General features: G+C 41.9%; 2 protein-coding genes across 3 annotated transcripts; both read right to left on the reverse strand.

Annotated features, from left to right (window-relative positions):
- Positions 1-8,345: 8,345 nt before the first annotated feature.
- On the reverse strand, positions 8,346-29,437 carry Gas2l3 (growth arrest specific 2 like 3). Its single transcript, XM_036169996.1, has 9 exons — positions 29,421-29,437; positions 28,696-28,743; positions 25,753-25,921; positions 24,331-24,446; positions 21,592-21,733; positions 18,036-18,099; positions 17,093-17,231; positions 12,457-12,564; positions 8,346-10,269 (listed from the first exon to the last, which is right to left on the reverse strand). The coding sequence occupies exons 2-9, from the start codon at positions 28,711-28,713 to the stop codon at positions 8,962-8,964; spliced, it is 2,064 nt and encodes a 687-aa protein (XP_036025889.1). The 5' UTR covers positions 28,714-28,743; positions 29,421-29,437; the 3' UTR covers positions 8,346-8,961.
- Positions 29,438-50,559: 21,122 nt separating this feature from the next.
- On the reverse strand, positions 50,560-99,256 carry Nr1h4 (nuclear receptor subfamily 1 group H member 4). 2 transcript variants are annotated; one of them, XM_036170058.1, is made up of 9 exons: positions 99,112-99,256; positions 91,638-92,006; positions 76,188-76,328; positions 73,703-73,836; positions 71,762-71,860; positions 71,322-71,421; positions 67,207-67,353; positions 53,478-53,591; positions 50,560-51,299 (listed from the first exon to the last, which is right to left on the reverse strand). In XM_036170058.1, exons 1-9 carry the CDS (start codon positions 99,218-99,220, stop codon positions 51,061-51,063), a joined length of 1,452 nt encoding a protein of 483 aa, XP_036025951.1. In that variant the 5' UTR covers positions 99,221-99,256; the 3' UTR covers positions 50,560-51,060. The 2 variants fall into 2 exon arrangements, with proteins under 2 accessions (XP_036025951.1, XP_036025950.1); XM_036170057.1 differs by having other exon boundaries at positions 76,176-76,328.
- Between the last annotated feature and the right edge of the window lie 31,339 nt (positions 99,257-130,595).

Raw genomic sequence — 130,595 nt, forward strand, 5'->3', positions numbered from 1 at the left:
ACTCTTTAAAAAGCTGGCGCCATTTTGCACAGGTCTCTTCTCTTCCTCTTCTTCTTGTCCTCTTAACCACGTGTGTTTCACACAGGCCTGTCACGCCTTCTATTGTCTTTCAATAAAAACTTTTCTGTGGTCTTGTCATGTTTGGGACGTTTTCTCACAGGGTAAGAGTGCCAAAATAACTAACAAATATCACTTCAGCATCTCTTACTGCCTCATTCTTTTTTTCTCCAGAAAATGAGGCTAGGTTTGCTTTTCCAATTTTACCTTGGCATTTTTCTCTGGAAAATTCTTGTACTGTTGTGGGTCAACAAAATGAAGCTTATTTTACATATGGAGAGTTTGTTTCCAACGGTCATGTATGTTTCCTTCCCTTACTTCCAGAAACATTTAGGCGCCATGTTAAATGCAGGAGACAGGGTAACAAATGAGATAGAAGCCCCGGTCCAGGTTTGGTGAGAGTTTAGACAATGGGAAATTCCATGGCTACATTCACCACAGCAAAAACTAAAGTAAGAAAAAGGACACCGTAAGTATCCACTCAAGCCCGAGGGATCTGGAAGCCTTTGAGTGATATTCAGACTGACACATGGAGGGTAGTGCTCACCCAACAGGTCAGCTGAGGTGAGGGAAACAGTGAAGTCAAGGAACAGCTCTTGGCCTTACCTCCTGCTGGGATACTCTCCCGACACCCCAAAGCACCCTCCTTTCTTAACCTTCCCTCAGAGCCTCAGAGATCCCGGATTTCAAAGGCGTCATTCCCAGCAGGGATGATTTAAAAAAAAAAAAAAAGGAAGAAAGAAAGAAAGAAAGGGAGACAACCTGCAAGAACTCCTGGGGCTTCCTGAACTTTAGAAATTGCTTCTGCTGATGCTTAAGGTGAATGGAAATCATTACAAATTGCAGTTTAGATTTTATTTCAAAGTTTGGAATTAAAGGAAAATGCTAAACATCCACCTCACTCCTCTTCCAATAAACACCAACAATTCATCGACGTGTTTTGCATCCATGAGGTACATTACTGGAGGCTTCTGGTAACACCCAGCGCTATCACATGTTCAAGGCTGTACCTTATCACTTTTGTTTAAAACAAAAAACAAAAACGTGAAACCTGATGACTCAAAAGAAGCATTGGTTATTAAAAAATATTCTTTTTAAATAAAGGAGATCGTAGGGGACACCTGTATCTTCTCTCACCAACATCCACTTCCACTGTGCTATCTGGCAATTTGATCGAGCTAAGAGTTCTGTAGAGCACCAATCTCGTCTCTCTTTTATTCATGCACTTACCTGTGATCATTACCGAGCACTTTTATGCTGTTGTCCTGGGGACTTCATGCAATAGTTTATTGTTCTAACAACAGTGTTTTAAACACAGCAAGGCACTTTACAATTAAACTAAAATTTAAGAACAAACTGATATCTAAATTTTAACATGAACAATACTGGCAAAGGGGTTCTTAAAAAGCAATTATATTGAGATATTTTTCCAAGAAAGTGAAAAATTAAAAGCAGATCTTTAAAAAGATGGTACATAAATCCTATTTTCTGGCTCATGTTAACATAAAGAGCAAATCAACACTGTATAGGAGATTATCAATAGTTAAAATAAAACAAAACATGACATGGCTCAGTAGGTAAAGGCACTCTTCAGCAAGGCTGGTGACTTGACTTCATCCTCTATAACCCATATGGTAGAAAGAGAGAACTAACTCTTGCAAACTGTCCTCTGGCCTTCACACACATGTGTGCCCACACACAGAAAATAAATATAATTTAAAAATTGCCCTTTAGACTCTTAAAAGTGGGGACAGGGGCTGTCTCTGACTTTGGTGCCTGCTCTTAGAACAGTTTCCTCCTACTGGGTTGCCTCTTCTAGCCTTAATAGGTGAAGATGTGCCTAGCCTCACAGCAACTTGATGTGCCATGGCTGGATGATATCCGTGGGAGGCCTGTCCTGTCCTGAAAAGAAATCAAGGAGGCCTGGGTGGGGCAGGGGGACTGAGCGGAGAGGAGGGGGGGAAACTGCTGTCGGGATGTAAAAACAAACTTCAAACAAATAAACAAATTTTAAAATTGCCCTTTAAATAAACGTTGACCAATCAATTGCAGTAGGTATTTTATAGACACTAAGTAACTCTCTTAGTTCTCTCACATACTAAAAGTGAGTTCTGGGTTGAGGAGATGGTGGAGGGAGTAAGATGGTTGCTGTGCAAGCCTGGCCATTGGAGTTTGATCCCTGTATGAGAAGAACTGACTCCACAAAGCTGTCCTCTGACCTTCACACATGCACTGTGGCTTACGCCCCCAACCATGTGCATGACATGGTAGATACAAATAAATAACATGTTTTATAAAAAAATCAAGTTTATTCATTTAGTGAACAGTAGGATACATTTGCTATGAAGAGGGAAATGGGAAAAACAGTGAAGGAGACTTAACATAAGGAGGAAGAGGAATTGTAGGCACCTGCTTCCAAATTACGACACAGAGGCTTATATTAACTGTAAATACTCAGCCAGTAGCTCAGGCTTGTTAATATCTAGTTCTTACAACTTAACCCATTTCTTTTAATCCATGTCCTGCCCCAGGGCTCATGGCCTTTACCTCTATCGCATTTTGTGTGTTTGACTTGTTCTCCGTCTTGCTGGTGACTTCGACTCCACCCTTCTTCACCTGATTGTACCACTTTTAAAAACTCTATCCACTTTACATACCAACCACAGATCCCCCTCTCATCCTTCCTCCCACTCCACACCCACCTCTCCATCCCCTCCTTCCAAAGGGTAGTTCTCCCATGGAGGGACAGCAAAGCCGGAACTTTCAGTTGAGGCAGGCCCAAGCCCCTCCCCCACTGCATCAAGGCTGAGCAAGGTGTCCCACCACAGTGAATGGGCTCCAGAAAATTAGCTCATGCACCAGGGATAGATCCTGATCACACTGCCAAGGGCCCCTCAAACAGACCCAGCTACACAGCTGTCTCCCTTATGCAGAGGGCCTAGTCCGGTCCCATGCAGGCTCCACAGCTGTTGATCTAAATAAAGTTCATGAGTTCCTGTGAGCTTGGTTCAGTTGTCTTTGTAGGTTTCCCCATCATGATCTTGATCCCCCTGGCTCATAGAATCCCTCTTCCTTCTCTTCGACTGAACTCCCAAAATGAGTATAAGAGACCCAAGAACAATATAGGCCATTGCCATAATCCTTGGTACTTTCCCACTTAGGACAGAGGATTTGGAGGGGCTCGTCTGAAACTTGGAGAACTGATTGTAGCTGTTCCCTAAACCAGTGCGACCCCTAACCACATTCTATTGCTAGTTCTTCATCCAGGGATTAGTACAGTTGCCACTCCTCATCAAAGCAGCTCCTATTTGCTCTGATCACAATCACTACAAAAATCCACAAATGGTCAAAATGCAGAGACCAATGGAGCATGGAATGCCTGTCCCAATGATAAATTTGCAACACAAGCCCTGTTTTGAAGGCTCAGGGAACATCACAGAGGAGGAGGCAGAAGATCATAAAAAGCCAGAGAACCAGCACAAGATAGTCTCTCTTAGGAGGAAGAAATAATGACATCAAGAGAGTGGGGGGTGGTGGTAATGGTTCTGGACAAGATAGTCTCTCTTAGGAGGAGGAAATAATGATATAAAGAGATTATGTGTATGTGTGGCAGGGCAAGGTAATGGTTCTAGAAGAAATTGTGGGGAAGACCAGGGGTGAAAAGGATCAGGATACATGTATACAATTCTTCATGAATAAAAACACTTTTATTATTTTTTTTTTAAATACTAAATGCCTACTGTGTGCCAAACTTTGTTCTAGATCTCGAGAACACAGAGCTAAACAACACAGCTATAATTCTTGCCTTCCCAATGGTTCTAACAGTCTAGGGAACATAATAGCTAGCTCATTGAATCCTTGGAAAGCCAGGTATTACCTAATTGTTTTGTGACACACACCCAAAGATCTTGAACATAATGCCCTTCTTCTTATTCTTGTCCCCCCATAGCAGCCCGACCTGAACACTGCTATCATTAGAGGCAAACAGCCACACACAAGTTCAATGCATTCCATTGGTGCATACCTTTGTAATCTGTGAAATAATTTAAAGTGACATAAGGAAATTGATCATTTCCAATACAGCGCACTGTATGAACTCATAAAAGATGGGCCAGGAGGTTAATTATGAACAGGTATGTATTGATGGAACCTGTAACCAGTACTTGAACTGTTCCTGTCTAAATGTAGATAGAAATACATTGTCTTTGTATTACTTCAAGATTGTGTTCTCTTACATAAACAGTATAGATACTGCAAAACTACTTAATAAAATTGGTATTTTCAGACTTACTCCAAAAGGTTTTAAGTGTTCCCTATGTTTTCTAAAAATTATAAAATGAATTTGTTGACTTTTTTATATTTTTAATTAATTTATTTATTTGGTATTTTGAGACAGGAATTCTCTGTGTAATTTTGGAGCCTGTCCTGGATCAAGACCAGGCTAGCCTTGAACTTGCAGAGATCCGCCTGGCTCTACCTCCAGAGAGCTGGGATTAAAGGTATGCACCACCACTGACCGGCTTTTTTTTCCGTCCACATTTATAAAAAACTAGGAAAACATAAAACTTCATTTGTGATTTTTGGATTTCATTCTTGGAAACACCACAGAAATACATACTAGATTAATTGCTTTTTATACTTGCTCTGGTCATTAAAAAAAGACACAAGACAAGGATTTCAAATACATTCACATCACATCAAAGTAGGAAACTGAACAGGACTATGGGACTAGCAATCACTGACCTTCTGAAGATACAGTGCTTGGGTGACCTAGAGAATTTGACTTTAATAATTGATTTCTATGACTTCACAGATTATTAACCAGGAGTCTGAACATACAATGCTTGTGTGACCTATAGATTTAGACTTTAATAACTGATGATTTCTATGACCTCACAGATTATTAACTATGAGTCTGGTCTTTCTGAAACAAACATCTAGGAGCAATACAATAAAAACATTTAAAATAACCTAAGATTTCAAACTCTTCTCAATGTATGAGTTTTATGTACGCAACTTCCAACATGGATCAAACAAATGCACTCAGAATACACCAAAAAAAAAAAAAAAAAAAAGCAGAGACTATGGTTTATGTTTACATTTTAATACTTGAGAAAAAATAAGTTAAATTGGAATTGGATACAAATACTGCTGGCACACAAACACACAAAAAAACATAATACATACAAATCCAATCTCACAGAGTTGGTATGAAACTTGGATGTAAGAGTATATTGTAACCTTTATTAGCTCTTTTTAAGGAAGTAACAGATTTTTAAATTAGACATGAAATGATTGCAGAAAAAGTTGTTTTCGTCAAACTATTCCTCTATCCATTAAGAACTACAAACTCAGGCAGAGTGTAGTAGCTCAAAATCAGCACTCAGGAGTCTGAGGCAGGAGGATTGCTATGAGCCCAAAGCCAGCCTGGGCTACACAGAGAGTGCCAGGCAAGCCACAGCTATATAAAGAGATCTTGTTTAAGAAAAAAATAATAATAATGTGGACAACAATTACTCCAAGCATTCTGAAGGCACACTCTTCAAATATTTTACTTGAGGGCCAATCTAAAAATAATTGTTTCACTTTTCTGTTTTATATAATTATACATTCATAAATTATAGCAAAAAAAATAAAAACATTCCATTTTTAAGAAACTACACATATCTTCCAGGTACTTCAGCATTTTACGCTTACATTTGCTTTATTAAATATTAAACATAAAATACCTTATGTAATATTACACTATTACTAAGAAGAAATGAATACAACTACAATATAATTTTTTAAATTATAGCAGTGACTCATCAGCTCTTTAGAAAATTTCAAAATATACTTGAAAGAACAAGTTTTTTTAATTTGTGAGGGAGGGAAAGGATTTTTTTTATATTTATTTCTTGCATATATGAGTGTTTTATCTGCAAGTATGTATGTGTACCATATGCATGCCTGGTGCCTGTGGAGGCCATAAGAGGGGCATCAGATACCCAGAAATGGGAGTTTTGGAGTTCTGGATGGCTGTGAGCCACCGTGTGGGTACTAGAAATCAAACTTGGGTCCTCTGCAAGAATAACAAGTGTTCTTAATTGCTAAGCCGTCTCTCTAGCCCCATGGGATTTAATTTCTTATTCACATAAAATGTATGTTTGGGAAAGTCAAGCTACACAGAAAGAGAAATTCATCCTATATGACTATAGCTGGAGAAATTCTCTTCTGCGGAAGAATAGACCAATACACTTAATTTTCCAAATAAATAATTCTAAAATTAATTCTAGAATTTATGCTGGGTACCTGAGCAATTACCTTTACTCTTTTTTTTTGTTTGTTTGTTTTTGTTTTTTCGGAGCTGAAGACAGAACCCAGGGCCTTGCACTTGCTAGGCAAGCACTCTACCACTGAGCTAAATCCCCAACCCCATCTTTACTCTTGATTACCCAACACAAAGATAATGTAAATTTGTAAAATCTACCGTGTCACAGAGAGGTCTTTATAACACCATTTACATTTTTCTTTTAATTCCTAGAAGTTACTGATATACAAATGATGTATGGTCCCCTACATGAGGGAATAAGCTCTATAAAGGTACAGTCCTTCCTCTTTGGAAGGTGAGTTAGATATGCCTGACTACTAGAAATGTTCTTGGCACCTCCTACACACTAGAGATGTTTTCAAAGATGTGAATGCGGCCATTGTCAACACTCAGAACAGGGAGAGTAAACCAAGACCTTGGTGGCTTTCTGTTGCAAGCTATCCTGAGTAGATCTTTGATTTTAAGCGTGATCCTTGGGTAAAGATCGCTGACTTTTACACAGGGTTCTCTCACCGTGCGTCTGTAGAATGGCAGCAGCTAGCTATTCACTCCATGACTGCATTTCTGTGCAAACTGTTGTGTTTTCCTTTGGGAACTGTATGTATTTAAAGGAGCTGGAGAAGAAGGTCGGTGGTCATGTTTATCTAGCATGTGAGATGCCCCAGAATGGATCCTCAGTCTCACAAAGAAAATGAAGGAAAAGAAAGATGGGAAGGAGGTAGAAAAGGGAGGGCATTGGAGTTATAATAGTCAAAATGCCATTTTTTTTTTTTCTTGAGACATGTCTCTAGTACATAGCTGATGATGACCTTGAATTTCTGATCCTCCTGCATCATTTCGAAAGTTCTGGAATTACAAGCATGTACCATTGTATCTGGTTTTTTTTTTGTCTAAAATTTATGACAATTGATAATACTTAAAGTTACTTAAAGCCCTTAAAACTTCCCAAAGTACATTAATAAACTTTAAATAGTGACAGACACATACGCAAATTATTTACAAGTATCCCTGTGGGTGGAAGGAGTTTATTACATCATCTGGATGTTCCTGAAGAGAATCTGCCTACAGAACAGATGGCATCACACACTCACACACACACACACACACACACACACACACACACACACACACACACAGTCTGTCTGCTGGCCACTGGAAAACTGAGTACAATATGGCTTTATTGATGAAGATTAACATAATTTGGAGAATCTAATTAAAACTTACAGTGTGCTATCAAAAGAAACACGTCACCTGATAGAATGTGTACTCAGTATCACTCTAAGGCCCTTTTAATACCATCTTATTTTATGTGTGTGTGTATACATGTGCACAAGCATGTGTATAGAGAGACCAGAAGTTGGCATTGAGTGTTTTCATTTGTTATTTACTACTCTATTTAATGAATGAGCATCTCTCAAAAAAGCTGGAGCTCATCAGTTTGCCTAGTCTAACTAGCCAGCTCATCCCAGGAGATCCCGTCTCTTCCTGCTGTGTGCTGGGACTACACATGTAGACCATCATGGCCATCCATTTCTCTTGTAGGTTGGGGATCCAAACTCCAGTCCTCACGTCTGCACAAGAAGGGCTTTATCCATGGAGCCACCTCCCCAATTCCCATCATCTTAGTTTTAAAATCATTAAAACTTAATTCTGATATCAAAACACACTGTTTTAATGTAAAAGTACTTGTCTGCACACATAGGAAATATGCTAAAAGCTATTAAATCTCTTTACCTGTCATACTGAAGATTTCATCTAAAAATATAAGATACAAAATGTATAGGTTGTTATATTAAAAAAATCTTACTTTTTACTAAATCTCAGGTTATGTTCCAATAAGTTAATTTACTTGGTTGGTTATTTTTGTTTTTTGTTTTTGTTTTTGTTTTTGTTTTTTACCAAAAATACCAATTATAAAATGCTACTAATATTAATAAAGGCCCAATTTTAATTAAAAAAAAAAAACAGTTCCTTCTGATATGGAAAGGTTATAGAGAATCAAATAATAAGAATTCCATTTAATCCAGAATGTCAAACCAAGCAGCAGCAGCCATTGGTACTTAGGATTGATGGACCAGGATTCCTGATCAGAAAGTTAATTCAGGTGCTTTTTAGAGCACGTGTCAAACCGTTGCTGGGTTTTCCTATGTACCCCCGGCAGTGTCCTGCCTCAGCCTTCAGAGCTGGGATTATAGGGCACACACCAAAGCCAAACAAACCATTGCTTTATGACTGAACACAGTAACTAGTGTTAAGAGCATCAGAGATGCTATTAGCAGACAATCTCCATAGTTAATACCTATTCAAAGACACACCAACTATATAGCTACAATTCTAGTAGTGTTGTTGAACTTTTGCATTTTCCTCAAACAGCAGACCTAAACAGACGGCACAGATCAAAACTCATGCATGTGCCTATTAATAAACAAAACTCATGTGAGTCTTCTCCTTGACCCAGCCCTGTCTCCTGACTTCATCCTCCATCTTGAACTCATGTCTGTAGCTATCCCGACAAACATACATAGGAAGACCTTTTGAGGTCCTGGTGGAGGTGATCCCCATTCTGCTCGGTCACCTGGATTTGTTAAGTGTATTTATTTTCTAAGCTTCTTACTTCCAGTCATAACAAAATAATGGTCATTGTCCTCCTTTTTCTTGGCAGTAGGTTTTGTAGCTCCACTGGCTGTTCCCTTCCCAGATGAGGGTGGTTTCCTGGTGGAAGCTGGTGGCATGCCACTTTTGGGAGGCCCTTTAGCTGAATACTGGCCCTTCAGGGCAGTCTGTGCCAGCTTTGAGACAGTTTCCACCTTGGCAGCAGACTGGGGGACACTCACAATGGACAGTGGGGTTCGGCCAGGAGACTTTGGAGAGCCAGGTCCTGTCTTCTGGCAGGTACCCTTACTCTGTGGTTGCTTTCTGGCAACGGAAAATCCATTCTCACCTTTTGATTCCTGAGCAGCTTTTGTGGAGGACGCTGCACACACAGAAGCTGGATGGTTGACATTCAAGGTGGACTGAAGTCTTGGTGCTGAGATGACCCTTGGTTTCAGAGCTCTACCAGGGGGCTGAGTCTGCGTCCCTAGACCCATGGCTCTGGTTTTAGAACTGGGTTTGGTCACTTTTGCAGGGGATTGGAAAGGAGAAGGGTTAGGCCTTCCGTGCGTGTTTCCTTTAGGGAGCTTTGGACACTTGGGTGATAAATTTATAGGTGACTCACCCCTGGAAGAAAGATGACTGTGTTTCAAATACTTTGGTTCAGTTTTTCCAGAAGACTTACTTGGCAAAAGTCTAGCCTTAGATAGCTCTCTTGACTTCTGGGCTGGAGTAGCCATGGTCTTAGCAGTCTTGGGGACAGTGACACATTTTCCCGCTGACTCAGATGCACACTGGGCAGTGCTTGACGAAGCTGGTGTGGTGCTGTTACCCACTGGATTTAAAGAAGCCTGGGAAGATGACACACTGTTGGGAGGAGCATGCAGCTTTTGTGCTCTGCCCTTTGAGGATGCCATCTTGGCATGGGGAAATGATGCTGGCGAATCCGGAAGCTTAGAACGGGCGGACAGGGAAGCTGAACTACCCTTCACTGATGATGCTGGAGGCAACACTCCCGGTGGACGTACCTGTTTCTCCTTGCTCTTTGGAATGCTCGCTGGTGTGCCAGGTTTTAAATTTTGTTTCTGAAACATGTTAACTGCTGACAAAGGGTTCATTTCTGGAGGCTGGGGTGTTCTGGCAGGTGCATCTGGCACACTTTCATTAGAAACTCCTTTTTGAAAAGCTAAAATTTTTTGTTCTAGTGTAGCAAACTGCAGTATTCGACAGGGGTCATACTTCAGCAAAAATCCTTGCAGAGTATCCCAGCCTCCACCAACACGGACCATAACATGTTTTCCATGAAGCATCTGCCCCAAAACAAAAATAAAAAATAGAACAGTGAAACCGTGAGTCTGTTAACAGTCATGATTTGTGTTTTCTGTTACCTGTGAAACTCTGAGTATTCACCAATAGCTTTGTTTCAAATCAGCCTCTTTTTTGTATTAAAATAATAAATTTAGTATTAGATTATACAGCTAATAATAAAAGTGCTCCACTTTGTAGTAAAGATATTTACAAATAATTTTCATCCTACAATCCACAGAGTTAATATAGAAAACTGCAACAGTGATTTTGTTCAATGGATTGAGTACTGAAGAAAGGAAAGGAACAGGAAAAGGAGGCAGAAAAAAGCCTCTTGAGAGACAAAAAGCAATGAGAAAAATCAACTAAAACTAAAATTGTAAATTTAAAAGTTTATATTCTATCAATTTCATCTTTAAAACACTTATATAAATTACTATTGGTTTGTCTTTGCAGATATGAATGGCTCTGAGAGATTAAGACATTTGTGGCTAGCTTCGATCACAGTAGGCTTTTGTGGGGATAAAAGAAACCTTGGCTCTGACAATGCAACCCAGGCTGGATTTTAGGTCCCTGTCCCCTCAGCCGGCAGATCTTCCCATCTCTATGAGCTGAGCTTTCAACTTTAGCTCTCTGTCCCATTCCGAGTATATCATGCTCGCAGCATAGATAAGCGTTCCTTACTCTGGGCCCTAACCAGAGAATCCCCTCTTTCCAGTAAATGGTGGTGAATACAGATTCCTGGCTGCACAAAGTGCTGAGCATATATGATGGATGAGTGCTCAGTCCTCTGGGGCTCAGGAAACATTTTGGAAGAGGGGGTAGAAAGAACGTAAGAGCCAGATGACAGGGAAAAGGGCTGAGAAAGTGCATCTTCCGGGCAAGACACAGGCATCAGTAATGAACTCCCAGCTGCTGAGTCAGTACAAGACTGGCCCCAACCACAGGGCATGGGTGGAGGAGGGGCTTCGGGAACTCCACCTCTCGCTGCCGACTATTTGCTAAGAAAGAAAACAGGAAGACTGTCAGTAGTCACTTATTCCCTAATCTCTTTTCCAGTTAGTTTGGGTAATAAATGAACAGTTAAATCGACCTGGTTTCTGTTTCCATTTGCTGTTCATCAGATTCACGGAGAGGGGAAATTGCCTGCAGGTGTAGCCACTTGATGACCCTACCAGGCTCCAGTGAATAGTTTCCAATCCAACAGCTACATAGATGGTCCCCATTAAACCAATTAAGTCACAAAACAAAACCTAAGTCGTAAATACCAGCAGGGAATGGTAGCCATGAGGAGACTGAGTTGACAGGGGGTGGGGTGGGGGTGTGTGAGAAGAAGGAAGGAGAGGATGGAGGGAAGGCAAGGAGAATAATCAGAATACAGCACGTACATGTATGAAATCGCTCAAGAACGAAATTAGCAAATAAAGATTTTCAAGAAAGCTAATTAGGATACAGAAAATGAATTTGGGTGTTTCTGTGAGTTGGATACAGGGTGGAAATATGATGGTTCTCTGTAAAACAGATGAAAATGTGGATGGTGAAATTGTATGTTTAAGTACTTTTATAGTATATTCCTCAATTGAGAGAAAACAGTTCTTATATCCAAAGTAGAAAAATGCTAAACAGGTAAAATTTTAATTTCCTTATCAACAAAAGTGACAAAAAGTCAGCTGCAGATGGGAAAAGGAGGACCATAAACATGGATTACCAGCACACTGGTACATGACCTAAGAAAAGGGTCTTATGCTCACACCTGGAAGTGTTTATCATTATGAACGGCAGTGTTTCTGTTAACTTCTTACTATTAATATTAATCTTACTGGATATTGTATTTTGTTTATTGCTTCTCGGGGAGTTGATGGAAAATTATTCCATTTAATAAAATCTGAAAAATGCAGTAAATTCCCCAATGAGGATATTTTATTGAGTTATATTCAATGTTTTAAATAGTCTCAGCTGTCTTCTAATTAGCTGCATGAATGTTAAAAGCATCTGCTCAAACTCACTTAAAATTCATGAAATCAAGTATAGCATATTTTTCCTGTCCAGTGAAATTCTTCCATTAATGGCAGCCTCTATTCTAATTTTTTTTTTTTTTACAAGTAAAAGGGGGATCAAAAGAAGCTTGTTAAAGAATAAGCCCAATTCCAAGGCAAGCTTGTATGAATACAGGCTGCAAATAGCAAACTTACCCTTATGAAGAGTATTTTCTCTCCGAGCCGGTACCGTCCTTCAGATAAATATTCAATAGAAAATCGATGGGAACAACTACAAGGAGGGTCCTCAGCAATGTGTCTAACCTAAAATTAAAAATAAATATCAATATTCAGTGCTTATTAGAAAAAAATAGCCCCAAAGCAATGTTATTGGATAGGAAAATAAACAGCCAGTTCAACTATTGAATATCTCTTCTTTCCTTGCTAACAGATTTTGAAATCAGACAGTTAAATTCGCAACAGCCAGCAATGCTGAGGGCCAGGTCTTCCTGTCTCTTAGACCTGAAATCAGGGTTGAAGTTATAAATACTGAAGGTCTGAAAATGGGTTAAGACAGTAGAGTCAACTGAAAACACTTGTGCTGATTGTTAGGAACATGAGCTCATCATTAAGTTTGAGTTGTTTTAAGCTCTGAATAATTACATTTGTGTCAGATAAAAGATCATGCAGTCAAATACAGGCTGAGTAAGAATTTTTTGCTTTTTCCTTAAGACAATGCTAAACTGATAAACAAATGTACATATGTTCCAAGTTACTGCTAAAATAAACAGAGACAAGTCTATATGCTCATGATGGGGTAAAATTCTTAATATTTCAATTCAGGAAGCATTTTTCTAGGCTCCATTTCAAACACCTCATGAGGAAGGAAAGGAACATATCTTTACTTCTACCCTCAAAATGTTGTTTTACTGATTAAGAATTTCAAACATGTATACAATGTATTTGACCACATCTATCACCTCCAACTGCCCCATTCCAATCCTCTCAGACACTTCCTGTCCCCTCCCAACCCCATGCCTTCTTCTCTTCGATAATCCACTGAGTACAATTAGTGCTGCCATATACAAGTGGGTACAGCGCTACCCACTGGATCATGGACAACCTACAAAGGCCACATACCTGAAGAAATCTGACCCCCACCCCCTCTATGGATAAAATGCCAACTGCTTCTTAGTAAGGGCTGGGACCTTGAGATCCTAGCCCATCCACACTGGGATGTTGACTGACTTGATCTTGTGGTGCAGATTGTATGAGTTCAAGAGTGTATCAGAACTATTTCACAGTACTCCTCCATGACTTCTGGATCTTATAGTCTTTGGACCTTCCCTTCCCTAATGGTCCCTGAACCTTGAGAGAAGCCTCAAGAAAATGGTAAAATTACAGTGGCTAGAAAAAGAAATTTAGTAGTTCTGTATTCTAAACAAGGAAAATAAAATAAATTGATTAAATGATGATATATTTTGAAATATGTTTTAAGTGAAAAACATTACATATCAGCCATTAAGATAAATATTGGGCTTTCCCCTCAAATTACATTAAAAAAAAAAAAAAAAGGTCATGCCTGGAAATAGCATGCTGGTGCCCACCTTTAATCCCAACACTCAAGAGAAAAAGGGGCTGGGGATCTCTATTAAGGCCAGGTCTTGTCTACATACTGAGTTCCAGGCCAGCCAGGGTGGCACAGTGTGACCCCATCTCAAAACAAAACAACAAAAAAGGTCGTAACTATTTTTTGCAATTACTTTATCATACAAAGCATATCAAAATATATTCATTTAATTGAATTTAGGCCTAATGTTTTAAACAGTCTCTTCAGATATGCCCAATTTATCTGCTCACTAAGAGGAATTTATGATTGCCTTAATTATCTACCAAAAGTAAGTTAACAATTATGGATTCATAGGGCTTGATAAGAACATTAATAGAATCAATTTCCATGTTGTTTATGTAACAGGAAAATGTGCTTCTAAACAACTGGGATTGATCTCTCTAAGTCACTCAATAAGTTTTCTCTTGATCGTGGACTGGTACATATGAATCTATGTTCATATATACCACAGACACTGAAATCAGGTAAAGCTGACAGTAGAATACGTTTATATATTAGTTAACCAAAGTAACTGGATGGGAGGTGTTTCTGTTAGCCATTACTTTCTGTAAAAATTTCTGAAGTTTATAAAATTCTATTTGCATATTTAACAGGCTCCAACATAATCAATCAAATAGTAATTGTCCTATATGCTAAATATTAATCTAGGATATCTGTACATCATATCTTGGTGATGAATAGGTGAACACTGAATGTATTAATATGCATTAATTTAACATGTTTTAAAAAGTATGCTTGTTTTTAGCTTTCCCAGTAAGATTTCAGATCTTGCATGTGAGCCACTCATTTTCCCTGATTAGAGTATCCAAATAAGTGCTTACATTTAGCACTGTGAAGTTGTTAATGCCAGAGCCATACCAGCAGTCTACACAAGGTAAGGAGCTACCGACAAAAATGTTTCTATATCTATTTACTGCATAATAAACACTGAAGGAACTAGCTAAAGAAAATAATCTACATCAAAATTGCCTTATTTTCATTCTCCTCACTCCCACATTTTTGTCTATGTATACATATTTTTCATAAAATCAGCATTTTCTCCCTGCTACATCATTAATTGTTATAGCAATCACATAAAACAATCATTCTGTGGCAATACCGAATTTTAAATTATCAAGTTTGCCCTACTGGAGGGTTTGTATGTTACTTAAATTTTCCACTATTATAAAATAATAGTACAATAAACATTTTTGTTCATATTTTACTGAACTCAATTATAATAAAAATGGAGTATGTTTGTAACTCTTAATTTTGATTTTTCAAAATTATACATGAGTTTTCATTAACAATAATAATTCTTAAGTATAGTTTCACCACAATTTATACAGCTTTCAATTTTCCAACTTTTAAAACTTTTGCTACTAGAACAAAATGGTATTTTGTGACTATCTTCTCACCTTATTCCCTTAATTATTAAATGTCAACATTACACTTTCTTCTCGATTGAACATAGTCCTTGCACATTTATCCACTGAAAGTGTTTTTCTTATCAAATGTACTGTCTTCATAAAATAAGTTGTTTTTCATTTAACAAATATATTTCTTTCAGTTTCCATTGTTAATTATCATTCTGTAAGGTTTCATAAAAATTTAAATAATTTTTATCTACTATATTATTCCTGCTTCCCATTCTGATAGTTACAATCATCAAATGTATCAATAAGATAAAAGTTAATATGTTTGGCCTAATAAAAGCTTTTTCAGACTGACATATTCTTAATCTGTCTTGCAAGGTAACCTGAACATTGATTCTATTATTTTATTTTGTGTGTATGCATGTATGTGTCAGTCAGTATGGCATATATAAGTGCATGTTTTGTGTGTATGTCTGTATATATGTGAGTGTACACACATGTGTGAACTCATGTATGTGGAGACAAGAAGTCTATATCAAGTGTGTCTTCTTCTTCATTCACCTTATTTTTTGAGACAGAGTTTCTCACTGAACCAGAACTCACCAACTGGCTAGACTGGTGGACCAGAGAGCTCCAGAGAACTGTGTGTCTCTGCCTGTGTCCCTGCACTAGAGTTATAAACATAGACCAACACAGCTAGCTTTGGCATGGGTGCTGCAGATCTGAGCTCAGTTTCTCATGTTTGCGCTGAGACACTTGACCAACTGCTCCCTAGGCCCCAAGCTGAGTGATTTATCAAAGAAACTACATTTAACAAGAAAAGAAGCAATACTAAATGTTTATTCTTATTATTAAGTAATTTTGTACACTAAACTTTTCTTTTAAAATGCCACAAATCTTTTAGTTATTCTAAATTACAGTAAGTATAAAATGTTTATTCTGTCCACCTCCATCACTTATACTAGTCACTGAAGGAGATCTAGAGCAGTGGTTCTCAACCTGTGGGTCATGACCCCTTTGGTTTGTATGACCCTTTCATGGAGATTGCCTAAGACCACAGAAAACACAGATATTATATTACAGTTCATAACAGTAGCAAAATTACAGTTATGAAGTAGCAATGAATTAATGTTATGGTTGGGGGTCACCACAACATGAGGAACTGTATTAAAGGGTCACAGCATTAGGAAGGTTGAGACTCACTGAGCTAGAGCCTAAAGAAATACAATTCTAGAAATTTCTACAGAAGGAACAGGTACCATTGAGAAGACCATCAGGACACGCCCGACATATTAAAATGTCTGCATATTGTCTGTTAGGGACAATGTTCAGAAAAACCCCTCCGGTTTTCCCTCACGACCTTTCTCCACCTGTTTCCTCCCAGTCCCTGTGTACCATCTCCTCAACCTCGCCAACCACCTTGGACTTCTCTCTCCCCCGCAATCAAGTCCTGTCATTCTCCTTCCTAAACATGGCTTATATTTGCTCCTTTTGCTCCACTGCTCACTGGTGTGTTCAAATTGAAACTCTCGTCCCTTCATGCTTGGGTTAGTACCATAAAACAAACACAATACACGACCACCAAAGCAATCCTTTATTATTTACAAGTCAGATTATAATGCTATCATACTGAAAAAACAATAAAGACAAAACACCGACTTCTCACAGCCTCTAACTGCCGCTCGTCAAGGACACAGCCACTCTCCACATACTCCCAGAACGCATCAGAGAGTGCAGATTAGTAACTGGCATACATTCCGAATAAAAACCATTCTCTTCTACATGCAGTACTTCTGGCAGCAATTTAGAATACATAAAACTGCAAACCTTGAGGTGGAACAGTCCACAAAGCACAGGAGTTACTTACAGCCTCATGTAGTTCTTCATGCTGACAGCAAGATTTGGGGATGTTAATGGATTCTTCAGGCCCCGAGGTGTTAAGCAGCGTCTCTTCTAACTCAATTTCTTTCTCGAGTTTCACTAATACTGGTGGCTCAACTCCATATCTGAAAACAAGCCAGGAAATCCCATCATGCAATGTGTACCAACTACATCTCTGCAGATCAAGCAGTCAAAACAGGCGACATTTTATTCTGGAGCAAAGTCTGCATGAGTCTTCCCTATAGACTGTTTCACAGGGACAGCTGGAAGTTCTTTTTTGTTTTGGGGAGTGTTTTGTTTTGTTTTGTTTTGTTTTGTTTTTGAGACAGGGTTTCTCTGGGTAGCCCTGCCTGTCCTGGATATCTCACTCTGTCGACCAGGCTGGCTGCCTCTGTTTGCTGAATGCTGGGATCACAGGCATGCGCCACCATTGCTCAGCTGGAAGAGGTCTTTTTTAATGTTTCAGATTGCCCCAAACCCAGACTATAATCTCTATATCATAGCATATATCTGGATTATGTAGTATTTTCAATATTTTTTTGGAGTCCTGAAAGGCAGCTTAAAAACAAGCTCGTGGGTGGACAGGGCTGACGCAGGCATGGGGACACAAAGCCTCAGACTTCTCACCAAATGGTACTGGATTTGTTTGGAACTGCTTGAAATTACACATTTTTACCATATTCTTAATCTGAAGATTTTAAGTTGCATTTTCACAATTTCGTATGAAATGAAGAAGCAAGGTAAATGAAGAAAGCAAATGTTGATGCGTGTGCATGCAGATATAAATAGACACGGAGAGACAGGACAGAAAATCGGGTTACTTCATTTTCATCAAGAGGCATATTCTTTGGGGACAGAAACTACAATCAAAGTAAGTAGCTTGAAGGTATTTTTGATGGTGACATGCTGAAATACTGAGAAATACGTACCTTGACACAATCCGACCAATCTCAAGAAGACAAAGGTACACCTGTCTGGGGTCTTTATGTAAAACTGGGGAAGAAATAAGACCATATGTTTTTAGAATCAGATTTAAACTGGGAAATACATTGTGGCCTAGGAGAGAGCAAAAGGAAAGAATACCGAAGACAAGAGGCTTTCTTGTCTAGACAAGACTCAGGACAGACATTTTTATTGTCACCACAGCAATTTCCTCTGTGTTAAAAATAAACTAGCGCGCACAAAGAGAATGGGCAGTGGCCAAGGACATTTACTTGTTTAGCATTTCATACTGAAACCTATGGGTTTAGTAGCACTAAATTGTGTTAAGGGCTGGGAGACGGCTCCATCCTAAAGTTCTTTCTGCACAGCCATTAAGACATGAGCTCAGATATCTAGAACCCAGGCAAAAGCCATGTATGGTGGCACATGTAACCACAGTGCTGGGATAGACAGACAGAATATTCCTGAAGCTCAATGACCATCCGATCTACATGAATCAATGAGCTCTAGGTTTAGCAAGAAACCCTGCCCCAACAACAAGGTGGAGAACACCAAAGACCCTTGATGATGACCTCTGCCCTCTCCCCAGCACAGTATATGACAGATCGCTCCACAGGAGCTGCTGTAAGATGAGACATGTCACTTCAATTTTACTCTAAACTGTGTATTCCTCAAAATTTACAAGGACAGGAAGCAGCAATTCCTTACTTACTCTATGATGCATCATTACCTTCAAAACAAAGCCAGAGGACGGTATCACAAGAAAACTAAAACCCAGTACCTAAGTCCTCACAGGCTGTGACTTAACAATCTCTGACACACAGTCAACACAACCCAGCAAAATACAGAAAGTACTATGTGCAAGGAGATGGTAAGATTTATGTCAGGAACACAAACAGTTCAATATATGAAAATCAACCAAGGTAATTAATAGAAACTGGGGTCCTAGCACCACAAAAAAGGGGGACAACACACAGAGCAAAGAATCAGAAAGAATCTAACACCATGTGAATATGTAAAACAAAGACAAATAAGCCAGAAGGGAATGTTCTCCATCTCATAAGGCATCTAGGAAAAACGTATGGCTAATAACATTCTAATACCATTTCCACGTAAGGTAAGTGGCGGAAAATCTTCCTCCCAAGGACAGGTTAAAGATAACTCACCAGTTTAGGCAATAATATTTAGATATGACAAAGTACAAAAAAGTAAAGAAGAGACAAACTTTTTTTTTTTCAAGACAGGGTTTCTCTGTGTAGTTTTGGTGTCTGTCCTGGATCTTGCTCTGTAGCCCAGGCTGGCCTCGAACTCACAGAGATCTGCCTGGCTCTGCCTCCCCAGTGTTGGGATTAAAGGTGTGTGCCACCATCGCCCGGCTAAACTTAAAATGTTTTAAATTGAGGCTGGAGAGATGAGATGGCTTAGCAGTTACGAGCACTGATCTTTCAGAGGACCCTGGTTTATTTCCACATGATGGCTCAAAACTGTAATTCCAGGCCTATGCTGAACTTGTGACCCCATGATGACCCTTTTGCCTTGCTTAACTCCTGAACCTGTGATATATGATTGCCTTACAAAAATGTGTCTAAGCAGACACCTTGACAACTCTCTTCCATATGATGTGTTCTTGCTTATCTACCCCACAGGCAGCCTTGAGCCCCTAGTCCCCACTTTCCTGTCCAGGGGTTACTATCACACTTATCTACCCCACAGGCAGCCTTGAGCCCTAGTCCCCACTCTTCCACCCAGGTGCTAACAGCCAATTATCTCAACAGCTGTTCACTATAAACCCTAACCCTTCTCCATAAAAGGGACCTGAAGAGCCAGTGGGGGGCTGCTCTCTGAAACCCCAACTTAGGGGGAGCAGCCATCTGGTCAGTCTAAATAAAGCTGGCTTAATCAGACAGTTGTGGAAATGGTTTTCCCTGGAGTTTACAAGAAGTCCCAAGGAAGTCTGGAATCGTAACCTAATATGCAATGTGTTCTGAGCCCACACACTGATTCCTCCAATAGAGAGGGCACTTGTTCTCCAAGGCGTGAATAGCATCTATTACATACACAGAACAATCTGTTTCCTTCAAAACAGGCCTTGATTACAGGTGTGTACCAACATGCCTGGTATAAAGCATTTCCTTTTAAAGCAACCAAAGGCCTCTATTTCAGTTTAAATCTACAGAAATAAAGGAATTTAACATGAAAACATTTCACACCTATTTTTATAAATATCCTAAGTACCTTAAAATAGCATATTTAATTTTTAAAATTACATTGAGTTCCAAGCAAATGTAAACATATACCTCTCACTTCAATGCCTACAAATGAGTTACTGGTATTGACAGTATTCTTCTTAGTCCTACAGTGCCCTTCAGCACAGCTGGAAGACGTCTTTTACATTTAAAAAATAAATGGCAATCTCAGAGCTTTTCAGAAAGAATAAGCTACAGAGGAAAGAATTCAAAGCATTTCCTCCTCCCTTTGATCTCTGGTAGATGGATGTGGCATTGAATCAGCTTCATGGTCAGTAACCATCAGCACACCTGGCCTTCAGGGCACAGCACCACATCCTATTCTATCCTAGGCAGGGGGTAGCCAGAAGCACCAACAGGTTGCAGATAACCCAAGAGCAGACCACACTTCACACTGTTGGTGAAGAATTTTAAAACTAAAAAATTCAACTAAAAGTCAGCTGGCTTTCAATCATCACCATAAATCAGGGCCCTGTAGACAGTGTCAGTGATAAAACTTCTGTCCAGGAATACAGTTTCCTCTTTGTGATGTAGGCATGTGTATTTTTATACATGCATATGTACACATATACACACCTATAAATGCTTCGAAATGTGTGTGTGTAAAATATCAGGCAGATGCTCTGTTAGTACCATATAGATGCGTCTGCTGACTTAAGAAAGTCAGAAAAACACATCAGCAATTTTCAGTGGAGCACAATTTGTGTTTGGTGGGGTGAAGGGTCGTGTTTCAAGGCAGGGTTTCACTGTGTAGCCCTGGCTGTCCTGGACCTCACTCTATAGCCCAGGCTGGCCTTGAACCTTTGCCTCCTGAGTGCTGGGATTAAAGGCATGCGTCACCACCACCCAGCTTGGAGCATGATTTCTTTAGTGAAATGTCAAAAAAAATTATTATTTTTAGATAATAAAGATAGAAGCTATTTTTTATAATTAAATCCAAATACTATAAGCTCATTTCACCTATTATTTCTATAATGATCTAGTTAAAGAGGAACTGTTAGAATTTAGACCTGGTAGAGTCAATCTTCAGGAAAATATTAGCAGAGCATTAATACAGAATCTTCTGGCAGCCAACTCAGAAAACTCTAGATATATAAAGCCTATGAACATAAGTGAAAAGTCTACTATACTTGATTGATATCTGATTCTCCAACTCTTTCATATACAACTAAAGAACTAATTTTGTAAGTAATAGTGATATGGCATTTTGAGTCACTATTTAGAAAGGAAATTTAGAGACGAGAGACACAAACCCATCCTAATAAACACTACCAGCTCTGACAGTAACAATACTTACCCAAACCTTCAGATTCAAAGAGGTAAGTTTCATCAACCCCGATATGCCGACACCAGTGAAGGAAGTTGGCCGTGTTGTCTCTGGCAAAGAATGAACCGGACGCAGCATCTTTCTTACAAGGCACTTTTCTCATTGGAAAATTCTAGAAAAGACATAAGGACAATTTACTGAAGGGGAAAAAAGGATCAATGACATTTTCATTAGTGTTAATTTTCTGTGGTAAAGTGACTGTTCACTGTATTAAGTACAGCTACAGATGACAGTTTGGAGGAAGACAATCGTCTTCGAAAATGACTTTCTGCTTTTACTTTAAGTATCTTCCAGAAAAAGATGCTTAGGAAAACGGTCTACTCAAAATCAGCAGTAGATTCAAGCTTCTCTAATCTTTTTAAAATAGCACAAGACTCTCATAATTTAAATGACGGCCTGGTAATTACAAAGCATTGACAGTGTCTCTCCACACAGTTCTATTCAAATACAGAACTACGCTATGCTATAGATCAATAAGTACTCAGTTTTGCTTCCTTCTTCCCACACAGAATCATAACGGCTACCTGAGTTTCTTAAAGAGTCTAAAATATAAGAGTAGTTGCCCATTCTAAATTCGGGTTCTTTGATGACACCCTAAGTGGTTACTTTTGTTATCTTAACTGTCTAGCCCCAGACTATTCTGATATTCCTGCTGAGGCTGGAGCAGGAAAGAGGGAATTCTTTTGCTCTTACATTTTCCTTGGCAATTCTTAAGAGTGATGTTTTTAATGCAATAGGTATAGTAGGTCTTTCTCCATCACTGCCAGCTTCTCTCTCCCTGGAGACAACCGCTATTACCAAATCTACGCGGCGTCTCCTTCCGGGTGCTATTACTTTGCAGAACTGAAATAGCCTGCATGCATGATTAAATACTGAATATATTATCATCATCAAAAATATACAAATAAATATAGCAAAATACAAAGATGATTAGTATTAAATGAATTCCTCTCACTGACATTTTGATAAAATATCTCTCTGCAAAGCCATGCATATGTACCTAGAAAGTACCACACAGATAGGATTCTACAATTTGATGTGCATGTGCATGCACTTTGAACATATGTACACTGGGTAAGTTGTGAGCATATTTAAGACTTAAGAAGAACACATTTAAATAATTATTTCTAATAAATATATAATATTCAACTGATTAGGTGACATAATTTTTACTTCCCTATTGATAAGCAGATTATATTATTTCTATCTGTTATTTTCTTAGAATGAATTCCTAGAAGTAGAGAATTTTATATATCAAAGGATGTACTTTGTTTTCAATATGACATATATGGAATCATATGTGTGCATGTACGTATCCACATACAGAGAGATATCTCACTTGTCCTCCAAGAATAACGGTACCACTTTATATCTAACTAATAGTATGTCTAGGCTCCAAACTCTCACAAACACTTAACATTTGATAAAAAGAAAGGAAACCTAATCTACTTCAAATCATCACTTTAAACTCCTCTTTTTAAAATGCTATGTATTCCACCAATATTTAAAAGTTTACCACTTAGGTAGCAGATGAAGACTACAAAGAAGAAGAAGAGGAAGAGGAGGAGGACCGTAGCAGCAGCAACAACAGAGGAGTTGACACACATGCCAGTGTCTTGGGTAGGGTCACTATTGCTGTGACAGAACACTATGATCACAGGGTTGATTTGGATTACACTTCTACATGATACTGTTCATCATCGAAGGAAGTCAGCACAGCACGGCAGGAACCTGGAGGCAGGAGCTGATGCAGAGGCCATGGATGGGTGCTGCTCACTGGCTTGCTCAGCCTGCTTTCTTATACACAGGACCACCAGGCCAAGGACGGTGCCCCCCTCGATCACTAATTAAGAAAATGCCCTACAGCAGGCATTTTTACCTTGAAGTTCCCTCCTTACAGATGACTCTAGCCTGTGTCAAGTTGATATAAAACTAGGCAGCACAACCAGAGACTGTCATAAACTCTTTTCTCCTGTAACCGTATAGCAGTCCTGTGGAAGGTAAGGTCAATGTGTGTAGGATCTAGCCGCTGGAGATCACCTATAATAAGTATATCAGGCACTATCCTAGACACCATCTATAGATTTTACATCAGTGAACATTCACAAATAAATCCCGCAAGGCAAATATTTGTGCTGTTGTTATTTCTGGTATGTATATGTTTGTGTTTGCACGTGTGTGTGTGCACGCCCATGGAGGTTTGTTTCTTAAGACAGGTCTCTCAATGAACCTGAAACTCATTGACTAGTTGGACTGGGGCAGTGAGCCTTTGGGGCCTGCCTGTCTTTGTCTGCCAGCACTGGGATTACAGACACAAGCTGCCCCAGCCACTTTTTACATGGGTTCTGGGGATCTGAACTCAGGTCCTCAAGTTATACAACAAGTACTTTGCCAACCGAGCTACCTCAAGGTGAATGTTACTGACTTTATTTTACAAATACGGTTTTTCAAATGCACAAAAAGTTAAATCAATTTTCAAAGTCTTATAGCTAGTTATATGATGTACCCACATAGAGGTAATAAGAAGTAGGCATGCCCACCCTTTTCTGAATAGAAATAGAAGAATGGATGGGGCAAGGAGGCAGAGGGGGTGGAGGGGCTGGGAGGACAGGAGGGAGGGGAAACTGGTCAGGATGCAAAACAAACAAACAAACAAATAAATAAAGTAGACATGAGAAATGAACTTCATTGTGGTCAATATTTACTTACCTCTGGTTCTTCGGAGTGGCATGCTTTTACCATATTTTGAAGAACGTTGATTAATTGGCACAACAACACTCCATTATCAAGTTCTTCCAACAATCTTTCTGCCTTAATGTCAATACCTAAAAACATATTTTAAAGCTAAGACCCATCTAGAAGCAGCAAATTCAAAAGCAGTGGCTACAACTTAAACATAACCAGATAATACCTAGAAAACTAAACAAATACCAGATGAAACTAAGTTTCCACCCTTAAAAAGGTATATTAAAACAATGTGAGTTAAATCAAACACAAAAGAAAAAATCTGTGATGCGTAAAGATCAGAAAAAATACATGTAAATTTATTTTAGATAAATTCACTGCACATTAATATCACTTGTACAAGGGAAAAAATTCTTTATAAATAAGGTGGATTACATTGCAATTTAAAGATTAAATACAGTATCAGAATAAGCAGTCTGGGAATATCAACTTCTGCCTCTAAAATAACTTCTCAAAAGCATTCTTACACTGCCAACTTTAAAATCTTTCCAATCACCAAGCTGAGACAAAACTAGAGTGACTGCTGAGTGTGTGGTTATCTTCCAAGGGCCTCAGGCCATCTTCAGGTTTTTCCTCTCTTGAAAATCTCAGGATGCTACATGAACATCTACAGTTAAGTGATCTGAGGGACTCTGGAGAAGGCTCACTAGTAAAGTATGAGGTCCTGAGCTTGGGTTCCCAGAACCCACATAAAAGTGAGGTGCGTGGTATGCCTGTGGCAGAGTCAGGCAGATCCCTGGAGCTTGTGGCCAGTTAAGCTAGCATGCACATGGTTACACACACACACACACACACACACACACACACACACACACACACACACCACATAGCCCCTAACACCTGCAACCACACACATGCATACACATGTATACACACATATACACCCACACATACATAGGCAAAAAGTCAGCCCCGCCCTGCCCCAGAAAGAAAGCTCAGAACACTCATCATAATCTTGAATAGAATAAAAAAAATATAACACCAGGAATTCTCCAACTGACATTTCCTTTTTGGTTTCCTTTGCTTCTACCCCTCAATGTTTCAGAAACAGTATTCATTTTTATATAACTAAAGTATATCTTCCATTTATAGCTTTACAGATCATATAAGATTGGAAAAGTCAGTAAAAAAAATCAATATTAGACATACACAATTTTTGAAACATTAAAATTAACCATAAAGTATTGATTATTCAAAAAGGCTGACCACTTCAATCAAATTTCAAGTTTCCTACGGGTCAAGATTGAGAGTGAGAGTATCTTTTTAGCTCTGCAGACTGTGAAAACAAGGACCTGGCTGTCATTCACTAGCACATCCCCAGCATCTGGAACAATCAATCACTTCTTTAATGAAGATTAAAAGAAAACAATGCTTTGTAAGCCTTACCCAGTAAGCCAGATAACCAAATAGAGAGGTCTTCTTGCATGGGTAGTAGAGTAGCTTCATGCCTCACAGCTATCCACTCGTCATACTGACAGACATCAGCCAGTCCTGGTCCATGTCTGGGGGTCAGGGGACACCTGGGACTTAGAGGTAGGTCCTCCCCAAACCACACCTAGACAAAACACCAAACAGCTGAAAGACACCAATCTTTGCTGAAAGTCACCATAACCCACAGTGTCCATGTTTACATAAGTAGGCATAAGCCATACAGACAAAGCAAAACTGCACCATCTCATAGAAATACATAAATCAGAAGCAAATTGGATTATTCTGAATGTTTTTAATATTTAATACAGTGGTCAATGTCAATGAACATTAATGAATGAGTTCTGCTGTAGAGTCAAGAGGAAAACAATTCAACAAATAGTACTTTTTTCCTCTACTTGTTAAGCCGGAACCCCCACATCATAGTTTAAAAATGGGTTAATGACACCTGCTTCACAAGATACATGTCTGCAGCATCTAGCACTGGCCCTGACAGAGAGCAGATTCAACAAACATCTGTTGAATGGATATGCAGATGAACACATAAATGGCATCTGCAAACTTCAAATCATAATTGTCATGTTTTAGATATTTATTTGATTATTTTTAATTGTGCACGTGTGTGTGTGTGTGTGTGTGTGTGTGTGTGTGTGTGTGTGTGTGGTAGATGTGTGTGTCTGTGGGTTTGTGCATATTAGTATCAGTGCCCATGGAGGCCAGGAGAAGGCGTCAGACCTTTGGAGTTGCAGTTACAGGTAGCTGTGAGCCACCTGACATGGGTTCCAGGACCAAACTCAAATCCTCTGTAGGAGTATATGTGCTCTTAGCCACTGAGCCATCACTCCATCCCCTACAATGCTATTTTTAAACTTTTTTCTAAATATTTTGATTAAAGCAATAGAATGGCAAACTACAGTACAAGCAAATTTGTCTTATCTGTATTTATTTATGACCTATAATTAAAACTTTTTTGTTTTGTTTCGTTTTTTCGAGACAGGGTTTTTCTGTATAGTTTTGGTGCTCATCCTGGAACTCGCTCTGTAGACCAGGCTGGCCTCGAACTCACAGAGATTCACCTGGCTCTGTCTTCCAAGTGCTGGGATTAATGGCATGCACCACCACCACCAAGCCCTTAAAACATTTTAAAATGGTTGCTGTACAAGTACCCATCTAACAGTCTCAATTTTGCCTTCTGGCCTGAAGCCTAAAATAACTGCTTATAGTTTAAAGTAAAAAATAAGAATAAAATTACATAAGTATACTAACAAGTCAACACTTGAAAATAGTTGAAATATGCAAATTATGAGAAAAACAATCATGAAGTCACTTTTTTAAAGGAGTACAGATGGTTCTTGTCCTCAAGAGGGGTGCCAGAGCCTGAGTGAGGTGAGTAGAAGTTATTCAAGGGAGGCGACTTGGAATGTAAACAGCAAGCGCCCGAGGGATGCCCAAGGGTGACCCTATGCAAGGTGTCTGGTTCCGAACTGGACATGAAGGGCTGGACTGAGGTAAAGCAGGACAGCCCAGAGACAGCTTCTGAGCCAAGTGAGCTGAGTCTCTACCGGGAGAGGGTGGCAGCCACAGTGAAAGTGAGTCCACACAGAGACTTAGTGAGCGGGAGGCCAGAGGAAGGGACAAGTATGGAGTGGGAAGGAAATGAACCTTAGGATCTGACCACAGAAAGCCAAACATCACTCCAAGGATGACGGATCAAAAAGTCACAGGAGACAAAATCAGGAAGTCTGGCTTCTGCTGTTCAGCTACTACTGAGTGGGAGGTCTGCCCTGGAGTGCCATTTATACACCCCTGTTTCTACACTGAGGAAAGTGAGCATCCCTCTCCCAGCAGATAACTGCTGCAAACAGCTTCTGGCTATGGTGGGTCTTCATGAGCACCTCCCTTCTCTTTCCTGGGATTTTTGTCTGGCTTGAACTTGTGTAAATAAACCATAAAGGGAAAAAAGACAAACCCATTTCCAGTCTCCTCTCGTAAGGTACACGTATGTTAGAGAAAGAATTACCAAAGAAACAAACTCCTAAAGGGCCACTAAGCAGATGTGACCTAGCAGGTTCTCCCCATGTGCTGTCTATCTCACTGATTGCCAACTACCCTGCAGAATGTGATTTATTACCCTCCCCTTACCTTCCAGGTGATGAAGCAGAGGCAAGATAATTCACCAGACTCTCCCTTCTGAGAGTGGCGGGTGTGGGATCGGAACTAAGCTGTGACTGACTCTAAGTTCTGACTGTCCAGTGTAGTTATTCCCAACTGACTGCATCTTTCTACATAAAGGTTCACTGTGACTTTTGCCTTTAAATTAACATTTCACTGTTCTATTAAGAACCAAAGAAAGAAAAAAAAAAAAAAGAAAAAAAATACAGCAAACATCAACTTTGAAAATCACTTAAATGTTAAGACTATCTTGGTTTCTGTGACTCCTTACAGCTGGCTTCACCCAGCAACAAACAAAACAAACAAACAAAACAACAACAAAACAAAACAAAAGCCCTACTCATTTCAATTTTAACACGTAGTCAGCTACAGGATCATTTCTAAAGCATATGTACAATTACCTAAGACTTGCATCTTGTATTTGCTTTGCCCTGCCTGTTCCTTCAACCACAAACACGTCCCATGTTCTAATGAGGGGGAGACTCTAAAACATTCTACTATTTTTCCCCAGGTTGACCCACCAACCCCCAAATACTTTTGATTCTTTCAAATATCTAGCACAAGTCAAACTCAGAATTAAAATCTGGGAGCTAGGAAGTCAAAATGCAGAATGCCTATTGTTAAAATGTAGTGTTGAAAAAAAAAAACAAAAACTCATGCCATGAAAAGAACTGAATCAATAATATCAATTCGTAATTTATATTTATCTTTTACTAGAAGAAAACTTACCTGAATTGCAGGCTGCATGGTCACCTCCACTGAGATGAAACTAATATTCTGGAGAGAGACGAAGGCATTAGCGTGCAGATGATTACAGAGCTCCTACTCCCTCAAATCCCAAATTACAAGAATCAGGACTGTGCTTTACTTCCTCTTTGTTTGTTTGTTTGTTTTTGTTTTGTTTTGTTTTTTCAAGACAAGGTTTCTCTGTGTAGTTCTGGAGCCTGCCCTGGATCTCACTCTGTAGACCAGGCTGGCCTCAAACTCACAGAGATCCGCCTGCCTCTGCCTCCTGAGTGCTGGGATTAAAGGCATGCGCCACCACCACCCAGCGCTCCCTCTGACTCAACACTGGAGACACTATGAGGAATCCAGGGACTCTTGCTTCTGCCTCCATAAGGGCACTTGTTACTCTAAGGAGAAAAACCTGAAACACTTTGCTACATTGTCCCAGCACTAATGTCAAGCAACTGTTACAGTGTCTATGCGCAGTGAGGCAGAACTCACGACTAACGTGCTTCACAGAACAGTCTCCCACAAGTTGCAAAAGTGATGTAAATGTAACTCCTCAAAACCGATACTGAAACTCAAGCATCTTTTATCTCTTTGCAGTGATCATATCTTTGTGAGTCAGATGGACTTTATAAATCACATGCCTAGCCGTAAGCTTTTCCCGCTAGATAACAAGATAGTAAAGGTAACTATCAATTTCAACTGTGAATTAAAAATAATACCTTCCTGTGAGAATTTGTCAAAAACAAAAGGAACAGCAGTGTTGGCTCCAAAGCTCTGTTCTTGAAATCTACAAAGGAAAGATCAGCTTTAATAAATTAAATGAGGTCAATACACTCTTTAATGTGTTTTCGGGGAGAAAGTAAGCAGAAGGCTTGAAGACCAAAGAATACCAACTACATAAAAGCACGGGTTTGGTGCTTGTCTACAGCAGCATAACGTGCTCTATTTTTATCAGAAACTACCACTAGAAGACTCTCAGAGAAAATTATAAACTGTTTGTAAGACGCAACTGTTACCTGTTTCCAAAGTTATGCCCTCCCCTGAGCTCTCCCGCACACAGCTCCGGCACAGTGCCACTCTACACACTGATGCTCTAAGCACCAAGCGGAACCTGAGCTAAAGCTAGCCTGAGAGCTTAACGTTGCAGTGCATTTCTCTGCAGAAGGCAAAAGACCACAGACTGCCCTTTCTGATGTCAGTTTTCCTTCCCTCCACCCCAGAAAAGGCCAAAGCACAAGTGAGCGTTGCTAATAGGCCTGTTATGCTTCCCACCAGAGAATTCAGGGGGAATACATTTTCCTTTAGCATAAATAACCCTTTGTCCCCAACAAAGATCCACAGTGTGAAGCTTCCGAGACCATTTCTTAAAAATGCAGCCAAGAAGCTGCTCCCATTAAAATGAAGTTCCACATAATCCGACAAGAGCTCTAACAGTTGGAGCTGCCGACCACCCACAAAAGAAAGCTGCAATTATAAGACGTGTGCACACCCAGAACAGAGGCACGTTCACAAAAGAGCCGTCACAGGAATGTTCAGCAGCTGCACTTTTTACAGAAAATTCAACAAGATCCGTTTTATGAAGGAAATGAAGAATTTGTGCACAACAATCACTTGAACTTTAGCAAAAGTCCTATGTTTTCAAATTCTTTCTGAACAACAGACAGCACTCCTGAAATGGCAGAAACATGACCAACCACATTACCTCTAAAAATGCGTCTTTGGAGCTAGGGATGGCTCAGCTGCAAAACGCTTGCCCAGCATATGCAAAGCCTTGGGCTCAACCCATGGTACAGCAGTAAAGGAATTAGCTAATTTGTAATAAATAGTACTCGGGTAAGTTGTAGCAGATTCTCAGCTATGAAAAGCTATTATGTACACTACTTATTTAGGGGAAAACTTTCATAAACTGTCCAGACTAAATCAGTTAATCAGGCACTTAATGAGTACTCACTACATTCCGGATATAGATATATATTTATATACATACAGATAATACATTTACACACACACACACACAAAAAAAAAAAAAAAAAAAAAAAAAAAAAAATCTAGCTCTTCATATTCCTCTTGTAAGCCAAGAGCAGCTGCTTGGTCAGCCCGACTCTGGTCCGTACCACAACCTCAATCTTCCTTCCCTCATTTTATTCTGTCATCTTCCTTATTTCTAGGTTCCCCTGAGTCTCAGCCTCAATCTGAAGCAACACCACTTTGTTCCTGAGGGTACACTTTGTTCCTGGGGGTGCACTTTGATCCTGCAGGTACACTTTGATCTTGGGGGTACACTTCATTCTTGGGGGTACACTTCATTCTTGGGGGGTGCACTTCATTTCTGGGGTTACCCTTCGTTCCTGAGGGTACACTTTGTTCCTGGGGGTGCACTTTGTTCCTGGGGGTGCACTTTGATCTTGGGGGTACACTCTGTTCCTGGGGCACACTTCACTTAGCTTTTCTCTTCCTTCCATCCTGTCTTACTGGGGAAGCTGACTTTGATTTTCTACCAGCCTTAACAGGACTTTTTGATTGTCAGGCTTTTACCCCCTTCAGACTGAGTAAAAACAAAACAAGAACTTTCACATGACCAAGTTCAAACTGCACCCTGATCCTGATGGGAGTCTTTCACCAGCAAACACGAAGCTTTGAAACTCCAGGGATAATGTTAGAAACAGGATATGTCTTCCACATGCAACTTGACCAGGACTGAGCCCGACCCACTCACTCCAGAAAGCAATAGTGAGATCCTAGCAATTATTCTGTAACTCTGACCCCAGATCACAGGAGAGAAAAGCATTCTATGGAGCACTCCTTCCCAGGGCTGCAGGCTCTGAACCACAACACACTTCGTTCCCCTCCCATGTTATAGGATTGATAGGAAGGGCTTAAGTCCCACGACACAGAAATCCGGCATCAACTAGGGAAAGCTGCAAAATGGCAAACAAGGTAAGATTCTTGGGTGGGGGTGCTACTGACCCACATATCCATCCCGCACTCAGACACCCCACAGCTGCCATACATGTGAGCCGCACGGATATGACCAGGCGCCAAGCTGGAACAGCGGTAAGGGAGTGGCATTTTTCTACTAGTCTGCCTGCCTGCAATGTGTGTCAAAAATGCCTTGCCATTTTAATGTCTTTTTCTAAAAAATATTTGAAGAATATAGTCTTCCTGATATATGTAAAAATTTAAAATGTTCAGCTTTAAAATTCTTAAATATTTCCTAGATGCTTAGCAGAGAAAAATAGAAATGCCATACCTATATCAAATATTTCTCATATATTTTAAAGTACATACTATATACTCACCATCAAAATGGCACTATGATAGTCCAAGGTTTTGGATTCATCTGGATTCAAGTCCTGCTCCAACATAAATCGGCTATATGACCGTGATATAGCTAACTTCTTGGAACCTAAAAGTTTATCAGAAAACAGGGTATCACAATCAGCCTCAGATGGCTGTTACAAAAATAAAATGAGGAAACATAAAAAAGCTGGAGAATAAAGTTTAAAGGTGTCTCAAAAAAAATAATAATAAAATGAGATGACACATAGAAAGTACCTGGCTTAGGAACACTTAACAAATGGCTTATATTAAATCTATGATGAGACAGAATTACAGTCCATTTAACAAAATTAAAAAGATAAGACCAACAGAACTCAAACACCTTTAAATATAACTTAGAAGGCTGCTTTTGCTAACAAATGCATGGTCATAAATGAAAATAAGAGCCACACCAAAACTTGAAGTCAGAATACACAACCTAGGATTCTCTTTGCTGGAATAAGTCTTCATAAAGTTGTGGTCTTTGAATGTGCAATGCACATGTGTGCACAAGAGGCCACACATGCAGAGACCACCGCAGGTCATCAAATGTCCACGCCCTTCACTCTGCTTTGCTACCTTGAGACAGGGTCTCTCACTGAACTGGACGCTCTCCATTGTAGGCAAGTTGGCTGGTCAGGGAGCTCTTAGGATCTGCCCGTCTCTACTTCACCATGCTGGCGTTATGGACATGCACAAGCAAGCCCTGCTTTTTATAGGTTCTAGTCCTTATCCTTCCAAAGAAAGTATTTTTACTCTGAGCCATGTCCTCCGCCCATAAATTGGTATTTTAAACACAGATTCTTTGCTCCATTTAGCCTTATTTCTTGGTCACTGTTCAGGACATATCCCGTTTTGTGTGACATACACACATTCATGTCTTCAATAAACATATGTCCACATACTTTATTGAACTATTTACCATAAATAAGATAAACGTGATGACCATGTTACTGCCTTTACAGAGCTAATAACAAACACCACTGGAGAAGACTGAAATGGAAAGTAGACAAATAAATGTATGATGCTAAACCATGCAATGTTTTGAAGCAAAGAACAGAATCTCTCAAGGGAAAAATATCAGGGTCCTACGTTAGACTTAAATTGAATGAATTAATTTTCCTGTAAGAAAAGCATAAATCTGAAGAAGGGTAATAGTCTAGCCAAGAAAAGAAAAAGGATTCTGTGCATAGGGAGCAGCTATAACAAAGGCCCCGTATGAAGAAAGTATGACGCATTCCAAAAACTTACAGAAACACAGTGGCTGAAGGATGGAGAACGTGCGGCTTAGAATAATGTTGGAGAGTGGCCCCACCACACAGGCAGTGTTGGGAAAATTAGATTTCACTCTAAATGCAGTGGGAAACCAATAAAGGGTGCTAATGCAGGAGTGGTGGCATGATCTCACTCAGAGTTTTACAAAACTCCCTGGGGACAAAGGGATACAGGAGAAAAACAGAACTGAGTTGAGCAGAGAAAAGCGGAAAATGAAATGCATGTGGCTAGAGATGTAAGACAAAGAGCTGAGGGAAAGGAACCCGGGAGAGGGGGGATAGTGGGGCAGCATAGGGAGCCTCCCCAGGAGAGGGAACGCAATCTGAAGGGGGGAGAGCTAGGGAGCCCCAAAAGTAGTCAATGCCAGATAACGCTGACTGAACAGGTATCCACAGGAGTCTCCCCTGCAGATACAGACTATTTCCATACACCTCTGTCTTAGTCATCTTCTATAGCTGTGAAGAAACACAACTACCAAGGCAACTCTTAGAAAAGAAAGCATGTAACTGGGGGCTTGCTTAGAGTTCCAGAGGTCAGTCCATTATCATCACGCCGCAGAGCACGGCTGCGCACAGGCAGACCTGGTGCTAGAGAAGTAGCTGAGAGCTGCGTCCTGATCCACAGGCCAAGAGAGAGACTCTGGACTTGGCAAGGACTTTTGAGAGTTTGAAGTACCTGCAAGTGATGTGAGCTGATAAGTCAGAGGGCTCACTAAGAAAAGCAAATGACTAAGTCTGGAGGGCAAGCAGAGTTCCAAGATTGCAGGACAAAATAGTCACACAACGAGGCAAGGACTCTGACCGCTATGATGCACAAGACTGCTCCTCTGGATGCATACCTGTTTACTATACCGTAATCTGAACCAGACAGACAAATGGTACCCAGAGATGATCCTTATTGCCCAGAGCCTGCAAAAAGCATCTGCTGTGACAAGGCAAAAAGAACCTGGAAAACAGATAAAAGACCCTGAGAAGAGATGATCCAGATGTAATGAATGTAATCCCAAGAGTCCTTAAAAGAGGGTTGAGGAAAGGCCAGTCTTAGGAGGCAAAGAGAAGTCGTGATGGGAAAACGTCAGAGATCTGAGATGTTAGACCAAGACTGAGAGGAGGGAAGGAGTCGAAGAATGCAGGGCCTTCTTGGACACTGGGAAAGGCAAAGAGGTCTCATTCTGAGGGACAGAGTAATACAGCCTTGCCCACACCTTCTTTCATAAGCACCATTAAAACTCTGTCTTTTTATCTTCAAACTATAAGACAATAAATCTGTGTTGCTTTGAATCCTTCTGACACTTGGGGAGCTGAGGCAGTAAGTCTAAGATTTCAAGGCCTGGGTTATATAACAAGATCCTGACTCAAAATTTAAAAAAGAAAATTAACATAATGCAATATGCTAGATTGGTACCTCAATGTATATTATTAAGGGATAAAAGGTAATACTTAATAATAATGGCATAAATCTGTGGTATCTTCTCCTACAAAAAAATGCAGCTTCAATAGTGGATGAAGACTTTTCAGAAAAATACAATTTGTCAACTGAGACATAGTTCAGTAATAGAATCCTTGGCTAGTATATACAAGGCCCTTGAATCTCCAGAACTATAAGAAAGCAGGAGCAAGATTTTCAGTTCACTTACTAAAACATCACATATCACTTACAAAATACAGAGATTTTTGTTAGAGAAATTGTCCCCTTGTTAGAGAAACTGAAAACTTCTCTTGCAGTGTTTGGCGGACATTGAATCTGAAAAACTTAATTTCATCTTAGAATTTTCACTTTAGTTTTGGGATACAAAAAACTGTTTTGTAAGATTTTTTTTTTAATTGTGTGCATGTTTAATTGGGTACATGTGAGTTCAGGTACCCAAGGAGGACAGAGGAGGGTCCTGATCTCTTGGAGCTGGAGTTAGTCACAGGTGGTTTTGAGCTACCTTGCTAGGAACTGAACTTGGGTCCTCTGCAAAAGCAGTACACAATCTTAACCGCTGAGCCATCTCCCTAGCCCCCACCCCTTGACAAAAACATTTAAAACAAATTTAAAATCAGTTCAATTTCATCACTCCAATTAAAAGACAGCATGGGAAATATAGTACACTAACATAAGAAAATGTACGAAATATATATATATAATTATCCATTAACTGAAAACTTAGTCAATAGCTTATGGATATGAGTGTGGGTAAAAAGTAAAAACTTTTCTCTAGACATAGTGGTACACACCATTAACCTCAGCACTCAGAAGGCGAAGGCAAGAAGGTTGCCACAAATTTGAAGACAGCCTGGGTTACAAAGCAACAGCTGCTTTTTTCTACTGCTGTGAGAAGACACCATGACCAAGGCAGATTAGAGAAGTAAGAATTTATTGGGGCTCAAAGTTTCAGAGTGTGAGTCCACCACTATCCATGGCAGCAGGCAGGCAAGCATGGCACTGGAGCAGTAGCTGAGAATTTAAATCCTTATCTGAAAGTTGGAGCAGTAGCTCCACTCCACAGGTATGAGGCAGAAAGAGCTAATTGGGAATGAAGGCTAGCCCCCCAGGGACACACTTCCAACAAAGGCCACACCTCCGAATCCTTCCCAAGCAGTTCTACCAACTAGGAACCAAGTATTCAAACATATAAGCCTGGGGGTGGAGGAGGGGGCTTTCTCATTCAAACCACTACACAGCACAGGTCAAAAGAAAGAAAGGGAAGAAGAGAAGGAAAGAGTGAGAAGGGAGAGAGGGAGGAAGGAAAGAAAGGAAGGAGGGAGGGAGGGAGGGAGGGAGGGAGGGAAGGAAGGAAAGTGAGGAAGGAAAGCGAGGAAGGAAGGAAGGAAGGAAGGAAGGAAGGAAGGAAGGAAGGAAGAAAGGAAGGATGAAAAAGAAAGAAGAAAGAATTCTTAACAGAGTCAAACATTTTCGGCCAAGACTATAAGTAAGTCATTGGCTGCCTATGCATGCATAAAGCCCAGAGCTGCAGCCCCCAAGCACACACACACACACACACACACATACACACACACACACACTCCATCATAGCTAACATAATATGTTCTTACAACAAATTTATGTTGCATGAAGCACTCCAGCCATAACTAGCATATGACTGACTGATGGGGAAATACATGGAACTCCCAAGATCCTATTAGCAACAAAGATAGAATTACATTTCATGTGTGTGCTACATTGTATTACAGCCAAGTTCTGTGAAGATTCATAATTCATATATGAAATACTTAGTAACTTTTTGTTAATCAAAACATCTGGTGTGTCACAGTGTAATTCAATGGGTTCTTAGAAAAAACACCTAAGAAATGTAATTTCAACCATTGTCTTGCAAAAATTATTTCTGAGGCAGTTCTCTATGATTATAAAATCCCAATTAAATATAAAAAAGTTCTATGTGAGATAAATTAGATTTGTTTCCCATTCTCTCAATATACACATCATTAGGTTTGTAAAGGTGTACCTAATCCAAACGTGAAAAAATGGGTAAGAAGAGGGTAAATATATTCACACACTACTGAAAAATAATAAAATAAAATAATATTGTACACACTAATTTTAATTCTACACTTTTCTCAACCATAAGTTTATAAACATTATTGAGGTAGGTGACTTTGCCCTTTATCTCCAAACTGAAATTAAGATATTAAGAAGGGAGGTGGGAACTGTTTAATAAAAACCAAATGGGAAAATACAAATTAGGAAGCATTCCTTTTGAATTCATTTCTAAACACCTTTGGACTCCTTTTTCTTAACTGATGATGTGCATGCTTTGACAATCTCCCATCACAGACTTTGAATTCTGATCATAGGTTATTTGTAATTTTAAATCACGAAATATTCTAAATAAGTCTATTTGCATAGCCAAGCACCAATCTAAGCCTTACAAACAAGGCAGTCTAGGGAAGCCGCTTAATAAAATGCAAATGTAAAATAATACAGAACAGAATCAAAATGCTGGTTGGCGTGAGGCAGCCTACACAACACTCTGGGTGGACTCCAATAATTCCTCTCCCTTCTCCGATCATATGTATTAAATATGTATTAATTTCCATATGCATTAAATAGAGACAACACCAGCTGGATGGCAGGAGTAGTGAGCTTAACAATATATAGGCAAAGCATCAAAGCCCTATAGCAGGCAATTCTGTAATGTGCTTGATAAACAGCAACACCAGGGTGTACTACGATTATTGAATACCTGTACTGACCCGGCCAGTCAGTAGTAGGTATTACTGTCTCGGACACTGCCCTCGCCTTTCCTTCCCTTTGCCTTTTCAAGATCATTTATAACTTTTAGCCCAATTTAAACAGCATGGAAATAATACTCACCAAGTGTCTAGCATTATGCTACAGTACTTCTATGGATTATTTCATTTAATCCCCACAGCCCTTGTGTCAATAAAGGAGAAGCTATTATTAATCTTTTTTAAAAAGTTAGGCTTAGAAAGATTCAATAATTTATCTAACTAAAGTTGCACATCTAGCAAAAACTGCTATCAAATTCCACATGCTTACCAACTCTGAAACACTTTAAAACACATACACACACACACACAAACCAAAACAAACAGAAAAACCCACTTTCAACTCAACAATGTCAAAGCAAGCAGACAGCTAATATTAAGTGTCAGTTGGCCATAGTGAGCTTTTTTAAACTGATGAGTCAGATATGACAACACGTTAGGAGCCACACCAGAATAATCTTACTACTTTCTTCCTAAAGGGAATCAAAAGTGTGGGAAAATCCCAAGTTTAATCATTCTGTGGTCACACTAAAGAGAAGTGAGCCCACAGCAGTTCACAGCTGCTTATCTTCTAAGGGTAGTCATTAACGCTCTCACATGGGCTGTGCAAAACCCAAACTCTGACCTAGACTGAGCCTGCAGAAAAACACTTTTTTTTTTCATTTTAAAGAAAGAGTACAGAGCACTCTAATGTGTACGACTTGGTCCCTCGGTTTAAAAGGGCTAGGATGGAGCCGGGGGTGGCTGCATAAGGACGCCATGGTTCCTCCATCGTCCCCAGGGCATTCTGCAAGCCTCCCCCAGTTCAGTTCTCCAAACCCAGGAGTGTGGGTGGGAGAGCATTGCGTAAGGGCGCCACTCATGTTCCCTAATTCCGTTAAGTCTGGGAGATCTGAGCCCTGCAGAGGACAAATAGGGAAGAGCCTGCAAGTGCCTACCACGGGACAGGACAGCAGTGTGATCGTGAGTCGTAGTCTGTCCAGGGCCAGTGATTTCACATCACTTCTTTCCCAGGGCGTCGATGAGGAATCCAGTGACCCTGTCCGGCTGGGAGCTCAGGAGGAGGGTGCCCTGGCCATCCTGCACTAGCTGGTCGCTCAGAGCTGGCCGGGTGGCGGCTCCACCTCGCGCCCCTCCCGCTGACCAGCCAGCTCACACTCGTAGCCCCTGGTACCCACCGGACAGGTGTCTAGAAGCGAGCTTAACGTCACCGTGACAGCCCCAGGAACCAATCGCAGCCCGCAGCTCCCTCAGCCAGCCAATCGCAGAGCTCCTGGGGAATCCCACAGCTCTGCAGCCCACCCGAACTTCACCCGGGACTCTGGAACTCCGCGCGGGCGGAGGGGCGGGAGTCCGGGCTGAGCTGCAGCCGAGAGGCCGCGGGACCGCCGGGGCAGGCGGCGGACAGTTGGGGAGGAAAAGAGAAATCCCATAGGGAAGTCACTCACCAGCCCGGGAGCGAAGTCACTTCTCCCTGCCGGGCGACTCGGGCTCAATCTGAGCGTGCAAGCACTCCGGGACCAACCGCCGCCGCCGCCGCCGCCGCAGTTCGCCGCCGAGCGCTGCCGCCTGTTTCGAAGGAGCCAATCAGAGCTGGGGGCGTGGCCTGGAGCCCCGCCCCCGGGGCTTCCTGCGGCGCGCTGGACGCAGGAGGACCTCCCCCCTCCCACCCCCAGGGCTGCAGGTCGCCGGAGGCTGTACCAGAGCATCCGTCCGTCTGTCCGGTCAGTGGCAGCGACAACCCCTTCTGTTTGTCCCGCCAAGCAGGAGTGTGTGTGAAGCCCGCCTCTCAAAGCGACTTCTGAGCGCTCTGGAATGTTGCTCTTCTCAGGAGTTTAATTAAACCGCTTCCGATCCTAAAGTCCGCTCACGTCCGGATGGGTTCTGGAGGCTTCCAGAAATACAAACTAACCCAGCAGGGACCGACCCTAAACAGAAGTCTTTCAGACAGAGCATCCCCCACCCCACCCCACCCCCGTACTCCGGGCTGTGAAAGCTAGAGATGGAGAGGAACCCTGCAGTCACCACTGGATGTTTGGCCCTTCCTTCAGGAAACATGGGGGAAGGGGATTTGAATGTCAAAGCAACAATGTAACCATGTGATTGCTGTTACACAGTAGTGATAGCTGGGAATTAACTTCAAAAGTGGCTTTTTTTTTTTTTAATGTGGCTGAAAGTCTGGCAGTCTGTGTTCTAGCCCAGGCTCTTAGTCTCCAGCGGCTTGTGTTCCTTTTGTTAAGTCGTGACACCTCGGTGGTTCGTCTTTCTCCATCTCTAAAAGTGTGGGCATGAACGGAAGCGTGGTCTCTCACAAAAACAATACGGCACACTGTTGCTTTCTATGAGACATGAAAACAGTCTGAGTCTTCAAAGTGTTGAGGAGCGTGGAAATGGAAGTCTGTGAAGGAGGGTGATGGTCAGAGGGTGGAAGTGGCTAGTTCCTTCAAGAGGAACTGTGAGAAGCTGCCAGAGGAGGTCATTGCAAGAAAGGAGTGCTCTTCCTAGGCAGAGGAAACAACAAATACAGGTCGTGTGGAGGCAGGCGAAATGTTTGGGGAGTATTCATTTTGAATAACCAAAGTTTGGAGCTGGAGACAGAGCAGTAGCAGCAGTCTGAAGGTGTGCACAGAAGGTAGGCAGGCCTACCAATACTGAAGAACGTAGATGCTTTCCGGGAGGCAGATGAGATGATTATAAGAAGGGAATTTATTTGTGTGTAGTGGGTGGTGCGGGGGGGGGGGGGGGTTGTTTTCAAGGATTTTGAAGAAGGGGCTAGGCTAGTTTGTCATTAAAAATAAAAGTAAAAACAGTGACAACTCTCTAAACTAGCTCAGATGGGGGTGTGAAGGAAGTGTCTGGACATTTGTAAGTGGGCCTGGGACGTGGGAATACAGGTAAAACAAGCTGTGGTAGAGGGCCAGTGTGTCTTCCTTGGGTGTATTCAGTTTGAAGTGTGAAACAGACATGGAAGGAGAGATGATCGGATAATAGTAGAATTGTCCAGAGCGACTTCAATCCGTCTACATGGAAGATAGGAACTAGAGAACAGTTCAACAGCATTACTGCATACTTGCTCTGCGTCAGGCTAAGCACCAGGGATCCTGCTCTCCCAGAATTCTGAGTGGAGAAGGCAGTCATTAAAAATTGACAAACACATGATAAATGGACTTGATGATATCAGACTGCAGTTGTTCCTGTTTTTTGTTTTTTGTTTTTGTTTTTGTTTTTTTTTTTTTCTTAATTGCAGTTCATCTCAGAACTCTTTGCTGACTACATAGAAATTTACAAAGTCTGTTAAAATCACTTGTGTTTCCCAATATTTATATTTTAAAACTATGGAGCAATTTTCCTCATTTAGCCAGGTTTTAAGTTGATGCTTTAAATTAGATAGCAAAAGAAGATATGTACACTTCTCTACAAAGTCTTAAGAATAACTGTGGCTCCGTCCCCAGTACCAAAAAAACGTTTTGATTCATTAATAATAAATTATGCTATATAAATCTTGCTTGATGAGTCACTGCTTAGTAATGTTTTTTTCTTATGTGTATGCCTTGTGCCTAAATATTTGAATATGATTTATTTAGAACTGAAACTATGCTCAGTGAGAAATGTGAACAAACATCCCCCTTTTGCACACAGCTCTTAATATTTTTAAGTCACTTACTGAAAACTTGTGGCCTTTTTAAGGACTGCCTTGCGTTTATTCCCTTGTCTATGGGGTTACAAGGATGTAGGGCAGTATGGTCGCAAGTGGGCCAGAGGCAGGAAATCCGTGCCAATCACTCCTCTCAGCCTGTATTCCTCATTGGTTACCTGTGGATTTGGGTGAGGGATCCCCTCTCAATCCTTTGATTTAATTTGCTTCTCTCTCACTTCAAGTTTTCACTCACAGCTTCACATTCATATTAGTTCCTGATTAATATTCCATCCCCTAAGCTGACCAGCCTGCCTACCTTGATTTTAACACTACAATTAGTAATTGAGGGTTCCAGCAAATAAGCTACAATCTACTTTCCATGTGTAGGCTTTCTAATTGGTGGTTAGGTTAATAGCCATGTTTTAGAGGTTGTCTCTTTAATTGAAATTGGCATAGTTGTAGCATTAAGAAAACAAAAACCAGTTCTCTTCCATCAGAACCAGTCTCTCCATTCTGACTTCCCAGTTTCAAAAGTATGTCCCACTCAGGAAGCATCATGTTTGAAAGCTTAAGTTTTTAAAGCACATTACATTAGGAGTTATTTGTCTGACAGAAAAAAAAAACTTTCTCAAATACAGAAGATCCTCCAAAAACTCCATTGTCCTTGAAATAAGGTATGATCTCTTTACAGCCCTACAAGGATGGCTTTGTTGCTGAAAATGCACTGTGGTTGATGTCCATTTTGCTTTGAGTTAGTTTCTCAGACCTCTTGTTATTTACATCATGGTTTTGGATATATATAAAGTTTTTATGTGCATTGGTGTTTTGCCAGTTCCCCTGGAACTGGAATTGCAGACAGTTGTGAGCTGCCATGTGGATGCTGGGAATTGAACCTGGGCCGTCAGGAAGAGGAGTCAGTGCTCTTAACCACTGAGCCATCTCTCCAGCCCCTTGGAACGGTTCTTAGTGGTTTGACATTATTTAGTGTCAGCTATGGAGTGTGTATTGTGTGTTGTGTGAGTGAAATCTCTGGGTAATAGAGATCTTGACTTATTCACAATTAAATTACATCTTCAGCAGATGGTCAACTGAGATCCAGCTACACAAAAAACAATACTGATTTCTGTGCTACTGTAAGCATGCTACTGATTTTACTAATAAATATTTTATGTAAGTAATTCAGCAATACGACTTTCGGAATATTATTTTAACTGGACAAAGATGTGTTGCATTTATTTATGCTGCAGAATATTACTTTAACTGTGTAAAGGCATGTTACATTTGTTAATGCTGCATTTGTTTAACAATGTAAAGATGTGTGTTTAAATATGTAAAGATGTGTTGCATGTTTCTCCTTGTCTGCCCAAGGCATCTGATTGTGCTGTGGGATGTTCTGTATGTCAAATGTGTTGCTCTGATTGGTTAAAATAAAGTACTGATTGGCCAGTAGCCAGGCAAGAAGGATAGGGTAGGTGGGACAAAGAGGAGGAGAATTGTGGGAAGTAGAAAGCTGGGTAGAGAGACACTGCCAGCCGCCACCATGACAAGAAAGATATAAGGTACTGGTAAGCCACGAGCCACGTGGCAACTTATAGACTAACAAAAATGGGTTAATTTAAGATAGAAGAAGTAGATAACAAGAAGCCTGCCATGGCCATACAGTTTGTAAACAATATAAGTTTCTGTGTGTTTACTTGGTTGGGTCTGAGCGTCTATGGGCCTGGAGGGTGAGAGAGATTTGTCCTGACTGTGGACCAGGCAGAAAAAATCTAACTACATTATTGATCTAATAAAGAGCTGATTGGCCAGTAGCTAGGTAGAGAAAGGATAGGTTGGGCTGGCAGGCAGAGAGAATAAATAAGAAGAGAAATCTAAACTCCAGAGGAAAAGAAGAGAGGAGAGAACAAGGGAGGTACATGGGGCCAGAAGCCAGGCAGCTGCCAGCCAGCCAGGATAAGCAGTGAAAGTAAGATACATAGAAAGAAAGAAAAGTAAAAAACCCCTAGGCAAAAAGCAGATAAAGGGAAACAGGTTAATTTAACTTAAAAGAGCTAGCCAAAAAAAAACAAGCCTAAGCTAGGCCAAGCATTCAAAACCAATAATAAGTCTCTATGTCATGATTTGGGAGCTTGTTGGTGGCCCCAAAGAAAAAGCCTGAGCCAGGTGGTGGTGGTGCACACCTTTAATCCCAGCACTTGGGAGGCAGAGCCAGGTGGATCTCTGTGAGTTCAAGGCCAGCCTGGTTTACAGAGTCAGATCCAGGACAGGAACCAAAACTACACAGAGAAACCCTGTTTCAAAAAACAGAAACAAAACAAACAAACAAAAAATGAAACCAAACAAGAAAAAGCCTGGTAATATGACTCTTTATGATAACAGTTGCCGTGGGATGGTCTGTATGCTGTGACTGTGTTGCTCTGATTGGTTAATAAATAAAGTACTGATTGGCCAGGAGCCAGGTGGGAAGTATAGGCAGGACAAAGAGAGAGGATAATTCTGGGAAGTGGAAGGCTGAGTCAGGAGACAGTGTCAGCTGCCGCCATGAGACGATGTTAAGATACCTGTAAGCCCCGAGCCACGTGGCAATTTATAGATTAATAGAAATGGGTTAATTTAAGATATAAGATCTGGATAGCAAGAAGCCTGCCATGGCCATGCAGTTTATAAGTAATATAAGCATCTGTGTGTTTACTTGGGGACACTAGTGGGATTTGTCCAAACTGCTGGAAGGCTGGGACACAGGAAAACTTCAACTACAAACAGTTACAATTAATGTCTATGTAGTGGGTTAATAAGTATTGTGCACTCCAATTCATGTCCACCTGGCCCTCAGAATATGAGTTTATTTGGAAGTAGGCTTTTGCCTTATAACAGGCAGACAGACAGACAGACAGATACACACACACACACACACACACACACACACACACACACACACACGGGTAGGGAAAGAACAGAGGTTAGACTCATGCATTCATAAACCAAGGAATGCTAAGAACCACTATGAGAATCTGGGAGATTCAGGAGATTTTCTTGGAGCTTTTGGAGGGAGCTTGGCTCTGCTGGAGCCTTGACTTTAGATTTCTGGCCTTCCTTCTGAACTGTGAAAGAGTGAATGTCTGTTGTCTAAGGCTGCCAAACGGATGGAGACAATACCACCGATATCTGAACAGAGCTAGAAAACTAACCACACAGCTAGAACAGCAGCATGAAGACACACTTCCCAGACCCCTACTTCATCTCTAAGATGTCCCAGATGTTGACTGGGCTGTGGAGACCGTATTTTCTCTGATTGGTTTATCATCCAAGTACCATCAAGTTTCCATCACATTTAGTTACATGTAATGGAAAAAAAAAAATCTTCAAACTCATTTCACAAAAGCTCAAAAAGGAATTAATTGATCTTACAATAAGATTCTCTAGATTCGTGCAGTGTGATCTAAGATTTCCAAAGAGCATCACCAGTGTGGTGGTTTGAATAAAAATGCCCCATAGGCTCATATAGTTGAATGCTTAATCCCCTAGTTGGTGAACTGCTGGGAAGGATTAGGAGGTATGGCTGATAGGAATTCCCACCATGCCCCCACAATCACAAATGCCCAGTGGGACACTTAGTCATTTCCATCTAGTCATTTCTGGGTCATATGTCCTGTGTGACCCATAACTCTGTGGCTGTGTGGTTTTGTAAGGCATGTGGTGCAACCACGTGACCTATGTGCATGTGTGGAGTAGCCATGTGGGCCTATGGTCACAGGTGCAGCTTGGCCTTTAAAAGCCAGGCCCCCAGGTTCCCCCACCCCCTTCACACACGTGTCCCTTCAGCAGGCCTGATCACATCTACCCTTTTCTCCTCATCTTAATAAAACTCTTGTTAGTAGATTCTGTCATGTTTCGTGACTTTTCCTCACAGGGTAAGAGTGCCGCTGAAAGCCAACATCTGGTGCCATGACTCGGATTTGAACTGAGGTTGCTGCCTCTTTAGACTGAGTGTGTCCTTGATGGAGAAAGTGTGTTGCTGGGGGTGGGCTTTGGAGCCAGATATCTATCTATCTATCTCTCTCTCTCTCTCTCTCTCTCTCTCTCTCTCTCTCTCTCTGCCATAGGATCGAGCTGCATGCCTCCATGTTCCCCAGCATGATGAGAAGAGACTCACTCTCTGACAGACTCACTCTCTGAAACTGTAAGCAAGCCCCCCCCCCCCGATCCCCAGTTAAATGAGTTGCTGTGGTCATGATGTCTTTTCACAGCAATAGAACACTGGCTAAGACAACCAGAATCTGGTGCCTGTTGACTCTCTTTTGAGTGTTGGCATTACTCTCAGATTCCCTTTGTTTACAAGATGTTTTCCACAAACTCTATATTCCCGTAGGCTCAGCTCAAAAGAGTGACTAACTCTGTAAAGTGGTCCAGTTAGAAAACACAAACCACTTTAGGTGCTTCAAAGAGAGGCAGGTTGGCCTGGATTTGGTTTTATAGGAAATGGAATTGCTGAGGAGATTTTAAAAAAGAGCCAATGGTGTGACCCAGAGATGTGAGCCAGCAGGGAACCACTACAGTTCTGTGTTGTAGAATATTATTTTAAGGTGTGTTACTTTTGTTTATGTTGCATTTGTTTAACTCTGTGAAGCTGTGTGACTGTGCCTGTCTAAAACACCTGATGGTCTAACAAAGAGCTGAATGGTCAATAGCGAGGCAGGAAAAAGGTAAGTGGGGCTGGCAGGCAGAGCAAATATATAGAGGGAGAAACCTGGAGTGAGTTAGCAGCCAGAGAAGGAGGAGGACTCCAGGGGCCAGCCACCCAGCTACACAGCAAACCTCGGGGTAAGAGTAAGATTTACAGAAGTAAGAAAAGGGAAAAGCACAGAGGCAAAAGGTAGATGGGGATAATTTAAGTTAAGGAAAGCTGGTTAGAAACAAGACAAGCTAAGGCCAGACATTTATAATTAAGAATAAGCCTCTATGTGTGATTTATTTGGGAGCTGGATAGCAGCCCCCCCCCCCCAAAAAAAGAGCCAAAAAACCCCAACAACAGTTCTAGACTTGGAAGTCCAAAGAAAGAGCTCAAATTCCAGAGCCATCAGCACCAGGGCAGGGTTTGTCCTGTAGAGCTGGGAGCCATGTGGAAGATGCCATCTTCACCAGGGAATGAGGGAGGAACATCCTATCACCTTTCCAGTGCCTTCCTTGATGGAACCTGGCCAAAGGCGGCTGCCACAGAGTGTATAAGATGCAACCTGTTGGGAATTAGCTGCCCTTCCCAGTACAAGCAGAGTCGAATGGGAAGGGTAGGTCTGAACACAAACAAATACATTAGTTGGTTCTCTCTCTCTCTCTCTCTCTCTCTCTCTCTCTCTCTCCCTCCCTCCCTCCCTCTCCCTTTCTTTCTGTGAAACATCAACTTCATTGGCTTCTGAAAAAAGGAAAAAAGAAGAACATCAGTGTCTTATTTAGAAATCTTCACCTTAGCTCCTGGATGTTGGGTTTGTTGCTTCAGGCTGTGGGTGCAGTCAAGGTAAACTCTTTCTGCCTCCCATTCTGGGTCTCAACTATCCAGGCCAAGCTTCTCAAGGCAGATGGTGGATTTGAGAGCAGCAAGCAGAAACATGCAGACATCCAAAGGCCTCATTTCTGGACTGGCATATTGTCACTTCAACACACATTCCATAGCCCAAAGCTAGCTACACAGACACTCCCAGCTTCAGTGGGTGGAGGCCAATGTTCTTCCTAGTCTTGTATAAGGTGTTACTCGGGACAGAGTCCTGTTTACAGGTTTGTAGACTCAGCTAAAAGAATCCAAAGCAGACCAAGAGGGAAACTCAAGGTTAATTTTGTTGGAGTTTGCAATTTAAAAACCACAGGGCAGGGAGCTTTTAGAGAGAGATGGCTAAGAGGAAAAGTCATGCTTTCTGAGTTAGAGGCCAAGAAAGCAGACAGGTGTAGCAATGACAATCTGCCAGCATCTGTAGGGGTGGGAGTGTGATACAGAGAGAGAGAGAGTGAGAGAGCTCAGCAGATGGATGGATGGGTAAGGAGGGTTAGGATTTAGGCCATGCTCACACCAGGGAGATCGAAAGGATGAAGCTCAAAGTCATGCATGCTCTTGGGTTAGAACTCAGAAACTGGGTTGGCTTAGCAGTGAAGATCTATAGCCGCTGTCTTGAAGGAAGGGCTTCTGGGGTGCCCCATCTCATTAAGGGGACAGCCACTCTCTCAGCATGTCCTTGGATGCACCATGTTTCTTGATGTTTCTGGAACTGACTGCTTTCTGGAGGACGTTTTTCTGTCCAGATGACTCATGACTCACTGGGACCATTTTTTAAGATAAAGATTCATTTTTATTGTTTTTAGTTAGAGAGAGAGAGAGAGAGAGAGAGAGAATGTATACACGAGTGTAGGTGTCCACAGAGGCAAGAGTGCCCTGGATCACCTGAAGCTGGGGTTTGAGGTGGTTATAAGCTGCCTGGTATGGGTGCTAGGAAACAAACGGGTCCCCGAAGCATAGTCCACACTCTTACCACTAAGCCGTCACTCCAGCCCCCTTGGATTAACTGTTTTACCAGACAAGTCCTCTCTATGTAGCCCTGACTGGTCTGAAACTCCATACATAGACCACACTGGCCTTGAACCTACAGGAATCCACCTGCCTCAGACTCTGCCAGAGTGTTGGGTCTATTGGCACAGCATGCACCACTCCATCTGGTCTCTTTTGCATAGATGTATTAAAGAAACGTTAGATGAAACAAAAACCTCAAGAATGGGAGAGGCTCTAATGGAGGAAAACCTAGAATTTTTGTTTTCATGAAGTCTCACCAAAAACAAAAACAAAAACAAAAAAATTCTTCCTGCAAGGGGAAAAAAAAATCCACTGGTGAACTCCTACTCAGAACGCTCTGACACTGAGTGTGTGGGTATTGTCCACTTCTCGAACCAGACGGCTGTACTACAGTTCAATTCTGATGCTCTCTTGGCAGTGCAAGGAGCAAACCCAGGTCACTGAATAGCAAGTTAAGGCGAACCCTCTACCACTGAGCTACATCCTTGCCCATGTCTGTGCTAATTATCTTGACTTAACACAAATGCCAGGTTAAGGGCTCAGCACCACAAGCCTCTCCCATCTCTTCAAATGACAGTCATAAGGCTCAATTTACATCTGGACTCTGACCAACCAGCTATAATTGCCAGTTCCTGCACCACCCGTTCAGGTTTAGTAATTCCTTAGAATAGCTCACAGACCCCAGGAAAGCAGCTCTGCCACCGGGTCAGTGACTCCGGTGGCCTTAAACTGCTGTGGCAAAGTTCCTGACAGAAGCCACTTGAGGAAGGAGAGGGATTTGGGGCTCCCAGTTAGATGGCACAGCCCATGGTGCTGAAGAAGGCTGGTGGATGTAGAGGCTCCATCGGCGGCGGCAGCAGCAGCAGCTTGAAGTATCATTTCATGCCCTGGACCAGAGCTAGACCAGAGCTGGACAATAGCCTGCCTCCATCAGTGAAATCCCATCTTTCAAAGGTCCCATAACCCCCCAGAATCACACCACCACTTGGGGAGGCCCAAATGTTCAAACCACATCTCACACTCAGACAGCATTCACTCCAAACAGCCAAATCGAAGACATGTACACGACAAGGTGAGAGGTCATGGGAAACAAGGAGCTTCCAACTTCCCTTTCCCAGCATGCCACCTTCCAAACCACCCCAGTGTGTTCACCAACCCAGAATTTTCCAAATCCCATTTTTGGGAGGAGGGGGAAGGTATGGAGACTCTACTGCATAGACATGATTTGTTTCATCTTTGGCCTTTGGTGATAGAATCTGATCCCCATTCCCCACTCCCCGGAGGTTGGGGGTGGAGGCTGAGAATTGTAGCCCTTTAACCACATGGTTGGCCCATCCCGAAGCTATCTAGGGGCCCACCAAGGGCCATCTTCTCATCAGAAGCTTAGATGTGGCTAACGGAAGCCTGCTATGAACGTCAGAAGATGTTCCTCTTACCCCACCACTGAATGATGCAGGGTTGGTTCAACACACAACATCAATAAAAATAAATCACATAAAGAGACTTAAATACAAATGACATGATCAAGAATAAACCTTTGACAACATCCAATAGGCTTTCATGGTAAAAGTCCAAGAGAGCTAGGACCTCAACATAATAAGAGGCCTATATGATAAACCCATAGCCAACATCCTAAATAGAGAAAAACTCAAACCAGTCCCATGAAAACCAGGGAGGAGTCAGGGCTGTCCACTATCCCTGAGTTCTGAGAGCTTCTGAAGCTGTGCCTGGAGTTGGAAACCAAGTCCAAAACTACGACTCTTAACGGTATCCCAAATCCTCTCCCATGTGGTAAGCATTGTGTTTGCTGCTGCAAGATTTTGACCACTTCTGTACCCCCAGACCAACAGGATGGGGTTGTCTGCAGTACCCACGAGTTCCTACATCCCACCACTTCCCCCACGTGTTGCCTGTGATGCAGAGACACCAAACCACATTCTGTCCCCAGACTGAATCTTCCTTCTCAGGCACTGAGACATTTACGTCAGTCTGAATCCTCCCTTGTCCTCTCCACTGATGAACTGATGGACTCTGAAATCTGCAGTCTACAGTGGTGGGCTCTGCCTCCTGCTCTCACGTGCCCACCCTCCTCTGTCTCTGCTCTTTCTTTCACTAGTGCCTTCTGGCCCATAAATAGGGAGCTATTCTTTAAAACCCAGGGGAAATGTTACCTGCGCCACGGGACTGTCTCACGGTTCTGTGTTTGCCCTCCCTGTGTTCCACAGCCCTCCTTTGTAGCCCCCTCCCCAAAGTTACAGGATCTTAACCATCTGTGTATACTCCGTGGAAATTAGCAAAAGAACCTTGCATTTAAAGAGGACGCTCCTTGTTGTCTATTTGAATTCTGGGGTTGCTTTGTATTTCTCTATAGAAACCTTCTGCTTACTAGGCAAGCTCCATTGGGCTTACTCCAGGAGAAAGGGAGATTTCAGCCCATTGCTTACAGAAGGTGTTCTATTGTCTTAAGCAAAGGAGAATGGGGAGAAGACTGCCTCACTTGAATGATGAAGGAAGGAAATGAACCAATTCCTTCTTTGGGGAAGTATAAAACAGCTGTGCACCCAGCTGTAGGGGAGAAAACAATGAGGAAAAAAAAAATGAAGACAGTTTATTTTCCAGAGAGACTGTCCCCTCACTATTGTTATTTACATGCTCTATCTGGAAATGCTGCATGGAGTCCTGACTGTATGGGGGGACACTGACTGCATAGGAGGGGAGCCCTGACTGCATGTGCCCCCACACTGCATGAGAGCAGAGTGCTCCAGGGAATATTTTATACAGAAAACCATTAACTTCCTGAGTGATCAGAAGGCTATCCTAAAGGAATAAATATCAACCATGGCTTCCCCAGGAATGGAAACATCCCTTTTCTAGTCTGAGAATTTACCTTCTAGAAATGACCAACCCCGTGACTCAATAAGATGGCCATCATCATTTAAAGAAATACTCGTCAATATTTTTTTCCTCCTAAAGAGAAGTCTGTTGCCATTATGTTCAGTTTATTGTTTCAGTGGAAACAGCTCTTTAATAAAATAAAAGTAATATTGTCAAATGGTGAATAGAAAGAGGTTGTCCTTAGTTCAGCATACAGACCTGAAGTAACAATGGATTTAATTAGGCAAACAGGGCATGTCAGTGGGGCTTCCTGAAGCCTTGTAAAATGTGATATAGAGAAAGCAATTCTCTAGAGCCTGTATTTACAGTTGTGGGAGTTATACAATCGCTACATAAATATTTATTGAAATTCTTGAGTGAAACCAGGTACGAATGAAGTAAGGGATGCCAAACGTCAGATTTATGTCTGGGGGCGGGGGGGACGAGGAGCGAGTCCCTCGTCCTGCACATCACTGCACGTCCCAGATCTCACAGAGGAGCGGGGTGAACTTGTGGTCATTCACTCTCCAGGACATCAGCATCTCAGCATGGTGGTGATTGAATGTCCGAAGTTCCGTCAAGCGACCCAGGAGACAGGCAAAGTGCTGGGGGTTCTCGGGCTGGTGTATCTTGCACAGTTTCTGTAGCACGTCAAGCAGGGGTTCCTGAAGCTTCTCCACCGCCTCTCTGTCCTTGATGTATTGTCGGTCTATTTGGGGGGTTGAAATAAAACAGCAAGGTAAAAAAGCGAAAAATCATGGATTCAGCATAATTATGGCAATGGCTAAGCTTTTGAAAATGTATGTCTATAAATATATGCTTAAATGTACAGAGTTTTCAGTGTGATAAAGTTACATGCATGTACACACACATGCATAAAAACATACATATATGTGCCAGGCGGTGGTGGCGCACGCCTTTAATCCCAGCACTCGGGAGACAGAGCCAGGAGGATATCTATGAGTTCAAGGTCAGCCTGGGCTAGAGAGCGAGATCCAGGACAGGCACCAAACTACACAGAGGGACCGTGTCTTGAAAAACCAAAAACCAAACATGTATATACAATGGATTTACATGTAAACATCAGAAGTTCCCCTAAACTCCCTTCCCAATGAAAGCCCTTGAAGGAAACCCACATAATAGATGAAAACATTCTGTCTTGGGGGCACATCCCCAGACTACCTGGGCCATAGGGGATCTTTGTGTATACCTCTAGGAGGTTCTGCCAAACAGGTTTTTTCAATCACAATTATTAATTTTCAAAGAGTAGCAACTAGCATCTGCCTAATTATCACATATGAAAATCATTAAAGGCTAGCCCAATATGTTTTACAAACTATGAGCACAGTATTATTTGCACCCAAATTACTAAAGTCAATTTTGAAAATACATTTCAGGCTGGAGAGGTGGCTCAGCAGTTAAGAGTACTGTCTGTTCTTCCAGAGGTCCTGAGTTCAATTCCCAGCAACCACATGGTGGCTCACAACCATCTGTAATGAGGTCTGGTGCCCTCTTCTGGCCTGCAGGCATACATGCAGGCAGAACACCATGTATATATAATAAATAAATCTCAAAAAAAAAAAAAAAGAAAGAAAGAAAGAAAGAAAAGTAAATTTCATACATGGAGATATTCATTTCTACAGTTTTTAAGATAAGAAAATTGGAAACATACAGCTATACAGACACAATTAGTATGTCTTTGTAGAGTCATAAAATGGAATATAATGCATAGCTGTTAATAAAAGTCTTTTAAAGAATTTTTTAAAGGATGAGATCTTTGCTATGTTATAACATATACAATTTCTTCAATATCCCTGCTCAAGAATCAGCCTCTGCAAAGAATCTTCCCTAACAACTAATGAACATCCCATCCGTTCTCTTCTCACCTCTTCCCATATATTCTCATTGTTATCATGTTTTTGAGATGAATTCTCACTCACTGTATAGCCCAGGCTGAGCTCAAGTTTGTACGCCTCCTCCATCAGCTCTCGGGCACAGACATTACAGACATGGGTCACTTTGTTTATTATTATTACATATTCTGTAGAATTTTCCACTTGCTGAAAAACATGTGTTATCTTCCTTACTCTTTGAGAACAAGACTCAGAGAAGTGGTATCCAATTTACTCCTAAAGTCTAGAGCCATATTCACTATGTAGGAAATGTTCAGTAGGCAGCTACTAAAACCATGAGAAGAATATTATTAAAAAATATTGAAAAATATATTAAAATATTAATAATGTTCTATTTGAATAGTAGAATTATGGACCATTTTACTTCATATGTCTCTGTGTATTCTTTAATACACATTGTTATGACTATACTGTTGTATAATATTATTTTAAGATGTGTTACATTTGCTTATGCTCTAGAACATTCGTTTAATGATGCAGAGATGTGTTGCAATCTTTTATGTTGCATTTGTTTAACTCTGTGAAGCTGTGTTACTTTGCCTGTCTAAAACACCTGTTTGGTCTAATAAAGAGCTGGACAGCCAATAGCAAGGCAGGAGAAAGGCTAGGTGAGGCTGGCGGGCAGAGAGGATAAATAGAAGGAGAAATCTGGGAAGAAGAAGATCAAGGAGCAAGGGAAGGAGGAGAGAAGGACGTCAGGGGCCAGCCACCCAGCAATACAACCAGCAATGGAGTAGGAAAGAAAGAAAGGTATATAGAAAGGTAAAAGCCCAGAGGCAAAAGGTAGACAGGATAATTTAAGAGAAGCTGGTTAGAAACAAGCCAAGCTAAGGCCGGGCAGTCATAAAAAAGAATAGGCCTCCATGAGTGACAGGCCCCCCAAAGTGTCAAAGAGCTATGAGTGAGAAAAAAACACCAACTACACTATAGAAGAAGAAAGCAGCATAAAAATCCAAACGTAACAGTAAAATTACCTGGAGAGAGGATGACAATCGCCGTCAGCAGAGCGTACTCTTGCTGAGTCATTTTCAATTCCCCAACACTTTTATAAAAACTAAACATCGGAGTTATATATTCATCAGAGATGCCTGTGTAGGAGTTAAAAAGCACAGTTACAGCAAGAGGCTTTCAATTTTAGTTATCATTATTATTGTGGTGAGTGTGTGTGTGTGTGTGTGTGTGTGTCTGTGTGTGTGTCTGTGTGTGTGTGCATGTTGTGATGAGGGTACAACTTTGTGGAGCTGGTCCTCTCCTTCACATGAATTCTAGCAATCAATCAAATTCATGTCTCCAGGCTTATGTAACAAGCACCTTTACCCTCAGAGACATCCCACCAGCCCAACAAGAGTTGTGACTGAAGACTGCAAAGCCAGAACCAGGCACACTCACATTTGCCCCCAGCTACACACATTCGTTTAATTATAGCATATTAGACATCTCAGCCAAAGACAGAGTATGTAAGGAAAATCTTCAAAGGACAGCCTCACATCTGACGCATTTGTCTTTGAATTCAGTACTGCCTTTGGCCACCAGTGTGTAACAATAAAGGAAAATGCTCTTGGGTTAGAAAAATTCCTATAACTGCACCATTTTTCTCGGTGGGGCCTGTTACTTTAAACAATATCAATAGATACGCTCAAGACAGAGCAACTTAAACGATGAACAAAAAATAGTTGTGCTTCTGGTCCGAAGTACAACCAGTTACACTGAATAAATTGTCCGGAGTTGAATGTGTTTGGACCTACCTGAGGTACCCACTGCCTACCATGCATTAATCAGTATAGGACCACTTTGTAAAAACTCAGGACATCAAATATGACAGATGCCAGGTGGGGACCAAACCTCCCAACTTTCTCCAAACCCACCCCCCTTCCTGATGTCTCCATCCACAGTGATGGCTAACACTTGCCACCCAGTTGCCCAGACCAGCAGCTGAGATTCTGTGTGTAGTCCTGTGACCCTACCCTCTCCCCCTTACTCCGTGGTGCCTGGCCTCTAAGCTCTTGGCACTGAATTAGTTTCAGCCACCATCTCTCATTATCTGGAGCACAGCAATTGCCTCCTTTCTCGTCTTTTACTCCTCTTCAATCCATTCCCTATGCAGATGCCAGAATAACCTTTCTGAACTTCAAATCACATACTTTCTCCTCACTTTTTACACACCTGCAAAATCTGTCTCTGGCTTCTGCTGTATGTGTGCTTTTCTATTAAATGGAGACCTGTGACTCTTGGAGTTTGTGTTTGCGGAATCCTCAGTGTGCACTGAGCTCTGTGGTAGGTACTTCTTGGCCATTCCTTTTAAATTGAGTGTGTCAAATATCAAAGACACCAGGTAAGAACCAAATTCTCCGCTCGGCAAGTGGTGGCACATGCCTTTAATTTCAGCTCTCTGGAGGCAGAAGTGGATGGATCTCTGTGAGTTCAAGGCCAGCCTAGTCTATGGAGCAAGTTCCAGGACAGTCAAGGCTGTTACACAGAGAAACTCTTCCTTGAAAAAGAAAGAAAAGGAAGGAAGGAAGGAAGGAAGGAAGGAAGGAAGGAAGGAAGGAAGGAAGGAGGAAAGGAAGGAAGAAAGAAGGAAAGAAAGAAAGAAAGAAAGAAAGAAAGAAAGAAAGAAAGAAAACTAAAACCCAACCACCTTCCTCTAAATCCATTCCTTTCCTGCTATTTCTTCCTTAAGCTTTCTAAAATCCCACAAGCTCAGGGTATCTCACCCTTCCTGATGCTGCAACCCTTTAATACAGTTCCTCATGTTGTGGTGACCCCCAACCATGAAATAATTTCATAGCTACTTCATAACTCTAATTTTTCTACTGTTATGAATCATAATGTAAATATCTGATATGCAGGAGATCTGATATGTGACTCCTTGTGGGGGTCATGACCCACGTGTTGAGAACCCCTGCACTACCTGCTTACGGAAAAGTCAGTAACTGGCCCAAAGAGACACAGAGAGGCGGTGCAGGACTCAACCCAAAGTTAGCAGGCCTACTCAGTTTCCCCTGCTTTTCTATCAGTTCCCCTCCAGCCAGGTTCAGCCACTTCAGTTTCCCTCAGCAATTTCGTTTTCCCAGTATCGTTGTCTCTTCTTGGAATACCTTACTTCTCTTTGTTAACTTAATTAACTCCGTAATTCTGGTTTATAATTTAAGACTTCCTGTGCCATTTTTGTTCTACTTACTAAAGAAACAAATATTAGTTTGGAGCTTGTTATATGCATGGTGTTATTCCAAAGGAGTATGGCCTAAGGAATCAAGGAGACAGGAGCGAGTTGGCTATGACGTGCCGAGGAATGGAGATGAGGATGAGCATGCCAGGACTGGTCCATGGAAGTCTACTGCTCTCTTCCTTTCTACACTGGATCTAAAGCCACAGAGTTCTGGCTAAACCAAATGAGAATACAGTTGGATTCCCGACACTCAAGAGTACCACTGTCAACTGGCAGTACACTTGATAGAAAGTCAGTTTGTCAGCAAGCCAAATCCTCACCTTTAGAAGAGTTTGACGTCTCTTCTGAGCTGAGCCCTTGGCCTTTCCCAGCAATTCAACACAGTGCTCCCCTCTCCTCCATACGCTTTTGATCGTGTTCTTGACCCCAGGGGACTCTCTCCACAGCAGAGTCTTTGTTTAGCAAGTGGATGATTACATCACATGGAAGAACGCCCTTTTTCCAGCGGCTACAGGACTGAGTTGAACACCCATGACCAAACCAGATAACAACTTAAAAGGACTGGGGCATGAGCCTGGGAATGCGGCTCACTGCTTCCATCCCAAGGTTAGAGGTTGTGAGGCGGCTTGTGACTTTGAAATCAGATTCCCTGATATGGTCTTGAGCACATAAAACTTTTGAAGCCACAGTTTCTCATGCGGGAAATGTGTTGTACAATGATAGTATTATATAAGATGATGTAGAGTATTGACTGCAAGGCTGCCTCATAGTAAGCGCTCAGCGGTGGGGCAGCCCTGCAATCCCCCTTCACTGGAGGCTGAGGGAGAAAGAGAGTGCATGAACTGCCTGAGCTACAGAGCAAGACTGAGGCTGGGCAGCCATGAGAGCTGAAAGCCACCTACAGAGATCCCACAGGTGGGCAAAGTGCAGAGAGTGACTGTGGTGAGCCCAGCGCAGGCCGGGACATCTGCAACCCTACCCCTACACCTAAGGCTCAGGGAAATTACAGGAGCCAGAGGACCAGAGTGTCAGCGTCTTCTAGATGTGGCAGGGGCACTGCACCCGTGCAACCCCAATGATATGGCTGCCTGCATAAGTTCTGGGTAGAAACCACGTGCCACGTGGATGTGGGAAATTCCCCAAGTCTCCACCCTAGATGAGTACAGGTGAGAGAGGGAGAGTCCATCTTCTCCGGGGATGAACCTTCTCATAGGCTATCTAATCCCAAGTGGTATGCCTCCAAACCCATACACTTAGGAGCAATACTAAATGAACCCAATAGATATTAAAGAAGAGGAGGTCTTGGATTCAAGGGGTGGGGGTGGGGGACACAGGAATTGGAGATGAGAGGGAGAGTGAACTGACATTAAAAAAAACTTAAATAAATTAAAAATCAATTTCAAAACAGTAAAAATACAGCTGGGGAAAGCACCTGCCTAGAGTAGGAGGCTCTACATTCAATCCTTAGGACTGCAAAAATAAAACTAAATAAATAAGAAAAGAGACGGACTATTTGCCATTGTTATGCAGATGAATTAACTCATCATAACCCCAGTCTATTTTTGACTAGATTAAATGTGTGTTCTGCCTCTACAAAGCTATATTTTTTTTCTTAATTTCCTGTTTGTGTGAGGCAGAGTAGGTGTGCCACGGTGCCCATGAGGAGGTCAGAAGACAACTCTTGGGGTTCAGCTCTTTCCACCATGTGGATCTGAAGGATCAAACTCGGGCCATCAGGTTTGGCAGCAAGAGTGTTATCTTCTGCCAGGCCAGTGAGTGTGTGTGTGTGTGTGTGTGTGTGTGTGTGTGTGTGTGTGTGTGTTTAAAATGTCTTTTTGGTTTTTTGAGACAGGGCCTCTCTATACAGCCCTAGATGTTCTGGAACTCACTATGTAAACCAGGCTGGCCTTTGCCTCTCAAGTGTGGGGATTAGAGGCCCATCCCACACACACACCCAGCTAAAAAATAATTTTACTTTTTACTCGGGATGAAAACAACTTATCTGATCAGTGATTTGCCTTAGCATTTTTCCAGACATTAAAGCAATACAAAGGTTTGTAACTTTTTCTTTTTACTAAATTTTTTTAACCTTCAAAAATTAGCAGTATTAGCTGTAAGTGGACTTACATGCCTCTAATCCTAGCATTTGGGAGGCTGAGGCAGGAAGATGCTGAGGTCAGGGCGCAGCCCGAGACACACAGCAAGACCCTGTCTAAAATCAAGAAAGGCCTCTTCCATATTCAGGGTTTGTACCCATCAGGAAAAATCAGATAAAGTCATGACGGGGCCACAATTTTTTTTTAATCTTTTAAAAAAGAACCTCAGTAAATTCCTAAAGGTTTTTAACTTTTCTAACAGTTTTATGTGCAATGATTAATTTTTATTGAACATTCTCCAAAACACATTTGAATTAATTGGCATGACTACCAAAATAATCTGTTTCTAGCCAAAGTATCTTCATGTTGTTAGCAGTGTGTGTGGAGTGCACGTGAATACACTCTCTACTTCCCACCCCTGTATCTTCACTGTCAGCATCGGTAGATGTCATTAAAGAGACTAGAGACCAAGTAAGGAACTGCCACAGAAGGACATGTCATATGTATTTGTTAGAGAATTGCTCATTCTATTTGCTAGTGATCACACATACTTTTGTTCATTTCGAATGACTCAACTGTGTGAATGAGCAATTGCATTTTTATTCTTTTGATTCACTGACTTATTTATGAGTGACTGATTCATCCCAGGAAGTCGCTTTTGAAGAGAACTGATCTGTGAATAGATGTCTCATGAAGCGTGTGTGGCTTGTTTCCTTGGAGCATGTAACTAGAGGCCAGACACCTAGACGATAGACGAGAATAAATCCTTAGCTGTAAGTCATAAAAATACCTTATTACATCTGTTTGTTTATGTACATATGCATGTCATGATGCACATGTGGAGGTCAGAAGACAACTTCTAGGTGTGGGTCCCTGGGATCGAACTCAGATGATCAGGCTTTTTGGCAAGCACCTTCACCTGCTGAGTCAGCTCACTGGCCCTGGGTCATAATTTTAAATGCCATGGGATTTAGAGAGACTATCCAAATCAACTTATCTGAAAATGTCCAATATTTAGAATTCATCTTTGATTGTCAAATTTTCTAGTTCGTTTATCCTTCAAAATCCTCACTTATCCTCGAAAGATGCTGCCCCCTTCCGCTAATTATAGTTGATCATGTTTGGGGGGAAAAAAGTTAAAATGTTTACTACAATTTTATTTTGTACACGTTGTAGCCATGTGTATAGAAAAATATAGAAAATGAGTTTTAAAAATAAATTTTCCCACAAGACAGATGAAGTGTAAGTCATTTCTGGGAGCCAGAGTCCGCATCATTACTAAGGACAGTAGTGTAAACAAGAAGTCGTTTCCACTATAAATTTAGCGTAATGACAACATCACCCTGAAGGGGGCAGCCCTTTCCCATTTTCAGGCTTCCCTTTTCCTAACCGCTTGAATTTCATATTTCACTTGGGTCCAAGTGGCTCAATGTTGGTCACAAGAGGGCGCAATTTTCTAACTCAACCTTAGACACTGTCATGGAAAAGTTTGAATTGTAAGAAGAAAAATAGTGTTTTGTTTTGTTTTCCAGAGCTGAGGCCCGAACCCGGGGCCTTGCGCTTGCTAGGCAAGCACTCTACCACTGAGCTAAATCCCCAACCCCGAAAAATGTTTTTTTTTTCTGTACCTCTGTTTCTTGTTTTCCCTTGAGAGGGGGGCACCTCCATGATTGGTGAATTGGTTATTTAAGGACGACAAATACCATCTGAAAGAATAACCCACAGCAAAACACAACTGTGCTTTGTTTCCCTTGTTTTTTGTGTTCTGAGGGTGCTAGGGATCAAACCCGGGGCCTCAGGGTTGCTAGACAAGTACTTGACCACTGCTCTCTTTAAAATGTATCATTTCTTACCTGGCTAACTTCCCAATATTAACCAGGTATAAAAACAGGCAGTTTCTTTGGGTGTGGGAATATGTAAGGCTGTGTATCATGTAAGCCACATTTTCCGGTACCCTTGATGCCTCTGTATGATTTATTTCTTAGTGGTGGCCTCAGGATAGACTGGACATCTTGTTAAAAATGATGCTATTTGCTCAAGACTACGTAATCTGAATTTTCCCCAGAAATAACACCACCCCAGTAGCACAGAAGTTAAATACACATGTGAACATAGCATCCAAGCCTATACGTGCCTTCAACTTTCTAAACTAAGTTTCCCCTACCCCAGTGTTTTCCCGATGCTAGCTCCTCTAGCATCCTAAAGTCTCCTTTGCTCCAGACCAAGACCCAGCCACTGTTGGCCCCATCCCCACAACAGAGGCAGCATCCAGAGACACAATCTGACCGCTGACATTAAAGAGGACTCTCCTGAAGCTCCCCTTAGAGAGTTCTGCTCTTCTTGCTTTCACCCCATGTTGTTTTGCTTGGACAGGCTCTGGCCATTAACTAGAAGAACTTGCCTGAGGTAAAAGCCGACACACAGGGGAGAAGATGAGGATACAGCAGCCTCGAGCGGTGCATGCCCAAATCAATACACGGTCACTTTGAAAAGTAAAATTAGAGGTGGTAAGAATGTAAGACCTCGCCTTGCTGGAGGAGGGAATGGGGAGTGGGTTGAGGGGGGCAGGAAGGTGGGAGGGGAGGGAGGCGAGGGGGATCTGTGATTGGTATATAAAATGAATTAAAAAATTCCTTAAAAAAAAAAAAGAATGTAAGCTACCTTAAGCATTTGCCTTTCTTTTAAACAGTCTGCATTCAGAACTTTGCATTTTCAATTCTTTGAAAGGCAATATTTGAACTCATCCTTGGTTTACCTGTTTCTCGGGGGAAATGTAGTTATACTGTTTTCATAGCGTGAATGTTTCAAAGGCCAGAAAAGAGCCTTGTATGCTTTTACCACATACAGTATCGTCTAGCATGGCACTATGGCTCACTATAGCTTCATCCCCCTGATACGAGTTTCTTGTTTCTCTGACCTCGTTGTCTGTAATCATTCATAGAGAAGCAACTTGGCATCGCTAGCCACTGCTCATATTTTATTTCCTTCCTGGAGGGCAATGATGTGTCTTCTTGAGTTTTATTCTGACTGGCCAAAATCTGGTAGATGTTAGACCTTGGTAAATGACAGGAACAATACATAGAAAGAGCCCTGGGCCTCCAAAATACCTGCTCTCCTTTCCTAGGTGTCTGCTGATCAGCCGTGCAGCCTTGACACACAGACATGACTCCCACCCATAAAGGCCACTTACAAGATGATAAAAGAAAAAAAATCCAAAATCTTGAAATACACTGTCATCCTGACAAATACTTGTGAATTGGATATTAGTTTATGTCTATTGTGGAAACAAAAAAAAAAAAGGACACACTAAAAAGCCCTAGATTTAGTTACATTTGAAGCAAATAGAACAAGTTACTCCATTTGATAAGGTTATTGCTGTTGAGTGCCTTACCGCTGAAATGCACAACCATGAGAGTTAGCAAGCCCATTTCAGTCCTACCATGTTTTATAGTATTATATGACTATTCTTATTTTTACTAAAACTTTCAGGTTAGAAGCCTAGTTTGCATTACAATACTACATTAGGATTAAAACTCTTGATGCAATCAAATTATATAGAAACAACTCCACTCCCAGAGTCTGTATCAGATACATGTTCTGTGGCTTCAATGAACATAGATGAACACTAGCTCCCTTTAAGTAGCAACATCTCAGGAGACGGTATCTTTGTGTATGTAGTTTGGGTATGATAATAGAAAGAGTATGAAACTGCAGAACAAGAAAATTAATTGTTACATTAATGTAGGCATCAACAGTGCAAATTTGAAAGGCTGTGTTATTCCAGAAATAATAAATAATAGAAAGGCGAATTACTACATTAGCATGAGAATAAAAAGTTATTATTAAAGGTCATCTTGCCAGATCAGGTTTTGATATGACATGTGGACAAGACAATGTGCTGGAAATCCACTAGGAATAAGGGACTCATGAATATTAATGAATGGAAGAGACACCGCAATAGATAATAAAATACGAAGCAGCATGTGAGTCCGGGTGGTTTTCACAGTCACAATACGGGGTTGGTATTTGGAGACAGCTTCTTATTATAAACTAGAGACATGCATATTTATTGGCATAGATTATATTCTGGAAAACTTTATCACTGAACCTTCATGAATCTTGAAAAAACACAGTTCTGAAATTTACATTATAAATAAAGTTTGTTTTTTTTTTTTTTTTTAGATTCTGATGCACATTTAACCTGAAAACACCTTGTCATTTCTCACTTAGATATTCCATGTTTCTGTATATGTCTCCTTGGTTCTTCTCAGCCCCTGCAGCTCTGCATCTCCATTACAGCCAGCAGGCTCTTTCTAGGGTCAAACTAAGATCAGGAAGCATCTGTTCCGATATGATTAAGGTTTTCCACTGGACTGGAATTAAACTACTTCTGTGGTATTCAGTGTCCTCAATAGTCAGTGCATTTTCAGGTCATAAGCCATACTTTCTAAAACATCAGGGCACTTGGGAATGCTGGACATGGCAACTCCCGTGTTCTGCCATGCCCTTGCCTCTGCTGTGCCTGCTTACTATATTCTCACATTCATAGCTTAACACATTCCTCACCACCCTTCAGGATTCACTCGTCAACTTCTGAGCCTATCCACCACACTTCCACAGGGACACAGGGATGTGAGCGTGCTCCTCTGTGCTCCAATTTGCACAACACTCCTTCCTGATACTCTCCCATATCTTCCACCAGCCTGCAGTTCCAGAAGGACAAAGGCCAGGCAGGCTGCTGTCCATACATCCTCAACAACTGTACAGTTGTGCATGCGGGGCAACCTCAGTATTCAACATGGATCTGTCCAAAGACAACTGAATAACTTCATGGAAAAAACTCATGATGCCACATCACTCTACACTACATTTCTACAATATTTGCTGCAGGAGGTGTCACAAACACACACACACGGCACTGTTAAATGGCCCCAGTGGCTCAGTTTATTCGTCTATGGCAGCGTTTCTCAATCTTGGCATGAATGACATCTTGAACTATATAAATTGGTTGCTAGTGGTGGTGGGGGCAGCTAGCTTCCACATCAGATGCTAGTAGTGTCCCCTTCCTGAAACATGACGATCAAAAAACATCTCTAGGTGCTGCCAATGTCCAAGGGAGGAAGTGGATGGACCATCCCAGGTTGGGGACCACTATGCTATAATGTAACATCAGCACTTTTAGCTGAGTGCATTACATGGTTTCAAAATCTACCTTTCCCAACAAAGGCATAGTTAAGAATAAAGAAGGCACATTGGAAATTTGAGGAAGGTAATGGTTTCCCATAAGGTTATGAATGACTGGGGAAGAGTGTCAAGTTGAGAGTTCTCGGTTGCACTTGAAATGTGTGGTCACCATAAGGTGAGCTGTCTTAGCTTTCCAGTCAGGTGAGTCATTGTCTCAGGTGAGGATAAAGCAAAGAGCTGCAGCTCCATGCTTGCTTAGCATGCACCAGGCCCTGGACTTAACTCCCAGCACAGCATAAAGCGAGCATGATGGTACATGACTGAAATCCCAGCACTCAGAAGTAGAGGCAGGTGAAAAAAAAAAGTTCAGGACCCTCCTCTGCTGCACAGAGAGCTCAAGGCAAGCCTGGGTTATAGAAGAACCTGTCTCAAAGCCACTTTCCCCCAAATAAGGAAGGAATTGATTATGTCCAGCAAATGATTCCGAGAGAGGCTCGTATTGATGGAGCAGAAGTTAAGGGCTGAGGGAAATGAAGTTGGGCAAAAAGTAGTCCAGTGGTGTTAGGATAGTGGATGGCTTGGTGTAAAGTGCTTACTGTTCAAGCCTAACCACTTGAGTTTGGATCCCCAGACCCGCCAGACACAGTAGCACAACCATCTGCAAATGCAATACACCCTTGCCAGGACTGGGACAGAAGCAGAGTTGCTGAAACCTGGCTGAGTGGCTAGTACAGCACAGAAAAGGAGAGCCCCTGTCTCAAACGAGGTCTGAGGGGAAGACCAACATTTGAAACTGTCCTCTAGCCTCCACAGGTCCACCATGACACGTGTGTCCCCACTCTCGCATACAAACACACGCATGTATACACTCAGGAAGGAAGCAGTTCAGCCAGTGGATGGCGGATTCATGGATGACAGCTCCCTTTAAAAGAAAGAGGCACTGGAGTCGGAGCTGAAGAAGTGAGTAAGCTGGAGCATTGTATGGTTCTGTCTCCTGCCCCAGCTTTTCAAAAACCTAGGCACTGCAGCTTTTAGAGGATATGTGTTGGTATTGACATGGTTTATTTCTGGTGCATGGTTAATAAAATCTATCTCTAAGTGTCACAAAGAATAAATTATTGTGCATTTATGATGCAAGATGTGGGCCCTGATGATGCCCCACTCAGATCTTCCCGTATAAGTGCATAGTAGGGCCACGTGGCCTGAAAGCTGCATCCCTGTGAATGTAAGGAACACACTGATAATCAGTGGCATCCCAGCCACTGGCTGATTGCAGCCAGCATGTTGATGTGGGCATCTTCCATCGCATCCCTCTTCATTAGCCTAGGTTAGACCTCAGCACTGTGCTCTGCATCTCGGCCCAGTCAAGCCTTCCTCTCCCCGTTCACAGGTGTCAGACCAACATGGTGGTGTGAAGGCTCTCTTTCCTGACTCCTCCCCTGTTATTTTTCAGAGAGATTTTCATCAATTAGTCCTTTGCACATTTGATCTCATCCTTTAGTTGCTTCTGGTAAGACCCAAAGATTACAGAGTAAGAAGGAAGCCTGGGCTGTGGCAGGTACCGAATTAGTGTTAGTTTTGGATACCACAATCAGCACAGCCCCCTAACAGATCATGCAGAAATTACTTTTATAACATTGAGAATTTTCTTCTTAGAAATCCAGTAATGGGGGAAGGAGAGAGGTAGAAAGGGAGAGAGGGAGAGGGGAAGAGAGAGAGAGACAGAGACAGAGAGGGAGGGAGGGAGAAAGGGAGGGAGAGAGGAAAAAGAGACAAGAAGAACACTAGGATATTAGAATATATGGGTAATTAATTGATTAGTTCCCCTTCAGATCTCGACTCATCAAAACATTTTAATTTCTGTGGCAGAAAGCCCACTCCTCTTTGTCATATGGCACCTGAGCAAACTTCACACAACTCATCTTGAGGAGGAGCCAGGGCACAGCAGAGCTCCTGCACCCATACCTCCTGCACCCACAGCTTACACTCAGATCCCTAGCAGATGTCCATCCTTCAGAAAAATCTCTTCAAGAAGATCTGGAAAAGGGATTTCCTGCTACTTAATTTCCAGGGTGGGAAAAAGCAGGCACTCTGAGACCTGGGAAGAGCCATTGGGGAAGCAAGTAGCAGACAGGACAGCTGAAGAGAAACCTCAACTCATTTTTCCGTTCTTCCTCCCATTAATTCTAAAGATGTCTCTTCAGCATGTAAGTACCTAACCCTAGAATCATGTGCTGGGACATACACACACACACACACACACACACACACACACACACACACACACACACACACCTCTACACACCCCCAACACACATGTACACACACTGCTTAAAACAAGGTTCTACCACCTGAAATGTATCTGGCGGCCTTTTACTACCTACATATTCTGGGCCAGAATCAATACTTTAAAAATGTAGACTATAATCCATACTTCTGGACAACATAATGCCTTTCAGAGGGTGAAAGTCTGGGACAACCTCAGATTTCTCATTCCCTTTCCCCAGGACCAGGGACCACACCCTTGAGACTTCTTATCTCCTCCATGGTATCTTCTATCCTGGCTCATTTTAAGGAGACTTGCAAACATTTATTTTCATGTTTTCCCTCTTCTGTTCAAAAACCTTCAACATCTCCCCATTGCTTAGAAAATATCAGAATCTTTAGCCCAATGTTCAAGGCCCTTAACCATCTAGTTATACTTCCCTCCTCTCTGTTCCTTTTTATTGTAAGCCTAAATCCATTGCCTCAACCTCATCCACCTCCTATGGACATGCCCAAGATTTCTGATCTTTATTCCCTCACCCACCCTGCTCCTTCTGACCTACAAGTGCACCCCAGGCATCCACATGAAGTACTGTTCAAGGCCCAGTTCAAACGCTAACAAAACCTTCCAGACTAGAAAGCTCCCCAACTAAAAGTTAGCTCTCAGCTAGCTGTTCTTCTATTTTACCAGACTTTGTAAGTTCCCCTCTCTCTACTAGACCTTAAACTTCACACGGGAGACAGCCTGTGGGATCAGTCTCTTCACCTTAGCACTTTCTCTCTAAATACTCAGCAAACCAATAAATGGGTGGCTACATGAGAATAGTGTATCTTTTACACATAAGCGCAGTCAGGCTCTAATGATGGCAACTATACTTTAAGGTTCTGTGAAATATAAGTAAGAGTTTTGAAAATGACTCGATTTTTAACTAAGAGAACATGGCTACAATAGGGAAGTTTAAAAGATAATCTTTAATATGTATACATATATGTGTATAATACAGATGTATACTTCCTTCTGATCACTGATCTAGAATATCTATTTCAGAACTCTTCAACCTTATTCTGTCAGTAACAGAATAAGATCTTTAAGGGACATCTCATGCCATCCACTCCCATTCCCTAACCCATTCATAATCTCATAATTTAAAAAATCTTATTTTAAGAATCCCCCCCCCTAAGAATAATTGCACAGAATTTATGGGAATTCATCCCAATGTCTCTGGCATTCTCTGCCATAATATTACTCCACAATAACTTAAACTGAATTATATGTAGTACAGTTTCAGTTGGCCTCTTAATGGGTAGTGCAGTATATTGATGTAAATGTATGGCTTCTAGCTGAGGCTATAACTCAAAAGAAGACCAAATACCCATCACATGCAATTCCAATCACTGTAAAAATAAAATTAAAAAGACATATGACTTCTGGAGACCTGAGTAGTTATTTCTCAGCTTCCTCATCTGTAAAGAGGGGATGATATTAGACCTGGTGTCATAGGATGGTTTTAGGCTCTGTCTAAACCGTATGTTTAGACATGTCTGCATGTATGTATGCAATGTCTGCAATCCAAATATGTGATATGTGAGTACTAATTATAATTGTTTCTTATTTTATTTTGAATAGAATAGATAATAGCTTGATACTAGTCTTTTATACCTATAGGTTGGGAATAAATGAATCTTTTTTTTTTTTTTTGAACTGGATAAGCACAGTCCCGTTGTACTATTTTCAATCAGATGAACCTTTTACTATTTCTGGAGTCTCCTTCTGATGCTTCATCTTGGTTCAGAGAAGAATACTTTGGTGTTACCAAAAGGATTACTGAGCCAAGATTCCCAAAACCCATCCATTTAACCTGTATCTTTAGAACCATTCTTCATTCCAGGCACAGGACATGTAAAGTTGCCTGGCAGACTGGGGCCCGTCTTCATGGCACGTGCACCACTTTTACTTGGATTAACAAACCCTTTAACTCCATCACTTACCACTGTTTCGAATTCTTTCTTCCAACAGGTCTGCATGTCCAACAGGAAGTTTCTTATTGAAAATCTCTGCCGAGCGGAGGAACATGGCTTCCACTGCGGACCCTTTCAGCAGCGCAATCTGATCCTCGTGGTCCAGTGTCTGGAACCCTACGGTAATGACCAAACAGGATCGAGGAGTTTGTCCAACGATATTTCACACTGTTCAGATGGGATAATACTGCATGCGTACAATAAGATCTCATCATCGCCATCATCCATACTGATAAAGCATTTCCATCAACCGACCTTGTGGCTGTTTTACAGCAGGTCTCCAAGGGCAGTCTGCTGAATACCTTACTGAACTCCCCAGAGAGAAGCTGACTTTTTTCTGCACTGAGTCAGGTGTAGTGGAGAGATGCAGTGAGAACAGAGGCCAAGCGCACAGCAAGCACATACATAATGGCAGAAACAAGCTGACTCCTGTGAAACAAGCCTCAGAAACTGGGTGTAGGCAGATTCTCCTGGAGTCATTATTCTGGCCACACCTGGCATGCAGGGTCAACTCAGAAAAGAAAAGCATCCAGAGCCAGAAAAAGAGTCTTCGTGTGTCCTACATATTGGGCTGACTCCCAGGGGCTTAGAATGCAGAGAATGAGTAACATACCCCAGAAGTCCATTAGTGTCATCCTGGGGGATGTTTTCTGAGCTAAGGTCTGCACCTTGCCATGTGGAGAAACAGACGAAACTGAAGAAGAATTATTAGCTTCAAGGATTAGAACCTCATCTGGAAGTCACAAAGTCCTCCTCCAGGCTTTGAGAACTGCCTCCCTCTGTTCCAGCAACTGCTCTGACTTCCTCCCAATCTCCCATCTCCTCTCTCCTCCTGAGGCTCTGGCTCTACTGAGATCTTCCCTGGTTTCCCCACACCTGTCCCCTCCCAGGCAACAGTTCTCCGATGCAAGTCTATCCTGTGTAAAGCCCAGGCTCTCACTAGATTCCATCTGCTTCGTTACTGTCCACAGAATGTACCACTACCTGTCATGATGCAATGGATTCATTTGCTTATGTATTGACTGCTCCCTACGTTACAGTATAAACTTTTTAGAGCAGAGACTGTCTATTTTACTTATGTTTATAACCTCAATGCCTGACACATGATAGGTACCCGACATTAGTTGTTGGGCAGCAGAATAAATGAGTTAATGAATGACAAAATCCACAAATTTTTGTGCATACTGACAAGAGAGAGAGAGAGAGAGAGAGAGAGAGAGAGAGAGAGAGAGAGAGAGATCAATGTTTAATAGCTTAGGAAAGGAACCAGCAAAGAAAATTAAAGACAGCCATGCTAAAGATTAACAGTCACAATCTGGCCCAGAGAGATAACTCACTTGATAAAATGATTGCCTAAATTTATATGAAGCCTTGGGGACCACCCATCCCCTAGCACTAAATAAAATTTAACATTGGATGTGAAGGTACATGCCTGTAACCTCAGTCCTTGTTGATCCGAAGTTCAAGGGCATCTTCTATTCTATCATGAGTTTGAGGTCCATCTGGTCTCCATGAGACCCCGTCTAAAAGAAAAGTCCCTATCCTGAACACCTAAGGGCTCCTTGGCAGGCAGGACCATGCTTCCTACTTACTGGGTCTCCAGCATGTGGACAGTGTCTGGCAGAGGACATACTAAATAGAAAGACTGATTTTTCCACAAAATCCCCGTTCAGTATTGGCATGGTACTACCATTGCTGATATCTGAGTGTTATTTCTATAATTGCTATTGTGTGTGTGTGTGTGTGGGGGGGGGGTGATTGACAAATGCCTTCTGCCTTTATTTCCTTCTGTGTTTTAAGATCTTTCCTTCTGCCTTATTCACATTAATTGTGCTTCCCCTCAGAAGCTGGGACTACGAATGAATGTCATGGCTTTCAGAGAGCTGCATCGTATCTGCCTCTCGTCACTTATTATTTCTGATGCAAAGTGACTGACCGTTTGAACTGAAAAACATCTTCTTGTAAATAATTTTTTTAAAAATGTCATCGCCCTCTACCTTTTTCATTTATTTACCCCCTACAGTTCTTCTTTTTATGTGATCTGGTTTTGAATCAAGAGCGGGTGTCACCTTAATTAGCATAGAACAAATTAAGCTTCCCTTTCATTGTTAGTAAAGACACAAGAGAATATTAGAGTCTCAATGACAGCGAGAACTTTCTCTCCACGTTTTATGAGTTTCATTAGGGCTAATGTCTGTGATGCATTTAATAAAAGAATAGCATAATGCTGGCAAAAAGGGGCAAATTAGCATGTCTAATTAAAAATCTATGTCAGAGGTTGTTGTCTGTGTTATGCTGTTACTATGGGTATTTATTACACTCTATACTATGAAGTTGTAAATGCATTAACATTTTAAAAATTTCTTTTGAGACATATTTGACTAGGTAGCTCAGGCTAGCTTTGTTGACGGTTTTTATTTTCTGCTGAAATAATCACTTCTTAGTGGCACAGATACAGTGAGGAGGCAGGTTGGGAATGTGGCTCAGCACGCAGTCTCTTCACTGGCAAAGCTCACAGCACTTTGCGACACACTTTCCTTTACCTTACATAGCGTCCCTCAACCCCTATGCATTTTTGAATCCATCTTCCACGTTTCCTCCTTCTCTCTTCTACTCTTGTTATTTTATTTTGAACCTTCTTCCCTAGACTTCCCTAGTAGTAGACTAACTGCCCCTCTTGCTTTGGCTCTTTCCACTCAGGTCCACTTCATCATATATACCTGATAAGGCCATCTATCTGCAACAAACATTTCATCGTTTCCTAAACCTCTTTACCACCCAGGAGGCAATGGCTAAATTCCTTAGTTAGGTCCTGATCATCTGCTGCCAATTTGCTTTACTATGTAATCCAAGAGCATGCCAAAGACATTTTATAGCCATGACAAATTTCTTTTCCCGTTGTGTGTGTGTGTGTGTGTGTGTGTGTGTGCAGGATGACATATGTTCATGTCTGTAGTTTTTGATTGTGTGTGCATCTGTACATGTGAGTGTAGCTTTATGAAGGTCAGAAATCAACACTGAGTGTCTTCTTCAAACACTCTCCATTTTATTTTTGAGACAGACTCACTGATCTGGACCTCACTGATTCAGCTAGCCTGGCTGGCCAGCAAGTCCTGGGGACCCTCCTGTTCTTTCCTCCCAAGTTCTGTGGTTAGAAGAGCATAACACCCATGCTTGGCTGTTTACATGGGCACTGGAAATCCAAAACCAGATCCATATCTTTGGCCCTTGCAGGTACTTGCTCACGCACACACACACACACACACACACACACACACACACACACACATACCAAAAACAAAAACATAAATCTTAAAAAAATCCAACTTGTATATAATTCTTTCTGAAGGCTCTTAGGTTTTCTCAAACCCGATTCCTCTATGTTCAAATAGCACTGTGTGTGTGGGAGGGGGGGGATATAATATTCTTTAACTACCCTTCTTTAAGGGACTAGCCCTAATGGGGCATCAACCACTACTTTTTGAATAAGTGAATAAATGCTAACTTTGCAAAGTCTCAGTTCTGACCTATTGATTTGGAAGATTTTCTTTTTCTTTTTTAAGACAGGATCCAATGTATACCAGGCTGGTTTCAAACTTAACATTCAGTCAAGGATGACCCTTGACTTCTGCTTCTCCTGATTCTACCGTTTAAGTGCTAGGATTTATAAACACAAACCATCAGGCCCAGTTTACACAGTTCTATGGATCAAACTTGCAGCTTCACATGTTAGGCAGGTATTATACCAACTGAACTACAACTTCAGCCCAAGGGAGAGTTATTATAAATAATTCTGAATATGCTTTCTACCTATAACTTTTCACGTCCATAGAAACTAGAAAGATTAAGTCAGATATGATGTTGATTTTATAGTGAACCGAAGCTCTCAATGTTACAGGAAAACTGTACAGTGTAGTAAAGTAATTGCTAATGGAAAACACCTAGCAAAAGAATCACGACAATAGACCTGACCACATAAGAATGCTGTAAGAACTGAACAAAATATTGCCCACAGAGTGGTTAATATGATCACAGCACATCTCACACATTTCAAGAACATTAACATTTATTGTTGTAAAGAGTACCTGGAAGCTTTTTTGTGAATTCTACAAGAACCTGTACATGACTGGTCGCCATTTCTGTTAATATGAGAAAATTTTCCTCTGCACTAAATTCTTCTTTTAACTAAATTTTAAGAAAAAAAAGTGAATGATTAATCAATAGGCAGGAAAAGGGTAATTCAATATAAAATCACTAAAGGAAAAACAACAGACTTGACTAGAGAAATTTAAAGACCCAGATCACATTTCTAAGATCTTTGGAAATCAATTACTATTTACAAGATAGATCCATGACGCCCTTGTTTAATTGCTTAAGGCCAATGAAAGTTTGAATATATAACTTGAAGTCTCAAATACAATCACTTTGAATAACACATTTATATATAAATCCCACCCTAAGGGCACTAAAAGCTCCAGAGAAATGCTAACTTTGAACAAGTGTATATTCAGATTAGCATACATACGATTTTATTGGTTATTTCCTGAGGCATTCTTTGTTTGCTATATGAATCCATAATATAATCCAGAAGGTGCTGCTGATCTGAGGTGAGTTCAGTTTTCTCCTACACTGGCAAGAAAATGAAAGGTGTTAGGGAGGGCAGTTGAGGGCGTATCCCAATATGCACACTATCTGAAATGAGCTGATAGCAAAGGATTTTTCAAAGCCTTAACAGCTATAGGCTTTCATGTAGTGGAAAGCCTGTTTCTCTGGGTCCAGGCACAAGCAGTTACATATTTCCCTAAAGTTGTTTCAACTTGCTGGTTTTCCTATTTAGGAAATATGAACAATAAATTCATATTCAAATTCTCTTCACGTATCTCTTGGGAATAAATAGTAGTGTGAATGGAGGCTGTTGAGTCCAATCATGCTTGAAGGTCAGTTAAAGTTCAAGGTTAAATCATAGCTTTAAAATGCTTCTTATGAGCCAGGCAGAGGTGGCACACACCTTTAATCCCAGCACTCGGGAGGCAGAGCCAGGCGGATCTCTGTAAATTCAAGGCCAGCCTGGTCTACAGAATGAGATCCAGGACAGGCACCAAAACTACACAGAGAAACCCTGTCTCTAAAAACTTTTTTAAAAAATGCTTCCTGTGTATTAGACAGAGAATCCATCTATGCACCCTCATCTATATTCAAAGACGGCAAACTGTGGTCTATAGACCAAATCTACCTTTATAAAGATAAAGTTTTACTGGAATGTGGCCATGCCCCTTTGCTGATATATTGTCTGTGCTGCTTTTGAATTAAAATGGCAGTTACATAGTTGTCATAAGGAATATGTGGCCAAAGCCTAAACTCCTACATATCTACACATCATTAAAAAACAAAACAAAACAGTTTTCTGACACCACAGTCATGAGTCTGCTCAACCCGGATCCCAAAAGGATCCCAAACATCTCTCCCCTCTTTGTCTCTTGAGAAACATGAACCACTGTGTCAACTTTTTGCTTTCTTACACCAAAGCGTTACTGATGAGGCACTCTGGCAGAGTGATCCTTTTTTATAAGGTTAGCTCTCGAGAAGTCAATCCAAGCAATATGTTTAAAAACCTAACAGTGGATGAAGTTATCCTTGCCGAGCGAATACAGGCAAAAGTGTAGCTTGGATATCATGGCTTATTGGTATTTCAGCTACCAGGACATAAGACTCCTTCCAGACGTTCTGTGACTTATCATTGTGTGTGTCTAACCAGCCCAGTTGTTCCTCACTTTGTCCTTAGTGAGTCAATGGATTTCTTAAGAGATTGTTGTTGTTGTTGTTGTTGTTGTTCAATTAAAAGGGTTTTCTCTTTTGGGCCCCATATATGTGGTATTCCGTTTTACCCACTGATGAGGAGCGATCCACAGCCTCTGCTGGGTCCAGACTGCCTAAGTTGGAGCTTTCCTTCTCTCAAGGGAAAGGATGAGGGTGGGGAGTGGGGGGTGGGGCACAAGCTTTTAATCCCAGGGTGTGGAGTTGGGTGTGGGGCGCAAGCTTTTAATCCCAGAATTCTGGAAGCAAATCCCAGCACTTGGGAGGCAGAGGCAGGTGGATCTCTGTCAGCTTGAGGCCAGCCTGGTTTAAATAATGTGTTCCAAGACAGCCATGTCCACAGTGAGATCCTGTCTCAAAAAAAACCTCAAGTGGAAAACTCCATCCTGAAGACTAAATCATTCCCACTGGCAGCCATTAGGTAGTAGTAGCCCAGAGAGAAGAACCTTCATTTTTTACCTTATACACAGCTACTATTTAAAATTTCACACCTTTCCCTCTTGCTTCAAAAGAGAAGAAAAATGACTCCATTTCAGTACACAACTGAAATGGAAACTTGGCTGTGGCTAAGGCCTCAGCCTCCGGGCTAGATAGGCAGGTTCCTGGAAACACAATTCCCGCTGACCTTGGCAACGCCATCACTCTCTGTTACCCTGCATGACTTGGTCGTGGAGGTCACTTGTCGCAAGTCCCGGCCTTCACTGTCCTCATTCATTGTCTTATCTGCATGCTGCTTCACATTTTTTCTTAGCCGTTTAGATTTACATTGAATTTCAGTTAACAAACCTGGAAAAAGAAAAGCATAGAAAATCCTATTGGGTGTGTGGTGTGAAGCGGCCATTATATGGTCAGCTCAGGTGACAGTCAGAATTAATTCTAGCTCATTTGGTCTTTAGAAGGAGAAGACCAGGTAGGGTGATGGCTTCATGGTTAAGCGTACTTGCTACTCTCCCAGAGGACCAGAGGGTTGGGTTCCCCGTGCCCACATCAAGTGTGTGTACGGTGCCTCACATCCACCTGTGTGTGATTCCAGCTCCAGGGGATCCCATGCCCTCTCCTGGCCTCCTTGGGTACCCTACATACATGGATGCAGCTACACAAACACATACACATAAATAAAAATTTATTTTTAGGTAAAAATAAAAGGCCAATTTTTGACATCTGCGAGTCTTTGTCTTCATTTGTAAAATACAAATAACCTGCTGCAGAATTTTGCTGAAATGCTTTGTATTTTTTTTTAAAAAAGCTGGGTTTTATATAAATAATTTGTGATACTAAAGGATTATACAAAGCACAAGATGTTCGGTCAATGGCATGGTAAGTGACCTGCTCCCTGTTGCTGGTCTAGCAGGTCAGAGATGCTGGCTTCAGAACATACAATTACTGTTATTTTCATCTATATTAATACTGTTCAATAGAGAGTACATTCAGTTTCACATTAAACTTATTGAATACAACAAATGTGAATGAACCTCTTTCAGGAAAAAATTGAAATCCTATTAACCCACATGAGTTATTTAAAAATATAAAGGTTACCATATTAAGGAATGTGGTCGCTTGGTGGCTGCATTAGAGACGAAGCCCCAGTGCTGTGCTACTGGGAGGCACTTGAACCTCTACGAGGGGCTTCACAGAAGATCTGTGGGTCACTAGTGGTGTGTCCTCAGATGGGACTGTGGCACCCCAGCTTCTCCCACGTCCTGAGGGAAGCTTGGTGCTCTGTCACCAGCCCCCGACCTTTGCCCCGCAGCACCTCTACCAGCCACTTAAACACCGTGGGAAACAGTCATGGAACTTCTGAAAGCAGGAACCAGAGGAAATGGTCTCTCTTAATAATTCTCCTGGGCATTTTTAAATAGGGGTAGAAACACTGACACAAATTATCTGAATTTCCTTTTAGTGACCACATAATGTCATCATTGATTACACTTGGAGCGTTAACAAGCAATGCCTAAAAACCTTCCATATTTATTGGATTCCTTTGTTCTCCCAACGACAATGAAACCCAGGTCCAGGGAGTTCACTGTGCAGAAACACATCAAACAGCTACACCTCTGACAGGGAGATTTTTTATGCTTCTAAATAAAACTACGGACTTTTCTGAGGAGGGTCCCTTACCAAATGAGCTCCGATGGAACAAGTTCATATTTAAGTAATGAGCAACATGAACCACCTTGCGTTAACATCTTTCCATTGCCAGATTGGATTGCAGCCCCCGCCCCCCCTTCAGGCTCCTATTTCATGGATGCTAAAATGTGATTGTGATCAGCCGGTATAAAACTTTCATCCATCCAGGGCTGGATTATTTATTTACACTGGCCGATTTTTCTCCCTCCTGCACACATTGTTTCTCAAGGTGCATCCCAGTGACCCATACAGTTTGGAAACAATAGGACCGGAGTCACCTTCCCGGGACTTTAATTTCATGGGGCATTCCTTCCTGAGTGTTGTCATCCCCTTGGTGACATTTGTTTGCCTGTTTGTTTTGAGGGGGAACAAGGCATATCTCTAAATCTGAGTAGGCTGTAGGATGAAAAATTAATGATGTTATTCTAACATGCATTCCAATTTCTGATGAAGATGGTGATTCCTCATAAAGCCAGTGTTTAATACAGTGTCCCTTTATCAGATTGAAGGACAAAATTATATTAAAACTCGGGGTAGTTAATTTCCTGTGTAAACCTATACAAATTGGCTCACAGCCACACTAAGAGGAGGCGAATTCTTAATAAAATGACTGAGTTTAAAACACTATTTAGATCACTCAGTGGCAGTTATTGTCCCAAGACTATGAATTTTTATGGTAATTAAGCAATAAATAAGAGGTACATTAAAATCAAATTTAGAGGAACCTTTCAGAATGCCGTTCTATAAGCTCACCAAATGAAGTCATTTTAGCAATATGTTGATGAAATATCACTCCTTGTATAAATTCCTCACAACAAAGGAAAACAAAACCCAAACCAAAGCCCAGGCGTTTCTTTCAGAGAAATAAGATGCTCTTTATGTGGCCATTTAAACAATTCAGTGGGCCATTGCCCTTCCCAAGAACTGGGGCGGCTGAGTTACCTGGCACCTGCCTCCTTAAGAGGTTTTAGTGGAGTTTAACAGCTTGGAGCGGATACCTGTATACATACATTCAGCCAACATCCCCATCTCTTTGCACTTCCTGAGTCGGCACTCCTGACACTTGCGTCGCATGTACATGTCCATCACACAGTTACCGCCATTTTTACACGTGTACACGGCATTTTTGGTGATGCTCCTCCTGAAGAAACCTGCAGGAGAAACACTGGAAAGTGTGAGAAGATCCCGAACACGCTCGCAAGAAATACATCTGGCTTCAGATACGTCAGTGTGTTTGTTTTTTCGCTAACTCCTGGGGATCACTCAGATGAACCTGAAGCAATGGACCTGCAGCAACGGATACTTTGCCTTGTGCTGTTGTTGAAAGGGGAGCTGTTTTAAATTCATCTCTCTAAAATCATGGCAAGTGGGAATTAGGGCCTTTCTTAGGAAAAAAAAATCAGTTTGTTTTAAAAATATATTACTTCCATTTATCTTTATTGGGGGACAATTACATGCCAGTAAGTACTAGGTGCTGCCACTATAAAGGCGAGCAATCCATCCCTGCCCTCCCAGAGTTTAAAGGTTGACCAAAAGCAAATGCATGCAAATAACTAAACAAGAGAAGACAAAGGGTTGTGTGGATGCTGACTGGAAGCATGCTGAGGCATAACAAGGGCAGGGAATGGTTAATAGAGCATGTGAGGGGGCTAGAGATTGGGCTCTGTGGTCAAGAGCACTAGATGTTCTTGTAGAGGACCGGGGTTGGGCTCTCCAAGCTCACATGGTGGTTTACAACCATCTATAACTCCAGTTCCAGGAATGTGACACCTTCTCTTGACTTCCGTGAACACCAGACATGGAGGTGGTACACATATACACATGCGGACAAAACACTCATACAACACACAACATGAAATAAAAAATCCTTCCTTAAGACTTAGAAAGTGAGCAGTAAGCAAAAAGCCAGAAAGTGTGTTGTTGATTACCAGGCATTTTAGGGAGAAAGTTGTACTCAAGGCTTTAGTTTTCAGCACTTATTATGACAGCCTTGCCTAACAATAAAAATGCCAAGCCTGATTTAAAAGGCGATATCTCCCCAGAGAAGATAGAGGACAGCTGCAGCCACTTCAGGTAAGATGCCTAAAGCCAGGAAGGGGGGGGCGACCTCCTTCTGCCCTCGTGTCCCACATCTACTAATTCTCTTCCAACTGGTCACCCGTAGATTCCAATAATTCTAGATTCGGTGTGGTGATGAGCAGGGACATGTATTTGGGAAGAAAGAGAAGTAACAGAGAAGCTCGTTCTTGCTTGGTACAGCAGCTTACACACTCACCCAGTTTCAGTTTCTGAGGTTTTCATGACATGTGGTAAACCATAGTTCAAAGATACTAAGGGAAACTTCCAGAAATAAGCCCCTCATAAATTTTGCAATTGTCCATCTTTCTGAGCAGTGTGATGAAATCTCGCACAGTCTCACCCAGGATATGAATCATCTCTTTAGCCAGCAAATCCATGTTGTACAGATGACCCACCCAGTGGCGCTTAGAGATCTCACTTGTACAACTATTACTACTGCATATCGTTCTGTTTTGTCGATGACAATCACTGATAATATCTTCCTTGCCTAATTCATACCTGTATAGTCATGCATATGGTTCACACAAAGCCTCCACTGGGTATCTTAGAATTCAGCCATGGTGGTTGAGGAGCACTACTGTGTTATAAGCTGGGAGTATGTGGCAAGTTCAAAGTTAACCCTCCTCTTGGGGTTGGGTCATGAATTGCCCTTCCCACCACTGGAATGCTTTCATTCACACTTCCTTGATGAGAGCAAAGCTGTTCCAGTTCTAGTTCATAGCTGTATTTAGGGATTTGGTGGTTTGCTCCTGTCCAAGTTAGTGTTAGCTGTCAATTTGACCCCATCTAGAATCAACAGAATTTTCAAAAGTCTCAGCTGAGTGATTGTCTTTATTAGGTTGGTCTGTGGGTATTGCTATGAAGGACTCTTAAGAGTGAACTGATGTAGGGGGCCCAGTCCACTGTGGGTGGTACCATTCCCTGAACAGATATCTGGTCTTGGGCTGTATCAGGCCAAACGTGGGCCTGAGCAAGCCAGGGAGTGAGTCAGCAAACAGTGTCCCTCCATCTTGTTTCTGTTGTACTTCTCTGGCTGGGAATGAGTTCCCTGCTGAAGGTAATGCTGCAGGAAACAGCCAACAGGCCTGTCTTGAGGTCCTCCCTTGACTTCACTCAGTGATGGACTGGGGCCTAGAAGCATAAGATGAAATAAACCTTTCTTATCTAATACGTTTTGGTCAGTGTTTTATCATGGGAACAGAAAGAAAATTTTGGGTCATCCTAAGTCCTTATAAAGGTTGTGTCACATTTTAGAGAGGGGGGAGCAATTATAGTGTAGATATGGAAAGCTGCACATGTATTATGAAAACTTATCCAGCTATCATTCAAAAATTATTACAATAGCCGGGCAGTGGTGGCGCACACCTTTAACCCCAGCACTCGGGAGGCAGAGGCAGGTGGATCTGTGAGTTTGAGGCCAGCCTGGTCTACAGAGTGAGATCCAGGACAGGCACAAAGCTACACAGAGAAACCCTGTCTTGAAAGACCAAAAATAAATAAATAAATACAATAATTTAAAAATTACAATACATTAACTATAATATAAGGATTTCCCAATGCCTACAAATTGGAAAGAACCAGATGTTGAGCTGAGGTGACTGTAACTCTAAGTAGGGGAATCAGAAAAGGCTTTAGGAAAGCTTTGAATGAGGGGTCACAGAATAATTTGTGAAGCTGTACCATGAGAGAGGAGAGACCTTCTGAGAAGGAGCAAGGCAGAGCGTTACAGAAGCTCTGGGGGAAAGTAGATAATCTATCCAGGTAGCTGTGCAGAGTCTGGGACTATTAGTGAGGGGTAGTTAAAGGGTTGATGAGAGAAAAGAAATATTAAATGTTCTTGAAAGCCACACAAAGGGATCTTTGCTACGTAGGAAAAAAGGGGTTCTTGAAGAATTTGGCAGTAGAAGGTATGGCCTAAGCTACTTGTGGAGAAAATCCCTGAAGAAAGAACAAGAGGAAGAAGGATGGAACTAGAGACTGGAGACCGTTACCATACCATAGCTGAGAGGTTAGAGATGCTGCCTAGGCTAGACCGGGAGAGAGATTTAAAAAGAGAAAAGGAGAGAACACACTAGCCTTGGGTAGCTCACTAAACGTGAAAACAGGCTGCATGAAAAGGCAGGCTTCGCCTTGGGCTCATCTGTCAGCTGTCTGCATTTCAGGAGGCAAGATCTTACCACTTTCCTAAATGTTAAATCCAACCAAATCAAATCTCAAAAAAGAACACTTCATGCTTCAGATTAGCATTGATATTGAGAGTGCAAATACCAAAGTGTGCATTTTTAGTGAGTAAAGCAAAAAGAACTCTTTCTCCCTGTGCCAAACCACGAGCTCAATGAACACCTTAGCTTGCCTGCATGAGTCAGTCTTCCCTTGAGTCCGCCTAGGAATGATTTCCTTTAGAACTGTAATAGATACTGATAGACAGCTCAATAGTTAAGAGAATGAAACTCCTTATTCCAAGATGAATCAAAGGAAGGGTGAATAGAACAAGTCTGCAGTTTTCTTCTTTCTCTTTACCTCTGGTATTATCTGAAAAGGAAATCATTATCATCTCAATAGCCGAATTAATTAGCTTTCACTCTGGGAAAGCAACACAATATTATCACTACATCATTTAAATGTGGGCACATAAACTCTATTTATACTTATGCAAATTTATCCATACACACACTATGCCTCTATCTTGCTCTTTCTTGTGCATATCAACAATGCTCATATCAGAAAAGTCATTTGAAAATGAATGGAAAGGAAATTCACAGAGGAACAGAGCCTTCCGACAATAGAAGAGCTGTGGGGAGTGCTTTCATGGCCAACTTGGGGTAGGGAACCCCTGGCTTGCAGAGCAGTTTGGAGATGGTATTTTCATGGATCTTGTAATTCTAATGAGTATTACCCACCATTTTTGTCCTTTATATAGATAGGATCCAGCAGCCATGTGCTAGTCCCATACATGCATGTATATCACATTGGACATTGGTGGTTGACCTTGGCAGTATGAACTATCATTTGATGTTTTACATGTTTAAGGATCTTTAAGACAGCAAAAAGCATAGAACTCAGAATTCTTTATATAGAACATGGCCTACTATGAGATCGCTTTACATACTCTTATTTTGTTCCAAAAACACATGTGGTATTCATTTAATCCTTAATCCAATGAGGTAGTGCTAATTATTTCTGTCCCATGGGAAAGGACCTTGAGGCTAACTTGCTTAAAGTACAACAGGTAATGAATTGTAGAGCCTGGATTTGAATCCTGGTAGGCTCAGTTCAGACTCTGCTATCAACCACTGCCTTCACAGGCCTTCAAATAGAATAAGGAATCTGTATTCCAAAACATTTCCTCAAGACGTTAATTTCCCCACATCTCACACAGCATGGAAAAACCCAGCCCATAACAGAGTTCTGTTCCCTTCCCAAAGCTGGATCCATGGTGAGTACCTAGTGGTCTCTTTAATAATGTTAAAATGAACCAAAATGTTGAGTCATGTGTGTCTGCTTAGTTCTGGCTCCTACTGACTTTTCATTTTCTTTTCATCCCAAGAGGACAGTCATCATTTTGTGTTTACTTCAAGTCTCGCTCTCATTGAAAGGGTAATTCCAGATTATCAAATCTATAAAAGATGAGTGAATTCGTCTAGAGTAGGGAGAAGCAGAAGTAGCCTAGCTGGGAAGAGTTTGGAGAACTTGCCCCAAGCTTTGGAATGGAATGAATCTCACAGGTCCTGTAAGTGATGGCCCAGCACCCACGAAGAGTCCCCAGAGAGAAGGCGAGCTTGAGTGGGCATTGCAATTGCAGCTCAAAGCCTCTGAGAAAGTACACATGAGGTAGATCTGTGAAGAGGTGCCTGCCTGAAGAGCTCACTGAAAATGAATCGGTGAAAATACAACCTATCAAGACTGGAGGTGTGCAGCACAAGCAATGCTTTCAGGGGCGCGCATGCGTGCGCGGGTGGGGGAGGGGAGGAACGGACAGAGTTAAAATGCATTGTCTACATTGAGCTCTAAAACTCGGTGACCTAAGCTTTGCTTTCAGGGAGCTAAGAAAGAAGAGAAAATTAATCACAAAGAAGGCAAAAGAAAGAAAATAGTTTTAAAAAGTCAGAGCAGAGGAGCTGGCAAGATGGCTCAGTGGCTAACAGCACCGGCTGCTCTTCCAGAGGACCCAGGTTCAATTCCCAGCAACCACGGGGCAGCCCACAACTGTCTGTACTCCTGTTCCAGGGCATCTGATGCCCTCATACAGACCTGCAGGCAAAACACCATTGTACACAAATTAAAACTAATTAAAAAAAAATTAGAGCACAAATCAATGTAACTTCAAATAGGAAAACAATATAAAAAAAATCAATGAGACTAAAAGATGAGTCCTCTCAATAAAATTAATAAATCCTTAGAGAGACTAATCAATAAAATGATACTGATTATGAATATCACAAGTGAAATGGGCCCTGTCAGTACAGATCCATTACAAGGAAAACAAGGGAATAACGAACTCTATAAAGAACTCTAAGCTCACAAATTTGATAACTTCGATGGAATTCCTTGAAGAATATCTATCATCACTTACCTGTGGGGAACTGATTGACAAAACAGGCCTATCCTATAAAAGAAACTTAATTAATAAACAACCTCCCAAAACAGAAACTTCCAGGTCCAGATGGTTTCACTAATTAATTCTATCAGCCATCTGAAGATAAAATACCATCTGTCTATTCTCTTTTCCAGAAGACAGAGGAATGTTTTCCAGTTTTTTAGAGGCCAGCAATACTTCAATATCAAAAAATACACAAGAACACTTCTATAGGTCTCCATCTCTTTTTCCTTTGCTTGTATAGGGTACGTGGGGAGGTGCGCATGCCTGTTGACACTCACGCAAAGGTCAGAGCAGGCTTTTCAGGGCGTGCCCTCTATCACTCACTGTCTGATTGCCTTGAGACAAGGCATGTCACTGGAAGGTCATTTCATCTGGGCTGGCTGTCTAGCTGACTCTTGGGATCCACCTGTCTTCTTTGAAGCTGGGGTTATAGGAGCACACAGCCATGCCTGGTTTTTAGTCTAGATATCTGGGATTCACCTCAGGTCTTCCTCCTTACAGAGCAAGTGGTCTCACACGCTGAGCCATCTCCCCAACCCCTCAGTTTTCTTTCTCTTATTTTAATTTTTTTAATTTAGTCTGTTAGAATTGTTTCTTTTTTTAATTTTATTTGTTTTTGTCTGGCCTTGTGGTTTCAGCTCTGTTATATAATGATGACTTCACTGAGTAGATTCTGAAATGAATTTCTCTTGATATGATTTGAACCAAACCTTTCATCATTTTTCCAAAATTTGAGCTTACTTCAGAACACCTTGACTCTAATCCAGCAGGAAGTAGCACATGCCACAAGGCCCCTCAGCCTTCTCTTCTAAGGATAAAGCCCATTATTGGCAGCTGTTGGCTCATTAGGACTACTGGCAACAGTAACTAGACCAAGATGAATTTGCCTAGAAAAGAGGCAGTCATGAATATCACTGGCAGTAATGAGTAGAACTCTCTAGACTTCAGAGACTGCACAAGAACTGCATGTCGCTATACATGCAGCTTTGTTGGGCCCAAGAGGATGGAATGCCATGGAGGATGGATATGTGCAAACTGCCCTGAAGACTTGCCAGCCAGGTTAGGTGTAAGTGATGGCTAGCACTTCCACATCCCCCAAACATTGCTTCTCAGATGTGGATGTAGCACAGGGGTAGAGCATTTTTCTAGCATGTGCATTTTCCCAGTACCACAACCAAAACAAATACATGTATAGAAAGCACTGCCTCTCAGATAATCAACAGGTGGAAAATGTTGAAAGGCTGTCAGAGCCTCCTGGGAGACCAGAAGAGAAGCGGGCCACCCCCAGACTCCCAGGCCCTCCACCTCCTCCTTCACACTGCAGAAGCTGGGCTGCAATGTTCCCCAAGGACAGTCCTCCTCTGTCTTTTTTTCCATGTTGAATGGAGGGAAGATGATGCAACTATCCAAATAAAAAACAAAATGAAACGAAACCAAAGACCTAAAACTAGAAAGTGTGATGTCATGGGTGACAGCCACTGAAGAGCGGCTTGGAGTAGAAGTGGGCGGGGGCAGAGGCCATTTCCTGACAATTCTCCCTTAACTTCATTTGGCTTCAGAACCGCATGGACTCCCTTTCAGGGGCATGTTTACTAAGCGATGACAGAGTCTAAAAGGACAGAAGGTATAATTCTGCTGACACCCTTGTCCCTACTGGGTGCCTGCTGAGAACAGAGGGCAGGGACCATGCTGTGATAGACCATGGCTGTGCGTGTCCTTAAGAGTCATTTAGACACTCATGTAGACAAACTCTTGGGAGCTTCGGCCTGATCTCAGCACCTCTCAGGCGTCTGGGCTCCCATAAGCAAATTTCCACCACAGGTGGCATCTGGGGCTGCTTGTAGCAGTAGCCTACAAAGTCTGAATCGTTGTTTACATGCTTGTTGGTTTATTCTTGTATATGTAACAGTAACTGTTCCCATTTAACAGTTTGTGCTTTCGGAAGTTTCTCTTAATCACTTTTGACGTATCGTTTATATACTTAGGCATTTTCCATGTTTAAAGATGAACTGCCTATATGTTCATTTGAAATATCCATTTTGTCCACTTAAAATCATCCTTTTACCATTTAGATTTCTGTTCGGTTTTTCCGATACTATTGGTTGATAGGTGATAGTTTTGAATCTCTGTTGTTTGCTTTTTTTGTTGTTTCTATTGTAGTCAGTTAGATACATTGTTGTTTCTATTGTAGTCAGTTAGATACATTGTTGCTGTTTCTATTGTACACCAGTCAGATACATTGTTGTTTCTATTGTAGTCAGTTAGATACATTGTTGCTGTTTCTATTGTATACCAGTCAGATACATTGTTGTTTCTATTGTAGTCAGTTAGATACATTGTTGTTTCTATTGTAGTCAGTTCGATACATTGTTGCTGTTTCTATTGTATACCAGTCAGATACGTTGTTGTTTCTATTGTATACCAGTCAGATACATTGTTTTCTCACTACTGCTTGACAATGGTAACTGTAAGAACAGGATTTTTTTTTTTTTTTTCTGTTTTGCTCAACACTGCATTTCCTATAGGTTAGAAGAATGAATGGCATATAAGGTAATACTTAAAGATATTTTATGAATAAAGAATTTAATTAATTACTTAATTAGCCACCAAAAAGATAGTTTTGAAGGCAGGGTGTTATGCCAGTTAGGGCATGTAGATGAACAAAGTAGAAACAATAATAAAATAAGAAAAATTCATTAAGAAAATGTAACAACAGCTAAATGCCTAAGAAAGCTTTAGGCATGCCAGATAGAGAGCCAGATAGCTTAAAGGCGGTGCCTGCGTTTTTCAGTACAGCAATGCAAAAGTAATGGGAATAGCAACAAGCATGTACTAAGTATTTACCATTGGCAGGGTGCATGTTAATTGCCTCCCATACAACTATAGTCTCAGTACATATCAGTGGTTATCACTGATAGGTCTCAACCACATCAGTAGTTATCAACCTGTGGGTCTTGACCCCTTTGGGGGTCACATATAAGATCCTGCATATCAGATATTTACATTATGATTTATAACAGTAGCAAAATTATAGTTATGAAGTAGCAACAAAATAATTTTATGGTTGGGGGTCACCTCAACATGAGGAACTGTATCAAAGGGTTGTAGCATTAGGAAGGTTGAGAAGTACTTACTGTATGAATATCAGAGCTACATCATGGCAATCTGTAAATACCTAGCTAAGGAATTGTGCCAAAGTGTGGGGGACCCGCCCCTACCTTTTACTGGGTTCTTATGTAGAAGAGAGAGGCATAAGGAATTAGTAGATAGAAAGATAGCAGAGATAGGACAGTCCAAAACACAGGATAGCTTTGGAAGGACTTGGATAAAATTCCACCAGCCCCTTTTGTCTCTTCCAAAGGGCTTTTTACAGGAATGCCAAGGGGCAGGGCAAAAGTCCTCCCCTTGCTAGATCAAAGCATACCACACATCCAAGTGCAGACCCTTCCAAACACCTGGTAATCATGCATGTGGTCAGTCCATCCCCTTATGCAGCCTGCTGGGTAAAGCAAGCTCAGATTCTCACTAGGAAACCTCTGTGGGCTCCCACACCAAAGGTCAAATGAGTTAGCAATAGCAAGTGCCTCCATATGGTAATCACCTGATGCATATTATCTACCTCCCCATCTGTCTATCATCACTGCCACCATTATCTCCTCTATCATCTCACCTTTCTGCTCATCAGCATTATCTTCACTTTGTAAGTGAGGAGGCTGAATTCCAGAGACATGAATTAACTTAGGACAGCTAGAAAAAGAAGTCCTGACCTACCTGTTACGTCACGATCCACCTATCAAAGGCTCCCAGTGCCGTGAAATCCTTGGAAACACACACTACATCATGCTCTATGACAATTCCACCTTATTAGAGTCATTCCTAAATTTCACAAACCAGATGGTGCTTGATTCCAGCTAGAGTCTCAATACATGAGTATCAGGGCTACTTGCCAGTCAGAAAGGTCCATAAAAAGTCCCGCATTGGAAAGAGCCTGAGTCCACTTCATGTGATAAGCCTCTCAATATTTTTGGAAGATTTCCTATAACTTCAGAACTAAGCATAATGCTGGTTCATGATCTTATATTAAAATATATTCCAGGACTGGGGATTTAGCTCAGTAGTAGAGTGCTTGCCTAGCAAGGGCAATGCCCTGGGTTCGGTCCTCAACCACGCATTAACCCAAACAGTGCCCTTCAAGAGCACTACCGTCCTCTGTGTGGCATGTGTAGACTGTAACACTGAGGCTGATGGGACAGGCACTGATATACCGGGAACACAACTGTTCCAAGTTCCCAGTCAGATGCAGATGGGCTTTTGATGGCCAACATTTGAGATCTGAATCAAAAGTCATCCAGACGTGACTATTTCATAAACGACACTGATGGCTCCCAGAGGAAGAAAGGTCTAGATTTAATCTAGGGCCAAGCAAATGCCAGTCACTATCTGTCTACACTTGTGTCTTCAGTGGTTACTTTAAAAAACACCAGAAACTGCAATTTCTCTCATTGATGCTGTATCTATGAAAAATAAGACATTCAGATAAATTAAAATATTTCTTATGGAACTACAGACAGAAGCTACAACAGCAGGAAATTTCACTGTGCTCTCCAGTTTGTTTCTAAGTCTCCAATTTTTCTCTTTTGGGGAGTTGTGTTTCAAGTCTCATAGGCCCTGTAGCCTGTAAGGCAGCCCCACAAAATGAGAGAGAAAGCAGGAGCTTTATAAACAGTAATCTTCTTAACTCTCAAGGAGACTCTATAGACAATATCTTCACTTCCAGAGAGCTGGGGCATATAGAAAATAAAGTGCTAGGTAGAATGAGACTTGGCTAGCTTTATATCCATGGCATCCTCCTTCTGGACTACTGTAAGGGAGGAAAGATAAACACAACTTCCCCCAGACTCCCTTGCAAAGCTCTGCCATAAGGATACCTCTAGAAGTCAGTGCAGAACAGGAGGAAGGCTGCCACCATGCTCTGGCCTTTCTACCCTCAAGCAGTGTCATGGGATTCTGTAATGGCAGCAGCTGAGCTGACTGACAGAGAGGATACAGGACATCAATGTGTGTGGATTCAACAGACAAGATACGGCCCTGGAGCCATTCATTCCAGCAAAGGCAACTCCCTGGGATCTAGATGGCAGCTAAGCTATACATTTCTGTGGCAAATAGTTATGGTGGTGCATTCCCAAGTCCCCATTTTCTGCTCTGTGGCCGAGCAGCCACAGCTCCAGCAGGCCAGGATTGCTGCAGAGCTCTGAGCAGACTCCTCAAGGTTAGCACAGAACCAGCTCTGGCTCTTTTGATTGTTCCTGTATTTGCTCCATTCTGCCAGAAATGGTAGTTTCTGTTTCATTTCATTGAGTTCTGGCTGCCGTCTTGAGTAACTTGATTATTTATAAAGAGGCGAGATCTGAGGCACACTGATTGACTGACTCTACAGTCTACAGTCTTCTTGAAGAATGTGATAGAGTGAAATCAGCTTTGTGTCTGAGGAGATATGCCACCGAGAGTCGCAGGTTGTGGGGACAGGGTTGGCTGAGCTATCAGACCTTCCCAGAACAGGTCTTTGTTGGACTGTAGTTGATCCTTTTCTGTGTGGCTCTCACTTCCTCAAAGCCCTTTGCTCTTCCGTGATCATTAAGCTACAGCAGGTTCGCATGTTCTCTTATGAGAACACATAAGACCGCAAGGCAGACTGTTACTGACTTTTCAGTCACCAATGTAGTGGAATATTATTTTAAGCTGTATTACTTTTATGTATATTGTATTTGTTTAACTCTGTGAAGCTGTGTTACTGTGCCTATCTAAAACACCTGATGGTCTAATAAAGAGCTGAACGGTTAATAGCAAGGCAGGAGAAAGGATAGGCGGGGCTGGCAGACAGAGAGGATAAATAGAAGGAGAAATCTGGGAGGAGTGCTCTCAAGGAACAAGAGAGAAGGAGGAGGACTTTAGGGCCAGACACCCAGTCACCCAGCTACACAGCAAGCCACAGAGTTAATGTAAGATTTACAGAAGTAAGAGAACAGGAAAAGGCCAGAGGCAAAAGGTAGACAGGATAATTGAAGTTAAGAAAAGCTGGTTACTACTAAGCCAAGCTAAGGTTGGGCATTCATAACTAAGAATAACCCTCTATGTTTATTTGGGAGCTGGGTGGTGGGTCCCCCCAAAAGACAAAAAGAGTAAAAACAAACAACACACCAAAGTCTGAACTCCCGAATCCCAAACACTATATGGCATCTAAGGTAGTATGCTCCTGTGACCAGCAGTGTTAATGGTGGAGTCAAAGAGAAGGAACGAAGAGATGCTGGAACTCTCTCTGTTCCTCCTGTGTCCCCATTTTCAGACTGAACCCTAGAGTGGCTTGAGAGTTGACAGAACCCGGAGTCATCTGGGATCCTGCTTTGGGACCCTGTGCCCAGCCTGGCATGGAGCACATCAACAGTTTCCTGGTTTCCTGGTACAGTTGGGTATTACGACACAGCCTTGCAGCAACAGCAGGGACCCACCCCAAAAAGAAATGCACAGATAGGGCCAGAGATGGGGGAGGAATGCACTCAGCACCCCAGGATGCTGCCGCACAGCACCCCATCTTCTCACTGGTGACTGGAGAGTAGCCAGAACATCACCCCGACAGACTAGCTCAAGAGTACTGAGGATCAACCCCACCACTAAGCCACCCCGTCACTCCCCAGCACTCTGCTAAACCTGGTACCTGACCACAACTCAGAAGTTGTTCGGCAGGAGTAGGGGATGATCCTGATTCAAATGAAATGGAGTTCAGGGCCTGATGTTGAGCCAAATCCAATTAGAAAAGAGGCCCCATTTCTTGCCCACATGGTCGGGTGTTGAGCGTTCTTGCTATGTTTGCAGTTGGTTCTGGTTACTGGCCCTCATCTGTGGTTGAGAATGGGCGCTAGCAGGCTACAGAATATACATACCTTGGTTTTCACACTCCTGCTTCCGTAATAAGCAAGGTTCAGTAGAACAAGGCCACGGCTACTCTTTACACGTCTACGTATGTGCTGTGTCTGCAGAGTGGAGCCATCCCAACAGACGTGAACAGGTGAAGATCCTAACGTGTTTGTAGTCTGGCCCTTTGGGGATGGGCCCTGTTGGCTCCGTCTTGCAATCTTGTCATTTACAGACATGATGGGGGCAAAGTATCAAACCAAAATCAATCAAAGGAAACCCTGCCTTCCTCTGCTCTTAAAAATGTATCTACATCTGAATCTTTCCTAACAGCCTCAAGGGACCAGGCTCCTCTGACCACCCTGTGTGCCTTGCTAACTGCAGTCCTGTGCTTTCCTGGAGGCCTGCTGCCTCTCTGACTTAACTTCTCCATCCCGGGGAGTCTTTTCCTCTCCTGAAGGCCTTTTAGGTGAGTGCTCCTGGGGATTTCCCTTGGCTCTCTAGCCTCCCTGCGGTCACTCTGCCATGCCCCAGAACTCTTAGGACCTTTTTACTTGGGTTTACTCATGAGGTGAACTGTTCCAGATTTCTGACTTTTGATGTTTGATCCGTGGGCTGAGGCAATACTGAAACCTCACTATCTAAATGAAGCAGTTGACTTTCCCCCTTTGGCCACTGAGGTCATCAGTATTCACTGTGAGCAGACAGCCCAGGAGTAGGATGCCCATTTACTGAGCAAGGACAAGCCGCTCAGGCTGGAAGTCATTCTTACGAAGTGTGCAGTTAGATTTATAAGCTATAATTTTAAAGTTGACTGCCCCCACCGCCATTAGCTGGAAAGCCCTAGGTTGGTTTATTAACATTTTGGGTTTCAGTTTGCTCATCAACAAAATAAGCATTCAGTATGAAAATTAAAGAGCCCTGTTGTGGTCAATGTAAATGTGGTAAATACATTCCACGTGTTCACATCACTGGCCTCTCAAAACCACAGCTTCTTTCTGATATAATACATATATCCCTCCGTTTCCGTTCTTTCCCCCCCTTTTATTGAAAATAGCCTTTCCCCCTCACGTAATGTAGCCTGACTACTGTTCCCTCCCTTGATTCCCACTAATCCCGCCTTCCCTCCCCTCCCATCTGGAGCCACTCTTTCTGACTCTCATTGGAAAAGAACAGGCTTCTAAGAGATAATAAAATATAATAAATATTGCAATAATTATTACATATTATAATAAGATTAGATAAGTTTTAATATTATAATCAAATGATAATATAATGTGATAAAACAAAAACTAATGCATCAGAATTGGACAAACAGAAGGAAAAGCGTTCAAGAGAAGAGACAGAACACAGGAGACAGAGACCCACTCAGGAATCCCACACACTGAAAGCTGTAATACGTGCACAAAGGACCTGGTGCTGACCCGTCAGGCCCTGTCTGTGTTTCCTCGGTCTCTGTGAGTTCATATGAGCTTTGCTCATGCTGATTCAGAAGGCCTTGTTTTCCTGGTGTCCTCCATCCCCTCTGGCTCTTACACTCTCTCTGCCTTCTCTGCCTCAGGGTTCCCTGAGCTGCTGATGGGAGGGATTTCATGGTATTCTCCCCTTTCAGATGCACACAAAATGCCCATTTCCCACAGTTACTGTGAAGGCCCAGAGATAATCAGCCCATATCGTAACATACAGTTTATATAGTGTTTACGATGGGGGTTTTCCTTTGATCTAGACTTTTAAACTATGAATGTTCTTTTCATTTTCTTTCTCTTATGGCAGGAAACATGACCTAGACTGGCATTTGTCCAGTCAGATTTCCAGTCCTCATTTTTACGTATGGAGTTGTCCTTGTGGTGATCTGAGACAGAAAGAGAGTGTGTCCACCCCCAAGTTCTCTGTCTTCCCTCCCCCACCCCCAGTGCTCAGCCAGGTGAACCAACCCTCTTGGGTGCCTTTTAGATATAACTTATGCCCGGAATTTTCCAACTTTAGCATGAAGGACGTGTGAAATCACAGATTCTCAGGTTCTGGTTCCAGAAATTCTCATTCTATAGGACTGGAGTGGGACCCCAAATTTGCATTTCCAGAAATGGCCACATGCTGCTGTACATCTACATCACTCCACACAATTGCAGCAAAACAGGAATAATAGCAGAGACTCATCAAGCTTTCACGGTGTGCCATACATTTTACTAACTCTTTTACCCATGTTAAATTTATTTTTACTTATATATGCTTTTCCTTTTTATTTAAGTGAGGGCGGCATGCACGTGCTGTGGCCTGTGTAAGATGATGACGTCCAGGAGTCTCTCCCACACCATGTGGTTCCTGGGGATCAGGACGGTAGACTTGCCAGCAAGCACTTTTAGCTGCAGAGCCATCTCACAGGCCCCACATTAAATTTATTATTGCATTTTATTTGATAATATTCTTTTAAAAACTAATAATAGCTTCTCTGGATCATCTCTATGGCCATCTTGTCCTGACATCTAACCCAGTTGCCCTCAGAGTTTGTTTGTGCCCATGATCTCATTAACAGCAAGAAATGTGACTTAATTATCAAGAGCAGTGAGAAAAAAAAAAGCAAAGATAAACTTAATATGCATGATACATGCCCAGCTCAGGCTAAATGGAGCTCTGAATGAACCAAGATGCGGTTCCGAGAAAAGCGGCAGCGAAGTGGCGTCTTTTGTGGTACACAGAGCCAAACTCAAAACTCAAACTCAAAAGAGGCCATGCCTTTCTGACAATTCAGACAACAAAAACGTATAACACATCTTATTGTTTCATTGGAATACTCAATTTGTAAACTTGCATATAAAACTGTAGCAGCCAACACAAGAGAATTTTTACTAAAACGAACATAGAAAGCACTCACCTTTGCAACCCTCACAGGTGAGCGCATTGTAATGGTACCCGGAGGCCCTGTCTCCACAGACAACACACAGCTCATCCCCTTTTATCCTTCCCACTGATGATGTGGCCATACGGGGCTTCTTGGTTACAGGCATCTCTGACACCTCAGTCTCTGCCTGGTACACAGTCTCAGCCGGCATTCGCCGGAGTTCATACATTCCAGGAGAGTACCACTCTTCTGGCTGCTGTGGGTAGAAACCCAGGTTGGAATAATAGGATGATGAGGAAATCTGTGGTTGGACTTGAGGAAACTGGACATTGCTGTATGGTGAATATGACTCCAAATCCAGATTCTGCCCCAGAGGACCTGCCTCTTGTTCGGTTAGCACACCTGAACAGAAGGGCCAATAGAACTGGAATTAATGTCATCATTCTAGAAATTAGAGCAATATGTCAGTCCTAAATATATTTCAACATAAACTATGTAAAAGCTAATACTTACCTACATAAGATTTCCTTTAAATTTTTTATTATTTATTTATTTTTGTTGATGTACATGTGTGTGCCTAGGTGAGTTTATGTGCACTACATTCATGCAGGTGCTTGGAGGGCAGAGGGTGTCAGATTCCCCTGGAGCTGGAGTTACAAGCAGGTGAGTGTCACTGATGTGAGTGCTGGTAATTGAACCCATGTCCTCTGGGAAGGCAGTAAATGCTCTTAACCAACAGGCCATCTCCCCAGCCCTATAAAATTAACTTTTAAAATAGGCATTTATCTGTAAATATATCTAATATATATATATTGTGTTTATATAGAGAGACAGATTAAAATGTTTAAATGACAACCTCAGAGAAAAATGTGCCACACAGAGAACAGACAAATGTCAGGTTGCTAATATGTAATGAGCTTTTGAAAACTAATAAGAGAACATTCAACAGCGTATGGAAAAGGATAGAAGTCAGACAGACTGTTGCATAAATCCACAAAAATGTTTCCCTTTTAAAAATAAATAACAAGTAAGCTCAAATTAAATCTATAAAATACTCATTTTCATCCTCAAATTATGAAGATTTTAGGTTGAATGATAGACAGTCTTGGGAAAACAAACACTCTTAGAGGGTAATTTGTTAGGATCTTCCGGCATTTAAGACTCTAATATCTTGCATTAATTTTTTTTCAGTGCCAGGAAAATTTATCTTAGAGATATATTTAATTCCACATGCAACAAAATTTTATGCAAATGAAGACATTCATTTTCAGCACCTTGTAAGAAAGAAGTTGGAAACAAACTTCAGTAGGATATGGTTAAAAAAAGTTGCAGTATTTATATACAAATACTATTCAAATGTACAATAATAATGATAGTGATGTTATGGGAGGGTTTCTACTACATGCAGCTATTATTTTCAAAAGGTGAACTGTAGAAAATGTGTATATTTATAAATATTAAAAAATAGTGTTTGTGTATATGTATTTGTGTGTGTGTGTATGTGTGTGTGTGTGTGTGTGTGTGTGTGTGTGTATGTGTGTGTGTGTGTTGAAGGTGAGGCAACTTTCTTCATGATCTTTAACAAACTGAACGGTAGTGTGTGTCAAAGGTGATATTACATTATTCCTGGGGTAAGAAACTACACAACGTTTTTACTGTTTGAGATTTTTTGTTATAGGCATGCTATTGTAATTATTATACTATAGAAGGTAGCTTTGAAGAAAAGAACGCACTACCTTACAGCATTGGTCTACCTGGATTCAAATCCGTGTTCTGTTACTTAACCTCTGTGCAGATGGGAATTTTCTTAGCAGCCATAGTTTTCTCTTCATGGGGAATAATGATGCAATAGCAACAATGAGACAACACATGCCAAGCCTGTTGTTAAATCTGACATGGAAGAAGTGCCCCGAGTTAGAGATGACATTAAAATAGCAGTAATAATTCTTCCTAAAAGCATTGTTATTAAATAAGATGCTTAGATACAAAACCTCTAGGCAATAAAAATTAGCAGGCTACGAAAAATGCTTCTATATTTGGAAACACAAGCTCTTTAAAAACAAAACGCTTAAATTATGCAAAATGCAAAAAAAAAGTAAAAGATAAGACAGTGTGGCTGTACATCTGATTCTGTACCGCACGGTCAAGGAGCCCTAGAGCCCAAGTCCAGCTCCGTTCCTTCTGAGCAGTAGGACTTAAAGCAAATACACCATATATATACTCAGTGTTCACACCTCCAGCTGGAGAGGGAAACTTCTAGATAAGGCGTTCCACTGATGGCTGACTGAAATAGACAGATTAGCAGCTCCTCATCGAAAACACAATCATATGTGTCTTAGAATTTAAAACTTTTTTGGAGAGAGGGTTCAGTGGGTAAAGTGTTTGCTGTGCAGGCGTGAGGACAGAGCCTCAGCACCCTCTATCAAGCTCTGGTGACAAACACCCATAATGCCAGCACCAGGGAGGTGAAGGAAGGGTCCCAGAAGCTCAAGAAGCAGCCTGTCTCTCTGAATGGCACAACTCCAGTTCCATGAGAGAATCAAAAAAATAAGGTGGAGAGAGAGATGATGGTCTTCATCTGAAGACACATAACTTCAACTTCTGGTCTCCTACACCTACTCACATGTTGAGTGCACTCCCTCACATGCACACACACAAACAAACACACACACACACACACACACACACACACACATACACACACACATGCATGCATGCACAAGTATATAATTAATAAAGTGAATAAACAAATAAATAACATTTAGGACTCTTTGATTGGGCAAGGGCCTGTGCTTGATCCCCAGAACTGCAAAGAAAGAGAAAAACATCTCTTCTAGATTTCAGAAGAGAATGCAGTGGTGTTCATGACACTGGGTAGAACTCAGGGTGTGACGTGTAGGAAGCAAACACAGCAATGATTTCCTCAGGGAAATTCTAAGACTATTCACACAAAGGAGAATAAAGAATGACTGGAGTTTCACATTCTTCAGCCCTGGAATGGCCACCAGAAGAAATTCTTACTGAACTTAAAAGCAATAGTTAAAAAAACAAAACAAAACCAAACAAAAAACCTTGCTGGGCAGTGGTGGTGCACGCCTGTAATCCCAGCACTTGGGAGGCAGAACCAGGCGGATCTCTGTGAGTTCAAGGCCAGCCTGGGCTACCAAGTGAGTTCCAGGAAAGGTGCAAAGCTACACAGGGAAACTCTGTCTTGAAAAACAAAACAAAACAAAACAAAACAAAACAAAAAAACAAAAAAAACCAATGATTTCAAGTGATTTGGGAATTTGGAATTGGACAGGATTCTGGACCTGTGCACTTGGCCTTTAAAATGTTTTCAAGGTACTCAAATGGTGGATGTTATTGTCATTATTCCTAGTAGCAGAAATTTTTATGAATTCTTCCTAATACTAAGCATTTCCAGTTCTGTTATTCTTTCAACAGTAGGATGAGTTACCATTACTTCTATTGTGTACAAAGGCATTTCCTGGGCTGCTTCTTCACACTGCCAACAATTCAGTGCTGTTTTCATCTCTGGACAGAATGTCTTTGCTGGAGTTACTTCTTACTCCTAACCCCCTTAAGCAGTTGGGGTTTAGACTTTGGAGTCTGACCTCAGAGCCCATGTACGGAATCCCTGGATTCTCTGGAATGATGTCAACTGGGAGACACTTCAAAAAGCATGGGAGGCTACGACTTTCTCTTCCTCTGCTCTCTGTATTTGAGCTTGCAACTTCTGCTTGCACAGAAAATACAAACAGGCCTGCAAGGCGCTGCATGCATGATCCTTTCCCTTCCAGCCATTTTTCCATGTTCCAGCTTTTCCATTTCTTGGACATCTTGCTGTTTCTGGTCTCAGGTATTTTCGCACATGCTCCCTATACCTGGCGGCTTCCTCAGCATAGCTATTTTCTTCCAGAACTCATTACACTCACCTTCACTTGGTTACAAATTTCACTGTAAGGACTGATTTGCGTGGGTGGTCCCCTCGGACGATAGATCGGAGGAGTCATGGTTCTGAATTTAATTAAATGGTGCCTCCAAACCATTACTCACTACCCTGCCTGGGCCTCTCTTTGCTCATCTATAAAGAAAGGATATATCATCCTCTAGTTCTTTCTATCTAAAATCTCATAAGCATAAGACTTCTTTATGAATATTAGAATTCAAAACTTTCTACAATGGCAAAGCAGAATATTCACATATTAAATATTGAGACTACATTCTACACTGACCCAGGAAATGACTGAGCAAGCACACAATATACAGTATCTGTGCAAACATCAGTTTCCTTCCTTTTGGGCCCAACTTGTCTGCATCAGCTAGGGGGAAACAACGGTGCTTCTGACAGACAGATTTGGGTAAAGCCACTTTGTCCTTGGAGTGCGGTGTAGAAGAATAAAGTACGAAATTATTAAAGATAAAATGTAAGCAAAATCCCAGTCCATTTCTTTACCCAATATGACTGAAATTTCAGAAGTAGATAACATAAAAAGAACTGAAACATCAAAGTACTAGTTTAACTCTTGCCTAGACTTCAGTTTCCAACGCGTTCTCTCAAGTATTCCCTGACCCTGAGCCTAGCTTCCTTTCCCCACAGGTTAGTGAAGTTGAGCAACTAGTTCAAGGTCAAAGAACCAATGAACAGAATCTGGATTCTGTAGATCCCAGGAAAATGGTTAACTTTTGCTCTTCACATGACAGCTCAAGGCCTCTGGGCATTATTTCAGTAAAGCAAATAGTCCCATAATCAAGGAACAACAGAGTCCCAGCTCAGGTCAGTTAATGGTATCAGCATCATATTTATCCCCAAACATCTAAATGAAAACACCAAGTGGGCTTGGAGACGATCCAGGCAGTCAAATGCCAGCCGTACACTCATGAGCATCTACATTCCTCAGAACCACATCAAAAAGCTGGGTGAGCTCTAGGGATCTTCTTAATTCTGAAATGCTAGTAATCCCAGCTAAAGATTCAGAGTCAAAAAGGTGCCCGAAGCTCCCTGGCCAGCACCCCACTTGACAAGCACCATGCCAATCAGAGACCCTGTCACAAGAAAACCCTGAACAACCAAACCAAACAAAAGACAGTATCTAAAGACCAACCTGAGGTTGACCCTTGACCTCCATGAGCATTCATGCACACACACGGGCACATGAGCACACACTTGTGCACATACACATAGACACAAATATAAAACTTTTTCAAGATACTAAAAGAGCAAAACATGGTAAAGTAGGAGAACAGTTTACAATAACACAAATGAATGTTTCTGTTCTCAAAGCGTGTCCATTTCCAGCATTTCACAGTTTGCCGCATAGCCACAGAGCAGAGCACTAAATACACAGACAGTGTGAAAATAAAGATCCAGCACACTGACATTTCCTAATTGGTTGGACCAGAGCAACGTCTACTATCTAATGGACCATGAGATCTTAACTCCTCGAACTCTATCTGTTGGATCCTCTGGACAAGAAACTCCATGAGAGTTTAGGAAACAGTTCTTAAATAGGAACATATGGATAAACTCCACAGAAAGCCAGTTTCTGGGTAGAGGCTTTGGCTTTCCATAGACTCTCATCCAGAGGAACTTTCTGAGATGAAAGGAGGGGTCAGTACTGACAACAGGACAGCTATTAACCATGGAGACTGTCAAACAGTTGAGATGCAGTTAGTAATGATAAGAGGGTTTTAAATTTAGATCATTCTTAGTAATGGAAAATTTTAATTAAATAGTCATATGTGGCTAGTGACTGTCATACTCAACAGTACATCTCTAGGGGGTTTGTGCACAGAGAATAGGCTCCCATGTTAATGGTGATTCTTTCCCACAGTTTCAGTTAGTGTCAGTGTCTGCTGCAAAAGATCCCATTTTGCCAGTTCCTTTTATTAACCTCGGACACAATGCTAGAACAGCAAACGTTCAAGGGATATTTGTGGAATTGGATAGAGTGGAAACTTGCCTTAACATGTTTCTTATTTCCTAAGCCGTGGCTTCACGGCCAAATGACATGGCTTCGTTTGTGAGGTTGTTGGCCGTTCCTGGAGCCAGGCCTTGGGATTCAGGTATTTCTCCTGGTGGTGTCAGCTGATAACCTCCTCTGCGAGGCCTGGCCCAGTTCCCCAGGCATAGTTAATGTCTCCTAACCTCTGTACACACTTCTAATACAGCACTTATCAGGAGCAAGCATGACCATTCGTATTTATTCGCAGCCTTATCTTCCACGCTAAACTTGAGGTGTTGTGAGAAACTCTATCTCTTTGATGTTTGGATCTCATTGATGAGGCGGCAGATCTGAACTCATTCCACCTGCAAACTGCTCCATCTATGAACTTGGGAAGACACTGGGGTTATTTAGCTTCTGCTTCTGCCTCCATAAAGCCAGAGCAATGTGCTCTTCTTATGTCAGAGGCTGTAGTAAGGCAGAACTGAGCCCAGAAATGTAAATTGCATTCTCCACATAAAGCAAACATTCAGTACATTGTGTTTTATTCCTGTTGGGGTTGGCCTGGGGGGTCTCTGAGGGAAATAATAGATTATTTTCCCATTTCTATCATTTCTGGCACCCAACTCAATACCTGGCACATTATAAATGTTAAATAAATGTTTGTTAAACAGAAGGGGGTGGAAATTTTCCTTCCCAAGCTGTGTAAGTAATTTCTGTTTCTACATATGGCATCAGCAACTCTGAAACACCACTCTTAAGTACAGTTGGATGCCATCAAGTCTATGACCAAAAGTATGCCCATCATTGGAGAAATGATTAGCATTTATTTACTTTTTTTAGTGGACGTTTTGAAAGGTGAGTTTATGTTTTGAGAAAAATATTAAGGTAATATTAATATTATATTGCCTTCCATTAAAAAGTATATTTTAATTCAGAGAAAATAAATATCCTCAATCTAAATCTCATTTTCATTTATCTTATTTGCCAGAAAATGCTAGTAGAAATCTGCTCCTAAGCTAGTTGCTGAAATGATATCCCTTCTTTTCTGATTATTACTTTTTACCACACACCACAGTCTGCAATGCATTCTCATCACAACCTTTGCACACATTCACGCATATGCGACTGAATCAAAATTCCACAAAACAAGTTTATCTTTACTTCTTGGTAGGTGCGTTGAGGTTTTCTTTATTCTACTCTGGTTTTTAATGGTGGTTCCCGGCCACTGAACAGGTGTCAGAATTCAACAAGACTGGAACTCAGCATCATAAAAACACAGCGTTAAATAGCACCCTTTTCTTCAAGTGTCCACTGACATTAATGGTAACATTTGACTGACCAGAAAGGATTGCACCAGTTTGAACTACTATCCCAATATGATACCCACATGCTTAGAACTACAAAAATCAACCTCCCACAACCTCCTCTCCTCAGGCTTCCCGTGTTGTCTGGGCTTCCCTTTGGCAGACCTCTGGCTTTAAACTCTAACAGGAGACCCCCAGATTTCCTCAGTGCACTAGGAGAGTCTTGAGTAAGGACAGTTATGAGTAGGATCCTACCTTTCGCTGGTTTCAAGCTCATCACGTCCGGGAGAAATCCTGACAGCCTGTGGCTGTGGTGAAGGCTAATCTGAATTGGATTTTCTAAGCCCTGAAACTGCATCACCATGCTCAGCCTAGTCACAGCAACTGGAAAGGAGACTAGGTAAGAAGTAACAGGGGCCAGAGGTTGTATGGTTTACTGATTAACTTCATCACTGAGCAGAATATTTGTAAATGTTTATGAGAAAAGTCCTCAATGCCAAATTGCCTAGTAAGCTGGAAACTGGTGACTTAGATAAACATTTTGGGGAGCCCTTTCCCAGCTTAAGAATGTTTTGAGGGTAAATTTCTATTCACTACCTCTAATTCTGGTCGGAGGTCAAATGCCATACTATGGAGCTTGACATTTTTTCCCAGGATGCATTTGTAACATCAGAAGCATTAGTGAATAATACTTCACAGTTATCCCTAGAAGCCTACCTGGCCAAATGGGTTTGTATCTGGCAATACGTGGAGAATTATGTCCCACTCATTTGTCCCAGTCTCATTCATATGTTGAAATCCTGTCCCCAAGGACCTTACAGTATGACCTCATTTAGAGATAAGGTCCATATGGGTTACCTTTATATAGAGAGATAATCAAAATGAGAATTAATACACTATGGCTCATATCCTTATTAGAGAGATGGGGGGTGGGGAAGACAGAGACACAGAGAGAGAGAGAGACAGAGACAGAGAGACAGAGAGAGAGAAACCAGGCCACAGACAAACACCTGTGTGGAGAATGAAGTGGTAAGACAAAAGATGCTTTTGGCCAGCCAAACAGAAGACCTAGGACAGGTTCTTCCTGGCAGTCTCAGGAGGAGTCAGCCCTGCTGACCCTGATTTTAGACTTCTGACCTTCAGAACCCAAAGCTAATACATTCCGTTGTTTAAGTCAAGCACTTTGTGGTATGCAGGCATAGTAGCCCCACCCCATCAAATAAATACAGTCTTTCTTGACATTTACAAGCTCTGTGGACATGAACACATTCCTGAGCCATTTTCTGCCTTTATTTCCTCCTTTAAAAAAAGGATTGTATTTATTTTTATGTTATGTATATGCGTATTTTGCCAGCATGTATGTATGAGTAACACATGTGTACCTGGAGCCTGCAGAGGCCAGAAGATTGTGTGGCATGCCCTGGAACTGGAATTACAGAAGGCTGTGTTCTGTCCTGTGGGTGCTAGGAATCGAACTTGGGTCCCCTACAAGAGCAGCAAGGAGTCTTAAATGCTGAGCCATCTTTCCAGCCCCGATTTCCTAATTTCCAAAGGGAGGGTGTTCATAACACAACTCATAGTCATATCTGGTTTGAATAAATATTAAAAAAGATCCAATTTGGATAAAATAATATCAGAAATGGTATAAGCACATTTTGAATAAATATCAAAAATGATCCGATTTGAGTAAAATGATATCAGACATGGTATAAGCACATGGGTGAGTTGCCCTTGCACTGGTACTGCCGTTACTGCTTAGACTGGTAGCTTGGCTTCTTATTGAGTAGACATAGTTCCTTTATAAAAAAAAAAAACAAAAAACAAAAAACAAAAAAAAAAACCCTACATATAATCTACATATAATTTCTGAATATCAACCTTAAGACTTTGCTGGTTTTTTTTTTTAATTTTGTTGTTGTTTTGGGATTTTGTTTTTCTTTTTTTTATTTTTGTTTTTGCTTCTGTTTGCAAGAAAGCTTTAGCAGGGGCCTCATTAGGCTCAGGGTTGATTCCAGACATGCTAGGAACTCTCAGTAAGTCTTGGAGCCGCTGTAGGCCCCATTTGTCTGTGTTACCAGGTGGTAAAATACAGATAATATCCCTGCTTACTTCCTTCACAGACCTGCTATGGAAATAACTTGAGATAATCAACATGAAAGCAAATTCAAGAGACAAAGGTAATGCATGTCACAACTGCCTGCACCCTACAGCCTTTACAAGTGCACAAAGTATATCCATGTATCCTCTCACCCGGTCTTCACTTCCACCATATGTTTCAGGGCTTTGTTTATGAGGCCCGCTGTCTCCAACCTTATCTTAAGAGGATGAAAAGTGACTTGGTGTGGTTAAATAAATTGTGTATAGTTTACAGGGAATTGAAGCGGAGACTTTAATACCTGACTCCTGAATCACAATCTGATGGTTGAAAGTCTAAGGCATACTGCATCACTCCCTGTAGGACTCAGGAAACCTCAGGAGATGGGGTAGAAAGAATGTAAGGGCAGGAGTAAGGAGCTGATCGTGGTAGAACACTATCATGGGAACACGACCCACTGTTATCCTCTTGATCTCACAGCAGCTGAGCTCTCTAGCACAAGACCTGCCTGAGACTGGATCAGCCTCATGTATAACGGGGGAGAAGGGCCCTTGTGCCCACCTACAGGCTGATAATGGTAGTTGAGCAGGACACACTCTCAAGAACATATACCTCCCTGAATCTTTCTAGGCAACTTAATGATTGCTGGGAGATTTTCTTTAGAAGTCACACCCCTGGAAATAAGCCGTTGCCCAGGACTCTGTAAACGACTCAATAAATAAAGACAAGAAAGTAAAGGAGAGACTGACTGAGGTATCCTCGGGAATGCTGGGGGAGGGGATGGAGACAATGACGGGTCTCCATCATTTTGTCAATTGCATTTTATCAATGCAAATGATAAAAATTCATTTTATATACATATATACATGAAGATTCTGCAATGCAACCGTGATTACTTATAATCAACATATGCTAATACAAACGTTGAGAAAAATAGCAATTAGTGGCTCCAGGAAACCCTCCTGTCCCCAGCAAGCCTCACACAGAATGCTCTTAACAAAAGATGGATTGGGTCCCTCTGTTCTCCCTAAGAAGACCAACTGCCTCCTGTCACCCATTTTCTCTTTCCTGCAAAGGTGTGCCATCTGGGAAATTAGCCACTAGCTGCACGTGTCCACCTGGGCTTAAGTAAGATAAGCCAGCCCTTGAGTCTCGCTACTCACATTTCAGTGTTCCGAGTGTGGACAGTGCTTGCTACACTGGATAAAGTGGACTCAGGACATGTCGAAGTTCTGGAGAACAGCACAGCTACAGATTGTAAAGATCCGTGTGAATGGTGGGCCAGCCAAGGAACACTGGGCACCTGGTGTGATGATGCAGAAACAGGGCATCCTGGAGCAAATCCTGGCAACGCCTGTCTAAGAACTCTCCTGCAGAGGAGCTGTGGCAGCATACTGTGATACAATCTTATTGAAAAGACTTTCTGCTTTAAGAAGGAAATATAAGTGTTCTCTTAGCTGGGGGCCTTAAGCATCCAGGTGCGATTCCTCGTCCTAATTATAGTTTGGTGGTCTACTAGCTCTTTAAAGGAATGTGAAGCAGATTGTTTGACATCTTTAAATGTCTGCTTTCCCTCCATAAAAGGGCACTAGGCAGGGCAGGTGCCCGGGAGGGATGCTCGGAGGATTGCTCTAACTAACTCTCATGTTAGAAGCCAATAGAGTGCAGACACTTACACTGGCTGTGGGCGAGTACTTACTGAGCCCAGTAGTTTGCACAGAATGAAGGAATGTGTCTCAACCAGAGGCCAGTGGAGGGCAGAGATGCAAGTGAACCAGGGAGTCTGCTTTAAAATTACATAAAATAGCAGAGTATGAAATCCCAGTGTTTGGGAAATGGAGACATAAGGATTAGGAATTCAAGGCCATCTTTAGCTACATAGGGCAGCCTGAGCTATCTGAGACCATGTCTTCAACAACAACAACAACAACAACAACAACAACAACAACAACAACAACAAAAGATTTAAACCTAAAGTGTACTTAGTCAATACAGTGTCTGACATACAGAAAGTATTGGGGAGATGGTTAGTAATCTGATTTTATCGTTACTCTTTCTCAGCTTGGCACCCCTAAGGATCTGCTCCTTGTCCTACAGGGTTGAGAGCCAAACTCTAGAGTTTAGAAGAGTCACTGAGCAGCTGGCCCACTTGCCTGTAACTCTCCATGCCACTGCATGCCTCTACCCAAATATACACACCCTAGCTGAAAGCAGCAGCAATTGGTGTGGTAATAGGGTAAGGCTCATTCGGTACCTTCCCTTGTCCCATTTCTCTACCCCACAAAAGGAAATACAGGCTGTGAGATTTTCCAAGACAGGAAAAATTAAAGCCACAGTGAATATTCTCTACCCCACAAAAGGAAATACAGGCTGTGAGATTTCCCAAGACAGGAAAAATTAAAGCCACAGTGAATTATTGAAAACTTTAGAGACTGTTTAGAGCTGTGGATGTTTTAAGGATATGGAAGTTAATGCAGCTAGCGATAGCTCAGTTGTGAGAGCTTTTCTAGAGTGTGTAAGGCCCTGGCTTAGATCCATAGCATTGGGGGGGGGGGGGAAAGAGAGAAGAACAAAAGCCTCAATTATGCTAAATAAGGCTTATTCTGTCTGAGCCTGGCACAATTTTCCATCTTCTGTAGACTTTTGGGTTTAGTTCACCCAACAAGTTGGAACTGCATTCGCTTCAGCTGAGCTCAGTGAGATGGAAAAACACTTGAAATCAAATGTCAGAAATACTCTGTAAATCCTCATCTCAAGACTTTTAATTATATTTTGGAACATCTGGGTGGGCCTGCAACATCTGGGAGAGTCTTTTTAATTGAGGTACACAACTTTGTCAAGAATCAGATTCCAAAGTGAGTGTCTGCTAATTAAACATAAATCATACCCAAAGAAGATGGACATAAATAGTTTAGTGGTATATAAATGAAGGGGGAATAAGCAAAGGCTGTGGAAAATGAGAACAGGCGTGTGTGGGGTCTACCTCCTGCTCCTTGCTGGGCTGCTCTGTGGGGTGGAGATTGGGGGAAACTATTAGGTAAAATAATAATAAAAAAGAATATGCAAAACATGGGATTTCAAAGCTGTTGTTACTATAGCAACGCTGTAATGCTACGGTGAGGCAGGACATGTGTCTCCTTCCTTAAGACATCCCAAAATTTATTTACATATTGTAGATCCCTTTTGGCTCCTTGAAAATTCTTCGCCATTGACAACGCTGAGATAGATAATAGTACTTCCTTCCTTGAATGAGGGGAGTGGTGTCCATCATTTGAGCAATTTTAAAGGTGGTGCACGGCAGTCAAGCTCCAGGTTAACTGTAATGTTCCGTGATGCCTCCGGGTTTATGAAGCACTCTCACACACAGCCCATTCGGTCCTCCCAGGGAGTTACGAGGTTTCTTCTCACTGTTTCACACAGGAGAAAACTGAAGTCCAGAGGGCACCGCTGGCCTCTGGCTTCACTTCTCTCAATTGCACTGCCCCTTTCCCCACTTCTATTCAGTGCACCTTGCCCAATATCACAGAGCTAAGTGGTTTGGGACATGCTGCTCTATGAACTTGGGGCCTGGGAACACCAGACTGTTCTTGCCTTTGCTTATACAGCCCTGTTATTTTAGCTCTTTGTCTATTTACTTGGTTTTTTTAAGTTCTGTGGGGGGTCTTAATTTCTAAAATTTACTAAAATAAAACACAGATTTTAATTAGTATGCTACCTCCTATCCTATTCACCATGCGGAACTGCAGAAAGCCCTGGACTTTGCCATTATTGCTTTTTATTGTGCACTAATTACATAAAACTTTGCCTTCTTTCATCAGAGATGCCCATTTTAAGCCATCAAAGTAATCTTTGACCAAGTTTCCGGCTTGTAGACTATCCCAGGAGAAAGGAGATTTATCTCAATGAGGTTTCCTTGTCTTTCCATCCCTGGGGATCTGTTTACTGATGGGCTAGATTTCCATGTGGGTCTGATAGGGTGCCAGAATGAGGTAAAGGACCCTACGAAGATGGTTCTCGAAATTCTATATCACGTTTGCCCCAGCTTTTGCTTCTTCCACTGATGCTAGTGCCCTAGCTCTTTGGCCCACCTCAACTCTGCACTGTGTTTTCTAATACCACAGAGGGCATTTTGGCTTGAGTGTAAGAATAGTCTGGAAGGGTAAGGGAGTTGGTGCCTCAGAATCTTCAGCTAAAGACACCAGCTAAATGCCCCTGCCCTTGATCCCCACTTTGAAATCCCCCAATGGTCTCAGCTCATTCTGTTCACAGTTTTGCCTCACACTGTGCTTTCTCCTCTCTGGCCCCCATTGTCCTCTCCCCTCACGCCTAAAGTGCCTGCACAGTCCTCTTTCAGATGCTAGCTTTGAAGTGACTATTTGTATGATATTGGAATTTTCCCTTTATCTTAAGCGAAGTCTTTGGAGAGTAGAAGAAGGTCATTAGTGCGTCCAGCACCTGTTAATATGTACTCATACGTATCTGTCTTAAGGACAGGTCACCTTCCCAATTCCTTAAGGCTGGGATTTCACTCTGCCCTCTACAATAACTTAAGTATAAAATAACTAGCCACTTCTCCAGAGTTTCTATTGCTCTATGTAAAAATGCAAAGGCGAGACCTTTTCAAGTCCATTCTAGACTTCAAACCTTTGCTATTCCTTCTAGAATGTTCTTGATTCTTGGCTTCCACTATTGAGTCAATTGTCAATTCTGCAAAAGCCTTCACTGGCCTTACCATTAAGGCAGCCCACCCTTTCAGTCACTATGACCTCACCCTATTTTCCTAATAGTTACAGTGTTATTTCCTAATGCTTATGTGGTTTTATTTTTTTAATTTACTAATGGGCATACTTATTGTGAGTCCAATCTCCACTAAGATCTTCCCTGTTTTATTTTTTGCTTTATTTCAATGTCCTGGTCATCAACAGTGTTCAACATCTAAACAGAAAAATGATAGCTATCTCATATGCTTGTCATACAGTTTGCTCTTATAACAACACAGATGCTGGGTTTTAAGCACACAGACTACTGAAATGAGTTTACCTCCCTGCTCAGTTGAACCTATAGGTTTCTGGGTTTCTGTGACAGCTTAAGATGCCAGTGTGAGGCATTAGGGTCCATGGGCTCCTCATCCATGGGTCACAGTCTTTGCACTGACATGCCACAGCCCATTCTTGGCTGAACAAGACAACTGAGAAGCAGAACAAAGGACTCCATTTTCTCCATTCCCACCTCTAGCCCAAGTATGTAGATTAGGATATGACTGGGCCTCAGGAGAAACAGATTTGGAAGTCATGCTTAGGCTTTGCTCTAGAACTTAGGGAAGAAAAAGAAGAGGAGTCTTGCATTGTTCCAGCTAACTTACCAGTGGAGGGGCCAGATAGAGATCTGACCCCAGCCAAAAACAACAGCTGTGCATTGCAGCTCATGCACAGAAACCAGGAAATGAGACTATAATCTTCTTTTATTTTTGTTTTTCTTTTCAAGGCAGGGTTTCTTTATGTAGCCTTGGCTGTCCTGGAACTAGCTTTCTGTAGACCAGGCTGACCTCGAACTCACAGAGATCCACTTGCCTCTGCCTCCTGAGTGCTGGGAACTGAAAGTGTGCACCACTGTGCAGTGAGAATATACTCTTATGAGGAAAGCTAAGGGAGCCACAGCAGGAAAAGCGGGGGTACCAGCACATGTGTCATTTATTGTTTGCAGGTGCAGCTAATCTGACAGGACCTCCAGCCTTTCCCCTTGAAGGTCAACCTGGGGTATAAAGCTGGACTGGTAGGCAAGCAAAAATCTACATTTTCCCATTGTCCTCCCCATGTGCAAACTTGAACTCAACATGCTTCATTTTAATCATATCAAGACTGGAGAATTTCAATAGACCACTGTAAAACTTCAAGGCAGGAAATGGTAGGTTTTTGTTTTATTTCTTGAAAAAAAATAATCGTAAGTGGAATTTTCCTTCATCTACGATAGTCATAATTCTAATTATTCTGTGAGTTTTGATTGGTGAAGCAAAATTATCCAGATATCTATGTGTTGCTTTCTCTAAGGAAATGTAGAGTAGAAGGGTGGGCTAGAACAAGTGATCAAGTCATCAAAAATGGAGGCCCGGCCTTCCATTGCCCACACTGACCCACAGGATGGTGGCCTATTGGGAGAAATAAGACACTGTGACATTGTGTGAAAACTGGCGTTAACAAAAAATTACTGCTGCATGTGCTCTCTCTGAGATCAACACCTCCTTTCTCCCTTCCGCCTCTTTTATGCTTCCTTTCTATTATTTATTACTAGATTGTTATGATCCAGTGTTCATGGATTAATGAAGCACAATTGATACCATTAAATGTTCTTATACTGTATATGGTAAGTAAATATGAAAGTAGTTAGTGCAAGTACTGATGCCCTTGTTGAGATGCACTAATTATCACCACCACACAGAAAAAGATAGTGGCTAGTAGGTAATAGAGCAACAATTGCTAGGATCTCCTAGGGATATCTGACTCCAAATAAGGGATCATGACTTAACATGTTGAACTTGGTGGGATTTCAAGTGTTTCCCTTTTTTATTATCATACTCTACCAAGGTTTACATAATGTTGGATGGGAACTGGGAGCAATCTAGCCATCGGGCAAGGTTAGTAGTATTCAGAAATAATTCATTTAAAAAAGTGAAAGGAAAAGCTCCCCACCCCACCCGAAATATGTCCTCACCTGACTCTTCAATAATGTTCTTAACTGAACTCTTTATACTTAGATGTTTTTCATAAATGCATAAAGTGGAGCAATATATTATTTTATGGTGTCATCTAGTTACAGATCTACTTAAAACCACTTAGTACAATTTGTCCTCAACCTAGTTTAAATGACTAATCATGACACTGTGCCATAGATCCCCCAGTACAAAGCACCAGGTAACTTCAGCCTTTAATAGGTATCATATTAAGCCATAAGCACTATGATTTCATTCTTTAATGCCTGCTATAATAACACTAGAATTCGCTCTCGATCAGGAAGTAGCTTCTACTCCGCACTCAGTTAATTATCTAGTTGCATGGCCTTGGCAAGTCACAAAGCCCTGGAGACTGACAGTCCTCATCTATAAACAAAAGCGACCATTGAGTTCAATGAAGCCAAAGTCCAACCTGGCGGAATAGTCCACACTTATTGAGTAGTCAAAAGAAGCAAGACCATTTTCCTGAACTCACTACTGAGGCTTTCTTCTGAAATATTTTTGACTCCTGTTTAAATGACAACTTACCAAACACATTTTCAGAAAGAGAAAACTCATCCATGCCTTGTAAATGAGAGTGCTCAATCAGATTCATCTTGGACACCACTCCAACTTTTCAGTCTGAGAATGTACTTCCGTGATGGTGGTCTTCAAATCAGAACCCTGAAAGGCAGATACATAGAGAAGTTCACGGTTGTGATATGGGGTCAGGAGTTGCTCCAGAGAAACAGGTAGAAAGCAAATGGACCTTTAGATGTCCAAGTGATTCCTATGTAGCCATTTCTCTATAGCCTTCTTATGCATTTGTCTCAATCCTATGGTTATAACTCACTTAAAATGTTTAAGTTATATGCTTTCAGAAGAGCTGTTTTCTAATTTAAAATGCCACATGTTGTTTCATTTAAATTTCAGTAGTTGGGAGATTTAGACAGGACATGATAACATTTAGGTTATATGTTTATTTATGTATTTGGTTTTTCAAGACAGGGTTTCTCTGTGTAGCCCTGGCTATCCTGGAACTTGCTCTGTAGACCAAGCTGGCCTGGAACTCAGAGGTCCACCTGCCTCTGCCTCCCAAATGCTGTGATTAAAGGCATGCACCACCACTTCTTGGCTATTTCTTTTATGTATAGAAAGAAAAACAAAAACAAATATAATGGCTTTAATTAAGAAAGGGATCATCTTTGATTTATTTTCTTAACTATATTTAAAAGTTGAACAGGGATGTGTAAACACATAATAGTAGCTTCATGGCATTTCCTATTGTAATTTCCTTGGCTATTTATGCATTATATCAATAGGTCAAAATTCATAGGTTGTTCCACTAGGAGAGACTTGGTTTCTTCCTGCTGGGGAATGTTTAGGGACTTGCATTTTTCACTCTAATGTCAACCTTAGCTCTACACTAGACTAGGGTAAAACCAAAGTGAAAAGGAGGTAGGATTAAAAAGAAATATAATGGAGCCTGGAGAGGTGGCTCTTCCCTTAAAAGCACTTATTGTCCTTGCAGAGGACCTGGCTTCTGTTCCCAGCATCCACATGGCGGATTACAATTGTCTATGCTTCCAGTTCCAGGAACTTGACACCCTCCTCTGCCCTCTGCAGGCTCCAGGCATGCAAGTGTGCACAGACATACATGCAAGCAAACCACTCACACACACAAAGTGGTTTTTTTTTTTTATTTTAAATAAGAGAAATAATGGTAAATCTCACCCAAATGTCTGAAGTTTCATTCTGAAGGAATTTCTGGAGTATCCAAGAGAAGCAGTGTCCACATTGAGCTGTTTTGGTAGGTCTTCCTTTCTTCCTTCCTTCCTTCCTTCCTTCCTTCCTTCCTTCCTTCCTTCCTTCCTTCCTTCCCTCCCTAGGGAGCAAAAGGAGTAGTTGGACATTGAAAAGGTGAGTCCTCAGAGCTTTCCCCTCAGGTTGAGAATGATTTTCTAACCTTTTTATCCTGTCTCCCTTGAGAAATATTTTTTTCTAAATATTTATATTTTCTACCCTGGAAGAGAATATTAGAGTTTTGTTAGATAAATATTTGTTTCATTTGAATGTCCGTCCCCACTCTTCGGTCTCTGTGTCTTTCCCAGCTCAAACTGAAAGGACTTTTCAGATCTGTCCAGCAAGGTGGACTCCCGGAACCTCTTTGGTTCATCCATTCATTTGTTCCTGCTTTAGGCCAAACATTGACTGAGTGCTTTACTCCACAGTAAACCCTGAGCTGGATCTTCTGGGATAAAGAGACAAGAGCTGAAAAGCATCCATGATGCATGATGTCAAGATTAATGGGAATCAGATACTTGTAAAGTGTACACAGCTCAGCTGCACACAGCACATTGTAATGAACACGGTTTACAAAGGCCCAAAATAACATGCTCTAATCCATTTTGATGTCAAGAGACAGGAACGTAGGCAAAGGACATGTGGTTTTTTTTGGTTTTTTTTTTAATTTGTTTCATTGATCGGTTGGCTGGCTGGCTGGTTTTTCAAGGGTTTCACTATTTATGCCAAGCTGGCTGGCCTTGAACTAACTATGGAACACAGGCTGGCCTTGAACTCACAATGGAACACAGGTTAACCTAGAACTTCTAGCCTCCAGACTACTGAGATTACAGGTATGCACCCCCGTACCTGGCAGAGGATATGGTTTTAAGGGCAGTTTTTAAAAAAATTATCCATTACAATGTATTTATTGTGTTATTATTATTATATTTGTGTTTTAATTTTACACATCAGCCATGGGTTCCCCTGTCCTCACCCCTCCTGCCCCCACTACCACTTTCCCCCCATCCCCTCCCCTCCATTCCCATCTCCTCCAGGGCCAAGACTCCCCTGGGGATTCATTTAAACCTGGAGGATTCAGTACAGGCAGGTCCTGTCCCCTCCTTCCAGGCTGAGCAAAGTGTCCCTGTGTAAGCCCAAGGTTCCAAACAGCCAGCTCATGCACTAAGGACAGGTCCTGGTCCCACAGCCTGGATGCCTCCCGAACAGTTCAAGCTATTCAATTGTCTCACTTATCCAGAGGGCCTGATCCAGCTGGGGGCTCCACAGTCTTTGGTTCATAATTCATGTGCTTCCATTCGTTTGGCTATTTGTCCCTGTGCTTTTTCCAATCTTGGTCTCAACAATTCACGCTCTTACAGTCCCTCCTCTTTCTCGACAATTGGACACCTGGAGCTCCACCTGGGGCCTGGCTGAGGATCTCTGCATCCACTTCCATCAGTTATTGGATGAGAGTTCCAAGATGACTGTTAGGGTGTTTAGTCATCTGATCACCAGACTAGGTCACATCAGGCTTTCCCTCGACCATTGCCAGCAGTCTACAGAGGATGTATCATTATGGATTTCTGGGGACCTCTCCAGCACTCTGCCTATTCCTGTTCTCATGTGGTCTTCATTTATCATGGTCTGTTATTCCTTGTTCTCCTTTTCTGTTCTTGATCCAGCTGGGATCTCCTGCTCCCCTAAGCTTTCTTTCCCTCAAACCTTGCCCTTCATTACTCCCACTGTCGTCCAGACTGTGTCCTTTGCTCTACAAAAGCTTCTCAGTTTCAGCAGGTCATTAAGGGCAGTTTTTAAAGATGAGCAATACTGTAGCTCACCCAAAGAGACACCAACTGCACCCACTGTGAGGATCCAGATAATCCTGATGCATGTGGTAAACCAAGGGTCTAGCCTTCCTGAGCTCTAGAAAATCTTGACTATCAAACCCATGGTTGGAGAAGATAGGAGACTTTTAGATGATACCCCAGTCTAAGTTAGAGGACACCAAGAGACATAACCTTCACTCCAAAGCAAAATCTAAGTCATCGGAGAAATACAACATGATCAATTTAGCTGCATTCAGCGTAGGAGGTTTTTCTGAGCGCAGTGGGGAGAAAGGAAGTTTCTTTAGAAGCATTGGAAGTCAGGTCAGACCCTTCAACAGAATCCAACAAGGAGAGAAAGCCAATCTCTCCGCCATCCTTCAGGTGGTTTGAATGAGAAGTATCCACCCATAGGTGTTCGAATGATTGTGGTCCGGGGGAGTGATTTGGGGAGTGACAGAACCATTAAGAGGTTGAACTTTGTCAGAGGAAGTATGTCACTGTGGGTGGGCTTTCAGAGCTTACAGCTTTGCCCACGCCAGTTTACTCTCTCGGCTGGCTTCCTTCCCATGATTGGTGATGTGATCTCTCTTGCTCCGGCCCCCCTGACGCCATGCCTCCCCAGCCATGGAGGACTCTCCTTCTGGAACTGTAAGCCAGAATAAACTTCCTTTCCCATTATTTGTTTTATGACAGCCACAGAAAAGGAACCAATACAACTCTCATCCTCAAGTAACTGCCCCATATCATAATAGACCTTAGAACCCATGAGCACCCAGGAGCGTTCTGAAGTTGTGAAATAGGAGCGGCACCATCACCCATGCAGAAATGCCTGGCAGTGCAATCATGACTTCTGGGTGAGTGATATTCTTTCTGAGGGACCAAAAAACAAAAATGCAGTGGAAGGTGAAGCCAAAGAAGACTTGATTATGCATATGAGGAGACACCGGCACTTCCAAAATTCCTGGGATTGAGAAGACAGGCTTTGATAGGGAGCTGGAGGCCCCAGGGGAATAAGCCAGGAAATGCTGACACCAGTACGGAAATCTCATTCATGCTTGCAAGCCAGTTTAGAGCTAGAGAAATTCAATCTTAGCTATGTTAGCTGTCAGTTGTATAAATACTCATCCAACACACGTGTGTAAAACACACATAGGAGTCATGTACCCCAAATGTACATATATATGTGTCTATAGACTATTTATTGCCCCCAATTCAAGTAATGACTATTTTGGAGTTACTCCCTTCTCCAGAAGAGAATATTCCACAATGCTAAAAGCTGCTAATTGTTCCTAATTTTCAACCCAAGTGTATACATTTGGTGCTGGCCCTGACTTTGGGTTTCTCCCTGTACTCCCCTTTCTCACTTCCACAGTTTGGTTTAATCTGGTTGGAGTCAAATTCTCATTATGTTTCCCAGTCTGGTCCTGGACTCCTGGGCCTCAAGGATCCCCTGCTTTGTGTAGCTAGTACCACAGACATGCCGCTGTTCACGTCATCTTCTGTTTTTAACCTTGCGTGTGTTCACAAGGCTAAATGCATACTTCACAGTCTATTTGCACCTCTCTAGTGTTTTATAGATGTGCTCTTCTTCACTTAGATTCCTAGACATTCCACTGTATGTTCATATAAACATGGTATCTTAAATTCAAGTGACCGGCACATAATAGCCCCGAAAGAAATGTTGGCTCACTTCAACTATTTGTGTTTATTATTTTTCTTGCATAGTTTTGCCAAGTTCTGTTATATCTGGCTTGTTCCCTTGGGAATTGGCACAGAGATCACATTCTCCTGTTATCACGAGCCTTTGGATACAATTTGTCATTGGGTCATGCAAGCAAAAGCTCAGTTCCTCTAAGTCTGCATCCCTGGGTTGATTATTGCTCCCTGACCAGCTAGCAAGAAAGCTAGCCCCAAATAGTTAGCAGGGTCCACTCAAAGCTATTTCACTGGGCTCAGCCAACCCCCAAAAGGGGCTTTTAGAAAGGAAACTCTTTAATTTTGGAAATGTTACATGAGTACATGATATTTATAGCTTGTTTTGGGTAGCTATAGCAAAATGCCTGTGTCTGAATAACGTACAATATAAAAATGATTTATTTGGTTCATGATAATGGTGGCTAGAGACTAGGACTAATAACCTAGCAAGAATATCCTGCTGCATCACAACGTAGTTGAGGGATGGAAAAATAAACTGCCTTATGTAGAAGGGGCCACTAAAATATGATTTTCTGCATGTATACATATATATGAATTTATTTTAATTTCTAGAGCCTTTAGGATTTTAAACACTTAAAATTTTTCTGTGTTGAGTTTAATGTTAGCTGTTGTAAGTGTTCACCCAGTCAACACTGTGCCTTGCCTTGTAGTCTATTTCTACAAATAGGAGACTCCTTCTTGGTGTCAAAGGGCACAAGCAGAGAAAGCAGTCTGTCATACAAGAGTGGATGCAGACACACCAGGCATTAGGCACAGGCAGGTGACATGGCCCCAAGGAAGCAGACATGCTAGAAACAGAACTATCTTTCCCTCAACCCTTGCCCTTCATTACCCCCCCACACACACACACACACAACATCCACTTTGCTCATGTAGATCTCATCTATTTCTCTGTCATTTGGTGACCCCTGTGTCTTTTTTATGGTCCTATTTTCTAGTTAGCCTCCCTGGAGTTGTGAGTAGGAGTCTAGTCATCCTTTGTTTTACATCTAGTATCCTCCTATGGGTGAGTACATACCATGTTTGTCTTTCTGAGTCTGGGTTACCTCACTCAGGATGATTTTTTCTAGATCATCACCTCAAGATGTCATTGTTTTTTTTTTTCTGCTGATTAGTATTACATTGTGTATATGTAACACATTTTATTTATCCATTCTTCAGTTGAAGGGCATCTAAGTTGTTTCCAGGTTCTGGCTATTATAAACAATGCTGCTATGAACATAGCTGAGCATGTGCCCTTGTGGTATGATTGAACATTCCTTGGGTATATACCCAAGAGTGGTATAGCTGGGAGAGATTGACTCCCAATTTTCTAAGAAAGTGCCATATTGATTTCCAAAGTGGCTGTACAAGTTTGCACTTCCCACCAACAGTGGAGGAGAGTTCCCCTTGCTCCACATCCTCTCCAGCATAAACTGTCTTCAGTGTTTTTGATCTTAGCCATTCTGACTGGTGTAAGGTGGTGTCTCAGAGTCGTTTTGATTTGCATTTCCCTGATGATTAGAGATGTTGAGCAATTCCTTAAATGTCTTTCAGCCATTTGAATTTCCTCTGTTGAGAATTCTCTATTTAGCTCTATAGCCCATTTCTTAATTGGACTGTTGGGCATTTTGATATCTAATTTTTTGAGTTCTTTATATATTCTGGATATCAGCCCTCTGTCAGATGTGGTGTTGGTGAAGACCTTTTCCCATTCTGTAGGTTGTCACTTTGTCTTATTGATCATGTCCTTTGCTCTACAAAAGCTTCTTAGTTTCAAGAGGTCCCATTGATCAAGGGAAAGAGAGCTTAGGGGAGCGGGAGACCCCAGCTGGATCAAGAACAGAGAGGAAGAGCAAGGAAAAAGAGACCATGATAATTGAAGAGCCCATGAGAATAAGAAGAAGCAAAGTGCTAGAGAGGCCCCCAGAAATTCATAAAGATACCTCCACAATAGACTGCTGGCAATGGTCAAGAGAAAGCCCAAACTGACCTACTCTGGTGATAGGATGGCCAAACATTATAACTGTCATGCTAGAAATCTCAACCAATGACTGATGGAAGCAGATGCAGAGATCCATGGCCAGGCCCTAGGTGGAGCTCTGGGAGTCCAGTCGTCGAGAAAGAGGAGGGATTGTATGAGCGAGAATTGTTGAGACCAAGAAAAAGCACAGGGACGAATAGCCAAACTAGTGGAAACACATTAACTATGAACGAATAGCTGAGGAGCCCCCAGCTGGATCAGGCCCTCTGGATAAGTGAGACAGTTAATCAGCTTGAACTGTTTGGGAGGCACCCAAGCAGTGGGACCCAGACCTGTCCTTAGTGCATGAGTTGGCTGTTTGGAACCTAAGACCTATATAGGGACACTTTGCTCAGCCTGGGAGGAGGGGACTGGACCTGCCTGGACTGAATCTACCCAGTTGAGCTGAATCCCCAGGGGAGTCTTTGCCCTGGAGGAGATGGGAATGAGGGGTAGGCTAGGGGGTGGGGGGAGGAGGGAGGACAGGGGAATCCATGGCTGATATGTAATATTAAATTATAAAAAATAATAATAAAGAAAGAAAGAAACATGTTTTACCCAAATAACAAATTAAGCAACTACAGACCGAGAGCCTAAGAAGGTTCTGAAGTCAGTATTAAAAGCCCAGATAGCAGGAAGCCACCACTTCCAATGCACATGTTTCTTTACACAGAAATGACTAAATAGAGAATTAGCACAGACAGGGAAGACCACCTCAACTTCTGCACACCCACTCACAACCTCCTTCCTCAGTTCCCCACTCCCCACCCTTGCCCTGGGATGGGCTGAGTGCAGAATGGATGGATCAGCACCCACGCTGTGTTAATTTAGTCATTCTCAATCAATAATTTAGCTAACCTAATACATGAACCGTTTTTCCTGGAAACCTTTCTGTAAATACTCTCCTCGACACACTCCGAGTCTGTTTCCATGGTGATTGTACCTGCTCTTGGTTGATGACAGGGATGAGCCATCAGCATCCTTTGCCCTCACAACTTCAGTACCATTGCCCACTCTCAACAAGCAATACTTCCTGATTCTCTAGGCGACCAGCCCTTGCTTATTTAATTAAAATACATCTCTCTGATTGGTAATAAGGTTTCTTACAGTTTTTTTAACGCCTTCATTGGCAATATGCAATGGTTTCCAGTTTCCATTTGTCTTTGCCAGTTTTCTGCTGAGGTGTTCATCTTTCTTTTGACTTAGAAGAGATTTTTTTTGTTGTTGACTATATTCACATTTTGGTATATTTATTATATGGCTTTTAAATTACCTTTACCCAAAAAGTTTTCTATTCAGTGTTGTTAAGTATACTGATTTTAAAGTTGATTTTTACTGTTTGTTATTTTTGGTTTATGTTACAGGATAGACTTTCTCTGAATTGCTTATTGAGAACATCTTGCTATCATTGTTGCCTTATAATTTGTCTTTTGACCCTGACTGCTGCTCTCTGTTGACTGCTTGGTTACATTAACCAATATTGTTCTTTCCTATTCTTTTCAAACATTTCCTAAAATATTCCATCAAATTGTTACCTATCGTAAATTATATTATACTACCTTTTAAATTATATATATGTATATATAATATATATATATTAGTTTTGAAAACCCTGTACATATATACAAGACGTTTTCATCTTATTGACTCCACCTCCTCTCACCAACACCCGCAGAGCCCATCAACCTGTCTTCTCCCTCTTAACTTCAAGTCTCCTTTTTATTGATGTTATTGATAGCCCATGAGTCCAGTTTGTGCTGAACATATGCAAATGGATATGGGGCTATCCAATAGGTCATGGGTGGCCTACCAGCAGTTACATCCCCTGAGAAAACTTACTCTTCCTTCCTCAGCAGCCATCAACTTCTGCTAGAGGAGAGGGCTCGGGGACTCCTCCTCAGTCCATGCTGGGCTACTGATGGGCTTGATCTGGTGCAGGTATTGTACCGGCTGCGAGTGACGCATGCATCAGCTACGTCATGTCCTGAAGGTGGCATTTCACAGCTCCCCATGCCTCTTCTGACTTTTATATTCTTTCTACCCACTCTTCTAGTGTTTTCTGAGGCTTGGATGAGAGAAAGTTGATATAGACCCATCTGCAGCTGGACAAATGGCTCAGCTGGCTATTGAGTGTGACTTATATGACATATCACTTTTTTAAAAAGGTTTCTTTGGGCATTTGAGATGCTACCAAATTTATTTAGAGGTGAGTATTTACGGTTTTTGTAATATTTTGGTTGTACTTTTGTAGGGCGTTGGTACGTCTCCATTGACTCAAACGTCTTCTTACAATTCAGTTTTGCCGATTTTATTTTCGTCTACCTCCCAACTTGCCATTGGATGTGTCCCACGTCAGTCTTCTCCCTTTTTCTTGTGTATAGTTAATAACTTCGCTTCGCTTACTTTACCGTCATTATTCCACCAGATGACAAGCCATTAGAAGATGGGAATCAGCTCGTGCCCTTGGCACCCTTTCAGGACCAGCAGGGGTGCATTTGTATCAGTTCCTTTTTCTTTTGATGTGGTAAAATTACACAACCAGAGCAACTTAAGAAGGAAGTTGATTTGTCTTACGGTTCCAGTGGCGTTAAATCCCCCCCGCCACACACATACACAGAGAAAGCAGACAGAGCAAGAAGGAAGGACAGCTGAGCGGTGGTGGCGCACACCTTCAATCCCAGCACTCGGGAGGCAGAGGCAGAGGCAGAGGCAGAGGCAGGTGGATTTGTGAGTTCAAGGCCAGCCTGGACTACAGAACGAGTTCCAGGAAAGGTGTAAAGCTACACAGAGAAACCCTGTCTCGAAAAAAAAAAAAAAAAAAGAAAGAAAGAAAGAAAAAAAAAAAGGACATGTGGTAAGTATAGAAACCCTCAAATCTTACCCCGTGATGAACTGCCTCCAGCAAGCCTGTGCCCCCTCAAAGTTCTATTCCCTCCCCAAACAACACAAGGAGAGCAAAGTGTTCAAACACATCAGCCCGCGATGACCTTTCCCTTTCAAACCACCACTTGCACATGCGGAAGTGACAGCTGAGGTCTTGTGGGAAAACCTCAGAGAACAAAACATAAGGAGATGAGGGATACGATCCCTGTCCTGAGTTCTTTCAAGTGTGGCCTGGAACGATCACTCGACCCTCTGCTCAAGCCACTGCTCTGCGAAGCTTTCAAACCTGAATTTTTTCACATCTGCAAAGATTAAAGAGGCAACCTTCCCTAGACTTCAGCACTTGTGTATAGGGTGACATGAACAAAAAATGTTCACCATACTCCCAAAGTCAGGAGCAGCAGAATCGTCCATCACCAAGAGAATGGGTACAATAAATAAACATTATGTGGATATTATGTGGTAATTTAAATTACTATAAACTGAACAAAACTATTACAAAGTGAACCAGGGCTTCATGTATTCATATGCATATGTGAAAACGATCATATTGAACAGAAGAATCAGCTATATGAAGAGCGATATATATGATCTGATGTAATTTATATATGTTTAAAGATTTGCAAAATGCATCATATTATCACTCCACTGCAGGACTCAGAAAGCTGTGATTTGAGAGCCAGGGTCCTGCTCTGCCCTTTAATCTTTTGCTGCTGTAAAAATACAATGGCAGAGATGAATAGCAGCGAAACAGTCCATGTGCTCTGCAAAGCCTGAAATATTCACTTGCTCTCTGCCCTTCTTAGAAGAAGTTTGCCATCCCCGCTCTCATTATATATGTACATGAAGGCAAGGGCTCTATCACTCAGCGTGTGAGTGAGTTGAGTGCATAGAGCATTTCTATAGCATCTTTAATGCCGACCTTACATTAGGCAGCAATACAAGGGAGTTAATTATATTACTCTGCTGTTTGCATGTTAGAAATATTTCATATGAAAAGATTGAGTGAACTTATATATACACTATACACAATTATATATCCGCATATACATGGGATGAAAATGACTGGCTGAATCCTAATGATATAGTATAGAAAGCTTGCTCAACTGTAAAGATATGGAAGCTCACATGGAGCGTCACTCTTGCCCTCCTAAAAGCTTTGAGAGAAAGCAATTCCTTCCTGCAAAATGTTTTGACAGACATAACTGTAATCAGTGAGGGTATGCTAGATATTTTGAGTGACTCAATGAATATGGCTTTAAGAAGAATACTCTGGGGGCTGGAGAGATGGCTCAGTGGTTAAAAGCACTTGCTTGCTCCTTCAGAGGACCTATGTTCAGTTCTAAGTACCTACTTCAGATGGCTCATCACCATCCATTAGTTCAGCTCCATGGGATCCAATGCCCTCTTCAGGCCCCTGTGGGCATTTGAACTCAGGTGCACACATACACACATACACACAAATAAATATAATAAAAATACATCCATTAAATAATAGTACTCTAGGGACTAGAGATGACTCAGTGTTTGCTGTTCTTGCAGACGACTTGAATTAGTTCCCTCTACACATGTGGTGGCTCATAACCATCTGTAACCCCACATGTGTACCTGGACATGGTGTAACCTGTGTAACCTGACAGGTACCTGGACATGGTGCACACATATCCATACAGGTTATAGTGGTTAATTTTCTGTTGCTGTGAGAAAATACCACAACCAAAGGGAGCTTATGGAAGAGAGAGTTTGTTGGGGTTTATTGTTCCAGAGAGATAAAGACGCCATGATGGTAGAATAGAGGCATGGTAACAGGCCGTAAGCACAGTGACAGGAACAGGAAGCTGGGCATGGTGACAAGCCTCAGGCACAGTGACAGGAGCAGGAAGCTGAGAGCTCATATCTCAACCAAAGCAGAGAGAACAAACAAGGAATGGCACGTGGCTTTGAAATCTCCAAGCGCACCCCCAGTGATACACTTCTTCCAGCAAGGCCACGCCTCGTAAACCTTCCCAAACATCACCACCCTGTGCTCAACTCCCTGAGATTTGGGAGACATTGCTTATTCAAACCACCACATAGGGAAAACACTCATATATATAAAGTAAATATATATATTAAAAAAGAAGAATGTTCTAACGGAAATGTTAGAAGCAGAAATGAAGCTGTGGATAAGGGAGGAAGAAATTAGTAGAAAATTGTTGATAAACTAAGATGATTGGGGTACACACTAGAATGGCATCTATAGACACAGAGAGACAGGAACCTAAAACAGTCAAAGGGGAAGAAACCTGATAAAACAGAGTAAGCCTTGGGTCTCGGTGGAAGCAGGACAGAACATATATTTTATTTGATGTCTATTCCTATGACACTGTAATCAAAGATTTACTCTAAGGCCTATGGAATGACTTTCAAAAGTGGTATTGATATTTGTTTTTATTGTGATATGACACATAGTTGCTCATAGCATGGGCCCCCATTTTCTAGTTATCAAAATTCTCTTGTTTGCATACTATGTGTCACAGGAAGTTTGTGGTATAAACAGAGATTCCAATTTGGCATGTGCCGTTTGTAAATGGAGACCTTGAAAAGATGCTGTCCCAGTTAAACAGCTCTGGCTGGTGGAGAGCAACTTCAGGTAAAAGGTGATCATATGTGTGGACTCACACACTGGTAACACTGTCATGTGAATATAGACTGCAGGAGGTATCTCTGGGATTCCCTCTTCAAATCTTAACACATCATCATGACTCCATGGTCAGAGGAAGACTAAGAATCAGTACAAAGGTATCTTGTTAAGGAGAAAGAGAAATGATCTTTAGAAAAAAGATAACATTTCTAACTGGCTAGGTATTTACCCATAGGCAAATAAACTCCACAGTACATTGACATATCGTTTAGGCATAAATGAGCTCTAAAACACTAACTCATGCCAGATGGTGGTGGCTCATGCCTTTTATCCCAGCACTCAGGAGGCAGAGCCAGGCAGATCTCTGTGAGTTCCAGGCCAGCCTGGTCTACAGAGTGAGTTCTAGGACAGGCTCCAAAACTACACAGGGAAACCCTGTCTCAAAAAACAAAAATATAAACAAAACAAAACAAAAACCACTAACTCATTCAATCTTTCTGTTTCTGTCTGTCTGTCTCTTTCTCCATAACTCTATGACTCTATTGTCCCACTGTCCATCTCTGTTCTCTCTCTCTCTCTCTCTCTCTCTCTCTCTCTCTCTCTCTCTCTCTCTCTCTCTTGCTGTCTCTCTGACACACACATGGTATTCAAGAATGACTGTATTAGTGAATGCTAACCTTGACAATCCTCCCATAAATCTATAAATAAGTGGTCTATTTTACAACCCTTGAATGGGCTGTCATTGTGACTTGATTTTATGAATAGAATGAATGGGCTGTCACTGTGACTTGATTTTATGAATAGAAATGTACTCCTTCTGAGGTTAGACCTCAAGTGGGCATTGGATTTCTATTTTTCCCCTTGGAATGCTAAGATTGTCATATCAAGAATAAGGTGTCTCGGCCAACATGGAGTCCACATGTGTGGAAGCAAAGACTTCACTAACTTAACTTTGCATAGTTAATAGTCATGCAATTCAGTTCAGGCAAAAACACTTAAAAAGGTACAGAATTAAGACATTAAATTAGAGGGTAGAGAGACAGCTTGTTGTATGATTATCTACAACCCCTCCCAACGATATGACCAACTGGCCATTGTTGTTTATCTAGGCTAAAGTGAGCATTTTCTTAAAAGTACTATATTCTTTAAAAAACAGCATCTCAATGTCAGTTTCTAACTCATGCACTCATTCATTCAGTCAATATACATTTATTGACTCTGTGTCAGACAACCAGACATATGAAAGCATAAAATCTGTCATTATTATTATCATATCAGAAAAAAACACAGATCCCAACATGAGTATAAGTTGGGCATTAATTCACCCATTCACTGATACTCTATTATGTTCCAAGCTTTGATTTAAGTACTAGAACTACAGTGGTGGATAAAACAAAGAGCTTGCTCACATTCCAGCAGAACACAAATAAACAAAAGTAAGCAACAGTGATCATAATGAAAATAAAGGAGATAATATAGAGGGGTCTAGGTGGATACCACAGAAGGTCACCAGAGAAGAGTTCTCTTAAAAGTGGGTTCTTAAAAAGGGTTGTGTATCTTTGGAGAAGACCACGCCCATTGGGCCAAACCACTCCATTCCATTGGCCATTAGACTAAATGGCAGAATTCCAACAACAGGTCTTTAAACCAAACACTGATATTTGTGAAGGACAGAGAGCAAGCTACATGAAGGAGAACTAAGGGCAGGCAAGGGCTACAAGCCTGTGCTTGGCATGTTGGAAGAAGAATGCAAGTCCAGGTATGTGGAGATGAGACATTCAGGGAAGGGCTCTAAGAGATGAGGTCCAAGCAGGCAGTGCCCCCATAGCTGAGGGGGCGTGGGACTTCCCCTAAGGGGAAGTCTTTGGCAGTTTTTCAGCAGGAGTGTGACTCAGAGAATGAGGGAGTCTTTCAGAGGGTAGAATCTGCTGTCTAGTATTGAAAGGGGACTGGAGAGATGGCTCAGGAGTCCTTGCAGAGGACCTGGGCTTGACTCCCAGCACCCACATGAGCTTGATTCTCAGCACCCATATGGTGGTTCACAATCATCTATAATTCCAGTTCCTAGGGAATCTAATGTCTTCTTTTGACCTCCATGGGTGCCAGGCATATATGTGGTGCACATAATTAAATTAAAGAAAGAAAGAAGAGAAAAATAAAAAAGTGTAGCCATTAGAGAGGGGGGAATAACGTGTTGGAAGTGGGTACAGGAGAGACTTTAAGTAGCTCAGATCAGTGGAGGAATGGCCAGTTGAGAAATTGTATCAGGAAAATAAGTTACTACTTTAGAGATGAACAAAAAAATTTATGTCCATCATTGTCCTTGGAAATCAGCTTCAAATGGATTTGACTTCAAAATTTATCAAAACTAGTTGACAGAATAATGGGAAACTACATTACTATCTTTATAATATTGGGGGTTAAGGACTAATTTACTAAGATACAAGGAGGAAAATAATAACTTTGGCAACATTAACATGCAACACAGAAGTCAAAACACTATAAACAAAGCTAAATATCTGAAACTAGAAGATATTTTTAACACAAATAACAGCCAAACCATTAGAATAAACAATATATAAATAATTCTTATAAATAAAATCAGAAAAGATAAACAATCCAAGGCAGAAATTGGCAAATAATACAAAGAGGATTGACCAAAGTGGAAACACAAGTAGCCAAGAAGCACGCACGCGCACACACACACACACACACACACACACACACACTCACACGCACACACAAACACACACACACACTCACACGCACACACACACACACACACACACACCTAAACTAATTAACATCTAGAAAAATTAAAAATTAGTATAAGTAGATATTGTTTTACTTATCAGGTTGTCTAAAGATTTAAGTTTGACAAGTATTCAAAGACGAGGAAAGCATGTGTGAATAGGTATTCTCGCACACCACTGGTGGGGGTATGGTGTCTAGTCTCTTGGGAGGACTCTTTAGCAGTGTACCTTTGAACAAGATGAAATTCTAATTCATAGGCACTCTCCCTAACACCTTAACCCACGATGCAAAGAGTCTCATTGCAGTGCAGAAACTGCACTTTCTAGCGGTGAAAAGGGAAAGTCATCTAAGTGCTTATGGAGGGCGGAACAGACAAACACCCTCTGCCTGGTCCCGTACTTATCTCATTAAGGAATGGTTAAGAAGTTTGAGGTGGCATCGCATGCCTTAGCCCTGAAAGACAGAAGTAAAGGCGAGTAGGGTTGGGGGAGGTCATGAGAGATACCAGACTTAGTTACACTGTTATAATGTTCTCTAAAAGCTGAATCCACCAAGGTATATCAGTTCTCTGAGATATAGCACCATGTCTTCCAATTTGCCAACTGTATATTTGAATACTATAAGCAGGTATATTTATGCACTTTGAAAGAATTTTTAGAGGGGAGGAATGCAGCTCAATGATAGTATAGTAAGTATAAGACCTGTGTTCAAGCTAGTAGCCAACTGATATCTGATTTGACTTAAGATCCAGTTCACAAGAGGGAGCCCACACCTGACACTGCTTGCGTAACCAAGACCCTGATACTAGACAGCCCAGAAACTTAGGATAAAAAAAACACTACTGGTCTAAAAACGTGTCAATGAAATGACTCTTACACTCATAGATCAGTGCCTTATCCAGTCATCACAGAGAGGCTTCCTCCAGCAGCAGATGGGAACAGATGGAGAGACCCCCAGCCAGACATTCTGTAGAGAGATACTTTAAATTGGATGTCTTCATAAAATCCCTCCCTTTAGAGCTCAGGGAATCCTACGAACAAGAAGGCTGAAAGACGGTAAGAGCCCGAGGGGATGGAGAACACCAGGAGAACACAGCCTTTTGATTTAACTCAGCAAGGGCATATGAGTCACCAAAACTGCAACAGCAAGCACAGGGCCTACCTGGGTCTGCACCAGGTCCTCTGTGTATATATTGTAGTTTTCTGCTTGGAATTGTATGAGACTCCCGACTGTGAGAACGAATGGATCTCTGACTTGTACCTGCTCCTGGGACTCTCCTCCTCCTGTTGGGTTGCTGTGTCCAGCTTCTATATGACAGTTTTTGCTTCACCTTATTATATTTTATTTTGTCATGTTTGGTTGCTGTCTCTTAGAAGCCTGATCTTTTCTGATGAAAGGGAGGAAGGGAGGTGGGGAGGAACTGGGGGAGTAGAGAGAGGGGAAATTGTAATCACAATATGCTGTATGAGAACATAATCTATTTTCTTTTCTTTTTCTTTTTCCTGTCTTCCTTTCTCTCTTTCTTTTTTTTTTTAAGACAGGGTTTCTTTGGATATCACTGGCTGTCCTGGAACACTAGCTCTGTAGACCAAGCTGACCTCAAACTCACAGAGATCCACCTGCCTCAAGTGCTAGGATTAAAGGCATGCCTCACCAACACCTGGCAAAATACTCTGTTTTCAACAAATGAAAAAATAAAAGACCCTGTGTTCAACCTAGAGTACCACACACAAAATAAATTAGAATTTTAAACATAACAAAAGTAAAAAATTTTTTAGCATTGTGCAGCATTTTTGTGCTGTAACGAAAATTAAAATCTTTATGGAAAAGCATAAAATGCACATTGAAAAAATAATGAATTTTTTATAGAAGTTTTAGGTTCAAGGAAAATTGAACAGAAAGTTCCCAGCTACTCTCTACCTCCAAATAGGCACAGCTAACCCCCTACCATCTGCATCCTCCACCAGAATGGTACATACTTCATGAACTGATGAACCTATATTAACATGCTGATATCTAGCAAATATCATAGTTTGCCTTAAGGTTCACTCTTGGTGTTATATATCCTACAGATTAAATATTCTCTGTAAAGTGTATGTATTTTAAATATAGTGTCAAAGGATTCCTGGATCCTAGCACCCAACCATGGCCTCAGATTCAGAGCTGAGAAGCCTATGGAGGCTTCCAAACAAGTACTTTAAAAAGATGTTGCTATATCCAACCCTGGACAACAGTCAATTTTTGCTTCTCCAGACCTGCAATGTGGACTGGCGTCTATGCTGAGAACTCCCACAGCCCTCGGGCAATTGGCAGTTGCTTGATTTCTAGTCCGTCAGGGACAGTCTCAGCCCCCCAGAGCAGGGCATCCTCTGATGGTGACTTTCCTCATTAGGACTCTTCTCTCTGTGGACTAATAAATGACTGACCACACCGTCCAGATAACCATGTCAAGTAGATTTCCATGACTTCAAAATGCAGAGCTCTGCTCTTTCTCCTTCCTTTGAACTGGTGACATGAACTAAAATGAGAGGGATTCAGGTGGATGAGATGGCTCAGAGGATAAAGGCATTGCTGCGTAGGCCTGGCCACCTGAATTCAATCCCTGAAAACCATATAAAGATGGCAAGAGAGAACCAGCTTTAAAAAATTGCCTTCTGTCCTCCACACAGGTACCGTGGCCCATATGCCTCACCCCACTACATGAACACAACAAATAATAATAAATTTTTAAAAATTTTAATATAAGAGACTCAAATTACCTCATGTTCACTGAGACTAGGAGAAGTTTATCTCAACCCACTTTAAATGGGAGGGGGGATTTCAACGTTGTATTAGGACTTCATCTTGAAATATAAAAATTAGTAACAATCATTTACTATGTACACATATTACTTTGAATCATCAGGACCCTGTTATAGTTCTTAGGCCTAATAAACTGTGTTGCCTTTTATCCTGCAAACTGTACTATATTAATGCTGTCATGATACAAATGTACAAAGTGGAGAGAGTTGTTTAAGAATACATATTTCTTTATGGAAAAAATCAGAAAGGGGCAACTAAGGGAAGAAATAACTCAAGGTGGGGAGCTAAGGGATTGGGCTTGGAGAGAGAGGGAGAGAGAGAGACAGAGAGACAGAGAGACAGAGAGAGACAGAGACAGAGGGAGAGAGAGGGACAGAGGGAGAGAGAGGGAGGGAGAGAGAGACAGAGGGAGAGAGAGGGGGAGAGAGGGGGAGAGAGAGAGAGGGACAGAGGGAGAGAGAGAGGGACAGAGGGAGAGAGAGGGGGACAGAGGGGGAGAGAGAGAGAGAGACAGAGGGAGAGAGAGAGGGACAGAGGGAGAGAGAGAGAGAGAGGGAGAGAGAGAAACAGAGGGAGAGAGAGGGACAGAGGGAGAGAGAGAGAGGGACAGAGGGAGAGAGAGAGAGACAGAGGGAGAGAGAGAGAGGGACAGAGAGAGAGAGAGGGAGAGAGAGAGAGAGAGGGACAGAGGGAGAGAGAGAGAGGTAATTTTGTGCAACAGACAGTGGTTGTGCCCTTATGCAGCTTAGAACTCCGGACACTCACAATATGTTGCCTTTTAGTTCCATCTCTGCTTGCAGAAAATACATGGACAACAAGAAGTAGCCAGTACAGAGTGAGTTCCAGGAAAGGCGCAAAGCTACACAGAGAAACCCTGTCTTGAAAAACAAAACCAAACAAAACAACCCCCCCCCAAAAAAAAAAAAGGAAAAGAAAGAAATAGCCAGGAGAATTCCCGGGGCATAGCTTCCTGGGGCATAGCTTAGTGATAGAGCATGTACTTAGGGTACACAAGGCCCTGGGTTCAAATCCTGACCCTACCACCCTTCCCCTCAATACTAGGGGGAAACCTGTTTTTTTACTTTATGATCCATGTCACCAAAACTAAAGGGAAAATGAAATTGGAAGCAAGATGGGGAAAGCTTGACCCATCAAGGAAAGAACCTCATTTCCTTGATTTTTACCGTGAGAACCTTTAAAACTATCCTATCAAGATAAGCATTGCTGCAGTCACCCTCCAGGGCCTCTGAGAACCACAGAGCTGGGATCCCTTCCAGAATGTCCCTAAATCCCAGCACCACGCTGGGATCATCCAGGGCTTTAATTAAGATGCTGATAACTGCAGGACCCAATCAGCTCTTGTGGCCTGTGGGTCACAGCACAAGAGTGCTGGGCTCTCCACTTCCTGTGCTGCTGGTGCAGTCGTTAGAAAATGCCCTGTGCATGAGGTTTTAGGAATCGCCAAAATATTTGTGGGTTTTAACAACCAGCCCCGTCAACCTGAAATGGCCGCCAGCTGTCAATGCTGGGTTTTTCCCAGACAGCAGCAAGATCAAGGGAGCGAGGGACAGAGCCACGCTCCAACTCCAATGCTACTCCTTCTTAGCTGTCTGTCCACGGAGAGGTTACTCATCCTTCTGGGGGCTTGTTTTCCTTATCAATAAAATGGGCACTCACAAGACTTCCACACCACACAGCGCTCTTGTGAGAAGGAAACAGGTTTAGGGGAAGCCTGCAACATTTAGTAGACACGGAATTAACTCTCTCTCTCTCTCTCTCTCACACACACACACACACACACACACACACACACACACACACACACACTCACACACACACACCTCCATTTCTTCTGTTTTCCTGACAGGCTCCTCAGGCCTCATAACCCCTGTGTGTTCTGTACACTCTGCCCTGATCTTGGAGTCAAGCCAAGGATGGTACCATGTTCCTTCTCCTCTGCAGGAGAGCTGTGAGCTACAGAACGCTTCTAGAGATCACTAGAGAGACTGCCAAAGTGTCTCTGGACAGCAGAGCTCTGGAACTTCAGTCACATTGCAACACCTTCAGCCAAACCGAAGGGTCCAGGGTGCAGATGGCACAGGTCCACTCTCTGGTAGGGGGAGGGAGTGACCCAGAGATGAAAGTATCTATCGTTTTAGAAAATCAAAGCCAGGAACACAATGACAGCCGCCCAACTGTCTTTTCCTACCTCTCACACCCATTTCACTTTCAAGGGAAAGAAACACACACACACACACACACACACACACACACACACACACACACGCACCACTTTATTAAGGTGTGGTTGACATAAAAAGATGTAAAACCACCACCATAATCTATGCCATAAACCTATTCATCATCCCCTATGATTTCTTCCTCATTGTCTTCTTAGTAACATGAACTTAAGGGTCCCCAGGCCTGTCTGTCTGCAACAACTGCTGTTCTAAGAGAACACCCAAGACAACGTCGGAGCTCCTCAGTGCACAGGTGAGTGTTGCTCAGACTAAGAATCCGAGGCGAGTCGTCTGTTAGCCCCCTCCCCCTCATCTCTAAATCAAAGTCCAATTAGGAGGAATTATCTGAGCTCCTCAGCCTGTGTCGCTATGTCAGTGAACAGACAAGCAGGCCTTATCTACAGCTTTGGCCCAGGGGCGCTTTAATAATGAAGTCCTTCATCACGCTTTTTTCCCCGATCTTTTTAATATTTCTGATATTAGTGTTAGAAATGGAAAGCAATAGAGGAGTGTGTAACTGAAGTTGAAAGAGAAAGCTCTCTGAAGTCACCCCTATAAGGAAAATATTCACTACACTAAGTGTAGACTTAGTGTTTTGTTCTTCAATCCGTGGTCACCGGACAATACTCCCAAATGGACATGGAGATTTGGCAAATCGCCAAAAGGTAGCACACCACCCAGGTCAGGTTTTCTGTGGAATCAAACTTGAACCATTTTGGAAAGCTTACTATCTACAATGCTGCCCTCTGGGAAACCAGAATGTGGAAAGTTTATCATTTATCAATTATTGTTCAATAAGAAAGCAACTTGGGCTTTCATCTTTGGAATAGCTTTCTCGTCCGGTGCTCCAGTATTCTTACATCAACCCCTGCTAACTCCGTTGTTGACCAAAAGCACAGGTATATAGGAGAAGCCTGCAAGCCATGTTCTTTCTCCACTGCCTTGAGTTACACACTCCCTCTTCCAGACCGACTAGGTACTTACTTGGATTGTCTTAGATCAGAGATGTCCAAGGCCCTGGGAGGGTTTGGAGCCCAGTCCTCCTTTCCAAAGCCCAGAAATTTCACTGCTGATGCTCAGAATCCACTTCTGCTCTGGGGTAAGAGAAGGAGACAGTGGGGTGGGCAGGAAGAAGAGAGACTTGTAAAAGCCTGAGTGACCACAGGCGGCCTTCCGACATAAGCTGCAGCATCTTTCCCTTGGCTCTGCGCCCCGTGGACACAGATTAGTCATTAACAATCCTTCCCCGCTAAGTGATATAAACACAGAGAGGAACCTCAGATAGTTTCGAAATTCCCGGCACAATCCAGAGATGGGGTCCCACAGCTCACCTTTCCTGACAGTCTGCTGGCTGTTTTCTAAGGGTCTTGGGAGCCCAGATTTCTGCTAAGTCCCCTCCCTCGCTTGGCAGTTTCTTTTCATAGTTCTGTTACTTCCCAGAAATGAAAGCTAGAAAAGATGAGCCTGCCTGAGTCTTCTTCCTCTCGGGCTTCCCGCATCAAGTTGTAAGCAATGCCTTCTGATTCTGCCTTTGGGGTGCCTCCTCTTTCCAAGCCACCTTGCTCCCCTGCTAGGTCGGGCCTACCCCAGCTTCCTTTCAGAAGAACAACGGTAGGCCATTGCCTCCTTTTCTCTTCTCTTTTTCCGTCTTCCAATTTCATTGAGCATGGGCTTCGTTCGGATGCACACTCAGTAGCTCTCAACATTGAGTGAGGCATTTGTTTGACTTTTCTCAGATTTGGTTTCAACCTGTGAACTGATGCACCTGGAGAAGCTATCTGAGGGGACGTGTTGACCATCAGTTGTACGAGTAGTTAAAAGGTTTGCCGTGTGCCCAGCATATAGCAACTTCTCAATAACTTTACACCATTAATTTTTTTCTCTTTATTATCTATTATGTGCCCAGCAACATACTAGGTGACCTAATCAGAACTCCCAGGTGGGTTCTCATCACCTGAAAAGTGCACATAAAATGTCAGACATTTGGGAACCCCTTGATCTCCGGTCACCTCTTCCTATCTGGTTTTCTAGGACTTTTTCACATTCTGGTCTCAGAGATCCCAACTTCTGCTCATCTACATCAAGCTCCCGTCTCTACAAGTTCAAGCACGCTTTTTCCAGATAACCTTTACATCACCCTCTTTCCATACATTATCTAGCCTCATTCTTCATTTGCCCCACTCTGTCCACCAAACTCCCCTGCCCCAGATGCTTTCTTTCCACTTCATGGTTTCCACTCTACTCTTCTACAAGAAGGCAGGCATGGCAGCAGGTGTATTGCTGTCGATCCTCGGTTTACCATGAAGT

The sequence above is a fragment of the Onychomys torridus genome, chromosome 20 (genome assembly GCF_903995425.1).
Source record: "Onychomys torridus chromosome 20, mOncTor1.1, whole genome shotgun sequence".
NCBI lineage: Eukaryota > Metazoa > Chordata > Mammalia > Rodentia > Cricetidae > Onychomys > Onychomys torridus.

What these genes read in the sequence shown, in the direction of transcription:
- Gas2l3 (XM_036169996.1), bottom strand. An exon ending in CTTTGAATCTGAAGGTTTGG is followed by an intron (nt 18,100 to 21,591) that starts GTAAGTATTGTT and finishes TTTCTTCCCCAG; the next exon opens with TTTTACATAAAGACCCCAGA. An exon ending in AGAAAATACTCTTCATAAGG is followed by an intron (nt 10,270 to 12,456) that starts GTAAGTTTGCTA and finishes GTTTTGGGGCAG; the next exon opens with ATGCTTCATGGAAAACATGT.
- Nr1h4 (XM_036170057.1), bottom strand. Translation starts at nt 99,220, where the DNA reads ATGGTGATGCAGTTTCAGGGCTTAGAAAATCCAATTCAGATTAGCCTT. An exon ending in CACCTGTGAGGGTTGCAAAG is followed by an intron (nt 76,329 to 91,637) that starts GTGAGTGCTTTC and finishes TTTCTCCTGCAG; the next exon opens with GTTTCTTCAGGAGGAGCATC. An exon ending in AGGAAATAACCAATAAAATC is followed by an intron (nt 71,422 to 71,761) that starts GTATGTATGCTA and finishes CTTAAAATTTAG; the next exon opens with TTAAAAGAAGAATTTAGTGC.